This window comes from Globicephala melas, chromosome 10 (genome assembly GCF_963455315.2).
Source record: "Globicephala melas chromosome 10, mGloMel1.2, whole genome shotgun sequence".
NCBI classification, from domain to species: Eukaryota; Metazoa; Chordata; class Mammalia; order Artiodactyla; family Delphinidae; genus Globicephala; species Globicephala melas.
Window position 1 is genome coordinate 92,255,562 of NC_083323.1, and position 144,179 is coordinate 92,399,740.

The following is a 144,179-nucleotide window of genomic DNA, read 5'->3' on the forward strand; positions in this document are numbered from 1 at the left end:
CCCTTACTAGGTCCTTCTAGCCTCATGCTTGGACACCTGCATCAGCGTCCCGAACAGCTGCTCTTTTCAAAGCCACTTTTCACATTGCCAGGCAAATCATTCGTAAACATCATGCCCCTGCAAAAGCTTTGGTGTCTCTTAATCGCACAGAGGGTGATATGTAAACTCAGCAGGACAGCTTTCATTCCTTCATGATCTGCTCTTAATCTTTCTCCCCAGCTTTATTTCTCTTCTGTTGTCTAGTTTTTATCTGCTCCAGCCACTCCGTTTCATTCATTTTCCTGATACACACTTTTCTTTCCCTGCCGCTGTACTTTTATGTCATTCTCCACCCTTCCTCCCTGACAATGTCTTTTCTCATCTTCCATAATCTTCTTAACCAATCCCACTCATCCTTCCAACACAAATTTAAGTCCTATGCCTTCTGAGAAGCCTTCCCAGCCTACCTTCTTTGAACTCCTAAAGCTTTTACTGTCTGTAGCATTTCCTGGGTAATTAATCACACATTGCCTTCTGATATCTCCTGTGTGGCTGTTGTGTTAAGCTGCTACTTATCTCTCATAACGTTATTTAACTTTCCGCTAATTTATGTCTTGTCTCTACAAGTAGACCACAAACTTGCCAAGGGCAGAAACCTTGTCTTATGACTCTTTGTATCCCCCACAGCATTCAGTCCAGTATCTTACACACAGTAGGCGCTCAATAAATACGTTGATTTATTCTCCCCTATCCTGCAAAATCCAGTTAAATACCACCTCATGCATAAGCCCTTCTCTTAAGACTTCAGCACACACTTGTTTTCCTCCCACCAGATTTCATTGTACTTACTGTCTGTCCTGCTTAACGTATGCCTTAGGAAGGAGAATCCCGTTTACATCATCCTGTGTATAAAATGTGTTTGTCTTACTAGATAATCTGTTTCTTGAGAACAGGGTCATTCTCTTAGTACTCTCATATTCTTCTCAGAGGTAGGCACTGGATAAGTTCTCAATGAATATTTATCCATTGATCTAAAATAGTTTCCAATGAGGTATAATCTAATAAGATAGACATTAGAAAAGATACCCCGATAAGGCTTGAATGGCATATGAAGGTAAGTCTTATCACAGCTTGATGTAACTTAGTTTGTAAGGAGGAACTTACAATGCTACATACACACATATACAATAGGACATATAGTTTCAGGGTCTGGGTGAAGATATACCGAGTCACTTGCCTGGGATATACTTGGCAAGTTAGAAACAGAATCAAACATAAACAACCATAGCGCATGTGGGCTTGAACCTGGCTCGTACCCACTGGTAGTTGCTCCTTTAGATGGCATGTGTTCAAAAAATGGCTTTGGTGGCTAATGTGAAGTAAGGCCTAATCCTCAAATTCTTTGCATTTTATTTGGTAATAGATTTATTCACTGACGTGTCCATTACAGATCCTTCATTAGCACTGTTGTACGAAGGTGACCAAAGTAGATTGAACCCCGGCCCTACAGGAGGAGAAGGACTTAACAAATAACCACAAACAATCAGTAACAAATATTATGAAGAAAAATTACTGAAACTTATTTGATGTGGGTAGTTGGGGGTGGATTCTCGAGAAAGCACATTTAAGCCAAGGCTTGAAGGATGAAAGTGAGGCAGTCAAAGGAAAAGCTAGGCAAATAGCATTCCAGAAAACTGCATGTGCAAAGGCCCTGAGGTTGATTTAGAGAACTGAAGGAAGAGTAGTATGGCTGAAGCATAGTGAGTTAAGCTACTTTTATAAGGAACATACATTTAACACATGAAAAACATCACATTCTTTAATTCTTGCTGAGGGACAGACTCCAAGCCTTCCCTAGCTACACTCTAGGGGCAGTGACCCCAAGGGTAGAGCTCTGTAGATTGTGATTGATAACGATGGCCATGGAGGCAGAGGAAAGGCTTTGAACTGTGTGATAGAGACCTGGGTTAACTTCCTATTTCTACCCTAGATAGCGTGCAATGTTGGACAATTCATTCCACCATTGTCTGAAATAAGTGACTGATTGATTCATTCAATTCAACAGTTATATACAAAGCTCTTACTATGTGCCAGGATATATTCTAGATATAGAATATAAAGAGGGGATACTTATAAATGAGTACATTATACATAATATGCATATGGTACATATGTATTGAATATATAATACAGGGGATATATGTTAAGAAACAAAAAGGACGAAATCCCTGACCTCCTGGAGCTTACATTCTAGTGGGAGCAGGCAAACTACAAACTATATACCTTTCTCTCTCTCTCTCTCACACACACACACATGCACACACTTGCACACATGCACACACACACAATGTTAGAAGTCAATAAAGCAGGGAGGTGGTTGGTGGCACTGAGGTATAGTAGGGAAAGCCTCAAGGAGAAGATGACATTTGAGCAAAGACTTGAAAGAGGTGAGCGTGTGGGCCAAGTGGCTATCTGGGGGAAGAGCGTTCCAGCAGAGGGGAGAGCAGCAAAGGCCCGAGGCAGCCGTGTGCTGCTGTGTTCTAGAAGCAGCAAGGAGCCTGGTGTGGCTGAAGCCAAGTGAGGAAGAGGATGATAAGATCAATCATGATGGATCATGAAAGTACCTTCTCCTACAAAATGTAGTGGTTCCACGCTAATCTGCATGGGACAGATGCACAGATGAATGATTGAAATTGACACGTTGGCAAAATGCATGACAATGTTGGAGTCATCGTCTCCCTTAATTCCAGGGAACAAGTGTCGAACCAGGAGTGGGTGGTAAAAGACAAATAAAATGTGATGAAGAGACATGAGACATAGGCCATCAGCAGTGGGAGGCTCTAGAGGGAAAATATGGGGCTGATGGTGAGGGATTGTGGTGGAAAGCGACGGGCGGGGGGCAGGGAGAGTGAGGTCAAGATATACAAATGGCAGAGGAAATGTATTCCTCCCAGGAGAGACCATAATCAAGCCACAGTGAACTGTAGCTCCTTCAACGGAAGATAATTGACCTCAGCCAGTGTAGCTTCAAAGAAGTAAGTTTAGAGACTTTATGGATATTCTTTAAAATGAAACAGAAATAAAGGGAAGCAAAGGAATTCCCAGCAAAAGGAATTCAAAACAAGGTTTTGATTGTCTTTGACTTAAATAATGAGGACAGCAGAAGTGGTCCTCCAGGAGAGAGAGTTCAGAGGATCTGGGAAATGATAACTCTGGTAGATCAGAAAAAGTGTATTTCCAGGGACAGCAAATTTAGTAATACAAACCAATTATTATTATAGTTTTTTAAAAATTTTAAAGCTGAATTCCCTAAAATTGAGCCTGAAGGCTGGGCAGTGAGAATATTGAATCCGAAACTGGAGACTGGATGCGTTTTTGTGTGCTCCTGTCCTTGGGCTTCTGCTGGACAGGGCTTATGAATCGTTTGAGGAGCAAATAGCTTACCTGAGGGAGTAGCATCTGCAGCTCCTGGCGGATACATTTTTTCCCCTATATTGCTTACACAGAGATGTAAGAAATTATTGGAACCAGTAAGAACAGGCTGCATCTATAACAGTGTATCTTAACTTTTTTTTCTGGACTCTTTTTCAGATCTCTTTGGGGATCTGAAGAAACAAAAGACCGTCCTCATAAAACGGCACAGAGGCACATACATGGACGGTTTGTGCATAAGTTGTCAGTGAGTGGGAGTGGAGGAGTGGGATGCAGAGCACAGAACCCCTGAGACCTCCTAGGCAGGGGTCCTCAGAGTGCGGTCCCAGGACCACCTGCACTACAGAGACCTGGGATGCTAATTAAAAATGCAGGCAGGCTCTCTGCCCCGCCTCCAGACGTACTAAGAAGAATCTGTAAGTGTTAGATTCCAGCGTCTGTATTGTACCCACTTTCCAGGTGACTCTTAGGCACACCATAACTTGAGAACCTTGCCCTAGCGTGCCTGTGAACCCCAGGTTTAAAACTCCTGCTTTAGAACCACCTAAGCATCCTTGTTTAAAATGCAGACTTATGCTCAGAAACTGTGGTGGAGAAGGGCTAGGATGGGATGCAGGAATCTGCATCTTAATCACCCTCGTGTCTGGGGTGTAGACACCTCGGCACCACACTTTGAGCGATGGCCTGAAAGAACAGTGCTGGAGAGTTTTCCACCTAGATTTGGTGTCCCCCGTGTTCCTGGTGCTGGAGCTGAGTTGCATACCCAGACTTCCTCTATTATAGTGTGCAAATTGGTGCAACTACTTTGGAGGAAAATGTGGTGATACCTAGTAGCTGAAGATGTACCTAGCCTATGACCCAGCAACTCACCAAGAAACGTATCTCTTCCACATCTCATTCTCTGATAGCCAAACCCAGCTGAGAGTGGTAACAACTCATAAAACATTAAAATTTTGTCTTGCCAGGGAACATAATTTCAAATATATTGATATTCATCCTGGTCCTCTTATATCTCACCTCCTGGCAGGGACCATTTGTTAGGTTCTCATTCTACCCCCACCGCACTTGAAGTCATCTGAGGCTGCAGGCTATGGCTTCTCTAGATTTGTATGGGCATCTCTGGTCCAACTCTTAAAACATGATCAGTGCCCAATGGTTATGATTTAATCTTCAGACTCACTGAGCATGGGCACCCCACCCCATAGCATTGGTGTCCTTCTGAAGAGTCCCCTTATATAAAGTTCTGCACCTGGATATGTCTGGGAAGCAGGACTTGGTGATCAAGGTCTTGCCTAGAGTAGAAGATATGCTCCCCTTTCCAACCCCACCCTGGCAACAGTTCAGTCTCTGTAATACAGAAGGGGGCAGTCCAAGATGATTTCCTTTTCTCAAGAGGCGGAAGTTGATAGAAGTAAAGAGAGATGAATGCTACCACCCTCAACAATCATTAGAGCCAAATAAATGGTCTGGCAGGTTTCTGTGCTCCCAACTGAGCAGCTAGAAGGGCTGCAAGAGAGAAGACAGCTTCAGAAAAGCAACTGGTCTCGAGAAAGTTTCCTTGGAAACTTCGTTGAAAATTGGCCTGGATCAGAACCCAGCCTCACTGATTAAACACTGACTGAAAGACCATAGGGTAATGATAAATTGCAAAGGAGCCCATCTGGGGGGAAGCATCTAATTGGTGACACAGGGTTCAGGGTAAGGAACTGTCTTCCTTCACAGCTTTATTAATGATCTGGAAGTGGTTGGAAATGGTATGTTCACGCTTAGCCGGGAGCTGGTACAAGTGAGAGAACAGTAGAATAATGAGACAAACAGACTCAGCGAAGTAAAAATAGCCCCACGGCATTCAGCTGAGAAAACGAAGCTCTGAGACTTTTTTAAAGTGGGGAGATAAAGGAAAGCAAGGAGATTGAAAACACTGGGTATAACAAGCAATGGGTAGAGCAAACCTAGAAACACTCAGGTAGAAGAGGACGTGGGCAGATCTTTGGAGTGTTGGGCAGCCAGAGGTCAGCATTATTTTAGGAACCATGAAGAAGGGTGAGAATAGGCTAACGCCACCCCCTCCCCACATTACACCAATGCTGGCCCTAGTGGTCCCATCCACTCTCGGTGGGAGTCCTGAGTGTCCCCCAGAACAGGAAGTCTGGGCGGATGCTGATACCTCCACGTGACGATAGCTCTGTAGCTGGTGTGTGGGTTCCTGACACTCAAAAGTTAGGGGAAGGGTCCTGGGAGGAAAGGTCTAGAATTAGGAAATCAACATGTGGTTGGTGGTCAAGGAGGGCACTCTGAATGGGGCCAAAATATCTTGGACCTGGTGAGAAAACAGAGCTACATGAGAGCACCCAGGCCTGGATGGAGGAAGTTCCATATCGAAGTGGAACAGTCTTCCACAGAGAAAGCTGAAGGGCACACTGATACCAGAAGAAAAGCACAAGAGGGTTTAACATGAACTTGGGTGGAAATAGTTGGATAAACTCACAAAATCAACTGTAGAATGCTATAGACTAAGAATTTGTGTCCTCCCCAAATTTTCATGTTGAAATCTAGTGTCCACTGTGGTGGTATTAGGAGAGGGCGCCCTTTGGGAGGTGATTAGCACCCTTAAAAAAAGAGACCACAAAGATATTCCTCACCCTTTCTGCTATGTGTGGTTACAGGGAGAAGACAGTCACCCATGAACCAGGAAGGACATGGGTCTTCACCTGACACTGAGCCTACCAACGTCAACCTCCAGAACTGTGAGAAATTAATCTCTGTTTTTTATAAGCCATTCAGTCTGTGGTATTCTGTTAGAGGAGCCCAAGACATAGAATAGCAGACTAAGACATAGAATAAAAGTAGTGATAGATGAGGTATCCAGTAATGCACAGGAGAAACGGTCAGGTCAGTATCCACATAGATTCTCAGGACTTCACATGTCTGTGTTTCAATGCATAGACTCAGGCCAAGAAATACATAGTCTTAAAATTTGTCACAAAGAAATAAATGCTGCATCATAGGAACGATTGAAGCTCAACTGATATGGGGCGGTTGAGTGACAAGAGTACTAGAATAAGAGTGAGAAGAACTGGGTCCTTAAAGCCTATGTCTCTGCCACTAATATAAACGTAGCCATATAAACTTGGACTAGACCCCTGGTTACTCAGAGTAGGCTAACGCCTATAGCAAATCAGCCCCCAGGTTTAATACAATCAAAGTGTATTTCTTGCTCCTATAAGATCCAAAATGGTGTTCCTGACCTAGAGGAACCTCTCATTCAGGAAATGACACCGAGGTCCAGTTCCTTTTATCTTCCGCCTCTGCCATGTTTAGCACACAGCTTTCAAGGCTATGCTGCCCATTTGCCTCAAGCTGGCAGAGAAGGAAAGAGCTTGGAGGATCCTGCATGGGAGGTGATCAAGGGCCAATCCTGGAAGTGGAGCACATGATTCTGCTCAGATTCTATATATTAGAACCTGGTCACGAGGTCACACTTAATTGCAAAACAGTATGAGAAACACAGTCAACTTTTGTGGGCAGGCTGGTGAGGAACCCGTTTCCTGAAGCGCCGACCACTCTCTGCCCCAGCTGTCTTTGGCCAAAGGGTTTCCAGCCCCTGCCCTGGGAAAATCAGAATAAGAACATTCTACTCTCCTTGGAAACACCTTAAGGCCATTAACAAAGAGGAGTGAGTCAGGGAAAACAGGAAGAGATGGATGTGTATTTAGATGGATTCACTATACATAGAACTTGAAAGTGAGGGCAGAAATGCCAAGGGGAGTGTGTTAGGCTGAAGAGTGTGCCCCCCAAATTCATGTCCACCCAAAACCTCAGAATGCAAGCTTATTTAGAAATAGGATCTTTGCAGATGTAATTAGTTCAGATGACGTCATACTGGATTATAACAGGCCCTAATTCGATGACTGGTACCCTTACAAGAGGAGAAAACAGAGACACAAACACACAGGGAGAATATCCTGTGAAAACAGAGGCAGAGTTTGGAGTAACGCGTCTACAAGTCAGGCCATTCTGGCAACCACCAGAAGCTTGGGAGAGGTAAGAAAGGAGTCTCCCCAGAGCCTTCGGAGAGAGCATGCCTCTGTTGACATCTTGATTTTAGATTTCCAGCCTCCGGAAGTGTGAGAAGATACATTTCTATTGTTTCAAACCACCCAATTTGTGGTACTTTGTTATGGTAGCTCTAGGAAGGTAATACAGGGAGTGAGATGGATTCTATCCATCCAAGACAGTGAAGAGCCCTCCAACCTGACATACCAACAGATCACAGGGGAAGATCCCAGCTGGAAAGTTGGGTTTGTGCCTGAGAACACTGCTTGCACAGGAGACAAAAAAAAAAAAACTCACCAGGGATGAGGACAACTCTTATTGTAAGCCACTTCTATTTGAGGCAGAATAGGAGTAATAGTATTTTATTAAGACTTAAATCAGCAAACCAAATCAGAAAGCCACGGTCTGACATGGATTTTTTTAAATTGGGGAATTATTTAAATAAAAAATCTTGAGAGAGATAAAAGTTAAATGATACCCTTTTCGTTAAATAGATATTGGGTTGGCCAAAAAGTTCGTTCGGGGTTTTTCCATAACATCTTACGGAATATTTAATCTTCTTTGCCAAAACAATGCTTATATCAACACTTAGTGGTCCAAGAAAATCCAGGTGTCAGAGAGCAGTCTTTCTGTTGTCTAAGCCCTGGAGCCAGGTTATCAGGTCCCTACTCTGCTCCAGCACAGTGATCAGGGCTAGAGCACAGTGCTTAAAGCCAACAGGTGGGAAATGATAACAATCTTTTCCTACTTCTCACACCCATAAATTAAACCTTTAGCAAAGGTTTGTCTCCCAGCAGTTCACCGGTAAAAACATAAGCTCTATAACACTATATTCAGGAATATAGTGTTTACATATGTATGTAACCTTATATATAGTTACTATCAGGCATTGAAACCTCAGCAGAGATCAGTTCATCAGATCATTTGCCATCTGGAAGCAAGTGGTCAGGGTATGAAATGAGGGGTGGGTGTAGGGATGAGAATAGAGATGGGTGCAGGGGTGAGAGTGGGGCAGGTGGGCAGCTGAAATGGAATCTGTGGTGAGCGGCCCTAAGTGTCTGGATCCCAGTGATCAGGCAGCCGAGGGAGGCAACCAAGGCAGAAGGAGAAGCCAAAGGGAGCGCTGGAGGACGTTCAGGCAAACTGCTGACGTCACAGTTCTATCATCCGGAGCTCGAAAATTTCAGATGCGTGCAATTCGGAGAATCCTGGCCAAGCTCGTTTAGTGCTGTTACTATCTTGTTTGTCTTGCCTCAGTTTACTTACTAAGCTGTTTGTCTCAGAACAACAGGAGAGAGTGGACACTACAAGTTATTTATATAATATGGGTTTTTAACTGCTTTTCCCTGTCTACCTGCAGTCTGTTTTTCTCTCATTTTTGTAAGAAAGAAAGAAAAAAAAAAATCTCTCCAAAGCCCATGTACCTGCCTTCTCCCAGCCCAGAGTCGGGTGGTCTGCCTGACAATGAGCTTGGACTGCCCCGTGGTTGGTATTCTGAACCAGCCTTCAGTTTTTGATCCCCGTTCCAGAGCCCAGCCTGGCTGGGCTCCAACAAGTGATGCTCAGAGATGCAGCTCAACTGTCAGGGTGCAGAGACAGCCGCCCAACACAGACCTTTCACACGAGCGAGAGTTCAGCGTTAGCTCTAGACAGTGTCTCCTCCACGTTCCTGATCGTGAGAATCAACTAGGATATTTATTGATGATACAGATACTGGAGCTCCGCCTCCGATCTGCTAAATTAGAATCTCAAGGCGGCCTAAGAATCTGTATTCTGGTAACCGTCTCAGGGGAGTCTTGTGATCAAGGAAGCCTGAGAACACGTCCATGGGCAGCAGGGAGCCGGGGAGGATTTTAAGCAGCTGTGTGAGGCAATCGGATTTGGGATGGCTAAGCATCAGTCTGGAAGGTTGGGAGGGGGGAGGACTGGAAGGTGATGAGAACACAGGTGGGGAGACCATGTAGGGGGCTGTTTCAATAATGCAGGAGAAAAAGACGAGAGTCTGAAATAAGGCAGAAAAGTAGTGGGAGCTGGAGGGGCATAAAGGCAATAGAATAGAATCGGCATAAAGGCAAACGAGCAGGCAGCTCTCTGAGGTCCACCACTCACACTGAGCTCCCCTCCAGGAAAAGTCTTGATCTACTGGGTTCATTAAAATAATAAAGCAGAAACTAACACACCATTGTAAAGCAATTATACTCCAATGAAGATGTTAAAAAAATAATAAAAGTAAAAATAAGGGCTTCCCTTGTGGCGCAGTGGTTGAGAGTCCACCTGCCGATGCAGGGGACACGGGTTCGTGCCCCGGTCCGGGAAGATCCCACATGCCACGGAGCGGCTGGGCCCGTGAGCCATGGCCGCTGCGCCTGCGCGTCTGGAGCCTGTGCTCCGCAACAGGAGAGGCCACAACAGTGAGAGGCCCGCGTGCTGCAAAAAAAGTAATAATAATAAAAATAAAATAATAATAAAAATAAAATAAATAAAAGAGAAAAAAAAAAAAAGAACTGGTAGGAAGCAAGCGGCCCCATGGTCCTCTGCCAAAGGTCTAAATGTGCTGAAACATGTTCTTGAACCTTCTGACCCACTTCGCATTCTCTCTGATTTCCAGCTGGAATGGTTTTCCTTCCATAATAACCCCTACAAGTTTCTAAACCTCCTGACCGACTGCAGCCTTAAGCCATCCTGCTCTGCCTTCCAGGCTACTGGCTCTGCTCTTCCGTGGGACTCCTGAGTCCTCGGGGCCAGGTCTCTGGGTGGACCAAGCCAAAAAGCTTGAAACAGCTCCTCGGAGCTCCCTGGTGCCCAGGGCTGTGTGGAGGGCGTGTGGGTGCCGTTCTCCACCCACTCCGGCCTCCATCCGGGCGATCATGTCTCCTGCACCCTGGGACATTCTCTCTCCCCGGCTAATGACTTTATCAACTCCTGCACTTTTTTGTTCTTTTTTGCTTCTGTTATTGACTCTGCGACTGAATGTTTTAAATAAATCATCAGAAAATCCTCTGGGAAGTTGTTTTCCTTAAATCCCACATTTGTCGGCCACCCTCTGTGTCATGGCACCTACAGAGCCCCCTACTCTGCTGCAAAGACGGTCCAACCAAGAGAGCTCGGGTGTCCAGTGGGTTTGCTCCATGGGGATCTGCCAGGCGGGGTGACGTCGGCTCGGAACCTGCAACTGCACGAAGGGGAGATGTAAACTCCAAGGGGGCTCTCTGTTCATCACTGGGCTGGTAGGGAGGCTTTTCCGCAGCCTCCTCTGTTATTTGCTTTTCTTGTTTCGGTTGTTTGTTTCCTTGTTTCGGTTCCTTTGCACTTAATCCTGATCTGACAGCTGCGTGCAGGATGATTGGGGCGATGTTTCAATGTTCAGAGAGCATGCGCTTGGGTTGAACTCCCAACGCGCCAGAAAGAACGGGGTAGGGTGGCAGGGGACGGGGGATAACCTGCAGGGAGGTGGGGCAGAGAAGGGCGACTCAGGGGTGGTGAGCTCCCCACTTCCTGCGGCAGATGGGGCCAGGCAGCTGGGTCATTGGTCTTTATGTCAATCTCAATCTCCCAATTTATCCCTCTCCCCTTTCTCCCCAGTAACTATAAGATTGTTTTCTACACCTGTAACTCTATTTCTGTTTTGTAAATAAGTTCATTTGTACCATTTTTTAAATTCCACATATAAGTGATACCATATGATGTTTGTCTTTCTCTGTCTGACCTACTTCACCCAGTATGAGAATCTCTAGGTCCATCCATGTTGCTGCAAATGACATTATTTCATTCTTTTTTATGGCTGAGTAGTATTCCATTATATATATGTACCACATCTTCTTTATCCATTCCTCTGTCAATGGACATTTAGGTGCTTCCATGTCTTGGCTATTGTAAACAGTGCTGCAATGAACACTGGGGCACATGTATCCTTTCAGATTATGGTTTTCTCTGGATATATGCCCAGGAGTGGGGTTGCTGGGTCATACGGTAGCTCTGTTTTTAGTTTTTTGAGAAACCTCCATACTGTTCTCCATAGTGGCTGTATCAATTTACATTCCCACCAACAGTGTAGGAGGGTTCCCTTTTCTCCACACCCTCTCCAGCATTTATTGTTTGTAGACTTTTTGATGATGGCCGCTCTCACCGGCATGAGGTGCTACCTCGTTGTAGTTTTGATTTGCATTTCTCTGATAACTAGTGGTGTTGAGCATATTTTCATGTGATTTTTGCCCCTCTGTGTGTCTTCTTTGGAGAAATGTCTATTTAGAGCTTCCATTTTTTGATTGGGTCTTTTTTTTTTGACATAAAGCTACACGAGCTGTTTGTATATTTTGGAGATTAATCCCTTGTCGGTCGCTTCATTTGCAAATATTTTCTCCCATTCTGTGGGAGTGCTTCCTTTGTATTACTTTCCTCACTCACCTGTTCCTCACATCTTCTCTACCCCAGCACCTCTGCATCTGGGATGATGCCCTAACTGCTTTGTCTACATCTGGATCCCCTTCTCTTGAATCCATCCCCCCCGACACACCTGCCAGATTCATGTTCTTACAAGTCCATCTGTTTCTCTTCCCTAAATAATAACATCTTGCTGTTCAAGGCCATCACTGTCTGGCCCCTCTGACTTCCCAGCCTGGTCCCAGTGAGCTCCTCCTTCATACCAGCCTTCGGCTTCCACTAAACTAACTGCCTGCCTCGATTTTCTTCCAACATGTGCTCATCCCCGCCTCCGAGCAGTCGTAGAAGTGTGCTGGCTGAAAGGACAAGAATCTGGGTTTGCATCCCTACTCGGCCTCTCAACTGTTGGGCTATTTAGCTCTCTAAGCCTCTAAGCTTTGTGCGCCTGTAAGGTGGAACTAAGATTAATCCTTGCACATAATGTTATAAAGATAAATGCTTACCACACTGCTGATCCACAGGAAGGAGTTGGTAAATATTGGTTATTTTTATTATCTCTCTAACTTTTCTTCCTTGAAGGCTGCTTTGCCCCTAAAGACTTTCCTAAAAGTCCAGTGATAACTAACACTTATATGGCCTTTCTCACGTGCCAGGCACTGTTATATGGGCTTTCCAAATATTAACTCATTCATTCTTCATATCAACTCTAATATTATTATTATATCCATTATAATGTGGAGAAATGGGAATTCAGAGATATTAAATACCTTTCCCGAGTTTACCCAACTAAAGTTGACCCTGGACTAGCTCCAGCCTGCAAACCCCAAAGACTCCCTGTCCAGAGCCCCACTGAGCACCTGCTTTGTGCCATCCCCTCTAGGGTTTATGTAAGGCAAGGACCAGGCCCCAACACATTGCCTTTCACCTGGAAGATGCTTGGGAATGAATATGTTTGCTGGGGATGATGGTGTGGCTCCAGGCATCTTTCTCCTCCCCTAATCTAGGCAGGGCCTGGATTAGTTTCCAAACTTTAACAAACACCCACAAATTCAGTGATATAAAACAATACAGATTTGATATCTCACAGTTCTGGAGATCTGGAGTCCAACATAGGTCCCACTGGCTAAAATCAAGGTGTCAGCTGGACTGTGTTCCTTTCTGCAGGCTTCTCGGTGCAGAACCCTTTTCCTTCCCTCACGAGCTTCTAGAGGCCGTCTGTGTTCCTTGGACCGTGGCCCCTTCCTCCATCTTCAAAGCCAGCAAGAGTGGGTAAAGCCCTTCTCACATTATAGCACTTTGGTTTTGTCTTCTGCCCCCCCCCTTCCACTTTTAGGAACCCTTTTTGTTACATTGGGCCACCTGGATAATCCAGGGTCACCTTCCTATTTTAAAGTCAGCTCATGGGTCTTCCCTGGTAGCACAGTGATTAAGACTCTGTGCTCCCAATGCAGGGGACCTGGGTTCGATGCTTGCTCAGGGAACTAGATCCCACATGCATGCCGCAACTAAGAGTTTGCATGCCGCAACTAAGGAGCCTGTAAGCCACAACTAAGGAGCCCACCTGCCGCAACTAAGACTCAGGGCAACCAAATAAATAAATAATTTTTTTTAAATAAAATAAAATAAAGCAGCTCATTAGCAACCTTAATCCACTTGCCCCCTTAATTTCCCTTGACCGTATAACATAGCACATTTACGGTTTCCGAGATTAGGGCACGCACATCTTTGGGGGACCATTTGTCTGCCTCCCACAATCCCATATAGAATTAAAAGTAAAAGCAATACCTAATCATAAAATAAGTATGAAGAAATCTGACCAAATGCTAGTCTTTCTTGTCTACCTTGGTGACCTTGGAGAAAAATGAAATATACTATCTTTTTCTAAAATCACACCCTTAGCTGCCCCGGCTTTGTGGTGCTCTGCGAGTGTGTCTCTTCTGGGTGCTGGACAGTCCAGCTCGGACTGAGGGCTTGGCGAGGGGACAGCTGAAAGAGGCAGATGTGACTGCATCCCATCTGTCCTACTCCCTGGCCCTTGAAGGGAAGAGGGGACGGGATAAGATACGAAAAGTAAAGTGCAGCAGAGCAGACAATGCGATGACCATGCAGACAGGGATGAGTGGATCTAGGTCTGCACAAAGGGCGGTGAGAGGACATAGCACTTCCTTTCCCCCTGCTGCAGCCAAGGTGACAATGGGGCCGAGGCTCATGGGAACCCTTAAAACCAGGAAACAAAGTTCCAACAGGCCAATGGCAGTAGGGAGAGAGAGATTGGTGGGGAAAACACAGAGAGAAGATAAAGCCATGGTCCCATTCACATTAAATGCTTTTCAGTTTTTATTGTAATTAAATGTCTTTTAAATGTTAATGGGATAAATTGAATTTGACTTCCCCATTTTATCCAGATCCTGCAATTATGCTCAAGGCCCACCTTGAAAGGATGCCAGAGGGTGACGGATTAACTCTAAAATAAATCAAATTTCCCTTGCTACAGAGTGAGGGACACACAATAAGCATTGCATCCTGCCTCTGGTGATGGAAGGGTTGCCTCGCCTCTTCCCCTGGCCATCCGGGTGAGGGACAGCCTGGGGAAGAAGCTTGCTAAAGTTGTGTCATAAACCAAACTCCATCAGGGCAATACACCTCAGTTGCCACAGCGCAGTGGGTGAATGGGCCTGGGCACCATTTCTGCCCAGCTTCCTCCTCTTGCCAAGGGTCCCTCCCAGTAAATATCTAGCTAGCGAGCTCTTAGAAATGAGCCGGGAGTGATGCCAGCCAGACTCCCAGCTTGCCAGGATGGGTGGTGCAGGGGGCCAGCCACTTGCTGCCTGTGCTGTCACTGGTGTGGGGCTTTCATGCCCGGCTCTGCTGGCTGGGGATCCTAGGACAGGAGCCAGGGGAGCCTGTGCACGGTCTCCTCCCAGGCCTGAGTCAGCTGCAGAAACTCCACCTGTGCCTGGAAAGACTGACACCAGGACCTGGGCTGGGAGAGAGGCCGAATGGAGCCCTGGATCAGAGAACGTCAGATCATCCGAGTTCATTAGCAGTGGGGGTTCAGGCCAGGCAAATTGCAATGAAGATAGGTTCCTACACTTAAAATCCCCCAATTTACCTCCATCCTCCTGTATTCACACCCTCTCTTTACCCTTTTCCCTTTATTAAAACTTTTCACTTCTCTCTTCCTTTCTCATTTATATACAAGTTATGGATAGAACCTCCAGGGTTGTTTGCATAGAACAGGAATCAAAGCCTCCAGCTATAGGGACAGAATGCTAGTGGGGACATTTCAGGATGGCCAGGAAAGATGCTTCTGACCATTAAGGCCTTTCAGGAGTTTCTGAAGCCAAACTGAATATAGAGTTTCCAACAACAAAAATAGATACATCTAAAAAATGTTCAACTATCGAGGATTGGGTGAATATGGTATTGATAAATTCTTAAAATGGAGTACTTATAGCCATCAAATTGGGAAAGACCATGGAGAGTCATGTAACGTGCAAATGTAATGGGGAGGGGTGTGTGGGGAGGGTGTAGGCTGTGGTTATTAAGGGAGCATGAGAAATCCCTGCGGTGATGGTATAGCTCACCATCCCATTATGGTGGTAGATACACAACTTATACGTGGGATCAAATTGTGGAGAACTAAATACACATGCCAAAGTGAGTAAAAGTAAAATGAGGAAGATCTGAGCAAAATCTGTGGATTTCACCAACTTCAATATTCTGGTTGCAATATTGTACTATAGTTTTGCAAGACGTTAACCATTGGGGAAAACTGGGTAAAGGACATAGGGGGTCTCTCCGTATTATTTCATAAAACTGCATTCACATCTGTGATTATCTCAGCCAAAATTTCACTTAAAAAAAGATTGGGATCCACAGGGCATGATTTAAATATCAATATATGGACATTGTTTCATCCATTTCAGGAAAGAATTGGATAAACTCACCCAGGGTGAGGTCAAAATATATGATTGAATGTAATACATTTTAGGAGAAAGTTCACACATGTATTTTTACAGGCAATTAGACTCCCATTTCCTTAAAGCTGACAGAATGAGTTTCTTTAGAGCAAGGCCTGTAATAAGATGAGTGGGACAATTAATTTCTGCCTCTTTCAGCTCACCTTAGTCCCATGCCTGTTTTGAAATTTTGCCTTTTAGTGAACTAAGGGTGAAGAGGCTGCTGCAGGAAGTGGGCAACCCACAGCCTCCCGCTCTGCAGGACATGCAGGCTGTGCTATGGCTTTCCCCTCTGGGCTGATGGAGGAAAGAGACAAGAACAGGGCTGAGTGTATGCAAAGCAGCTCAGCATCTCATAGGTGCTCCTGGTATAAGTAAGTGTAAGAATAAGAATGGGCATGGCCTTCTAAACACTGCTGAAACGCTCCTGTTGCTACCATTTGCAGTATTTTTCTTAAATATTTATTAAGTGCCTACTGTGTGCAAGGGTATCTCTTTAGGTACCGTGAAGACTACCCTGAACAATTCTCTTCTCTTATGGGGCTTAACTGTCCTCATTTTGAGACTGTGTGATTCAATTTTAAAAGTCCCCAGACAAAGCGACTTCTGGGCTGCACAAAGGCTACCACTTCGGGCAAGAGTTTAATCTCTGCGTTGTTATCTCGTTTTGTCCAATCTGACAGGTTTTGATGTGCGGACAATCCCCCGGATGGCAAAGCATTAGCAGATGGAGGGGATGGGAGGAAGCAGGAAGAGCTTCCCTCCCAGTTGGAGTGATTGACTTACATTAACCACATATGGCTACCGGGCGGTAGTCACTGCAGGTGGGAGTCTGGAGCCCTGGCAGCAGGCAGTGTGGTATGAGCCCTTCCTATTTTCCATGGGATTCGGTTTTCTCATACGTAGGCTGGGCACAGGGCTGCACACCATCTGAGGCTGTTGTGACAGCTGTGGGGTTCTGTTTTGTTTTGTTTTGCTTTTTTAGTGAAGAATAGTTGATTTACAATGTTGTGTTAGTTTCAGGTGTATACGGTTTCAGGTGTATAGCAAAGTTATTCAGTTACTTATACATGTGCATATATATATACATATATATATACTTTTTCAGATTCTTTTCCATTATAGGTTACTACAAGCTATTAAATATAACTTGTAATATAGTAGGTCCTTGTTGTTTATCTATTTTATATACAGTAGTGTGTATCTGTTAATCCCCAACTCCTAATTTATCCCTGTCCCACCCCATAGGCTTTTAATTTTTTTTAATTTAATTTTTATTTTATAATAGAGTATAGTTGATTTACAATGTTGTGTTAGTTGCAGGTGTACAGCAAAGTGATTCAGTTACACATAGACATATATCCATTTTTTTCCAGATTCTCTTCCCATATAGGTTATTACAGTCTGACATTTTCCCCAAGCACCTCTTTCTAGGGCCTCAGTAGAACAAGAGGCTCAATTAACACTTGCAGATTTTAGTTTAATTCCATAAATATTCAAGGATCCCAAGGTCATGTGCTGAGCTCTTGGGGTAGAGGGTGGGTATTTCTGACGGCTAAAACATTTCTCTTTGGGTTTGAAAGAATTAGACTGTGAACAACTAACAATCCCACATAGAATAATAAAATGCACATCAATACAGATCCATGAAAGGAACTGGAAGAAACATCGTCAGTATTCTAATCCATTGGTCAAGCACACACTGTAGTAATGGTAGCATACTGAATGTCTTTGATGCGCTAGACACGTGTGCTCGACCCGAGGCTTCCAGAAATAAATACTGAAGCTGATGTCCCTAATGATCTCAAAGTCCAGTAGGGGAGACAAATAAATAATTATAATTGTAGTGTGATTAGGTGCTAGGAGAAAACTATGTACAGGGCTCCCGGGAAAGAAGGGGTGAATTAGGAAGAATTCTTACATGAGACTTAATAGACAGGTACAAGTTTCCCACGTGATCCAGTGGGGGAAGGCCCTCCAGGTAGACACATCTGCATGTGCAAAGTAAGATGATGACCCCAACATTTTGGTACTTTAGGGAAAGGCAGGCAGTGCGCTGTGGCTCCAGCTAGATTTGAAAACCAGAGAATGAGGGAATATGAGGGTGAGATGTAAGGATCCAAGATCATGGAGGTCCTATAATGCTCTGCTGAAGAATCATGCTTTCTCCTGTAAGCTATAAGGATCCCGGAAGGATTTTGAGAAGTGGCAATCAAATTGGCTTTTTAGGAAGAGAATGATTTGGACATAGGTGAGGAGATGAACTGGAGATGGAGAGACCAATTTCCCTATGTGACCATTTCCATGGTGATGATGAGGGCTTGAACTAAAGTAGTAGGAGAAGGAAAGGAAGAGGAGTCCAGAGAGATATTAACAAGTTGGCATTCCAAGGACTCGGTGACTCTTAGGATGGATGTGGATGATGGGAAACTTAGGAATGATTTTGACTGAAGGCATTAAGGAAGACCACGGATGAGATGGCAAGACTTACGGAGGAAACAGCTGTGGGAGGCAAAGAAGCATATGCATTTTCAGGAAGCTGTAAAGGTCTGGGAGAGAGGCATGCAGGCCTGTGGGTGGGACGCTCTTCTGTCTCCGATGCACTGGCTGCCCCGGGACCTGTAGCCACATAGAGCAGGCCCCATAAGAGCCTATCCTGGGCACAGCCACACCATGGGCACATGCCTCTCCTCCCTGCCTCCATCACATTTTCTAAAGACTCTCATGAGAGCCCACTGTTGGCAGAGCCGCGTCCAGAAGTCAAACTTGATAATTGATGCTGTAGTCCTCTGGATTCCCTCATCAGCAGCCGCTAATGGCTGGTGTGCTGACGATTCAGTTAAGGCTCTAATAGACCCGCTTGTCAACTGCATCCCTTCAAAGGGAAGAGCAGAGCTGGGAGAGATGACTGAAGCCAGCGGTGAAGGTCCCCAACAGCACCAGAGCCCGCCCCTCCCCACTGTCCTGGACTGGGGTGCGCGGGTCTAGATGATGCTCTCCAGAAGCCCAGCCTGGTGGAAGGACATTGGATTGCAAAGGGAAAGACGTGGGCCTAGGACAGCTTCCAGCCAGGAGTCTGGAGACTTTGTTGCAATAAGAGGGTCCTTATTGGGAGAAGTCCTTGCCCTCTTCCAAGACAATAACTATGAATTGTCTTTATTCCACTGCACCCACAGCCCTAACTCAAGGGCATATTCAGAGAACCTGGACAGGATGCACAAAGGATGCTATTGCAGCACCTCCTCCAGCATCTGCCCTTGGGTCCTGGTCCATTTCCATCTCTCTGCCACTTTTTTCCTCCCAAGACCTTTGTTTTCGGAGATTTGAAACTTGCAGAGTCATTTGGTGGAGGTGATGGTGTTGCCAACCCTAGGACCTGACACAATCTAAAAGGCCCAGAGGAAGGCTTTGCGTGGGGCCTGTGCCTGTGGTTTATGGGACCAGCTCTAAAAAGATCTGACTTTTTAGAGCCAAATTCCTCCCCAGCAGAACTTGGATATCCCTGGTAGCATGTGTCTCTAATGGGAGGGAGACTCATGTGTATTTTCCAGTGGTGATTGGAAGAGAAGTAGTCTCAAATCTTCTTCTTTTTTTAAAAAAAATATTTATTTATTTATCTATTTATTTATTTGGTTGCGTCGGGTCTTAGTTGTGGCAGGCCAGCTCCTTAGTTGTGGCTCACCAGCTTCTTAGTTGTGGCACGTGGGCTCCTTAGTTGTGGCAGGCAGGCTCCTTTTTTTTAGTTGCATCTCACGGGCTCCTTAGTTGTGGCACGTGAACTCCTTAGTTGTGGCATGCCAACTCTTTGTGGCGGCATGCAGGATCTATTTCCCTGACCAGGGATCGAACCCGGGCCCCCTGCACTGGGAGTGAAGAGTCTTAACCACTGCGCCACCAGGGAAGTCCCTCGAAGCTTCTTAACCAGCCCTTTATTTAGTTGGTCAGTGGAAATGCAAGCAGGTGAAATTTTCTCTGGGTCAGCATCAGAATTGGGTCAGCATCAGACTTCAATATCATCACCTCTGATGGCTCTATTCTTCCCTTCATTTCCTCTATCCTTTATTCTTTTAATCCTCACTTCTGAAAAAATAAAGAACACAAATGTAGATGTTCCTTAAAGCATGAACTATCCTATCTCATACCCACCAGGCTTTTCAGTTCCTGCACCCATCCCTCCCCTGCCGCCCCTGACACAAGCCTTGGAGCCTCCGGTATCACACCCAGACCTTGGTCTAGTCCTCCAAAGTCATGTTGCAAACCCATTGCCACAGAAAAACTAGAAACCCAGGAGCTTAAGCATACCACCTCCTGCCCTTGGCATCTTCTTTTCCAGCCCCGCCTGTCTTTCTCACCTCAGTTTTCTTCTGCAACTGACAGCAGATACTTTCTCTGGAATGCTCTGTCAGAATCGGCCAGCATGGGACCTCCCTGGTGGTCCAGTGGGTAAGACTCCACGCTCCCAATGCAGGGGGACCGGGTTTGATCCCTGGTCAGGGAACTAGATCCCACATGCATGCCACAACTAGGAAGTCCGCTTACCACAACTAAAGGATCAGGCATGCCGCAACGAAGATCCAGCACGTGGCAGCTAAGACCTGGAGCAGCCTAAATTAATAAATAAATTAAAAAAAAAAAAGAATCGGCCAGCATGATACTTGGAATATGCAATTTCCCATGCTTCTTGGGCTTGGATAAGGCGACCAGCAATCCTACCTGCTAGACTAGAGGGCAGGAAACAAACTGAAGACACTATGCAAGGCTTTTCATAGAGATCCCCTAGAGGCCAGAGCAAAGAACTGGCAAAGAAAACAGCTGACCCTAGTATTGACCTAGAGCAGCAGAAACAACATTGAACTAGGAGCTCTGGCTAGTCCTACAAACTTTGGTTAAATCCTGTCTCCCCTCTGGAATAATCTATAAAGGGAGGAGATCGTGGTGCGCATCATTCTATGACAAGCACCAGAGGAAGGGAGGCCCTATCCCCTTCTGATGTTTCCAAGATCCCAGGCTTGCCACCCGCCTTCCTGCATGTAGCCAGAAATACAGGTGCTGAGCTCACCCTGTCAGAGCTGCCCATGCTGGGAACACACTCTGCAGATCTTACTACCTGCCCTGGCCCTACAGACCATGTTAAAGAAAAACCAACATAACTAGGCTGTTTTCTCTCCCCAGGAGAGGAAAGAGAATTTGGCAAAAGGTTGTTAGGAGGTCACAGAGGTAAATCGTGTTACAGGTGAGGCCCCGAAGGAAGGTAATGTGAGCTACAGAGTTAGCATGGGAAGCAGATTTCTAAGATGGCCCATGACCTTCACCCCTTGGTGTCACTCCCGAGATGATGCTACTGTGCACGTCAAAAGGGATTAGCGGATGTACTTAAGGCTACTCATCAGGTGACTCTGAGACAGGAAGGTTATCCAAATGGACGGAACTTAATCACATGAGCAGTTTAAAGCAGAAAGCTTCCTCTGGCTGGTGGCAGAAGGGGAAGTGAGAGAGAAGTGACATGTAAGAGGGATTTGATGTGAGGGAGGTTCTTTGTTGCTAAGACGGAGGGAGCCACAGGGAATGACCTGAAGAGAGTGGCCTCCAGAAGCTGAGAGTGACCAACGGCCAACAGCCAGCAGGAGGACAGAGACTTCAGTCGTGCAACCACAAGGAACTGAATTCCAGCAACAACATAAATGAGCTTCAAAGTGGATAATTCCGCAAAGCCTCCAGACAACAGTCCAACCCAGACAACACCTTGACTTCAGCCTTGTGAGCAGAGAACTCAGCTGCGCTTACATGGCCTGTAGAGCACTGAGATAATAAATGGGTACTGTTTAAGCCATGGAGTTAGTGGTAATTTGTGACACAGGAACAAAACTAATACAATACTTAACTCTGACTCTCTGCCATTCTGTCCTTACTGAATAAAGAGGCTGGGCATCTTGGATCGGGGTCAAGGGCTGATATCTCAAAAGAAGAAGCCCACCCAGTGCAATGGAAAGATTTCTAAATATGAACATGAGGAGCCTGGGTTTCTGTCCCTGCCCCGCCATTTACCATCTGTGTTACCCTGATGAAGACACGTAGTACTCCGCTGTTTCCTTACCTGTGAAATGAAGGGCTGGACCCAATCAGTGGTTCTCTGACCTGCTTTGAGGAAGCCTCCAGGGGCTATGTGGGTAAGAGGTGAGCAGACCCCCGCTTCAAAGATACAAGCTCCGCTTTGACCTGTTCCACTCACAGGGCTTCCGAATGACATTTCACGAGAAGGGTTTCTGTTGCCAAAATGAAATTTGAAAACCACTGAGCTTGGTGATTATCGAGGCCCCTTCCAGTTCTCACATTCTTCCAACATGAAGTTCAGGGGGACAGCAGCTGGAGCTGCAGGAAGAGTGGTGTGAATGTGGGCTTGAGTTAGTGGACGTCCCAACTGAATCAGACACCAAACCATCTGCTCCTCCCTCCTTTTCTCTGGAGGCCTGAACTTTGAGGAGTTACAGGTTTAAACCAGACAGACTCCAGTCCAAATCATGATTCCACCTTCAAATCAAATCCACATGACTTTGGGTAAATAAACAAATCCCTTAAATTCTCAGAGTTGCAAATTCTTAACCTATAAAACAGTGACATCACCTACTTTCCACAGTTGTTGTATATATTAAGTAGTGCAATGGGCTGAATGTTTGTGTCCCTCAACACTCATAGGTTGAAAGCCTAACCCCCCAGGTGATGGAATTAGGAGGTGGGGCCTTTGGGAGGTGCTTATGTCGTAAGGGCAGAATCCTCATGAATGGCATTAGTGTTCTTATAAAAGAGACCCCACAGAGCTCCCTAGCCCTTTCTGCTATATGAGGACACAGTGAAAAGATAACAGTCTAAGAACCAGACGGTGAATCTGCTGTCACCTTGACCATGGATTTCCCAGTCCCTAGAACTGTAAGAAATTTCTGTTATAAGCTACCCAGTCTATAGTATTTTGTTATAGCAGGCTAAATGGACTAGGACAGTGTGGTCTAAATTGCTACAATGGATGAACCCCAAAATGCAATGGCCCAAGGATAATAGAAGTTTTTTCCTTTTCATGTTAGTAGCCTAGAGCGGGCAGTTGGGGAGCACTGTGCTCCAAGCATTCTTTTGAGGGGTCCAGGCAGAGGGTGGCTCTATCACCTTCAACTCATGGCTCCAATGGCTACTGGGGGATTGCCGTCCCAGCGATCAAGGAGGGTGGTGGTAGGCATGAGCTCATGAACAAGGTCTATGGCCAGGTCTGAAAGGAGCTCACATCACTTCCATTCACAGTCTATAGATGAGAGCTTTGTCATATGGCCACACCTGGTTCCAGAAGGAGCTCACATCACTTCCATTCACAGTCTATAGATGAGAGCTTTGTCATATGGCCACACCTGGTTCCAGAAGGAGCTCACATCACTTCCATTCACAGTCTATAGATGAGAGCTTTGTCATATGGCCACACCTGGTTCCAGAAGGAGCTCACATCACTTCCATTCACAGTCTACAGATGAGAGCTTTGTCATATGGCCACACCTGGTTCCAGAAGGAGCCAGAAATTAGTCCTTGGCTGAATAATGACCTCTCAGCTAAAATTCTATCACCCTGGGTTTGCTCAGAAATCAGTGGTAGTTTCCATCATATTATACACAGAAAAGTGCTTAATACCTAGGAGGCTGGCGCTCAACATCTCCTAATAAGCCCAGCTTTTTTAATTAAGCGGGTTTCTATGTGGGGATGTGGAGGTGACCAGCATTATTCCATATCCTTATTTCAGAATTCTTCAAAGGGAACCCTCCTATGCTGTTGGTGGGAATGTATAGTTTCCATTATAGGAAACAGTATGGAGGTTCCTTAAAAAACTGAAAATAGAGCTACCATATGATCCAGAAATCCCACTCCTGGACATATACCCAAAAAAGATGAAAACTCTAATGCAAAAAGATACATGCACCCCAGTGTTCATTGCAGCACTATTTACAGTAGCTAAAACATGGAAGCAACCTACAAGTCCATTGACAGAGGAATGGATAAAGAAGATGTGGTACATATATATACAGTGGAATATTACATAGCCATTAAAAAGATGAAATAATGACATTTGCAGCAACATGGATGGACCTAGAGATTATCATATTAAGTGAAGTAAGTCAGACAAAGACAAATATCATATGATATCACTTATATGTGGAATCTAAGATATGATACAAATGAACTTAGTTACAAAACAGAAACAGACTCACAGACATAGAAAACATGGTTACCAAAGAGGAGGGGGAGGGTGAAGGGATAAATTAGGACTATGGGATTAACAGATACACACTACTATGCATAAAATAAATAAGCAACAAGGAGTTACTGTATAGCACAGGGAACTCTATTCAATATTTTATAATAACTGATAACGGAAAAGAACCTGAAAAGAAAATACTGAATCATTTTGCTGAAACTAACACAATATTGTAAATCAACTCTACTTCAATTAGCAAACTAAAAAGATTTTTTAAATAAAGGAGAAAAAAAGAATTTTTCAAAGCTGCTTTCAATCTGCTTTCCCTAGGTGGCTCTCTTTGGCTGCCCCCCTCCCTCCTAGACTGGATACATTCATCCGCGGAAGCCCTTCTAAGGCCTCAATCTCCCCCAGGTCGCAGACTGTTGCCCTCATTGGCCTACCTGGAATCTGGTCATTTGTCAGGCCTGCTCTTCATCACCAAAGGACTTCAGCAGGAGTGTGCCAAGCAGGCTGTCAGCCACAGGCAAGGTTTCTGAAAAAGATGTGCAGCATCAGAAAATGCAGGTCCCTTGAACAACTCTGTTAATATTTGGCAATTAGTTCCCTTTCTCCTTATCGCGCTACTGGGTATTAGAATACAAGAGCAGGGACGAGAGCAATGCAAATTAAAATGATGTTCTCCTCATAAACTACACGGCCATGGGAGGGCAGGCCCTATTACCTATAAGCTTGGGATTTCTGGAGGCCTCGCTTTCATTGGACCAGAGTCACCTTAGGGATAGTTGAAGGAAATTTTCTGGGATTTTTTTTTTTCCTTTGTATCAAGCAACTACTGATAAGGTACATTTAAGTTAACATTCTTTGAATCCCAAGCCCCGAAAACAGCTGCTAAGAGCTGAGCTCCACAACTCTGGCTTCAGATTTCACTCCCACAAACATGGAGCTCTGGTTGCGCCCAGTTCGGGGTGACAAAGGGCTGTCCGTTTCCTCAGCAGGGCAATTTAGGTTTAGAACTGGGTGTGAGAACACGTCACTGTGTCCGCACTCAGGCCACCAGATGAACAGCCATCCGTGGCCCCAGTCTCCCCCTACCCTCCTATCAGGAAACTTGCTGTCAGGAAAGACGTATATACTTTAAAGAGTCAACGACTGGTTAGACCTATATGATCGCTCTCAAGGTTCCTGATATTTTAGCAAATGATCTTGGAGAGGAAGGGACGAGCAAGCAATGGCAAAATTTTAGGCACTGATGCGGCATTTGGGGAAGGACATGGTCTTCGTTTCTCCCAACACACACAACCCCCCTAAATCACACGGGTGAGGCAATGACCTGCTTCACCTCATCACAGGACCAGGTCCACGGGGTGGAAGAGACAGGGTGGAACAACCCGTCTTACTACAGGATCATCTTACTACAGGAGGGTGGCGTTGAGGGAACTAAGTGACAAAAACAAAGAAACCAGTGAAAACACACAGCGGGGAGTGGAAGGGCGAAGTTTGAAAGAGCTCTCTGCTCCTACTGGGAGGAGAGTGGAAAACCACCCAACTCATTGCCATCCGCCCCTTTGTTTTCCAGATGCAGAAACTGAGATGTTAAAACCCCCCAGTGGTGGCTCAGGCAGTCCGAAGGAAAACGAGGTCAGAACCCGCGCCCTTCCCCTGGGCTCTTACTCTCATCTGAGAGGAGCCACCGCCAAACGTCTGAGTTCCACTGACCTTTGTAGCAACTGAAGTAAGAAAACAATGTGAAAAACCATCGCCTTGTTGGTGCCATTTCCATACGGATTGTCCGTATCTCTCCGCACAATCAAAGGGCAGCATTTTCTCCAGGCCTTCACCTCTTGCCTGATGCAAACAAAATGCGCCGGTATCACCCTTTTCTCCTTTTTCCTCTAGTAGTTTGATGTTCCCTTGGATGCTCGTGCCACGTCCAGGCCTCAGGAAAGTACAACCTCCTGCTCATTTGCAGCAATAGAGCTGGGCATCAGGAACCATCCGCCGGGACAGTCTGTGTGCTCTTAGTCAGACACGTTCTGCTTGACTCTGCCAGCTCCTCTCAAGACCCACCAAGACCAGAAGGAAGAATTGCTGGGAGGGGACAGGGCTGGGGACCGCAGAGAAGGGTGCAAATGAGGAAGGGGGTGGGCAGAAACTAAAGGGAAATGTCAGTGCCAGCAGGTGCCCTGTGACCGGTGTTAGTTACATGGCTCACGTTGCAGCTCTGTCATTTATGTAGATCAAAAAGGATTCCCAGGGCTTCCCTGGTGGCGCAGTGGTTGAGAGTCCGCCTGCCGATGCAGGCGACGCGGGTTCGTGCCCCGGTCCGGGAAGATCCCACATGCCGCGGAGCGGCTGGGCCTGTGAGCCATGGCCGCTGAGCCTGCGCGTCCGGAGCCTGTGCTCCGCAACGGGAGAGGCCACAATAGTGAGAGACCAGCGTACCGCAAAAAAAAAAAAAAAAAAAAGGATTCCCAAAGAGCTTCTCCATAATTTAGCATTAGCCAGCTTTAAAACACAAACTTTCTCTACCTTTTCTCCATCGAGATTTCCTTCTCCCAGCGGGAAATTTGAGGGAGGATTCTCATCCCTATCCTGTAGCCGCAGAGCTCTGCCGGGAAGGGCGGGTGGCTGCCAAAGTCCTCAATGGCACCGTCCACCTCCTGCACCCTGGCACCCTGCTTATGCAAATACTGCACTCACACGGCCTATCCATTCTGACTGCTCCAAGGTGATGACAAATTAGGGGGCGTGCGAACTCCTCTGGCTCACTTACAATCTGCGTAGACACCGAAGGCTGCCAGCCTTAAGGGAGTGGGAGGCAAGGCTGAAAGGTTCCCACTTTGGGCCATCACATTGGATGACACTGGGTATCACAACCTCCGCTCTATGAATGTCCTAAGAGCTTTGGAAAGGCAACAGCCCCGGACCTGGCCGCACTTTTCTTTGCAGCAGTGGGGATGCTGGGACGAGAGGAGAGAGGGTTTTAAAAAGGATAACTGTTAAAGTTGGGCGATGGGTATGTGGGTTCATCATTCTCTCTACTTTTGTATATGTATTTGAAAATTCCCATATTAAAAAGTTTAAAAAAAAGAAAAAGCCATGGTTGGTGTGGATAGGGAGGGTGGGAGGGAGACGCAAGAGGGAGGAGATATGGGGATATGTGTATATGTATAGCTGATTCACTTTGTTATACAGCAGAAACTAACACACCATTATAAAGCAATTGTATTCCAATAAAGATGTTAAAAATAAATAAATTTTTAAAAAGCCATGGACGGCCCATCAGAAGTGCAGTTGGATGCCGAGAGGTGACGAACGCTGATAGTCGTGCCCAATTTGCTTTCTTGCTGAGGAAGGCAATTTAAGCCCAAAGAACAAATAGATACACAGGAGAGTCCTTAAAGTTCTCACTGTAATTACGGAGCCTTGGGAGATGAGGAACTGGAAATTAGATGTGGGCTTAAACACTGACCATTTTCCCTAAAGGATAATTGTTTTAGTTTGTTTCCAACCCCCTTAGAATAAGGAAACAAAAGTCATATTCATACAGTACCCGAAACTCAGAGAATGAGTATATTTTGACTTAATATAGACTCAAAATAAGAGAAAATCTTCTAAGGGTCATCAAACCTAGCCAGAAAAATAACTTTATTTCTGCTCTTAAACACCAACTTTTAAAATAAGATAAATTGATTGGCCAATGATAATAATTAGACTCTGACCTGACCTTAAGAAGAAAGAAATCTTAGAAAGAAAATAGTCCTCCATTCTGACAAGAACCTCTGCTCTGTTTGGTGGGGGGGGGGGGAGGACAGAGGGGAAGAAGGCAGGGGGAGTGGAGACCCCCTAAGATTGCCACCCACCTGCCAGGGACTTAGGATGCCGGGAAATACAGCTCTGTTTTATTGCTGCTTTGAGGCTCAAATCACTTCTGATCTTCTTTCCCCTACAAAATAAAAAATGGGGACTACATCCTCCTTAGATCACCTGAAGTGTAAATACGATCTCATCCTGGAACCAGAGGCAGGAGATGAGGAGTGAAGTGGGTGATTATTTCTCTTTCTTTCTCCGTTTTCCAACACCCAAGTCATTAGGCTGCTTTTCCTATTTTGCTCTAGAGTTTAAAACATGCAATGCAATTGAAACATTGGTGGGCTAGGGAGGATTTAGGTAAACTGGTCCTTAATAGCTCAGGCTAATCCTGAAGCCACTTGTAACAACATGAACACACACATTAACTTCTCCCTCCCCTCCTGCCGAGGGACTTGGGGAGCTCCTAGGGCCACCCAGTGAGGGTGGCAGGGAGGAGTGGACGATAAGTTTCAGGTCTTGGGTCAGGGTCTCTGAAGACAATTCTATAGGCATGAAAAATTTGTAAATTCTTAAAATTACAATTTAATTAATTAATTTACAATTTAATTTTTAAAATTACATTCGTTAAACATCTGCATAATCCAGAACCATAACTTGGGTCTAGAAGAAATGAAGCTTTTGCTCCAGATTTAAATATGGTTTAGTTTCAGTTGCAGGTTTCTGTTCAACACCAAGATTCTTGAGGACCTTCGCGGTGGTTCCAACGTCAAGGACATACACCATCCTCCTCCTGCTTCTTTTTCTCTACTGTGCCCTGCCTTAGAATGCACTGTCCTGCAGAATTCACTCTCAGGTCTGGCTTCTGGGACAATAAACCTACTTTCTGAGAGAGCACGGATATCATCAAAGCATGAACTGTACTCAAGTTTCCAATTACAGAGTAGGCACTCTGTCCAGCATGAGATGAGTCCTTGGTTCCCTCGCTCTAGAGCCCTCTTCCAGCTTCTAGACCCATCTACTCAAAATCCAGCTTTGCACTTTTCTGTTTAGTAAGATACCTTTATTCTTTCCTCTCTCAATGACTGCCTCATAGTCTGTGTGACCTAAGCCCCAAGCTTGGGATCTGGAGTCCTGAGTTTTACTCTCAGCTCTCCCACGAATGCACCATGACCTTGAAAAAGTCACATGACCTCGAACAAGTCACATGACCTCTCTGGGAATGAGTTTTCTCACCTGTAAAATAAAGAAGCTGAGCTATCCTACCAGTAAAGCCTTCCCAGCTTTCATTTTGTTAGAAAATCAGTTGCTTCCTCCTCTGGGCTCCCACAGCATGTTGTTCATCCTCTGTAGACCTTTTATTAGAGTTTATCTCTTTACAAACTATTTCCCCACTGAACTATGCGCCTCTCAAGAAGAAAGGCTGTATCATAGTTATCTTTGTTTCCTCTGTTCCTGGGGAGGAGGGGGGAAAGGGGATGGAGTAGTACCAGCATTTGTTGAGCTCTTAGTTGTGGCATTTGGGATCTAGTTCCCTGACCAGGGATCGAACCTGGGCCCCCTGCATTGGGAGCACTGAGTCTCAACCACTGGACCACCAGGCAAGTCCCTGTTGAGCTTTTATTAAAGGGAACACTATGTGACACATCATACATAAAGTATTTCTTTTAAAACTCACAATATAAACATTGTAATCCCAAACCTGCCGATGAAGCAACCCAGAGGTTAATTTACCCAGGTCACAGAGCTGGACCAAAAATGAAATCCAGGTTTCCCTTTTTTGTCTACTCTCCCAGGACTTAGCACGGAGCAGTAGGGCTCTGCTAAGACTCTCCCAATATCTAGAAGATGCTCAGTAAATACTTATTAAGTGGATGCTAAGTAAATTATTTTGTATGGCTTTTGGTCAGGCTGGGATGTTCTTTGATTCTTTACCGTCACTGAGGAGGGAGGAGACAGAGTTGAAGTGTGGGATAGGAGAGGAGAGCACAGGGTGAAATTTTATTACAAGGACGTAAGGATTCTTTAATTAAGAAGGGGGGCAGGGCAGAGCTCTTACTGGGTATGAAGAAATAATGATGAAATATTCTCAAGGTAACTCAAGGTCTGGGTACTTCACCCTGAAGAATAAGCCAAAGCCCTAATTTGCATCATCACTCAACCTACAAATTCAGAGAGAACATGATTGTTTATACAGCCCTGAAAGGTCACATTACTCTTTCTTGCTCTGGTGCCCCTCCCAATTACATACAGGCGAGCAGACAGAGAAATCTATATCAAAGCCTCAAAGTATAAGGGACTTCCAGCTCCAGAAGCCTGCCCGGTGCTTGCCCCGAGACCACGGCAAACACTGTGGGCTCCCATCATGTTGCCCCAAAGGCAGAGATATTGGAATTGAAATGGATTACTGTCTTCAGGGCACTCCAGACTAGTACCATCACCTCAGAAAGGCTCTTTGGTTCTAGTTAATTTATTTTAAGCACAAATAAATTCTAGGAGCCAGCTGAGTTAATGTTTGCCTCCAGGGGGAAAGGAAAAAGAAAAGAGATCAGCTGTTATTAAGGGCACCTTAGGATGGTGCCTGGGGCTCTTAACCCATTCAGGATACACATCAATCTCTCACAGGGGCATCTGATACTGTTTTAGCAAGGAGGCTGCAAAGCAGTGAGGAAAAGGAGGTTCACTTCTGTCTAGTGGCGAGTTAATGCCTGTCTGCAGGCAAAGTACCAAGCAAATAGCACATTGCATTTAGTTCTTTTTAAATAGAGTACTGCTTTAATAGCTGGTTGGGGGACAGGGCTGTTTGATATCCATTTATGAAACAAACAGCAGGTCCTAACGTTACAGAGGTGGTCTGTGCTATAAGGGGTCCTGTAAATCTAAATGCCATCCAGTGGCCCTAAATTTGTTTTTTTCTGCTCAACCATGTAGTGGATTTTGTGCAACCATTCACTCAACAAACGCTTACTGAGCACCTGCCATGAGAGGTAGAACATCCAAGTCGTTAAGAACGTGGATTCTGGACCCATACTGCCTGGGTCTGAATCTGGGCTTAGCGACTTGTTCAATCTGTGACTCTGGGCAAACTGCTTATATGCCCTGTGCCTCGGTTACTTTATCTGTAAAGTGGGGATAATAATAGTACCAATTTTGGAGGGTTGCTGTGAGGATATATTAGCTAATGTATAAAGCACTTGGAGCACCTCTATGACGTGGTGAGTGCTGTGTAAGTGTTGGTTATTATTGCATGCCAAGTGCAGTAGTCAAACCTATTGAAGCGAACGGGACTCTATGGTCCTCGCCCCCCCACACACATGTGCAAACGCAGAAACAAAGGAAAACTGTCCAACAAGACTAAATAATAATAGTTTAGTCATTAAGCGTACTCAAGGACTTTCAGTTCCTTCTCAAGGACTATAGATAATGTTCTGAGCCATATCCTGGGAGCTGTCTTGTCGATACTGAAACCCTCACCAGGTGGAAGAAGTTAACTACATGATGACCAGACTGTAGCCATGACATAAGCTGCCACAACTCCGAGAATTTGCCTCAAAGAAATGGAAACAAACCAATCCTGGAACTGAAGACTAACTGTACCTGAAATAATCAAGAGGGTGCTGGGCAGACCACCGATGACCAATTTCAAGATGACTGTTTCTGCACGTAGCCCCCTCCCTCCGTCTAACAAAAGATCTTGCCCACTGGTTGTCAGTGGTAGGAAGCTGGCCTTTGAACAGGAGTCCGCCCTACCTCCCACTGCCCCCGGCTAGTTGCTGGCATCCAAAATAAAGCAAACTTTCCTTTCCACCAAACTTGCCTCTTCATTGGCTTTCGAGCAGCGAGCAGCCGGACTCCCACTTTTGGTTAGACTATCACCCAGGCTATTAAGACCCATCGGATGAAGACACCTTTCTTGTACGGGTGGAAAGGACAAGGGACGCCTACATCAGCGATTTAGGGAAACTCTACAGGTTAAGACAGTATTTTTCCAAAAGTTTTGTACATGTGTCCAAGTTGGTAAATCAGAAGGTTGTGTGCAGTATAGGGAATTTTTTCTTAAAATTTTAATATATGTGTAAAATCATATATATGTGATGATATGATAAATATGTCACACATTAAATTTTTTAATGGATATTACTATTTAATAAATTTAGTTTTAAAAAATTAAGTTGATTTAAATAGAGAACTTCTAGTTTTTCATAGGATAATGGCAGCTGTTTTAAATTTCTCACATACCCCCCCCCAAAAAAAAACAAATGGATGACGAGAGGAACAAATATAGTCAAACCTCTGGCCCTAGTGCATCACTAGGAGACAGAGTAGAGTTCACTTTCCCTCCCACCTAAGAATCACCACCACCACCTCTGACACTGAGCATGGGGAGGTGACTTGCTTCAGCCAGTCACATGTTGGGGACATGATGCAGGCAGAAACCCGATATGTGCTTGGGTGGTTGGGTCTGGTCTCTTGCCATGAAAAGTATATGCCTTATTTAGCAGCTGGTCCAAAAAGGTTGAGGGACACTTGACGATGTGGATGCAACCTGCAGGTTATAACCAAACCCAGCCTAACCCAGAGTATATCAGCTGAGTCCCAGTTAACATGCAAAAACAAGTGAAAGTGAATATTTATTTATTTATTTATTTAAAAATTTAATTTTATTTATTTTTTTATACAACAGGTTCTTATTAGTCATCAATTTTATACACATCAGTGTATACATGTCAATCCCAAACGCCCAATTCATCACACCACCACCCCCAAACCCCTACCGCTTTCCCCCTTAGGTGTCCATAAGTTTGTTCTCTACATCTGTGTCTCAATTTCTGCCCTGCAAACCGATTCATCTGTACCATTTTTCTGGTTCCACATATATGTGTTAATATACGATATTTGTTTTTCTCTTTCTGACTTATTTCACTCTGTATGACAGTCTCTAGATCCATCCACGTCTCAACAAATGACCCAATTTCGTTCCTTTTTATGGCTGAGTAATATTCCACTGTATATATGTACCACATCTTCTTTATCTATTCGTCTGTTGATGGACATTTAGGCTGTTTCCTGACCTGGCTATTGTAAATAGTGCTGCAGTGAACATTGGGGTGCATGTGTCTTTTTGAATTATGGTTTTCTCTGGGTATATGCCCAGTAGTGGGATTGCTGGATCATATGGTAATTCTATTTTTAGTTTTTTAAGGAACCTCCATAATGTTCTTTATAGTGGCTGTATCAATTTACAATTCCAACCAACAGTGCAAGAGGGTTCCCTTTTCTCAACACCCTCTCCAGAATTTATTGTTTGTAGATTTTCTGATGATGCCCATTCTAACTGGTGTGAGGTGATACCTCATTGTAGTTTTGATTTGCATTTCTCTAATAATCAGTGATGTTGAGCAGCTTTTCATGTGCTTCTTGGCCATCTGTAGGTCTTCTTTGGAGAAATGTCTATTTAGGTCTTCTGCCCATTTTTGGATTGGGTTGTTTGTTTTTTTAATATTGAGCTGCATGAGCCATTTATATATTTTGGATATTAATCCTTTGTCTGTTGATTCATTTGCAAATATTTTCTCCCATTCTGAGGGTTGTCTTTTCGTCTTGTTTATGGTTTCCTTTGCTGTGCAAAAGCTTTAAAGTTTCATTAGGTCCCATTTGTTTATTTTTGGTTTTATTTCCATTACTCTAGGAGGTGGATCAAAAAGATCTTGCTGTGATTTACATCAAAGAGTGTTCTTCCTATGTTTTCCTCTAAGAGTTTTATAGTGTTTGGTCTTACATTTAGGTCTCTAACCCATTCTGAGTTTATTTTGTGTATGGTGTTAGGGAGTGTGCTAATTCATTCTTTTACCTGTAGCTGTCCAGTTTTCCCAGCACCACTTATTGAAGAGACTATCTTATTTCCATTGTATATCCTTGGCTCCTTTGTCATAGATTAGTTGACCAAAGGTGCGTGGGTTTATCTCTGGGCTTTCTATCTTGTTCCATTGATCTGTATTTCTGTTTTTGTGCCAGAACCATATTGTCTTGATTACAGTAGCTTTTTTTTTTTTTTTTTTTTTTTTTTGCGGTACGTGGGCCTCTCACTGCTGCGGCCTCTCCCATTGTGGAGCACAGGCTCTGGACGCGCAGGCTCAGTGGTCATGGCTCACGGGCCCAGCCACTCCGTGGCATGTGGGATCCTCCTGGACTGGGGCACGAACCTGTGTCTCCTGCACCGGCAGGCAGACTCTCAACCACTGTGCCACCGGGGAAGCCCTTGATTACTCTAGCTTTGTAGTATAGTCTGAAGTCAGGGAGTCTGATTCCTCCAGCTCCGTTTTTTTCCCTCAAGACTTCTTTGGCTATTCAGGGTCTTTTGTGTCTCCATACAAATTTTAACATTTTTTGTTCTCATTCTGTAAAAAATGCCATTGGTAATTTGATAGGGATTGCATTGAATCTGTAGATTGCTTTGGGTAGTACAGTCATTTTCACAATATTGATTCTTCCAATCCAAGAACGTGGTCTATCTCTCCATCTGTTGGTATCATCTCTAATTTCTTTCATCAGTGACTTATAGTTTTCTGCATACAGGTCTTTTGTCTCCTTAGGTAGGTTTATTCCTAGGTATTTTATTCTTTTTGTTGCAATGGTAAATGGGAGTGCTTCCTTAATTTCTCTTTCAGATTTTTCATCATTAGTGTATAGGAATACAAGAGATTTCTGTGCATTAATTGTGTATCCTGCAACTTTACCAAATTCATTGATTAGCTCGAGTAGTTTTCTGGTGGCATCTTTAGGATTCTCTATGTATAGTATCATGTCATCTGCAAACAGTGACAGTTTTACTTCTTCTTTTCCAATTTGTATTCTTTTTGTTTCTTTTTCTTCTCTGATTGCCGTGGCTAGGACTTCCAAAACTATTTTGAATAATAGTGGTGAGAGTGGACATCCTTGTCTTGTTCCTGATCTTAGAGGAAATGCTTTCAGTTTTTCACCATTGAGAACGATGTTTTCTGTGGGTTTGGCACATATGACCATTATTATGTGGAGGTAGGTCCCTCTATGCCCGCTTTCTGGAGAGTTTTTATCATAAATGGGTGTTGAATTTTGTCAAAAGCTTTTTCTGCATCTACTGAGATGATCATATGGTTTTTATTCTTCAATTTGTTAATATGGTGTATCACATTGATTGATTTGCATATATTGAAGAATCCTTGCATCCCTGGGATAACTCCCACTTGATCATGGTGTATGATCCTTTTAATGTGTTGTTGGATTCTGTTTGCTAGTATTTTGTTGAGGATTTTTGCATTTATATTCATCAGTGATATTGGTCTGTAATTTTCTTTTTTTGTAGTATCTTTGTCTGGTTTTGGTATCAGGGTGATGGTGGCCTCATAGAATGTGTTTGGGAGTGTTCCTTCCTCTGCAATTTTTTGGAGGCGTTTGAGAAGGATGGGTGTTAGCTCTTCTCTAAATGTTTGATAGAATTCACCTGTGAAGCCATCTGGTCCTGGAATTTTGTTTGTTGGAAGATTTTAAATCACAGTTTCAATTTCATTACTTGTGATTGGTCTGTTCATATTTTCTATTTCTTCCTGGTTTGGTCTTGGAAGATTACACCTTTGTAAGAATTGGTCCATTTCTTCCAGGTTGTCCATTTTATTGGCATAGTGTTGCTTGTAGTAGTCTCTTAGGGAATACTGTTTTATACTCCTGAGTTTAAGGGTTATTTGTTTGGCAGCAATAGTTGACAGACATAGAAATTAGTACCAAACAGTACAGTACTGGCACAAAAACAGAAATATAGATCAATGGAACGGGATAGAAAGCCCAGAAATAAACTCACGCACCTATGGTCAATTAATCAATGACAAAGGAGGCAAGACTATACAATGGAGAAAAGACAGTCTCTTCAATAAATGGTGCTGGGAAAACTAGACAGCTACATGTAAAAAAATGAAACTAGAACGTTCTTTAACACCATACACAAAAATAAACTCAAAATGGATTAAAGACCTAAATGTAAGATTGGATACTATAAAAATCTTAGAGGAAGACATAGGCAGAGCACTGTTTGACATAAATTACAGCAATACCTTTTTCGACCCATCTCCCAGAGTAATAGAAAGAAAAACAAAAATAAACAAATGGGACCTAATTAAACTCAAAAGCTTTTCCACAGCAAAGGAAACCACAGACAAAAGGAAAAGACAACCCACAGAATGGGAGAAAGTATTTGCAAACTATGCGACCAACAAAGGATTAGTCTCTAAAATTTACAAACAGTACATGTAGCTCAATATCCAAAAAACAAACAACCCAATCAAAACATGGGCAGAGACCTAAATAGACATTTTTCTAAAGAAGACATACAGATGGCCAAGAGGCACATGAAAAGATGCTCAACATCACTAATTATTAGAAAAATGCAAGTAAAAACTACAATGAGATATCACCTCACACCAGTCAGAATGGCCACCATCAAAAAATCTACAAACAGTAAATGCTGCAGAGGGTGTGGAGACAAGGGAACCCTCTTACACTGTTGGTGGGAATGTAAATGGATACAGCCACTATGGAGAACAGTATGGAGGTTCCTTAAAAAACTAAAAATAGAACTACCATATGACCCAGCAATTCCACTCCTGGGCATATATCTGGAGAAAAACATGGTTAGAAAGGATACATGCACCCCAATGTTCACTGCAGCACTGTTTACAATAGAGAAGACATGGAAGCAACCTAAATGTCCATCAACAGATGAATGGATAAAGAAGATGTGGTATATATATACATATACACAATGGAATATTACTCAGCCATAAAAACAATGAAATACTGCCATTTGCAGCAACATACATGGACCTAGAGATGATCATACTAAGTGAAGTAAGTCAGACAGAGATAAATATCCTATGATATCACTCACATGCAGAGTCTAATTTTTAAAAATAAAGATTTTTTTAATTTTTCAAAGTTTTTATATTGGAATATAGTTGCTTTACAATGTTGTGTTAGTTTCTGCTGTACAACAAGTGAATCAGCTGTATGTATACTTATATCCCAGCAGGATTTCAGAATTTCTATGGAGCCCTCTTGGACCTCCCTTCCACACCCCCATCCCACCCCTCTAGGTCATCACAGAGCACCAAGCTGAGCTCCCCATGCTGTACAGCAGGTTCCCACTAGCCATCTATTTTTACACATGCTAGTGTATATATGTCAATCCTAATCTCCCAGTTCGTCCCACCCTCCCTTTCCCCCACCCCTGTGTCCACATGTCCGTTCTCTATGTCTGCATCTCTATTCCTCCCTGCAAATAGGTTCATCTGTAACATTTTTCTAGATTCCACATATATGTGTTAATATACGATACAAACGAACTTATTTATGAAACCGAAACAGACTCACAAAATGTACTTCGAGAACTTATGGTTACAGGGAGGGGGGGAAGGGGGGGAAGGGACAGATTGGGAGTTTGGGATTGACATGTACACACTGCTAGTTTTAAAATAGATAACCAATAAGGACCTACTGTAAATATATATATATATATATATATGTATATACATTTATATATATTTTTTTAAAAAGAAATTAGTACCAGACGTGAGATGCTGCTGAAACATCTGGTATTCATTTTGGGACTAGGAAGTAGGCGATGAAATGATGAAAAATAATGTCTATGTTGTGCAGTGGCAAATTATTTGGTAAATATTACCTGCAGTATCTTAGAAGGCGGAAAATGTACCTAATAAATATTTAGTGTCCAATGAAGTTTTGAGGTAGAACATTCAAAGTGTGAGCTGGTTGCAACTAGTTGCATTTGATATACATGAAGTGATTAGATCAGAAAAATACCATCCAGTTTGCAAGCAATATTTAGAAGAAAATTACAGGGTTGTAAAATAAAAGTGCTTATTACTAAATCAAATTGTTACCATTATGACACAGCCTCAGAGAAAATGCCAAATCCAGGTTCTTCCAGTCACACATGACCTCAGAATAAGCATCAGATCAAGGGTGTGGCTATAAGACGTGCTTATATCCCTGAAGAGATGAAGGTAAAGTCTATTAGATCCTTTTGACTAAACTAAAGGGCAAGTAGAAAGCTGGAGAGCATGACCCCATGGAAGAGTGGAGTGTCCGAATTTGTTGCAATTTAAGTCTAGAAAGAGAAAGGCATGTATCAAAAAATACGTGTGTGTGTGTGTGTGTGTGTGTGTGTGTGTGTGTGTGTGGTTTTTGGCATTTGTGTTGATAGGAATCAAATGATAAAACAAGAAAGAACTCCCAAAAGGTAGAGCCAAGAATAGCGAGGAACAAGGGACTTAGGACTGTTCCTACGGGGGATCGCCAGGACCTAATGGAGGAAAATTGCTACTCCCAGTATAGAAGAACCTGACAACACTTTCCCAGCAGGATTTCAGAATTTCTGTGGATCAGTGACTATGTGCTATATGATTGCTATTCTTTCCCTTTTAAAGTTAGAAAGTTTAGAGTGCAGTTAATTGATGAGGGTGCAGTTTACCTGCTTCCGGTCCACAATTGTATACTCTCTATACATGGAGTGGTGGTAGATAACAATTTGTCTTCTTAGTTCACAAATCTCTGGATCAAGAGAAGAAGCCAAATACAGATTTGGTGTAGATTATGAGATCCTGGACTTCAAGCCATATGCCATGATTTGATAAGAATTCGGGGGCTCTTGGGATGGGAGTGAGTTTATTTTGAATATGGGAGGGACATAGATATCTATTTATGAACAAGAGGGAAGCCTACAGTACATAAGATTATTGTTTGGAAAATATTCACTTCCTGTCTCTTCCAACTTCCACAGAGAAAACAAATTTTTCTGCCCCATTGATTTTGGGTTCATTCATATGCCTTTCTTTGGTCAATGGGATGTGTTGTAAGCAGAGATTTGAAATGTGTTCTCATAGAGGGGCTTGGTTTCTTGCACTCCTGTCTTTTGTCCTGAAATAACATGTCTTCCAGGGCCACTAGGAGAATGAAAGGCACATTCAATAGATGTGGACCCAACCCACAGTTTGTAATTAAGACCAGTCAAGCTCAGTCTAGATCAGCCAAATTCCAGCAAACCCAAAGATGATTAAGCAAGAAATAAATGCTTGTTGTTACAGGCTACATAGGTGATTTCTTACATGATAATAGCTTACTGATACCAAAAGAAAGCTACAAGCTTCATTTTACAAGTAAGTGGGAAAATAAACATCTAAACCAGAAGAACCACACCTGTAGCTCATGCTAGAGCAGAGATTCCAGGGACGACTGTGAAGAAAAGGAGAGTGCAATGTCCTAGAGATGGCAGAAGAAATATAAATATACCTTCAGCAAGTGACAATTTCATCCTGAGCTGAGAAATACTGAGAAAATGTCTGGGTTAGTAAATAAGACTACTGGTAACTGGGAATTGAAAATAAAGGGGTTGAAAGGGTACTGTTTCAAAGCTGGCAGTATTGGAAAGGCACAGCTTCTGGGAGAGAAGACAAGTTGAAAAGGAACTTCTCTGTACCAGGTGTCAGTTTACTGTCTCCCTGTTCCAAACCCACCCTTCCTTGACTTACTTTGTGATAATGAAGCTAGACCCTGTAAACATGTCTAGGACATGTTTGCAAAGGACAAACACGTCCTTTGCCAGCTGACACAATGTGAAGCTTTATCAACAGGAGATGCTGGAGTAACACCAAGGTGATAGCCACATGAAGAGGCGCTTCTTCCAGAGTCTAGTCTACCATTCTGTATTCAGCATTGCAGCCTAGTGGCCATAATGGACCCATTCTAGCTGTGCCCTCAGGCCACTCTCTCCCTATCTGGTAAACACTTCTGACCCACTCTAGTGGGCTACTTCCTTGGCGCCTCCAAGTACATCTTCAAGCCATCCTCTCCCCACTTAGCAGCTGGTTCTTGTTGGTTCCAGTGACCCACTTCCACAGCAGCTGCAGCTACACCCTTAGGCAACTGCATTGCCACTGAATCCATGCCTTCCAGCAAGTCTTGTCTTTACAGGCAGGCTGTACATTCCTCTTTAAATAAGTCTGAATCTCATGCTTAAGGGATAGAAGGATGTTCTTCTAAATCCTTAGTTGCATTATTTCTATTTTTCCTCAGCCTAAAAGCAGTAGCTGATTTCTTTAACTTGTTCCTTCTGGAATCCTGAGAGTCCTCTTTTATCCCTTAGTAGTCAACTACCTACTACTAGATAACAATTCTTTATATTAAGTTTTCATTTTCCAATTACTGGTGTATTTTTATCTTCTGACAGGACCCTGACTGATCTAGTGTCCCTTGGAGTGGCCTAGTGGTGAAGGGAAAGTAGGAAGCGAGCAGTTGAAATAAGAGTTCTGCAGAAATCATAGAAGACTCCATCAGAAAATCAAGAGCCTCCCTCTCCCCAAATAGACACCAGTTTTTAAAGAAAGTGTCCTTCATTGTATAAAAGAAAAGTGAGGAGACTTCGCAAGTCAACCAACTCCTCTCACTTCTCCATATAAACCTGCTATTGCTGGAGTAGAAAAATTACAAGACATTTTAAAATAAATGGAAAATATCAGGAAACATCATGCGAAGCTGTTACAAAAAGAAAATAGAAATTGAGAATCAAAACTTCTCAAATGATAAAGAAAATTCTCCCCCAAATCAACCATGAAGCAGAGGAAAACTGTAACACAGTGCCTCAACGTGAATTAAATATCATTTAAATAGCATTTGTAGAAGAAAGACCTCTTTCAACCAGAAATTCAAAAACTCATTACAGACTTAGGAAAAACAAAGACATAAAATGAGAGTTGGCTGAACTTGAACTCAATGAAAAAAATTGAAGAAAAAGACAAATTCTTCTCAGAAATGAAGACTAAATTTTTATGAGCTCAGGTGAAAATAGAGCTGATTGAAAGTATATTAAGTGAAATTGAGAAGAGAAATGAAAACAGCTGAGAGAAGGATAAGAAAATAAAGAAGTAGATGAAATAATTCCATAGAGGAAAAGCAAGCAGAACAAAATAAAAATGTCTAAACTATAATGCAAGAAAACTTTCAAAAAATAAAAAAAAAACTGAATCTACATATTGAAAAAGTCCATAGTATACGTCAAAACACTGGAACCCAAATAATTAACACTAGGACATAGCATAGTAAAATTATTAAGACGCTGAAGTTAATTAAAACTTTTTTTTCTGGGACTCCCGACATAAAGACTAAATCATTTACAATTCATGGGTACCAATTTAGCCTCCACCTTCTCAAAAAAATACACAAAGCAACTCAATAATGAAGCAACATTGCCAATAACTCAAGAAACATAAAACATAAAACATTTTTACATGTAGATTTCACCTCAATACACCCATTTTCTTTTTTTAATGGAACTAAAAAAATGTTAGCAGAAGATTCTGGGGAAATCAGAAGACAGCAACCGCATAGTTTTTCTGTTTTTTTTTTTTTTTTTTTTTTTTTTAGTCTCCCTGAATCCTCACACTAAAACAAAGAACACAACTAGAGAGCAAAACCAAAAGTTCACAGGCAACATGAGGAGAATGTCAAAATAGCTAACAAGTATTGATTGGAAAGCTTGGCAGACCAATTTGACAAAAGAAGCTGAGACAGAGTTATTTTTCCCTCTCAGTTGTGGCTGAGTACAAGTGAACTGCAGTAAGGTTTGAAGACAATGGAGAAGTCTAGCATCTATAAACTCTCAAAATTGACCAGTTAAGGACCCCTTCCAAGAGAAAGACTCAGACTGAGGAGAAACCGTTGGGATGAGATTACAATTGAGCAGGATAAGGAAAATAGAGATGAAGAAAAAATGTAGAATAAATTGGGGAAGAGTAGCACAGCCAGCAGACTTCAGAAAGCCAAGTGCTATTTTTTCAGTAGGACACAAAACCACAGAAGAGAGAGCTCTTTGAAGTTAGAAAGTCTATTTTGACCTGAACACAGCTTTTTTCTAAAATTTCAGGGAAACATTTCATATAAATAAAAGCATGCAAAAAGTATTGAGGTCAAATCCCACACAAAATAACCATAAGAAAAAAATAAGAATAAAGAGCAGAATAATAAGCCTTCCAGGAAAGAAAAATGCCCACAAAGAGATCAAAACTGTAACCTTCTGTTTCAAAACTAACTGAAAGACATTTAAAAGTGATAAGAGAGGTGAATGAATAACATAAATCAGAACTACAAAAATCTCAGAAATGAGGTAACAGAACTCAGGAAATAAAAACAAAAGAACAATTCAACTCAGAAGTGAGAACTAAACAAAAAAGAACACATGGGGGAATAAGTACAATAGACAGCTCCTTAAGAGGAATTAGAGGTGAAAACAAGGAAGTTTTTAAATCAAATAGGAAGAAAGAAAGAAAAAATGAGATGAAGAGAAAAACATTAAAGATAGGCAAAGAAAATCTAGTATACAGTTAATAGAAATCCCTGAAGAAGGAAATCAAAGCAAAAGAACATCATAAATTATATATATATATATATATATATATATATATAAAATCCAAGGAAATTTTCTTGTAATGAAAAAAATACTGAAAAAGCACAACACATATCCGAGCATATCAACTCAGAATGACCATGAGCAAGACAGATTTGTATAATTAACTGACTTTTAAAAAGAAAGAAAATGAGCAATAACTAGATGAAAAGAGCAGGTGACTTATAAAGGAAAGAAAATTAGATCATTATCACATGTCTGCCAGCAATGCTTTATGTCAGACAAAGAACCCAAGTCACTTAAACTGAGTGAATACCAAGTTAACCTCCAACTTCTCAAACAATATACAAGTGACATAAGAATGATGCAATCTTTTCAATAAATTCAAGAAACTTAAAACTGGTGAATTTTACTGCATGTAAATTATACCTCAGTAAATCGATTTTTTTTAAAAACACGAACTCAAAAAAAAAAAATGATAGTAGAAGACAATGGAGAAACATTGGTAATATAATCAAGGAAAGAAAGAATGACCTAAGGATTTTATATCAAGCAAAACTAACCTTCAAGGATGAAGAACACAGACTGTTAATAACATACAAGAACCCAGAGAATACTGTTCTCGTGAGCATTTCTTGAGAAATCTAGTAGAGAACACGCTTCAGACAACTAAAATGACTACGGCACCTTTTACACAAGCTTTAAGGATATAATTACTCGAACAGCTATGACTGAGGGCTGAGAAAGAAAAAGTATAGTATGAAATGGTTGTAACTCCGACAATGAAGATATAGTAGAACTATAAAAAATGGGGGAGGGCTTCCCTGGTGGTGCCGTGGTTGAGAGTCCGCCTGCCAAAGCAGGGGACACGGGTTCGTGCCCCGGTCAGGGAGGATCCCACATGCCGCGGAGTGGCTGGGCCCGTGAGCCATGGCCTCTGAGCCTGCGCGTCTGGAGCCTGTGCTCCGCAACGGGAGAGGCCACAACACTGAGAGGCCCACGTACCGCAAAAAGACAAAAAAAAAAAAAAAAAATGGGGGAGGAAAATGGGCAGTGTATATATATAATTTTAACATCATTTAGTAGTCATTCTGATGGTGGTAGTATTATTATTATAGGATGAACTTCCTCCCAATTAATAGACCAGATGTCAAGACTGATGATGCCACAAATGGACCAAAAGGGTATGAAAATGTTTTACTCACATGATAAGACTTTCTAGGGATGACAGGGTGGACTCCCAGTAGGTCCAAAATGTCTTCAGAGAATAAGGAGGGGCGATATTGTGGTCGGAGATGAGGGTGGGATGAGGGTTCCCATGCATAGCCTGGGCCTTGTATGTTGTGAACTTTCCAACAACACCAAGAGAGGGAATATGTGAGCTTTGTTATGGGCTTACCCAGACATAAGGCTCGAGGGAAAGAAGGAAAAGTGAAGCTTGAAAGCTGTCAGCACTCAAACGTCCAAAGTGGAGTTCGAGACTCATTACGCTGAGATTGCTGTGTGTGTGATGTGAGACGAAGAAAACAAGTAATATGGGACACTTTAATTCTAATATTCCCTGTGTCCTTAGGAAACAGAATTCTCAGTGTGGAAGCAACAAGATAAAAATATATATAATATACAAATGAGATAAAAGAAATGTAATCTAGAAATCTAAAAATGTAATCTAGAAAAAGTTAAGCAAATATTCTACAGTGCTGGATGTGAACTTGAAGTAGCAGTATGACTTCATATGATATTTCATACTGATACATATTTATAAATACACAGCAGTATTTTATTTATTTATTTATGTCCTAGCTCTGTCCTTGGAAAATATGTAGAAACTATGACCAATCCTGTAGCAATAAGCCTCCCTAGGACCCAGATTTTGCTCTCAAAATAAGATTCTTCACTAAGAGATACAGAGCTTCTTGGAGAAATGGCAGATTCCAGGGCTGAGGCATGAAATATTGGAATATTTTTTGAGATAGCAAGAAAGCTATCAAACAGTACTAGGGTCATCACAAAAGAACTCAGGAGCTAAACTGAATAGGCTCCAGAAGGCCAAAGATAGGACATTTTGAGCTTCATTAAGTACAATAATTAGAATTGATTTAAACGCTTCAAATATCTACGAGTTTATAATAATAGGAAGAAGAAACTAATTGGTCACTTTCAGAGATTGAAATAATAGAATTAGAATATCATCACTTTGTATCCCCTAATGAATTAATGGAGCTGAGCTTTGAAGTTGACAGGTATCATGTGCCTCCCAGTGAAAGAGCACATCACCACCACCTATATTTTTGCCAAATGGATTGAGCCTGAGTTTATCCAAGCCTCTGAATCCACCTGCAAATTTACAGAAAACCTGGAGGAAAAAGGAATATTTTGGACCGCATCATGAGTATGCAATCAGCAAAATCCAGACTGAATAAGACTACCGGGCAAACAGCCCAGATCTATGACAATAAATGCTCAGTAAAATAAAAGAATCGTAGGAGAACCTATAGATTAAAGAATGCATTAGGGCTTCCCTGGTGGCGCAGTGGTTGAGAGTCCGCCTGCCGATGCAGGGCATACGGGTTCGTGCCCCAGTCCGGGAAGATCCCACATGCCACGGAGAGGCTGGGCCCGTGAGCCATGGCCGCTGAGCCTGCGCGTCCGGAGCCTGTGCTCCGCAACGGGAGAGGACACAACGGTGAGAGGCCCGCGTACCGCAAAAAAAAAAAAAAAAAAAAAAAGAATGCATTAAAGGCATATCATGTTTCTAGAAAGAGCACGACTAAACTACTATGCCCAGGGATACAAACTGGGATGATAAAACTATAAGGAAACACCCAAAAAGTCAAGATAGTGGTTACTTGTGGGAGAAGGGAAGGGAGTTCTGGCTGAGACACGGCACATGAAGGAGGTTCTGAGGCGGGTAGCAAAGTTCTATTTCTTGATGATTACAAAGATGTTTGCCTTAATTAATTAATATATATGTTTGTGTGGTTTTCTATATCTGTTTCTCAACTATGAAATGTTTTTTTTAAGTTAGGGAGGGGAAATTGAGTTAAACAAATATTTAATAAATAATCATTTAGGCGGTAGGTGGATTTGGAAAAAGTCAGGAGAGTACCTAGCTGCCTAAGGTTCAAAAAACACTAAAATAGTGTTTAAGAGTTCAAGTTCTGGACAGCCACAAATGGGGGTTGAAATTCCTATTCTGTTAAGTATTGGCTGTGTGACCTCTAGGTTTCAATGTCCTCACCTACAGAATCAATACAATAATTATAACTACCTAATAGGATAGTTGTAAGGTATAAATGAGATAATACATATAAAGCACTCAGCAAAGTGCATGCCACATAGTAATCACTCAATAAATGATATTTGTTGTTATTGTGGTGGTTGTTTGGAGGAATGATAGAAGCGTTTATCTAAGTATAATTTCCATGGACCACTGGGGACTTCTGTGAGATCTCTTTTGAGATCCATTGCAGCTGAGAAGTTCTTTTTCTTCTCTGCTCCAATTATAGTCCTGAGAAAATTCTAACTTAATTTCTTTAAACAATAAACGCTTTGGGATACAAAGGAAAATGGAAAGTGTTCTAGATTTCCAAATTATATTAAACCAATATAACTTGCTGCCCAGCTGCCACAGGGACCAGCATGGCAGTAACCGCTAGATTGACGGGGCCCAGAGAATTTGTGGGAACTCATTTAGCCTGTGGCTAGTGTGCCTACCATCTCCCCAGGTGTCAGGAGACAATAGTTATGCTAATGCTCCCAAGTTGGGTCAATATTTGGAGATGTGACCTCCAAAGCAATTACCCTTCTCAGCCTACTTTCCACGGATACCTTTGTCAGTCTTATTACATATATACGTAAAGTGCATCTGTATTCAGCCGCTGACTGCTCCAGTGAATGCTGGTTTCCAACTGACCTGTTCTGCATCATTGCCTGTTACCCAATTCTAGCAGCAGGTAGGGAGATGCCCTCTGGGATAGACTGCTTGCAATTAGTTTTAGTCCACTTTGGCCTAAGGTACATGTTGAATAGGGGGTGGAAATGTCCAACTTCACAAGCATCTCCCCTCTCCATACCCCACCATTGGGGGCATACATTCTAGTCCCATTTCCCCTAGCTGATTTTCACAGCCAACTCAGCTCATCTCTGTTCTTATTTCACACATCTTACTTGCCTGTTAAATTTTGCACAGTGCTTTCCCTCTTGTCATTTCAATCATATCAGGCAAGGGTTATTAACCTTTTTATTTTTTACAAGGAATCCGATCTCCTGGTGATTAATGCCTGCCCGCCGTTCCGCACGGCAGAGCTGGGGTAGGAGCAGACCTCTCTCCGTTACACGTTTCACGCCTATGATTTCCTTACACTATGTCCTGCAGACACTGCATTCTCTTATGGGTGAACTTAAGGTATTTTATTTATGTATTTACCTATTTATGAATGTATTTATTTACCTGTTTGTTGGTTGGTTTATTTTACATATATTTTTTATATGACTATCTGATAGACAGAGAATGAATATGGAATTAAACACGACAATCTAAAAATAATTACTAGACATTTTCAATAAGTAATGAAACCAGATTTTTAAGAAAGCATCATCATAAAAACGGCAGATTCACTTCTAAAGCTCTATCAGAATGCTTTTTCATCTTTTCTTGGGACAGCTTTTATTCCATTTTTCAATCCAATTATAATGACTTTTTAAAATAATTTGAACATTCAGAAAACTATGAAAGCTAACGAACACCTGTGTACTCAATACCCAAATGTTGTCCATCTTTGCTTCAGATTTTTCTTTTCTTGAAATGAAGTATTTCAGAGAAAAGGTTGAAGTTTCCTATGTTCTCTTTTTCCAGTCTCATTCCTCTCCCACCCGCAACAAACCAGTATCCTGAAGGTAGTGTGTAACTTTCCCATTCATGTTTTAAAATATTTACTGTGTATGCATTTATCTATAATTGACATTCAGTTAAATATATAATTTTTACACACATGGTATCATCAACCTGTATATATCAACATACCACTTGATTTTTCCACTCAACATGATGTTTTTGAGATCTGTACTAGGCGAGATTATTCCTTTGCATTTTTGTGTCTACTAATATGTTTGAACTGATTTCTATCTTATTTTGTATCTTTTGTTTTCCATACTTTTTTGCTTACTGTCCCTCTTTTCCTGCCTTATGTTAAGTTAATCAAGTTGTCTTAGTCTTGCTTTTCCTCATTTACTGGTTTGGAACCTGTAGAGTATGTTTCTATTTTTTTTTCATTGTTATTCCCAAATTTTCAACAAACACACAATTTACATTTTAAATAAAGTATAAAATTATTATTTCTATCTTCCTCTTTAACAAAATAAAGACTTTATCATGCTTTAACCAACTACTTAAAACCACCTCCCCCTGCTAGAATTTATTTCCACCTTTTTTATACATTACCAATGTTTTGTCAATAATCCATAGTTGAGTACATTAATATATTTTACTGGTTTGGAGGCTCATGTTGTTTCTTGATTTCTTCTAACTCAGGGTTTCTCAGCAGTGGCACTGTTCACATTCTGAATGGATTAATTCTTTCCTGTGGCATGGTGTCCTATGCACTGCGGTATGTTCACTGGTATCCCTGGCCTCTACCCACTAGAAACGAGGAGCATCTCCCAAGTCATGACGATCAAAAAATGTCTCCAGAGATTGCCGAACGTCCCTTGAGAAGCAAAATTTCCACAGTTAAGAACCACTGTTCTAGCTGAGGTGTGCCTTTTGTAGTAGTTCTGCTAGCAAGGCTTAGGGGATGGAGTGGAGGGGAAAGGAGGGGAGCAGAAATTCAGTTGACCATTATTTTGCCCTTGCATTACATTTTTTAATTAATTAATTAATTTATTTATTGAAGGATGGTTGACTTACAATATTATGTTAGTTTCAGATTTACAACATAGTAGTTTGATATTTTTATAGATTATACTCCATACAAAGTTATTATAAAATATTAACTATGTTTCCTGTATTGTACATTACATCCTTGTAACTTTCTTATTTTATACCTCTTAATCCCCTTCACTTATTTTGCTCCTCCTCACCTTACACTACATTTCTTTTAAATTTTTAATTTATCTATGGCATGAGGGATCTTCCCTCACCAGGGATCAAACCCATGCCCCCTGCAGTGGAAGCACGGAGTCTTAACCACTGGACCACTAGGGAAGTCCCCCTTTTTAAAAATTTTTTTATTTATTTATGGCATGCAGAATCTTAGATCTCCAACCAGAGATTGAACCCAATTACATTTTTAAACCTAGATTATTTCTAACCCATCTGAACCCTTACTTTCCCTCTATACTTGGAAGATACTGCTTCACTGACTTTTCTATTGCTGTTAATGAGTGGCCTACTGATGGTATAAGAGAAATTCCTTTTTCTAAAATGGTCTGGGTTTTTTCCCTCTCTGGTAGATCTAAAAAAATTCCCTTATACTTTATATTCTTCAATTTCACCACAATGTGTCTAGGTGTTGTAGACTTATTTTTAGCCCATTATGGGCACTTTCAGTCTGAAGATGCATGTTTTCTTCAATTCTGGAAAATTTTTAGATATTATCTTTTTAAGTACGGGTGCTCTCTTATTTCCTCGTCTGGAATTCCTGGGACAAGTGCTGTTATCCACATCTCTTAACTGCCCTTCCGTACTTTTATCTGCTCTATTCTAGGAGCCTTCTCGCTAATGCCTTCCAATTCACTACGTCTCCCTTTGTGTCCAGTGTGAAATTCATCTTGGCTGTTGAGATTTTTTTCATTTCAATGATCATTTTTTACTTTCACGTTTTCCAGTGGTTTCATTTTTATAAAATTCTCTTCTTGCTTTATTTCTTACTCTAGTGTGTCATAATTTATTTGGGGGATGGGGAGCGATTCTTCCTTCCTTTATCTCTGTGAAGATTCTGAATATCTTAAAGTCCACCAGCCTTAGATTGCTGTATTATTTTAGATTGCTCTATTATTCTCAGTTCATTGAGATGAATTCATGTCCCAAATGATTGGCTTTGCTTTCTTCTTAGCATTACTTTCCCTTCATGTTTTGGGAATTTTAGTTTGTGATCTTATTTTAAAAGTTTATTCATTCTCTGTCTGTCTCTCTCTGCCGCTCTGTCTCTTTGACTCTCTGTCTCTCTGTCTCTCTCTTTTTTTTTTTAACATCTTTATTGGAGTATAATTGCTTTACAATGTTGGGTTTGTTTCTGCTGTATAACGAAGTGAATCAGCTATACATATACATATATCCCCGTATCTCCTCCCTCTTGAGTCTCCCTCCCACCCTCCCTATCCCACCCCTCTAGGTGGTCACAAAACACTGAGCTGATCTCCCTGTGCTATGCGGCTGCTTCCCACTAGCTGTCTATTTTACATTTGGTAGTGTATATATGTCCATGCCACTCTCTCACTTCATCCCAGCTTACCCTTCCCTCACCCCGTGTCCTCAAGTCCATTCTCTACATCTGCGTCTTTATTCCTGTCCTGCACCTAGGTTCTTCATAACCACTTTTTTCTTTTTAGATTCCATATATATGTGTTAGCATACAGTATTTGTTTTTCTCTTTCTGACTTACTTCACTCTGTAGGACAGACTCTAGGTCCATCCACCTCACTACAAATAACTCAATTTTGTTTCTTTTTCTGGCTGAGTAATAGTCCCACTGTATATATGTGCCACATCTTCCTTATGTCCCTCTGTCTCTTTATCTCTCTCTGTCTGTCTGTCTCTCTCGCTTTCCGTCTCTCCTCTCTCCTCTCTCCCTATCCCTCCATCCTTCCTGGTCTAGCAGCTTTGCAGTTGCTTCCATGTAGCATCCCAGGGCCCCCAGAATGGAACCAGAACTCATATTGCCCGTCCTGGACAGAGATTTTCTTGGCCATGGCTCTAGGTGGACGTCTGGGTCTGCTTCCTCCCACCCTCACTGAAGCAGAGCCCCAGGAAACAGATGCAGTTCTGTTAGCCGCTTTTTGTGGGTGGCAGCCCCACCACCACAGAGACTGATCGTCGCCCGGAGCGAGGCCTTTTTGTCTAGGTCGCTCTGCAAGAGCTGAACCACCTGGTTTTCTCTGCCTGTCTCTGGACCTAGAGCCCAGAAGGCTCCCAGTCTCAGCCCAATTTGCACTTTGTATTCATTTTATTTGTGCTGCACAGAGATATTTATCTGGTGTTTGAACACAGCTTTGTCTTTGAAATTTTCCCTTTTTAAAATTTTCTACATGTAGAAGTCATTGAAAGACTTCAAAGACTGACCTTTCAATGACATCTTGACCGGAAATTTCTTAAACCCCTTTACAGCCTAAATCTACTTATCAATTTCATCTTGGGTCTCATCACCCAGAATGAAATATAACGAGGCTTTCCTCACAGCTTAAACCTTCCTGTGTATTTCTCTCTGGACACCCTCAGCTCCTTCCACTCCTCTGGATTCTGTGGGCCAGTGGAATAGCTCACCTTCCCCCTTGTCAGTTCCAGACCACTGGGCTCTCTTCGCTTCTCAATGGTTCTTCCCATGAAATAATTCATTCCACTTGTCAAATCATTGCTCCTTTCTACATTCTGGATTCCTTTCCTCCCTCTTCGCCTATCCCGATTCCTGTACCATCCTCAAAATTTGTTTTCTTTGTTAGTGTATTTTCATTGGTTTAATAGTTAATTAATTTTAAAAACACTGAGATTCGGCTATGTTCTAGGTTTACATTAGGCTCTCAGATGAGAAAATATATCCATGATTCAGATGCCAATGATACTCTGAAGAAGCTTATAGCCTAAAATAGTACATAATGCGTATACAGAAATAATTATAATGCACTCTGGGAATGCAGAGAAGGGGGAAGGTTCATGGAAGAGGCATCATATGAACAGGATCTTAAAGGATGGGAACCATCTGGACATGAGAAAAAGGAAAAAGAATCCAGGTAAAGAAAAGAATTGCCAGTGTTAACAGTTATCCTTCCTAACTCCAGTTCCCAGTCCTTAGGTGTAGGAACCATAGATTTTATTTTTGTATCCCTCACAATGCTTTACATGGTCCCTATAAAAAGGAGCTCACAGGGCTTCCCTGGTGGCGCAGTGGTTGAGAGTCCGCCTGCCGATGCAGGGGACACGGGTTCGTGCCCCGGTCTGGGAAGATCCCACATGCCACGGAGCGGCTGGGCCCGTGAGCCATGGCCGCTGAGCCTGCGTGTCCAGAGCCTGTGCTCCGCAACGGGAGAGGCCACAGCAGTGAGAGACCCGCGTACCGCAAAAAAAAAAAAAAAAAAAAAAAAAAAAAGGAGCTCAATAGACACTGAATGAATACGGTTATTAAATATGTGTGGCATGTTTTCCCACAGCTTGATCTCTGACTTCTGGCTCAAGAAATGAGTTATGCATTTATTAATTCATTCTAGCAACATTTATCAGTGCTTAATATATGTTAGCCGCATGAAAGGTAATGAGGTAGAAATGAGCAAATCAGGCATTCCCAGCAAATATCTCGGTCCCTGGGAGGGCCTCTGGCCCCAAGGCTGGAAGTATGCTGGGAGTTCAGCATTCAGGGCCTTTCGTGTGGAGCAAATAAGGGCTTCAATCCAGCGATTGCACGTCTCTGAGTTCACAGCCCTCCCAGCCCTGGTACTTCCCACAGACAAGGAAGAGTCTTTGTTACATTTGAGGGACTTTCCAGCGAGAAAGCAGCCTAGGGGCACATCTGCCCCCGGGCCATCTCCCAGTCAGCTTTACCCAGGGAAATGATGGGGTGAACAAGCCCAGGATGACAGCCTGAAGGGCAGCCCTGGAGGCAGGGGCTTTGTCCCCAAACCACACAGCCACCTGTTCTTCTCAGGACACTCTCCGCCCTCTTGTGTTTGAACCTTTGTTCTCAGAGGGCACCTTGCTCCCAGGCAGCTGATACAATCAGGAAGCCAAGACAGTTATTCAGTTACAAAGACTGTAAGTGTGCCTGTGTGTGCGCGCGCGCGCGCGTGTGTGTGTGTGTGTGTGTGTTGTTTCTCTAGTCTAACACCTAAAAAATATATGTGCCATCTATAAACATGCTTCCCCCAATTTTTTACCTAAACCTACCTTCTGTTAAAATAAAATAAAAAGACCAGGTTTGAAAGTACTCCAAGTAGAGAAAAGCAGTTCAGCAATGTAAGCAAAATAATCTAGTTTATTTCATGAACATAAGTGAAACTTAACTTAGGTTATTTCTTGTAAATGCCTCTGATAATCATAAATAAAACTTAAGTTATCTTCTTTAAATGATATAAGATAATCACTTTTAACCAATCCCCCACTGTCTGGAAACCCCCATTGTAATAATCAATCATTATAAAGGTTAAACAACTTTTTCCTTTTTCCTTTATAACCAAATATTTTCCTTTATAATCAAATATTCATATCAAGTAAAGCTCTGTGAATTTTCTTTGACACTACAGAGACTCACAAGTTCTTAGCTTGGAAGAATTCTTTATCCATTGACTGCACCATACGTTAATTCTGAACACCCCCCTACCAAAAATAAGATTGCATTAGACCTTCTGCTCAACCTACCACAATCACAAAAAGCAGTCCTAAGGTCGAGAATGGTGAATATTTCTGAACAGGGATATGAAGGCACAACTGGGAACTGGACAACATAGGTTTGAATTCTGACTGTGCAACTTTTAGCAATGTATGTGGATGTGTACTTAGAAGAGGTGCATGCGAACTTACAACCTCTGGACTTGTTTTTGCATCTGCAAAATGGGAACAACAATGCCACAAAACTAACGGGGTTGTTGTGATGGTTAAACACATGCCTGGCAAATAACTGGTGACAATTTTATTTTTATTATCGTAATTACGACGACTTTCCAGCAGTCGGCTCCGTGGCTGCCGGAGCTGTTTGTTCCTCCCACGCTCCATCTGCTTCCTCCGGGATCTGGGAAGGGGAGTCCACCCGCCCAGAGACAGGGCACAAATCCAGCACAAAACCTGGGCTGTGGAATCGGTCTCCCCAGGCCACATACCTTCCCTGCTACTGCGCGGTTTTGATCAGCAGGATGTGATTTATATCCAAGCTGCTGTGAATGTGAAAACCCTCAGTTTTCACATTCTTGAAAAGCTGGCCGTAGGTCTACAAACTAATGATGCCTCTGTGCCTCGTCCAGAAGCATACAGTCCCCACTTCCTAGACGACTGGAAAGTATTTGGAGTCACCATGGAACCCACTCCAACCCGACTCTACTGGGGTAGAACGTGCTCATCAGGCAGTGGGAGGGGGACCAGGGTGGGACCAGTTGTTTCTTGTATCCAATCCCTTGCTGGCCAGAGCTTGTCACAGACGGGGTGCACCTTCTGTCTGCCGCAGCCTGGACACCGTGTTCTCCACGAACCCGACATTAATTCACCGCAGACCCTGAAAACGAGCGCTCATTCCTTGTTCTCCCCATCTTTCCTCCTCCACCCCCAACTCCTTCCTCTCCACCTCAGGCATCTTCACAGCCTGCCTGATTAGAGTCAAGAAAACCCACAAAACTGGCCTTGTGAACATCTGGAAAGCATCTGTCTGCCATTGTGTAATGGACTGCAGGTGGTGCTGGAGAAAGAGAGTTAATAATACTAATGAATAAGCCTAATTGATTATTAATCACTACTAGCCTGGCAATAATACCACCCTGGCATTCTGCCAATCCCTGTGACTTAGTTGCAGGGAATCCTTACTTTGCTGGGCATCAGGAAATGCAGAATGGATCAGAATGTCTGAACTAGAAAACTGCAGGGAACTCTAGATACTAATAGTAATAAATGTGAATAATATAAGTATTTAAAATGTGTACACCGATACCATCCCCAAGGATCTCCAAGCACCAGAGCAGACTGAACTTTACTATGAATTTCTCTACCACCTCTTAACTTCACAGTAATCATCCCTTGCTCCTGGGGTGGGGGGAGTGAGAAGTTGGGTGACAGTCTAGGAGGGGTTGTTTAGACCTAAAACAAACCCAAGTGATTCTTCCTTCTTGTTTTCCCATAAAAGTAGAAATTCAGAAAATAATTTTAAAAGATAAGATTCAGACTAAGAAGTACATGCTATGTGTTTGGGGGTGACGGGCTGCTTTGGTAGTGTTTTGAGGGAGGAAAGTGGTGTCACATCATATATTCTTTTCATAAACATTTTTTGAAGACCTATCATAGTCTAGGCACTGTGCTGGGTGCTGGGTATAGGCATATTTTGTTCCTCAGAAAGCTCAGAGTCTAGTAGCGGGAGACAGATGTGTGTAAAAACCTTCTGCCTCCTGCAATATGACTATTAGATACCCTGGAAGGATCCTTCTGCTACCAAGCTACTAGAGCCTGGGTATAACACACCTTGTAATTCAGTGCTGTACTCAAAAGGAATCTCCAAGAATTATTCACACAAATCCTCCCCTCTGCCCCCAAAGTGTGAGCTGAATGGGTTGCTGGAGGTGGAGAGCTATAAGACGGGGGAGAAGATGGAGTTGCCCCAACAGCAAATTCTACTAGCAATGCTCTCAGGAGATCAGCACTGGGCCAGCAGCAAAATGGGGAAATTAAACCTGAGACACTTGCAGGTCCTTGAAGGGTCGGTCACCGGTCAGGATAAGACACTACCTCTCAGCAGAAGTAGATACAGACCCTGTCTGGAAGGGAAATATCCCTGATTTAGACTTTCAGGATTCTCACAGATTAAGAGAGCAAGCAAAAATGAGCTCACAATCAAAACCCACCATGACTGAGGATCAGGGTCCCATAAAGTAAGGGCCAGGCATATGGCTTTGCCATCAGCTCTGAGGGCTGGCGCTGTCAGCAGAAGGACAGCAACCACAGGAGTCCTCCAGGCTCCTGACATCCCAAAGAGAGGTGTGCTTGGGTCAGGGCAAAGCTGGACTCACTGTGGGCGAGACAGGCTGGGACCCGGGACCTGGGACCCCTGGTTGCAGTGCCTGCACCTGGACAAACATCTCCTCGAGCAACAGAATACAAAGAAACTATAAGGGACTAAACATCACTGCGTGCATGCGCAGCTGGGGCAAATTATGGACGACGAGATGCAAAAAGGCCAAAAATACCAACTGCTACTTCTGAAGAGCTAGGAACAAAAGCAAGGTGTCGGGAGCAAAAGCAGGGTACTGCGTGCACCCCCTGCACTCAACACCACAAAGGGGTGGGCAAAACACCTAAGCCACTCCTCCAGCCCGACCCCTGGACACACCCCTACCCTCACCCTATATAAAGAACTAGCTCAGCCCCCCCGTCAGGGAGCGAGCAAGGGAAAATGTTACTTGTTCTCACTCCCCACTGCTGCAGCAGGGGCCCCAGTAAAGCCCTGCCTGAATTTCTTGTCTGGCGTGTGATCAGTTTCTCAATTTCTGTTTATTAAGGAGGCCAAGAACACTGGTCAGTAACATGGGGTCCGTGGAACTTTAGTTACACAGCAGATTATACACACCTAAAGACAGAATTAGTCAACTGTAAATTAGAGTTAACAAAAAAATCCATGAAACCCCATGGCCGGATGAGGACATGGAAACTATGAGATATTAAGCAATGTGGGAGAGAGAAGAGAACATTTAATAGATGTTTAATCAGAGTGAAAGAAAGGCAATATTTGAGGAGATAATGCCCAAGGATTTTCCAGAACTGAAGAAAGACCTAAATCTATGGATTCATGAAGTCCAATGTGCCCTAAACAGGATAAATAAAATGAATACACATCCTCTGTAAATCATAATGAAACTACAGAACACCAAAGGCAAAGAAAAAGATGTTAGATATTATAGAAGTTTCCAGAATAGAGAATCCTTGTTATCGTTTCTTTTGGACCCTAGGTGTAAAGTCATTACCTGTTAGTATTATTGTACTTGCAAGGCCCCCCAGTTATGAATTGATCCATTTATTTGTTTATTTGTCCTCTATATTATCTCCAAACATTCCCATTCTCCTCCCTGCCTCATAGACAACCATTTTTAAGCATATCATTTTTCCTTGTGTGTGCTCCTGCAACACATATGTTGTTACTTTTTGTGCGTGTTTGTTTTTTTTTTTAATTTGAGTATAACTGTTTTACAATGTTGTGTTAGTTTCTGCTGCACAGTGAAGTGAATCAGCTATATGTATACATATATCCCCTCCCTCTTGGACCTCCCTCCCCACCCCATCCCACCCATCTAGATCATCACAAAGCCCTGAGCTGAGCCCCCTGTGCTATACAGCAGGTTCCCACTAGCTATCTATTTTACACATGGTAGTGTATTTAATTCAAATAAATGGTACTGAATCGCAGATCGCAATCTATTTCTAATTTTTTTTACTAAGCACTATGTTCCTAAGATCCATCTGTATTATATGGCAGTGTTTATCAAAGTGTGGGTTATGACCCGTTAGTGAGTCATGGAACCAATTCAGTGGGACTGAACAGCATCTTTTAAACGAAGCAGAAAGACTAGAAAATAACAGAATTTGTTACATGTAGTAAAGGTAGATATATTATTTCCTAATACCGTTGTTTCACTTTTGTGTATACGATACATATATATACGGCCCCACATATATATGTGTTATGTTTATGTATAGGTATGTATGTTCTGAGTTGTGATATCAGATATGTTTCTTAGAGGGGCACAAGCAAAGAAGTTTAAAGCTGCTACCTATAAGATGTAGTAGAGGCACAAGGGAGAAAATTGCCAATTTTACCTGGGTGGTAGTTTGGGCGAATACTGCCTGGGGGTCTACACATTATAGTGGGGGTGAAATTTGTGTTGACGGTTCAAAGATAGGTAAGACTTTTTTAGACCGAAGACAGGAAGAGTATAACAAGTTTTCATGACCATGAAAATGGACATGAAGCCATGAAAACGGGATTTGTAAAAAAAATCAACATTAGGTTACTGAGAATTGATGCAGCACAGAGTGTTCAGGGGAGGGCGTAGCTGGAGATAAAAGTTTGGCAGGAGCCCTGTTGTGAAGGCTGCATAGACCCTCCTGATAAGTTGGGACTTTATCCCATGAGCAGAGCACAGGCACTGAAAGGTTTAAGACAGGGGTGTGGTATGATTCATTTTATGAATTGGAGAGACAATTCTGGAAGCATCCTGGGGAAATGTGAGCGAGTAGATGTTAGTGCCATTCACCCGATCTGAAAGAAGGGAGAGATAGTTTGGAGGAAGACGAGGATGAGTTATTCAGAGGTTAGTTTAAGTTTCCACTATGTGATAGATTGTATCACCAACCAAATTATTTGCTGGCCGTCACCCAGGATACCCATCAGGTTTGGTCATGCGACTGTTTTGGCTAATGCGGTGAGAGTGAATATGACAGAAGCCTCAAGAGCCGGCTTGAGTGTCCCCATGATCTCTTCTTCCCTCTGCCATGAGATTTGTCGTGTTCCAGCCAGAGGCTGCTCTGTTGACCTGGGCCCTAGAGTGGAGATAGGCAGCAGAGTGTGGTCAGGTGTGGTGGACGAGTGGAATGAGTGAGAAAGAAACCTTTGCTGTTGTCGACCATTGAGGGGTGGGGGATGTTTGTTACCGCAGCAATGAGCAGAATCCAGCTCACCCTGACTATCCAAGCTGCCTGTGTAATCACGTGAGGTTTAGCTACAGGCCATGTTTTAAAGGACTAGCCATCTTGTCTAGCCTTTTTTGGAAGCTTCTGGAGTCACTATTTATTAGTCTATGTCTTGAGAAAGTCATGAGCCTGCCTAAGAGGACCAAGCTATAAAATCGTATCCTCCTCTCATGTCTCCGTAGCATGGTGACATTGGTCAAAGGGGGCCCCGTAGAAAAGTACAGTGTCAAGGTAGTGATGTGCAAGGTTAATTTTTAATCAATTGTGGGGGACAGAGCTCAGTTAAGAGAATCGACAAATGTGGATTTCATCTCCGTATATGGATGTTGCAAAAGAAGTGGGGTTATTGACCCATGAATAGGGAGAGGAAACAAATGAGAGGGTTCGAGGCAGGTCTGAAGTGGAGGAGGGAGGTCAGGTAGCCCTGATGACTGCAGAGAAAGCTGTAAGGATGCAGACAGGGAGGCGCAGACAGGCGCTGCTTCAGTGTGTCTCAGGGGCCAGGGGTGCCGATTTGGGTGACTCCACGTGGCTGTGTACTGTACACATGTGTACCTGTGAGTTTCCCCGCCTAGGGTGACACATGCATCTCTGTGCGCATCATGTTTGCCCTCTTCAAGCCTTTTGGAGAAACAGATATTAATGAGATTCTGTTACATGACAGTGACCTTGGTTGTGAGTATACTGTCGTGTGTGATTATGAGGAATATCCAGTGTTTATGGAATAGGTGAGGAAAGAGCCCAGGAGATACCTCTCTTTTTCCCAGAAAGGCTGATGGTTTGCTCTGTCTGGAGAAGAGTGAGAAATCTGCCAGACGGTGAATGTCCTGAGGGAAGGACAATCATGAAGGAATGGGATCCAAGAGAAGGGGAAATAAGGAGAACCAAGTGAAGAGTCCTTAGAGTTCTACTGGGGAGGATGGAAGAGGATTTGGAGGAAAAGAGAATTTCAGATGAATCAAAAACAAACATAATTTCTCCATATACTCATGTAGTCAGGGGCATAACATTCTGCTTCTCTTATCCATTCATTCATTCACAGGCATCATGGAGGGTCACGTGTGTGTCACACATGTGCTAAGCACCAGGGACATGAAGATAAAGAAAACCCCATTCCTGACCCTAAAAGGCTCACTATCTATTGTGCATTCTAAACGTATTGTGTGTCTCCTTCACTAGAATATTAGCTCCTGAAAGGCTAGGACTGTGTGTTTTTCAATGTCTAGCACATTGTAGGTGCTCAACAAATATTAAGTGAATGAATAAATGAAGGAATGAACCCAATGCGGGACATTGATAAGCAATGGCCCTTCGGTACGATAAGAGCTCTGGTGGCATAAGGTGTTGTGGGAGCCTAGCAAAGGAGGTTCTTAGCCAAGCTCCAACAGATGGACATCAAGGGAGACTTGAAGAATGAGTAGTACTTTCCAGACCACAGCAGAGCACAAGGAGTCACGTACACAGCTTGAAAGATGCAAAGCAGCTTGATCTGTCTGGGGAGCAGCAAGGACCCCATATGTCTGGGGTGGGGTTCACGTGGGGTTTTCCTAACAACGAGAAATTAGGATTTTACCCTGTGGGCAGTAGAAGACCAGTAAATGCCTTTTTTTTTTTTTTTTTTTTCATGAAAGGTATGTATTGGGAGATGCTTTAGTACTTCCAGGGGATATATATCTTTTTTTCATAGTTAAGCCCATTTCCTCTTGCACAGACCTCCACAGATTTATTGCAGAGATCAGCTAATCAGTATCTTCCTCCCTAGCTCTCTGTACTTGAGCACCATCGTCATTATTGGACTGGTTATTTTTCTGACTCTGTTAGCCCTCATTACTTTGGCTCTTTTTAAAAATGACAGCAACAGCCTAACAAACGCCTTCCATGTTTGCCCCTTTATTTGCTTATGCTGTTCTTGTATTTCCTTTTTAAAATGTGATGAATGAAACTGCCTCTCAAAGTTCTGATTGTAAAGCATAGGCTGGCCCTTTTTGGCATATTCCTTTTGATACTTCTCAATACCCTGTTATTTCTTTTAAATTTTTTTATTGAAATATAATTGATCTACAACATTACATTAGTGTCAGAGGCACAAGACAATGATTCAATATTGGTGTATAGTAAATGCCTATATATTGTGTATATTAAATGTTTTTGAAAAGAAGAACATGATTAGATTTTCACTTTTTAGAGAAAGCACTCTAGTAGCAGCGAGAACAATGGGTTTCAGAGGGAAAATACTGGAACGGAGAAACCAGCGGGTGGCTATTTCGGGCAGTGTTATTGGAGATGACCAGAGGGACAGGCGTAGAAGGGAGACTGGCCAGCACTTTTATGACGGACTAGCGCTCAGGAAGACCACTGGCTCCATGAGGGCAGAGGTCATGTCCATCTCGGTTACGTGCAACAGCAGGGGCTCGCACGTGGTGGGTAATAATCAGTTTCATATGTATAGGGAGACTGACGTATGATTCAGATGGGGGAGGGACATAGAAAGAGGACTTTATTTTCTACTTCTAAGCCTCTATTCCTGATGGTGGAGGTGGGGGGAGAAGGTGGGGAAATTTTAATTTACCAGTTGATGGGAATTCAGCATCCTCTGGTTTGAAAGTCTCTTTCAGGGTGAACTTAATCCCTGTAGAGTAAAGAGCATCCGGTAGTCAGTAGTTCCTTGCCCTTGCCCTTCTCCTTCCCTTTACCCAAGGGGGATTCTCAGGCTCCAAGTTGTGCCAGTGGGCAGGGGAGAGAACACATCCCGCCTGTACGCTGCTGCCTGTCTCTTGCTGGATGCGTTGCTGGAATCCACAGCGATGTACTCAGTGTCCTTTCTCTTAGCCCTGTGGAAGCCTCTGTAGTCCCTTTGCTGACTGGTCATCTTCATTGGTTCCTGTTGAACATGCAGACCCTCTGAGACCCACCTATGTCACCTGCTTGGACGGCACTTAAGAGCCTCTTTACCCTCTGCCGCTGTTACACCCTATTACCGCTTGAGCTGTGCTCCTCTGGTCCGGAAGGCATCTCAACCCACCTGTCTCACATTTCGTTCCCTTTTAACTCACCTCTTAATCTAGAAAACCATCTGGAGAAATGAATCTTAACCTGCCTGGACTATCTTTTAACTGGGAATCCTGGGATGTGTAAGCTTTGACCTGTAGGAACATATCTCTGGTAGACTTTCATGTTCTTCTTGTCAGATGGATGGAGAAGTACTTCTGAGTTCCCAGCTCCTCTGAGATCTACTTGACCTACATAAATGTGCAACCGTCCCAGTGAAGGGCCACCAACTTAGAGTCATGGTCCCACTTGACTTAAGTGTTTGAAAAATGCTCCGGTCCCCTGTATGACACTAGATGGTTTTCTTCACTTTATGTTCTAGAGCATGGACCAGCAACCAAGCCTGCAGGCAAAATCCAGCCCAAGGCCAGTTTATATATGGTCCTTGAGCTAAGAATGGTTTTTATAGTTTTAATGAGAGGAAGGAGGAGTGCAGAGACCACATGTGGCCAGCAAAGCCTCAAACAGTTACCATGTGGACCTTTTCAGAAAATGTAAAGAAGAAACTCTTGTATCAAGTTCATAAGATAGCTTGGGATGAGAATCTATTATCTGCAAAAGGGCTCATTCAAAGCAGGTCATTCAAACCAGATTGCCCTTCCCCAGAAGAAACTAAAACTCCCATTATTTTCTAGGACTCGGATGGCTTACAAAGTTAGGGAGCTATTCTTGCTTCTGTAGTGTCAGGTAGGATTTTGTAGGTGACCTCTTAGTCACAAGCTGCTACTTTCCAGTGATCCAAGGTCAAATTCACGTCTGCACCCCCTGAGCGTCAGGCATAAGGAAAGGCAACCAATCAGAAGTCTGCCAGGGAGCCCAGCCAAATCTGTTGAAGAAGGAGTAGGGGTACGCCCTGGGGAGATGTACCCCCAGCCTCTGGTTGCAGAAATTTCCAGCATCCTTATCTCTGTGCACCACCTTGACCCTCTTACCGCTCAAATAATTCCAGCACACTCAGCACACATTCCATGATGGGCCAGCCCCTGAGAGGGGCACAGCAGGCCTGTGTGCAACATAGAAGCTAAGCAGATGAGGAAGGCGGGGGACACACACCCACCAGGGAGTGATGTGTGTCCTGGCGACAAAGGATAACCATAAACTGTCCCACGCTTCGGGCACTGGGCCGGCTTCAATGTCCTCTCACGGCAGAGGCCTGCATTATGTGTCCTGGATATACCAACACCCACTCCCAAGGGAAGGCATTCCGTCTTGGCTTCTGTGCCGGCCCCCGGGTTCACACTCTGCACAGGGCACTGGGCTGAGGCTGTTCTTTCCTCCAGGCCTTCTGTCAGTCTCCTTGAGGATACACCCAGGGCCATGCACTAATCTTTTTGTCTAAGGCAGACCAATAAAGATCGAGATCACTGCCAGGGCTTCAACATCGTGGACCACGAAGGGCAATGATAAATGGGGGGTCTATCAGATTCTGGCCTGTTTTTTACCCATCCTAGTCTGTTGACTTCTGTGGCTGCTATAAACACGGTCTAGCAGTCATCCAGTGATTTAGCTGTCCTTTGAAAGCAGCTTTTGTGGCCTTTACTTGGCCCAGAAACTTGGCATTGGCATTGCTACTTCGGAAACAGAACATCTGTTCTGGGAGCCTTTCTAAGGGTTTCTTCTCAAATAGAGCCAGGGCTCCAGTCTCAGCATCTGTAACCCCTGCGTTCATCAATGTTGGAGGAAGATAACCCGGGTCCCTCACTGCCCTCCCGGGGCCGGGCTTTGATCACCAGTTCTCATATTTGGAAGTTGCTTGCCCACCTTCCCCTACCATCTCCCTAAGACTTTCACACAAGGGACTGCACTGGCTGTAATTTCCAAGAGTCACCAGTGAGGCTTGAAATGCAGTTTCCTGAGTTTGCTCATCTGGGCAGAGCTGAACGGGCCTCCAGGGTACCTTTCTACCCATGTTAGAAGAGCGCATATAGCAATGGAACTCAGTTCCTGAAGCTTAATTTAGAAATATGAAAGATGATGGAGACTTTTCTGGTCAGCAGTGAGGAGTATTCTTTAAGGAGTCTTCATCTAGTTACTTGTTAATTCAGTCAACAGGTATCTATTGAGAGTTTGTTTCATGCTGGGCCTTGTGCTAGGCTTTTTTTTTTTTTTTTTGCGGTATGCGGTCCTCTCACTGCTGTGGCCTCTCCCGTTGCGGAGCACAGGCTCCGGACGCGCAGGCTCAGCGGCCATGGCTCACGGGCCCAGCCACTCCGCGGCATGTGGGATCTTCCCGGACCGGGGCACGAACCCGTGTCCCCTGCATCGGCAGGCGGACTCTCAACCACTGCGCCACCAGGGAAGCCCCGCACATTTTTTGAGGTCTGGACCAAACTATACATGTGGAGTGTGTTGGGAGCCTCTGGAGTTTGCCCAGATGACATCCCCTGTAACAGCTATGGGTCACAAAGGATTTATTCTCCTTTGTGCTGACCACTTGTTCATTTTAATTGTTTCTTTAATAAATATTTTCCCTTAAATGGTTTTGTTCTTTTTTTCCTGAAGCTCCTATATCCTGATTATATCATTTTCTGCTCTTTTCTTTCCTATTCTGCATCTCTTGCCTTCTTGTTCTATTTCCTGGAGATGTTCTCAATCTTATCTTCCAACTCTTCCAAGTTTTTAATTTCTGCTGTCATTTTTAATTTCCAAGAGCTTTTTTATTTGTTTTCTGTATTGTTTTCTACAATATTGTATCCTTGGTCTGTAGATATATTATCCTCGCATGTCTCTGAGAATAGCAATTTTTTTCTTTTTCATTTTCTTTTTTTAAATTTTTAAAATTTAGTTGATTTACAATGTTGTGTTAGTCTCTGCTGTACAGCAAAGTGAATCAGTTATATGTATACATATATCCACTCTTTTTTAGATTCTTTGCCCATATAGGCCATTACAGAGTATTGAGTAGAGTTCCCTGCGCTATACATTAGGTTCTTATTAGTTATCTAGTTTATATATAGTAGTGTATATATGTCAATCCCCGTCTGCCAATTTATCCCTCTCCCACCCCTTTCCCCCCTAGTAACCATAAGTTTTTTATCTACATCTGTGACTCTATTTCTGTTTCGTAAATAAGTTCACTTGTACCACTTTTTTTTAGATTCCACATGTAAGCAATATCATATGATATTTGTCTTTCTCTGTCTGACTTACAATTTTTTTAATTTAAGTATAGTTGATGTATAATATTATATAAATTATAGGTGGACAATACAGTGATTCCCAATTTTTAAAGTTTATACTCCATTTATAGTTATTAGAAAATGTTTGCTATATTCCCCATGTTGTACAATATATCTTTGTAGCTTATTTCATACCTGATAGTTTGTACCTCTTAATCTCCTACCCCTGTAGTCTCTCCTCCCTTCCCTCTTCTCACTGGTAACCACTAGTTTGTTCTTTCTATCTGTGAGTCTGCTTTTTTTTTTTTTTTGTCTGCTTCTTTTCTGTTCACTAGTTTGTTGTATTTTTTAGATTTCACATATAAGTGATATTATACAGTATATGTCTTTCTCTGTCTGACTTATTTCACTTAGGGTAATACCCTCCAAGCCCATGCATGTTGCTATAAATAGCAATATTTCATTCTTTTTTATGGCTGAGTCATAGAGAATAGCAAATATGTTAAGTGTTCCTGTGCCTGTGTAATCTCTGTCTCCTCCAAGTTGTTTCAATTTTCTCTGTGTATTTGTTCCTATCTATTGCTTTCATGTTTCAGACTTCCCTCTGACATGCATGGTCATCTTGGTGATCTGTTTATACGTGCAAGTGTTGGTTGAAAATGCCGACTGACGGTTCTGAACTAGTGAGTAGGTTTACTGTGGAGAGAGTTCGCTTGTCTGATGCTCCCTCCCACGGATACTTTCACTATAATACTTCCATTCTCAATCGTACTTACTATCGTCTCACTTTAGTGACTTTTTACCTTCTCTCACCTCTACCAGTGTCGGGAAGAGGCAGCAGCCCAGCCACACTGCATGGGAGGAAGGATTTGGGCCTATAACTGCTTCCTTCTTAAACAAACTTTCAACCAACCTCCCTGGTATCAGTCCCATCTTCATACTCGCTTCCATAGTGACACAAATTCTGGAGTTCTTCCACGTAACTTCAATTACTTTTCAGTTTTTTCCATTCATTTCCCACACATTCTCAGGATTGCTAAGTCGGTTATCGCTTATCCACCTGGTTCCCAGCCTCCAAAATTTAATTGTCATTTTGTCCTCTCCTATTCTTTGTCTTCATGAATAAAGACTGTTTTTTAAATTTCTTTTTCTATCATTTTAGTGGGGTTTTGTGGGGAAGTGAAAATAAATATATGTGGCCAACTTGTTGCTTTTACCTGGAAGCTGATCTGTAACAATTAGTGAAATTGTTCTGAAGACTTGGTATAAAAGGTATGCAGCTCCAGGAGGAAATTCTCTAAATGCTACGCGTCAAGGCCACTATCTAGAAATAGCTAGCCGAATTCAATCCTACAGGAATGTCCAAACTTCTTCCTAACTTGCAATCCTGGCCCCTAGCTGCCCTTCAACCTACAGAGAGAAGATTTCCCCTTCTTAATCCAAAGCCCTCCTCTTTCCAGTCCCCCAGGATAACCAATGGTAGGAACACTTATTATCTTCAGGGAAAAACCCCCACCCTTATCTGTGGGGTATAATCCGGCCTTGTGATCAAAGCAATCGTGATACTCTGTGTACATCTCCCCAGAGGTCAGCTGTCCAACCTTGTGTGACACCATATGGAGGACCCCACGTCTCCAGTACAAGTAATACTAGGTCAAGCTCATCCCAGAACCCATTCACAGTCTTTTCCTGCATGAGTGAAGAGAAACTCAAACCAACATCCCTCATAGGATTAACAGGACCTTATCAGCCAATAGTTGTAGATCTCCCGCCAAACTACAGCAATTTTCATGAATAGACCAATCTAAGTTCATATTAAAAAATAATCTCATCACTTACAAGGCTATTGTAGTCATCCAGGTGAGAGATGCTGATGGCCTAGGCCACCATGGAGGCCACAAGGATGGTGAGAAGTAAACAGATGCTGGAGAGATCTTAGAGTAAGAGTCAACAGGACTTGGCAAGAAAGGTGAGGAGGTACAAACGACTAGGTATAAAATGAATAAGTGGGACTGTCCTGGCAGTCCAGTAGTGAAGACTTCGCCTTCCAATGCAGGGGTGCGGGTTCAATCCCTGGTTGGGGAGCTAAGATCCCATATGTCTCGAGGCCAAAAAATCAAAACATAAAACAGAAGCAATATGGTAACAAATTCAACAAAGACTCTAAAAATAAATAAATAAATAAGTGACAAGGATGTAACGTACAATCCAGAGAATATAGCTAATATTTTATAACAACTTTATATGGCGTATAATCTATATAATTCACTATTAAAATCACTCTGCTGTACACCTGAAACTAATATAATATTGTAAGTCAACTCTATTTCAATAAAAAAAGAATAGTCAAAAAAAATCTCAATCTCATAAAGGCATATCTGCTAATGGCGTGCACTTTACATTACTAAATAAATGATTTAGTATCTCAGTCTGCACCTGGATTCAGGTTCATCATGAGTTTACACTTTTCTATGACAATAGGTAGATATTGCACATCACATAGTCTATCAGGACCCCAGTTTAAGGACGGCGCTGCTGATAGAGCTTGTCTCCTATGCATGTGTGAATACGCCCAACCAGAGCAGGGTGCTGCCACGTTTCCCATTTGGATGAAATGTGAAATTGATGACCCCTTTCTGATCCTCTACGTGGTATAAAGTCACACTTTTTTGAATGGTGCTAATCAGAGCCTAAGCTACTACTCAATAGTTCTGTTCTCTTGAATTTCAATAGTTCTTTATACAGAGGTGTTATATCAGGTTAAACCACGTAAAACTGCTGACATTCGATTTTTTTTTTGACCTACAAAAATAGCAGTTTTATTTGATTCCACATACTAGTGAGAAAGGCACTTGTAGTTGAGAGGCTTGGTTTTGAGTCCTGGCTCTCCTGCTCAGTAACTGCGAAGCTTTAGAAAGTCACTGAATGTCTCTCTGAGCTCAGGTTTTCAAATGGAGCAAGCTATGTCTGCCGCCCGGCATTATGGTGGAGATTAAATGATGGCTGGAAACTGACACACTCGATACATGGCCACTGAGTTAATGGTAAAAACACTTGCTCATTTGTGACTTCATCTGATCTTCACAGGAATCCTATGAAGTAGATACAGAAAACACAGTCTATTATTGAATTTCAGAGAAGAAACTGATACCCATAAACTCTAAATGGTTTACACAGGATTATCCAATTTGTAGGTAGCAGAGCTGGAACTGACACTTCGATATCTTTGTTTCTTGGTCATGTAAGTACATATAACTCACGTGCTGTGCTTCTTTCTGGTCGGCAGAACATTGCAAAAAACAAAACAAAACAAACAAACACACAAAAAACCCTGCAGGAGTTAACTAAACTCCAAGAAACTTAATGTAATGAAAGAGCACCAAAACGAAACATTCTTGAATCTTTCTTTTGATGAAGCAAGGACTTACCATGCACCTAGTTAATGTTATACTTACATTTTTATCCATTTAATCTCTACAGTCATCCTTGGAGGGGGGGTGATAAGTCTTCATTTTCCAAATAAGAAAGCGAGGGCTCAGAGCAATTTTGATAAATCGCTCACACATCTTGACCCATTCTTACGTATTCTCATGATAATCATTTTAAGAATCAATTTCCACTGCATGGACAATGGACCAGAATTTCCTGTTCACTAATCAGATGGGAACCTAAAAGCTTGACTTGGAATGGGTGTGGTCCCTGATGGCCATGTGGATATGATTTAATAGACAGGAATTCAGAAGATCTGGGTTCTCTTGGTTCTGACTCTGTGACCTTGGGCCAGTTACTTAACTACTCTGAACTTGTTTCTCTCTGTGTGAAACACAGAGTTGTCTTCTTCTACCTTTAACATTATCGAGTCTATAATTTAGACAGTTCCATTACACAAAGAACTGCACTTAGCTGTCCACCTGGAAGTTACTCTAGGATGGGCTTGGGCTGCTCTAAGAGGGCATGTGAACCTGGCTCCCACTGCTGCCAGCTGTTACGAGGACAATACAGCCAGCTGTGGGAAGATCCGCAGTTAAGCATCGGTGTCAAAGACCAAGACAGGGAGCTCTTGGAGAGGATTTTAGTGGACTCTGGGTTCCCATAACCTCGAGGAGAAATCAGATAAAAGTCTAGGAAAGAGAATCCCTAGTAGATGTCCTGATCAGCGTAATGCTCCAGGGAGGGTCCATTTCCAAACAACTATTTGCCCGTGTGTTGAGAAAATTATTCTGCCTGGATAATCGCCTCCGATGATCACTGCCACGTTTCCTGCCACCAGCCTTCAGTGAGCAATGTCCGCCAACCCTCGAGACAGGAGACCTCTCAGTGGGTTTCACTAGAGTGAGAGGGCACATCAATGTAGCTGGGGCTGGAATAGCAAATTCCCCTGGCATCTCACTTCTTTGCTGGATGCTGGGACCCTGCAGCTGTTTTCTGGAGAGAAAGCTGCAAAATGCTCCCGGTAGCTCCATATTGGCGATCCATCTTGCTTTGTCCCTTCAACCTCTTCAGATTTCAAAGGTGCTGATTCTTAGCCTGGACTGGTCTTCTATTTTTTCCTGATATCTACGTTAGCTTATTTGGCAGCCGACACACTGCTACCCTGACCGTATCCTACCATGAGCTCCTACATCCCCTTTTCTTTCTTCCTCAGATCACTTGACCTGAGCCTGCTCCCAGCGTGGCCTGGCATCACGGACACTGCCCTCTCACCCACGCTTGGTCACTGGCCTCTTTCCTATTTTTATCCGGATATGCACGGCTCTGCACGAACTCCTGTCGGCCCGCAGGCATGGTATCAGGGGCAGTGACTGTGCCAGCCTTGAAACAAATGCCATGTCCTGCAGCCCTTGGGGCAGGAAACCACAGTGAATTTTCAATCCGAGTTGTGGTTCTGGTGATGAAGAAGGAAGCTGTCTACCTCCTGCCTAGTGCCTGGTCCTGTCCCTTGGGATGGCTACATCTCCTGAAGTCCTTTTTCTCAGAGAGTGGGGATGCTGGTAGTATTAACACTGAGGTTCTGATCACACTCTGACATGACTAATTAGATTCTCTCAGACAAAATCACTCCACATCTAGATGGATTTAATTTTCTCCTAATTCCCTGAACCCTTTACCGTGTTTTATGTGAAGTCAATGAACGCTTGCATTTTTCCTTTAGGTTCTGTCAGTCCCCTGGTTGCTAAACGTACTCACCCTCAGTTTTGTTCAGAAATCCAAACCAGAAAATTCAAATACCCAGACTTATTTGCAGCCTCTCTAATGATGGCTGACATTAATCGTAATAAATCACAAGCACTGTGATATCCTGAAGTATTCTATGAATCATCTAAGAAAGAGAAAACCACCTTCTGACCCATCCTAGTGATGAAATTACGGTTCTGTTGGTTCATTTATTTAATGAACACCTACTGTGTGCAAGACATGTGGTGGCACCTAGGGGACTGACAGAGATGTATCTGTCACAAATTATACATTCAGGAAAACTGTGACTGATTGGTAAGATAAAGTAGTTGTAAATGATAATGGCTTAAAGGGGAAAGTCATTTCCCAAAAGAGGCAGAGATGAATATGAGATTTCATGGGCAGAACACCTGAAAAGACATTTCTCCGAAGAAGACATACAAATGGCCTATAGACACACGATAGATGCTCAATAGCACTAATTATCAGAGAAAAGCAAATCAAAATTACCATGAGGTATCATCTCATACCAGTCAGAATGGCCATTATCAAAAAAATCTATAAACAACAAAAGCTGGAGAGGGTGTAGAGAAAAGAGAACCCTCCTACACTGCTGGTGGGAATGTAAATTGGTGCAGCCACTAGGGAGAACAGTATGGAGGTTCCTTAAAAAACTAAAATTAGAACTACCATATGATCCAGCAATCCCACTTCTGGCTATACATCCAGAGGAAACTCTAATTTGAAAAGATGCATGCACCCCAATATTCATAGTAGCACTATTTACAATTGCCAAGACATGGAAGCAACCTCAATGTCCATCAACAGATGAGTAGATAAAGATGTGGTACATATACAGAATGGAATATTACTCGGTCACAAAAAAAGAATGAAATACTGCCATTTGCAGCAACATAGATGGACCTAGAGATTAACATACTAAGTGAAGTAAGTCAGACAAAGAGACAAATATAAGACATCCCTTATATGTGAAATCTAAAATATGACAAAAATGAACTTATTTACAAAACAGAAACAGACTCACAGACCTAGAAAACAACCTTATGGTTACCAAAGGGGTAGGGGGATAAATTAGGAATTTGGAATTAGCAGATACACACTACTATATATAAAATAGATAAACAACAAGGTCCTACTGTATAGCATAGGGAACTATATTCAATATCTTGTGATAACTTATAATGAAAAAGAATATGAAAAAAGAATATATATATATATATATACACAACTGAATCACTTTGCTATACACCAGAAATTAACACAACATTGGAAATCAACTATATTTCAATAATTTTTTTAAAAGAAAATGTTACAGAGAATTAAAAAGAAAGAATATGAGATTTCAGAAGGAGAAGATATTAGTAAAACCAGGAGGTGGGGGGAGGGAGAGTTTGAGGAAGACTTTCCAAAGAGGAGGGAACTGACCCGCGTCTTCAAGAATAGGTAGGATTTGAACATGCAGAAACAACCTTCTGTGGAGGGAACACCAAGCATGGAGAAAGGTCAGGGTGTTTATGAAGAGTGTGAGATGCACAGAGAGTACAGAAATTGGGGTAAAAATAGGATACACTGGAAGCGATCATGAAAAACTTTGAATGGAAGTTTCATCCCATGGGTTACGGGAGGTTATTGGAGGGTTTTTTCCTTTGGCCGCGAAGCTTGTGGGATCTTAGTTCCCCGACTAGGGATTGAACCCATGCCCCCTGCAGGACAAGTACAGGGTCTTAACCACTGGACCACCAGGGAAGTTCAGTTACTGAACGTTTTGAGCTGGGGAGAAATGAGTTGGTCTTCAAGAAGATTAACCTAAAGAGAGAGTAGAACAAACAGAAAGGTTACAAAGGTAAAGCCATCATTCAGAGAAGATGAATTTTCATTCTCTGATAATTGGATTATGTGTCAATACCCAGTTAATCAGAATATTGGAAATTGAAACCACTCTCCCCAGCTACTCTGGAGAAAGGGAAATACTGTAATTGGTGAAGCGTGGGGTGGTGAAAGGTCACACGTCCTGAAATATGACATCCTTTAAGTTAGTGTGAGGCACGATTCTCAGTATCACAATGAATTAAGCTTCGAGTTATGAAAACCTTCACCTTTCACATTCTGATTCACTTTAAACAATTATCTGGTCACCGGCTTTGAAAAGATGACATTTCATTAAGCAGGAGAGACTTAAAATGTTAAGTAAGGTAGATGAACTCGGGAAAGAGCCTTATGACAATTATAATTCAGAGCCGTGTTTAGCTATTGTCGCTGTCATCAGGACTGGCATCCCACACAGCATGGAGAGATGAGGAATCTAGCTGCAACCATCACCAGTTTAACTCTTGGGTTTCTCTCTCTGGCTCCTGTGCTGAAACGGCTTGAAGAATGGGCGTATTTTTAATCAATGTCATCTATGACTGAATAAAGATGTCATGCCAAAGCTGTTATTGTTATTTAAAATAGTTTAGCACTTTATATTTATTACATATTTTTAAAATTTTTTATTGAAATATAATTGACTTACAATGTCGTGTTCATTTCAAGTGTACAGCAAAGTGATTCTGTTATATACATATATACACATATAAATGTATATATATATAACTTTTTAATGATATATATATTCTTTTTCAGATTCTTTTCCATTATAGGTTTTTACAAGATCTTGAGTGTAGCTGCCTGTGCTATACAGTAGGTACTTGTTGTTTATCTATTTTATATATAATAGCGTGTTTATGTTCATCCCAACCTCCTAATTTATCCCTCCCCCTCTCCTTTCCCCTCTGGTAACCATAAGTTTGTTTTCTATGTCTGTGAGTCTCTTTCTATTCTGTAAATAAATTCATTTGTTTTTTTTTTTCTTTTAGATTCCACACATAAGCGATATCACGCGCTATTTGTCTCTGGCTTTCTTCACTTAGTGTGAAAATCTCTAGGTCTATATATTATATTTTGATTAGCATTTTTGATCTTTTTTTTCTTTTTTCTCTTCTGTTTTTTGGCATTCCACATCCCATTCCTCTTCTGTTCAGCAAGCTGCCGTCTGTGCCAGAACAATTTTCAAGATTAGGCCCCGAGGTGTCAATTCCCACCTTCTCCTTGATTCCCCAACTAACTAGTTAATCTCCTGCTCTCTCATTATTTCTCCTTTAATGATGATAGGTAGGAATATTCTCCAGAGACGATCCTACCAACTGCTTTTTTCATCTGCGAACGATTCTAAGTTCCGGGAAACAGTCCAGCTGGAGCATCGTGACTGATGGCCTCACCAACCAGTGTAATTGCAAAGTACTTTGAGGGTCTCAAAACAGTTATCCTTCTCTCCTTCCAGCTGATTAAAGCGCAGTTGTTTTCCACTTTATACAGCCCTCTAGCACCTGCCCACTCTAGAAGATTCCTTCTCCTTCACTACCGCCCAGAAGAACAAACACCTTCCTACCTCTGTGTTAACCCCAGGAGGTTTCCCCTCCCACTCACTCCTCTACCTTCCAAACTTCAGGATGCCCAATTTCTAGCCAAATATTGACTCACAACAATTGAAAAAAAACGTACAAATTAATCTCTGTGCTAAGTTGGCATCACCGTGACTGCATCAGAACAAGTAGCCAAAGGAGGAATGAACATTCAAGCAGTGCACACAGAGGACCTGGTATGTGCGAGCCCCCATCCCCAGTGGATTAAGACAGTGCTCCCCCTTCCTCCCCCGACCCCATTCTTACCTCCAACCCATGTAAGATCTCAGCGCGTTAGTCCCTGCAGCTGCAAACCAGACTGACCTAGTCTTTGGATCGCTCTGATTTCTCTGCAGTCAAAGAAACATGGCCTGAGTCTGATTACCTCACACTGATAAAAATAGCTAATTCAGCTTAGTGCTGCAGACCAAAAAAAAAAAGTCACATTTCCATTCAATGCACTTTTGGGTGACATGTGGCCCCCTTCTTTGATTCTTATTCTCCCATGGCTCTTTGCTCCTGTGGGAGCATTTCCTTCTATTTTTCCTTTGTGCTCTGTTTCTGTTGTGCCCACCCCCCTTCTTTAGTTTATCTTTTTTCTCTTGGCTTCTTTGTCTTTTTCTCCTTCCCCACTCAGATAAAAACTAAACTGCCGCTTCAAGCCACTGACTGAAGCTGGGGAGAAGCCTTGTGGGATCAGCCGTCCCATCAAAGATCAGACCTTCCTCCCCCATGACTCCACACCCTCTCTGGGGCTCCCATGGACCTGCGCTCTGCAGATTTCCATGCTCACAGCTGGCTTCTTCACTGAACCAATTTCTTCAGGTAGCACCAGGGAAATAAAACCTACAGTGAAAACGATAGTATCGGTTTTCCATTTTTCTTTACTGGCAATAAAACTGCAGAACTTCTCACAGAAAGAGCCCTCGTATGCTCGAACCACAAACAACGTTGGAGAAGGGAAAGCCACACAAGCCCTCCCTCTGATAACATAAGCCACCGGCCAATTCAAACCTGAGCTCATTTGAGATACTCCTCAGCTCAGAATCATTTGTATCAAGTGAGATGGAGGCAGCAGGGGAAAATAAAAATCTGCTGAAAGTGATCTGCGACCACCGAAACTGATCTCTACACTGAGAAATTCTGAAGTAGTAGGAGTGGAAGTGCTTAAATCTTTTTGGAAGAATGTATTAAGATGATGAATCGATGGGCTTCCCTGGTGGCGCAGTGGTTAAGAATCTGCCTGCCAATGCAGGGGACACGGGTTCGAGCCCTGGTCTGGGAAGATCCCACGTGCCGCGGAGCAGCTAAGCCCGTGCACCGCAACTACTGAGCCTGCGCTCTAGAGCCCGCGAGCCACAACTACCGAAGCCCATGCGCCTAGAGTCTGTGCTCCACAACAAGAGAAGCCACCGCACCGCACCGAAGAGAAGCCCCTGCTGGCAGCAACTAGAGAAAGCCCGCGCACAGCAACAAAGAACCAAAACAGCCAAAAATTAATTAATTAATTTTTTTAAAAGATGGTGAATCGGTACAGAACTTAAGTGAAATTGACATGGGGAGATGGAAAAGGGATGTTTTAAAATCAGCTCACACCACTAAGCTGTTATGTGACCTGGATAGTGTCACTTAACCTCGCCGGACCTCATTTCCACTGTTTATACAATGAAGAAGAAAATGTTGAGACTGGTTATTTCTAACAACTTTTCTAGCTCTAAAATGCCATCATTCTAATCAAGACTAGAAGACTGTGGCTGACAGTAAAGCGATTTAGAGACTCTTTCCCTGTAACCACTGGAGTTGTGGTGGGTAATAACCACGGTGAAACCTCAGCAATCATCTTGCTCCTTCTCAGAATTCTCTGGCTTCTCGATGATTCTAGGAGGTGACGTGTTGATCCCGGACCTCCCCTTTCCTACCTGTGCATCCAACCAAGCCACTGAGGAAAGGGCTAGCTAGACAACTGTAGGAATCAAAGAGAACAGGCAGGGTAATGTGGATTGATGGTCCCAGCTGGGACTCCCGGAAGCTCTCTCTGGTCTGGGCTTGGTGGGCCTGCTGGAAGAAAGAAAAACAAAGAACGTAAAACCCGATAGGCCTCAGGACAAAAGAATATGGCTTCAGGAACCAAAGGAAAGTTGGAAGCAACCTTCCCCACTTAAAGGGAACACTTTCTAAGAGAGCAGAGTCTGTGCTGGTCATTTGCCTGTTTGCTCTCGGATTCATCCCCTGACTTTGTCCAGCAAAATCTATTTCCTAGGCTCCCTTGCCAATAGTCTTCTCACTAGGTTCAGCTCACAGAAGGGACTAGCAGGGAGAGGAGAGGGGGGAGGAAGAAGACAGAATTTCTCTAATTCCCATCAGTGAGCTGAGGCTGCTCTGTGATCCAAGACAGACCATCAGGTCCGTCTCTTGGGCGCTGATAATACCTCCTGCTCTCTTGTTTCCTCCCACCCGAGGGCTGGCGGCCCGCTGTGAATGTTGCTGAGTTCTGGGTTGTCTCTCTATCCCCAGGTTCACTTTTCAGCTCCTCCAGTGCCTTTGAGATGCGCTCCCCATATTATAACTCTTCTGAGGGACCCCCTGGCCTGGGTTTTCTTTTCCTGACCACACGTTGGCTGATAGAGATGCACGATTCTGACCCTGTGTTGACACTGACGTGCCATCCGTATGCAGGAATACTTTGGGTACAACTCTCATAGTTTCTGGTACGGTTCCCGGGGACATCATCTCAAAAAGCCCTCCCCCTCCTTGGTCAGGGCAGGATGGTCTGCTCTGTGGCTCAGTGGTGATGAAGTGACACTGACAGTGACAAGTACAGGTGGGCCAAAGTCGGTGCCAAGCCCACATGAGAAATTGCACTGACAGCTGTTACAAGAAAACTTTAATGTCTTCCTTTGACTGCCTGTCACCTGGACAAATCTACCCAGAAAAGGAGAGGGACTTGAGAGGTTCTGACGGTCCAGAGGCAAGTACTAAAATTATTCCCACAACCCTTAACTGTTCTTATTCACAGTGCTGTTTTCTAGGAGAGAAAAATGTAAACAATAAGTTGAAAAGCATTTCAAGCTTTTCTATCATTTGATGCTCACATACATTTCGAATGGAGATTTCGATTTTCTGAAAAACTACAAGCTAATAAGTAACATAGATTAAACCCAAATTCAAATTTTCTGACCCAAATTTCCATGCCTTATGAGAAGCACATGACAAGTGGCAGTGAGGGATCCTGATAGGTTGCCAAGAGCATAGACAGAGAAGGTGGGGAGGCTGGAGACAAAGTTCAACCTACATCTAGGTTTATAGAAATATCTGCCGTACTGAATGTGTACTTAGATAGTTACATCTCTGTCTAGATTGTGAGCTAGAGATCAGGGACCAATTCTAACTCCAGTGTCTATCAGAGCTTAAGGTCTAGTAAGTGCCCAATAAACATTTGTTGGCTGCACAGGTGAATGAGGGCAGAATAAGCCACTGACTAGGCCGAAACAAATATTAATGGAATTGGAAATCAGGATTTGATGATAGAGTCAATCCAATAAGTGGGTCATGTAGAACTAAGTGGCTTCTTAGGTCTTAAAATGTAGCAAGTGTCTTAAGATCTCACCTTCTATCTCCTCATAGGACTGGAATTCAACCAGAAGAGATCTAGTCCTTTGGTCCTTGAGAGTCTCTATGACAAAGCAAGTATCTCTGAGACTGGGAATAGTGATGAGCTTGAACGAAAGAGAAAAAGAGAAGAGAGCGGATCACTGAGCAGTCCTGCTTCTGGGTATTTACCCTACAGATATACCTGCACACAAATGAAATGATGTACATAAATGGTGCAACAATATTTTTGATGGCGAACAGTTGGAAACGCCCCAAAGGAGTTGGTTCAATAAACAGCAAGGCTTTCTATGGATTTATTTAAAAAAAGAAGAAGTTCCTTATTTATTGATATAGAATCATCTCTGGGATAGATCGTAAAGAAAAAAAGCAAGATGGAAACCAGACATAATGTAGACTTTTGTGTGAGAAAACGGATGGAATATGAATGTGCATTCTTACCTGTTTTGTTTACATAAAGTAGCCCTGGAAGAATTCACTAGAAACCAATACAAAAGCTTACCTACAGGGAATAGGAGTGGGGGGATGGGCCGAAAGGGATCATGGTAAGAGTAAGACTTTGAAGTGTGTGTCTCATGAAACCTTTTTGGTTTTTGATCACTGGAAAATATTAACTAACCAAAATTTTGAATTTAATTCAAATCATTTCATTTCATTTAGAATAGAGGATCCCAAAAAGGAAACGGGAAGACACCAAGGACAAGCTATAGTACTCTAGGACTTCTCCCTCCCTCGGTCTCCCAGAAATATATGATAACTGCTGAGCCCTCCCCAGGGGTTCCACCCTTGCCCTGCTATAACATTTGCTAAATCTGCCCGATGCTGGAATTACTGTGCCTACCTCAATTATCACTGGGTCTTCCTCAGGCACTGGATTGTCATTCTCTAGAGAGCAGAGTACATGCCTGACTCCCCTTTTTCATTCCTGTTGTTCTAGGCATATAAAAGTACTTTAAAATTAAATAAATCTCTGTTAAATGGCATTGAATTTTTCCTACGGCCAAATCTAATTCTGCCTTCAAAATCCTGAGCATGGGCCAGGGATTTCTCCTTGCTGCTCCTCAAAAAGCATTTTTAGAGTCCATTTAGTGAGGGCACACTTGTTGGTTTCTGAAATGGCTTTCACAGTCCCCAAAAGAGGAAGGGGGCTGTCTTTCTACTCACTGTCAAGTAGTGGTGGTAGGGTAGCTGACTTGGATAAAGGGGCAAGTGAATGGGAGACCCTTGTAAGGCACATGCTTGTCCATGAATCTGGAAGCAGGAAGACTGAATTAGCTGCAAATGGTAGAGAGCCCAAGACTCATAGTCCAAAAAGATGATGTAATTCAGGTTATATCCAGACAGATGTCCTATCTAAAAGGCTCTCCCCAGTGAGTGGATATAGGAAGTCAGGAAGTGTTTCTGTTTATTCATTCACTTATTCATTGACTGTCTACCCCATTCCAGGTAGGATGGAAGGCATTGGAGTTTTAGCATTGGACCCTACAGGACATGCTTGAAGTCAGGCAGGCAGTTGTAGCAATATTACCACCAAGTGATACCTTCATGTTCCCAACCAGTGTCTGAATCTTCAGAAAGCAAAACCCAGCCACCCCCTCTGGGTATGAGCTGGTGGGAGCTAGATGGGGGTCATTGGGGTCCTAGATAGATGATCAGGTATTCAGGCCACAGCTCCAAACAGAAATCCAATCACATGAAGTGATCGCTACAGTCAAAGAAGGCCAAAGAAGGCAAGGACTTGATGGGCATATAGTTGCCCATAGCTCATATCAGACACCGGATCCATGACAGCAAATGCTAGAACACGTCACCTGGTGGCCTGAGGCTGCTGACACCTGGTCAGGATTGGCTCAAGTAATGGACATGGCTAAGCCTCTGTGAGTTGGGATGAGAAAGACAGGGTTGGCGAAGAAAGCCCTAGAGCCTTAATACACAGGTTCTCACCTTATGTACACTCTTGGATGAAGCCCCCCTCCCCTTACACACATCTCCCTCACATTTCATGCTGCCCTTTCATGCCCACCCATTTCCATTAAACACAACTGGTTTTATCCTCATAAATGTAGTGATGGGACAGCGGGGAGAATACAGTACGTAGATTACCCCAGCCTCACAGCTTTGCCAAACACACTTCCGTTCCTTTGATGTTTCCTTTTTAAGCTTACTGATACGTTTTCAAATCTAGAAAACAGGAAGTCTATACTGGGAATCAGATGAAGTGACCTTCATATTTCAACATTCGAAATCTGTATAGCACAGAAGCCTGGAGATAGATTGTGTACTGATGCAGTCACTAGTTAGCCAAGTGACTTGAGGATGTCAATGAACTCTTCCGTATCTGATTTGTCCTGTGTCGAATGGGAGCAGCCATACCTACGTTGATGTGTAAGGAAAAAATACACGATGTGAAAGTTCTCCAGAAAGGAACAAACACTATACAAATATGTGAGATTTTAAAAAAGCATTACAGTTCTAAGTTATATAAAAGTAAGGTTACTTGGAATGAATCCAATCATAACATTCTCATTGTAGGAGAAGGTGGGTGCCTGGAGAGACAGGTTAGAGAATGTTGTTTGGGTGTTTTTAAAAGCTGCCTTGTTCATTATCTGTGACAATAATAGATAGCTTGAGGACTAGAATATCTTCCCGTGTTAAAGATTTTTGTTTTGATACCAGATTCAAGGATAAGAATCAAAAGCAGTCAGTGCACAAGGTTGAAGCAAAGCCTACTGCTTAGCTACTTCCTCGTTAGCTCAACTCTACCACCTTGAAAGTATCTGCAGACTGGAGGGACAGATATATTAGGGGCTCAGAGAATAGCTTCAGAAATAATCAAAACTTCGCATGAAGTATCAGGAAAAATTTAGAGATGCTTTGGCAGGGCCACAGACAGTGTTTTATGAGCAAATAAAAAAAAACAAGAATGTCAAAAATATTGAGGTTGTGTCAAAAAGAGCTCGACCCTGAATAAACGGACACTGTAGAGTGACATCACATAATTCAGGGGCAAGTAACTCTCCTCCGTGGAGAAGTCTGGAATGCAGACTTAGACCTCTTTCATAACTGTTTTTCCTAATTCATTCAGCATTATTTATTGAAAACCTCTAGCCTTCAAGCACCGCTCAAGGTGCTGAAAATTCATCCGTGCACGAGACAAAGTCTCTCCCCTCATGAAGCTTATATTCTTGTAGGAGAGACATAAAGAAACAAGAAATAAATATTTACTATAATGTTATGTAGTTAGAAAACAAACTTATGGTTACCCAAGGGGAAAGGGGGAAGGGATAACTTAAGAGTTTGGGATTAACATTTACACACTACTATATATAAAATAACTAACCAACAAGGACCTACTGCATAGCACAGGGAACTCTACTCAATGTCCTATAATAACCTAGAGTGGAAAAGAATCTAAACAATTTTATATATATATATATATATATATATATATATATATATATATATATACACATATATACATGCATATATATCTGAATCACTTTGCTGTATACCTGAAACTAACACAACATTGTAAATCAACTATATTTCAATAAAAAGTTTTTAAAATGTAGAGTACAGAGAAATGCTATTTTAAAATATAGCAGGGGGAGACGCAAGAGGGAGGAGATATGGGGATATATATATATGTATAGCTGATTCACCTTGTTTTAAAGCAGAAACTAACACACCATTGTAAAGCAATTATACTCCAATAAAGATGTTAAAAACAAAAAATTTTTAATAAAAAATAAAAATAAATAAATAAATAAAAGATAGAAGGGGCTTCCCTGGTGTTGAGAATCTGCCTGCCAATGCCGGGGACATGGGTTCAAGCCCTTGTCCGGGAGGATCCCACATGCCACAGAGTAACTAAGCCCATGCCCCACAACTACTGAGCCTGCACTCTGGAGCCCATGTGCCGCAACTACTGAGCCCGTATGCCTAGAGCCCGTGCTCCGCAACAAAGAGAAGCCACCGCAATGAGAAGGCTGTGCACTCTAAGGAAGAGTAGCCCCCGCTCTCCACAACTAGAGAAAGCCTGCACACAGCAAAGAAGACCCAACAGAGCCAAAAATAAATTAATTGATTAAAAAATGTTTAAAATAAATTTAAAAAATAAAATAAAATACAGCAGAGTACACAGAGTAAGGTACGCTATGTTTGAAAGAGTCGTCAGAGAAAGTCCCTCTGAAAAGGTGATATTTGAAGAAAAGAAGTGATGGAGTGAGCCATGGGAGGGGGTCCTATCTGGCTAATATAAACATTTCATCTCAAAACAAGAGAGAGACCATCAACGCATCACCAAAGATGTTTGACAGTAGACACGCTATTATCTCAGAGAAGGCTGACAATGTCTTTAAAATGTGCTTGCAGACCAGGGTTATAGTCTTGCACCTCTGCCATCACCACGAGAAGAGCCTTCCCTGGGTCCTTGCTGCCCTTTCCACATAGACTCCAGAATGGAATCACAAGGAAGCCACCTGAGTCCTACCTGCCAGAAGAAGGACAGACCAGACCTACAGCTGGAAGCAGAGCCCAAAGCCAAACCCAGCCTGGATTACCTAATCCTCAGCCGACTCACTAGCACGAAAAATAAATGACTGATGTCCCTGGTTGCTACTCAGCACTAACCAACTCTAACAGTGTGAAGATAGCGGCCAGATGGTGATACGTCCCGAGATAAAAACAAAATAAGGAAGCAGGACGGGCAGTATTCAGTGGGGGCATGATTTCTTGAAGATGACCAGAGATGACCTCAGTGAGAAAGTGACCTGGGAGGAAGATCTGAAGGGAATGAAGGAAAAAGCCACTCAGATTTCTGGAGGAAGAGGGGAAAACACAAGAAAAGACCTTGAGGCAAGAGCGTGGGTCACACGATCACAGAGCACGGCAGCCTGAGTGGCTGGAGCAGAGTACGCGAGGGGAGAACACGTGAAGGTGAAGTCAGGGAAGAAAGGGCACAGGTCATGTAGGGCCCTTTAGGTCCCAGGTGTAAAGTTTGAGTAGGGGAATGGCCTAGTCTGACAATTCAAAAAGGAACATTTAACCCCCTCGTGCCATGAAGAGGGTGTAGAGAGATGAGTAGAAGTAGGGGACTAGGTCGGAAGGTTATGTCAATAATCCAAGGGAGAAATCATGGCAGCTTGAATACGGGTGGCAGCAACACAAGTGATCAGACTGTGGATGTGCTTTGACTGTCGAGCTACTGAGACAGCAGCTATAACCAATATGAGAGAAAGATTTCAGGGATGACTCCAAGGTGCTAGAACTCAGCAGCCAGCAGGCTGGAGTTAGCGTTGACTGAGATGGGGGAAGACTGCCAAAAACACAAACATGGGAGAAGGAGCCCGGCATCGTGGGTTGATCGCATTAAATCTGAGTTATCCCTTAGTCATCCAATGGGCGAGTCAGGAAGGCAATGTGACATCTGGAATGAAGATGTTAACTGGAGAGTCATCAGCATACGGATCAAGTTCTTTCTCATGCTGATAAGAACTGAGACAAGGGAGGAGAGACCAAAATGGAAAACTGAAACCTTCAAGAGCTTAATTGCTCGTATTTCTGCAGGTTCTTCTCCAGGCCACGTGACAAATAATTTAAATGGTGCTCAGTTGAGCTCTCTTTCCCTGGCTTTGCCCTGGTCTGGGCTTGCCTTCCTCTCTGCTATACTTTGATGAGTTGCCCCCTGATCAGTTATGGCAAAGTCCAAACTCAGAGGAGTTTATGAGACATGCACGATTCGGACTTCCAACATCTTATTAATTAGGGCTGATACACTGGGAGCTTGGTATTATATTGAGAGGAAGGAAAACACTGCTCGGCTATGTTTGGGGCTAGGGAGAGGGAGAGAGCGTCTCTGTCTCTGTAGACCTCCCTAAACAGGTGCTGCCTCCTTAGTGTGTAGGTGTGGCATGCCCTGGCTTTATCTGTTCACAGCCTATAATGGATTACAGGACAAGAATCAAAGCAACATTGCCCCGTTTCAAAAAGCAATACTCCTGTGCTGAGCCGAGACACCAAGCTTAGAGGAGAAATCCATAGAAAAAATATAAGTGACCAACCTATGGCATCAAACGATAACTGCAAAATAAACACCCACAAAGGTTGTAAAATCACTACAAATACAATTGTTCAATACCTCAAAGCAAGCTTTAAAATTTGATTCCACTTTGCTGCCGTTATCACCAACCTATAGCCAAGGAACGTCAGCCTCATACACTTGAAGATGTTTTATTTAGTTTTAAAACTTTGTGACCTAGTAAACAAACAAGGGCTACTGGGAACAGAAACTGAAATTTATACGATCAAAAGTGGGCTACAAACTTGGGCTTAGAAGTAGCCAATGGACATAAACTCAACTAAGGGAATACAAGCCACTGAGGAGATTAACTTGAAAGAGAAAGGTCACGTTGAAGAGTCATGGGAGAAAGATGCTCAAGCCAGATGTGGAATCACAGTTGACAGTCCTCTTCACAACCTCTGATACTGCCATAAACCACATAGTGTGCCCGTTTCCCTTCCGCTTTGGGACAGCTAGAGACAGTCTCAGAGTTTCATGGCTTTGCTCACACCTTGTGACGTTTCACTAACCCCTAAATTACGACAGCATCCTTAAAGGCCTAGGCAAATCAGTGACTTAGCCTTTCTGGTACACATGGGAGTAAAAATCTGCACTACCCCCAAAAGATATATTGTAATTGGGCTGCAGGATTACAGGTGTGGTGTGCACTGGCCCCAGTGCAGGATGCCCAGTTAGGGAACATGTCAGCTGGGTTTCCTTTGGGCCTTTGTCTCTACAAAATTAAACCCAAGTAAAAGAGATTCAAAAAGGCAACCAAGCAAGTCCAAGACTTTTGCTCTCTGGAGCATCTTCTAAGGATTATTTCCGTCACTTCCCTGGCCAACAGAGAAAGAGAACTATGGGATGGGAAAGGCAAATAAACTGACTGTTGAGATGGTTCTTAAAGGATGAAAAGAATTTTGAGAGGAAGAGAGGGCAGAACATAAGCCAGCTAGTGAAAAAACAGAAACACAGAAATCAGTTCAATAAAGAAGGAAAGCTTTTTCTGACAAAATTATTCAGTGGTGAAAAAGGCTTCCTTGAAAAGCAGAGAGCAAAACTACTGAGGATGTATTTAGTCCTTTCTTTCTTGTTTTTAGACAAAAATTTATTCGGTAAACTCTAACATGTACCAGACACTGTGCTTTGATCTATATTATGCTGTGTCTGCATGGCTCTTGCCCTGCCATCCCGCCCTGGACATATGAACCACTTGAATTTCTATTCATTCTTCTTGCCCTGCTCTGAACACATATATTAAACATGTCTATCAGAGGGGGAAAGGGAGGGAGGTAGGCAGGAATCAATTATAGATGAGATTTCTGCACTGGTAAGATGATTGGACTAGTTGAAATATCATTAATTTAAATCACATCCACCAAAACACATTCCAAAATATGGAATCTACTGTTAAAAAAAAACCCTAAAACAGTAATTTTCAAAACTTGAATAAATGAAGGTAGAAGACTTCTTTACCATTCCACATACTTTGGTTAGAGTTCAACTTCTGTCTGCCCAAACAGCAGGAAGGAGTGTTGGATGTTGGACCACACTTGAAAATAAGTGGAGCAAGATTTTGTTTTTTCAATCGGTTTATCAGAATGCCACCAAGTACGGCCCGCCCCACTTCTCACCCCTCCCCAGGAAACCAGTTAAGCTTTACCGTACCTGTTTTCCTCTTCGAACTATGACCCAAGTCTCTCTGGGCAGAAAGGGCCTCCGTCACAGCTATGCTCCTTCCACCTCCTCCCCAAGTGATGGAGAATGAACCCCAGTGAGCTCAGTAATCCACGGCATCACACCGCATAAGCATTAGAATGAGCCCTCAGAGCCTTCTGTTCCGAGGTCCACATTCCGAGAGCATGGGACTGAGACCGAGAGGGGGGCATCTTCTCTCGTGCTACGGCAATGCCCCCTTTCCACACTCGGGCAAAGATAAACGGGCCACTTACCGTCCGCTTACCCACTGTTCTCACCTGTCTCGATTCCCTCTTGGGATTTTCCCCTCCCCACAGGCGCCTCTATACGTGCCACCAAGAACTGTCAGCTGCAGAACTGACTGTTGTAAGTAGAGTGACGGGGTGGATGTTGGAGGGAGGGTACCATGGTGACCCCACCACCATTAGCAGCGCTGGCAAATAGGAGAATGGGAAGAGCCCTGGGTAACTGGCCAGAACTGCTACGTATCCAGCAAGCAGCGAGAAGGATAAGCGAGATGACTATCCCTCTGGCGTATCCTTTCATATCCTATCTCTAGGGAATCCCCTGCCTCAAGCTGAAAGCGTCTCCTCCCAGCCCAGCACAGAACACACCTGCCTAAACGAAGCCATTCCTGGGCTCTTTCAATTCACCCTCAGCAATCATCTTTATTTGAAAGCATCTCTGGTTTCTAACCTGGTTATTAGCCATCACTGCTGAGAGCAGGCTGGTTGCTAAATGAGTTGGTACTCAAGGTTCCTGTACTCCTCATGTTTCTTTTCCTGTCACAGAGGACTCATAAAAGTGACTGCATGCAGTGACAAACAAGGCACTTGTGAATCTGAGACCGCAGATCCATACCTTGCTGATTCTCCAAGGCTGGGTGAGCGTGGGAGTGGGCGTGAAGATGATTTTCTGTACAATTAGTATAGGAAACATCATGAACAACCTCCATCATTAGGCAACTTTTTTTCTGCCTTTTTAGAGTCAGACAATGTTCTCAAAACCAGAATATCTCAGAGCACACTGTTTTGCATAATCTTCTTATTGTAGATGGGAGGAAATTTGTCTCGATGATAGATCTTTTCAGAGATTTTGACCACTCAGGTTTTTAAAGTTCCAATGGCAAATCCCCACACCCATCTTAGACATGACTGATCTGGGACACAGAATAGAAGAATCCCAGGTTCTTTTTTGGGTGCTACCCACCATAAAGGGTGAAGAAGGAGTACACACCCCATACAAAATAAGCTGTCCCAAGCCAGATCTTATGGAAGTGGGGCATAGAAGGGACTTCGTCTCCTCTCCTAGGAAAGCAGCAGCGTTGCACACTTTTTTTTGGTTACAAAAGTGGTGTCCACTCTCTGTGATCTTCCCAAAGACAAGGTCAGATGAACTCATTCTCCCACTCAAAAATTCAGTGGTTCAACCCTACATCCCAATTAACTTCCAAACTCCTTAGTCCTTGCAATCTAACCTTACTTACTTTCCCATCCCACTTCCTAGCCCTTGTTTACAAAATGAACCAAGCAAACGGAACTATTCTTACTGTTCTTCACCTATTAAGTCCCACACTCTCCCACCTTTAGGCTTTGTTCAAGCTGTCTCTAATGTTCTTCCTCACCTCCTGGCCCGTCTCTGAAGGTCCATATCCCATTGTCCTTCAAAGCTTCAAAGATAGCAAGAGACAGAAATTGACCCAAAAGGAACTGATTGGAAAGATTGAAGGATATCTCATGAAAACCAAAAGAACCAAGTACAACTAGATCTTACGAGGGACTGGAATAAGACACAGGAAAGCCATAGGGAGCAATGGTTCATTTTTCTCTCTCTGCCCCTCACGCCCACCGCAGTTTTTCCTTCCTCACTAGTCAAATATGCTCTATCTCTACTTTCTCCCGTGAGTCTGCTCTGCTGCTTTCAGACTCCTCTTTTTCTACCTTTCCATATATATTGACCAAACATGGTCACCTAAGGCTTTTCCATGATTCTCAACTCCGAGCTCACCAGCCAGCTAACCAGCATCCTGCAGTGTATACCAGTTCCCAATGGATGCAGAAGGAGGTGTCATTGGGTCAACTTTCCACTGGACTGACCATCAGCTGTTCAACTTCATCTGCCCAGCCACGGCCAAGGAGGTGAGGAACGTCAAATATAACTTCACTGAGCTTCTGTATAGGTATACCTGTGTTGCTGAGAGGGGGACAGTCCCACTGCAGCAGGGCATGCCCTAGGAAGACCCCCTACAGGTTACCTACATGAAAAACCCAGCCCAAACTCTAGCTCCTTCTCAAAGCTTTCTCTGATTCCACCATCTAGACCTCTCTTACCTTTGAGTATCTGTACCACTTGTAGGTGACAGTTTGATGTCCTTTCTCCTGAGCAGCCTTCCCCTCCACCGTTTCTTCTTCTAACAGATCCCTCCTTCACCCCCAGTCTCAGAAGCAGACATTGACCCAGGCTAAGCCAAGTATAGTAACTCACCCACCTTGCCTTGATATTAGTGCCCAGAAATAGGCTGGTGAAAGTGACAGCCCCCTAAGATACGGGATAGTGTGAGCTGGTGAAGGACGGTGTGGCTGTGTAAGCCACCTCCTTGCAGGCTTAGATACTAGAGTGTCCCCACTACTTCTGGTAGGCTCTCATAAGATACTGTAAGAAAGGGACACTGCAAGATTGGTGCAAGCTGATCTGGGTGGAAGAGAAAAGGAGTAGAAAATGAAATGCGGGTGGAGCTTAAGGCAGAATCCTAAAAATGGATTCCATATCTGTGCTTTCCAAAAGTTGTCCTTACTTCTGTCCTTTTGAAGCTTAATCTATGATCTCACAATCCCAGTGAATCTCTTTTTGCTTAGGGTGGCCATAATTTGCTTCTAGCCGATGAGAAGTGGCATGCACAGTCCTTTTCCCAAACCTTTGCTATGATGCCAATTACTTCTTCCATTGCATTGTTCTTATTTGTCTACACGTCTTCTTTCTGCTATGAGTCTATGAGATTCCTAAAGACAGGGCTTTCTGAATGCCTCCTAAGTCCCTACCATGGAGCAAAATAAGTTTTTATAGTATGTTCATTAAATGAATGAATGGGCAAGTGAATGATTTGAAAATGTCCATTGTCTTATTCCCATGACTAGAAGCCTCATGAATTGGGGGAATGACTGTGAATGAAAGGAAGTGATTTCTGCCTAAATCAGTGTTTTAGAGGATGATGGTACTGTCTTCCATCTGGTACCTGAGTTCTCTTGGCCTGTTTTCTCCTACAAGTCTGTGCCCAGTCAGGATGCAGGGATAAAGACAGATGTGGCGTATTTGACATGCTCCTGGAGAAAGAAATGAGGGCTGACCCTTTACTACACGGAATAAAGAGCCTTCCTATTTCTCTTAGGCATGAGCCTTGCTTCTTGAGAATCCTAGCCCGTTGCATGCTGAGTACATGGGTTTGGTTTCAGTATGGTTCAGGAAAAGTCTAAAACATAACCAATTCCTGTCCAAACACCACAACTACAGAAGGACCTATGCTTGTGTCCATTTGCATCTGTAAAATTCCAAGGTCCCAGGAAAAGTGCACGGGGAATTCAGAATAGAACCAGGGTAGGAGTCCTAAAAATCTTGTCTAACTCAGCTTCCCGCCGACATCTGTCCCTCTTACTAAGTGTGTTCAAAATCCCATGGAAGGATTCAAATTGTCCTTGGTTGAGAAACTGCCCTCTCCAGGCCCCAGGAGGGGCTGCAGAACCCCCACATCCAAACTCATCTGTCAGCCTCCCTCATCACCCCCAGAGCCCAGGCTGGCAGGGCCGGGCCACAAATTTTAAAAGGAGCTTCCCTCCACCCTTCCCCCGGTTCAGGCCCTTGCCCTCGGCTTGCTCTAAAACAAGTGCTAAGGCCATCTTCGGGGCACCAGTGGCGCCAGCCCCTGGGTTCCACTCAATCCCTCCCTCCCCAGACGGCAGCAGGCCTTTACCTTTCCTGTACGCTTGGCATCGAACAAAGCTGTCTCCCTTGGGACCATTCAGCTGTGACATTTTCCCAGTGTGTCTCCTCCTTGTCAACATGTCACAGGGCAGGCAGCCTTTCAGAGAGAGAGAAAGACGCCAGAGCACACAGGCATGAGCGCGCACGTAAAGAAGAGAGGGGAGGAGAGAAAGACCCCAGGGAGAGAGCAGCCCAAACGGGGACGTGCCCTAAGTAGCAGCAGCTCAGCAGCGCCCATCCTGTTCGGTGAGAAGCTGGGGAGAGAGCGTGGAGCCTCCGTGCAGACTTCCCAGAAGCCCTGGACGGGACCCATCTTGGCGGGGCTGAAACGCAGCCGCTCTTGGGACAAAGCCTCCACTGGCCTTAAGGCTGCCTCCCAAAGATGCTGCTTCCTGCCCTCCGCTTTCACGCCCCCCGTGCCCCTGCCTTGCCTGGCCTGGTTGGAGCCCGCAGGGCACAAAGGGTCTCGGCTGTGCTGACACACTGAACTTGGATTTCCATGGAACGCTGTGCTTCTCTGCCTTTGCCAAGCTGTTCTCTTTGCCCTGAAGGCACCCTTGCCCTTCCTCGAGCTAACGGCCAGCAAGCTTCACCCCTTGTAGGGCTATCTCAATTTGCTCCCCATCCGATACTCACAGACACGGTCAGACGCACCGCTGCGGCTCGCCCAGGCCTCCTTTGGCCAACGTCACACTGCCTTGCATTTGTCTTTTGATGTTTCCATGCAGCTAAAAGATCGCGTGGGCTTTAAAGGCCCGGAAAAATGGCTATTTTGTGTCTGTATCCCAGGCACCTGGCACAGCTGCTGTCACACAGAATTTTACAAGAAGGAGAAACGCCACGAAAGGCTCAGGGAAACCCCTTGGCACCAAAAGCTTCTTCTTTCTCTTGCCACTTTAACTTAGCAGAAATCTGTTTCAGTGGCTGTCTGAAAACGCTGCTTCACTCTCCCACTGGAGAACCACTTACCCACCCTGTGTGCCAAGTGGGCTGTCGTTCCCCATGACCTAGCCCTCCTCCCCCACTGCCCTAGGGGTGAGCATGGACCCAGGTTGACCATCTAGAATAGTCCATCTCCTTGACTACAGTTCTAGATCTAGGAGAAGCTTCTGGAAGCAAAGGACAATTCGTCCCATTTGGGCTGGACCCACGTTTTAGAAGGAGGCGGTAAAGACCCTGAGGTTCTATGCTCCTTCTCTGAAGCCCCCCCGCCTACCCAACCTCCCATTCACAAAAACCGCAGCCACCCCCCTGCCCTGCTTACTCTATCCAATGAGAATGGCTTAATGCAATCCCTTTCTGGGCTCCATCTTGGTCTCTGTCTCCGGGGCCCCCTTGAAGCACCTCCCAGCATCTTATTTTAATGGTGTTTGACAGCCAGACTTGGGGCTGCAGCCACAGCTGCAGTATGGGAGTGCAGGGCTTTGGACCATTGGTTCAACCGCTGCAGTCACACCTGCCCAATCTCCATCTGACACCTGTCCATCAGAGGGTCTCAACTACTCTGCCCCCTGCAAGCCTGGCCTTACGTGCGTCACCACCGGCACAGCCACCTCCAGGGATCGCCCTTCCTCTGTACTCTGACCTTGTCTTGGCTCTGTGGCGTTCAGAGTCTTTCCTGCCCCTCTGCAGCAGCCTCCTCACCTGCCTATAACGGCCATTTGCATTCTTTTCCTCCTGATCTTTCTTTGAGCTCTCATCCTTCTCTAAAATTAGGAAAATATTAAGAAACAATTAAAATACTTAAACAATTAGGAAAACAGTAAGAACAAATTAAAATATCACGCCATACTTGTTTACACACCAACACACACACACGCACAGAAGGCGCTAGATAAAGTTCACCTCAGGAAGAGAACTGCCTCTGGTTCGGCAAATAACTTGTTACGCCCACTGAAGTGCAGAAGCTGGGCCCCAAGAACTTGGACTAGCAGGAGATAGTCAATGACTTAGTTAAATTTTTTTGCACAAAAATGTAATGGGATGTAGAGCAGGAGCGGGGGTGGGGCTTGTGTAATGTGGCTGAAGCCTGCCCCTTGCTGAGATGTGGGCCAGTGGGAAATGCCCAAGAAGGTTCAAGAACAGGGTGTCTACTATGTAGTGAAGTTGCTTGTGGTGCTGCCGTGTAAACTCCCTCCACCGCCCTGAGCCCTCATCGGAGTCTGCTATGCACACAGCCGAAGGAGGGGATGGGCTCTCTTGCAGGGGTGAAAGCATCCCACTTAGTGAGGGGTAACTTAGTGAGGAAAGGGCAAGGCATGCACAGGTGGCCCAGATGACACAGAAATGGAATTAAGTCAGCGGAAGCAAGAACTCAGAGCCTGAGGAGACCAGCTGGGAGGGAAGACTGGGAGGGAAGGTGGATCCCTAGTGTCCATGGAATGAGGGTTCCGGCCATTATTATCCACATTTCCAAGGGCCAGAGGACTCCAGCTAGCACCTGGGTTATGGAGGTTTATCAAGCCCACTGCTTATGTGTGTCTGTGTTCAGGTGTGTGCACAAGTCCTCAGAGTGGACAGGGAAAGGGACAGGGTAAGAAGAGCCCTGAGTTAGAAGTCTTAACAGGTGAATCTGAGTCTTGGCTTGGTCACTAATCTAGGATGAACCGATGAGCTAATCTTGCCCTCAGATGCCTTACTGTAAAATACGGCCTGAACTAGATAAACTCGATGATTCCTACCAGCTCCAATGTTTCAGGGGGCTCATTCTTCCTTCCCACCGCGCCCTGACCACTTGGGTTCATCCTCCCTCCATTAGCTGACTTCTGTCTGCATTTTTGCAAAGTTGGGGAGCAATGTCAAGACCTCTCAACGCGGACTCGCAGAAAGACATGCACCCGCCATTCCTCCCTTCACAGAGATGGAAAGGTCCCTCTGCTCCTGGACCAGAGAGCAGCCTGGCTGAGACACAGACCAAGCTTAGAGGTGACGCAGGGGGAAGTCAAGTAACTGCTGACAGTCATCTCCCAGGTTACCAAAAAAACCAGCCCGAGACACAGACCCACGCTTTGAGTTCCCCACCCCATGTCATACCATTAGTTCTCTTCCTTCTCTCATTGAGTATTTGTTCAATAATCGCTGAGACTTAGGAATAAGGAATGAGAGAGATAAAATTTTGAGCGGTAAAAGAATTTAAGATAAAGTCCTTTGCCTCAGAATTTGCAATAGAATTTGAAACTCTCCACCTCCCTATCTCTTCAGTAATATCTTCCTTAGCAACTGATGGGATTTTCCTGGAACGCTATTAATTCAATAAATTCTCATTAAATGCCAACTCTATTCCAGTACCATGCTGGATAGAAGATAAAGCGGTGAACAAAATAAGTTCTTTATGGAATTTACAGGCTACAAAGGGAAGACAGACTTTAAAGTAGTAACCACACCACTTCAGATAATTTGTTACAACGGTGGTGCATTGTTGGACTTCCCTGGCAGTCCAGCAGTTAAGACTTCGTGCTTCCAGTGCAGGGGCCGTGGGTTCGAAACCTGGTCAGGGAACTAAGATCCCACATGATGCTGCAGAGCCAAAAATAAAAATTAAAAGCAAATTAAAAAAAAAAACTGTGGTGCATTGTTATGTATAGTAGGGGGATTGTAATGGTTAATTTTATGTGTCAACTTGACTGTGTTATGGGGTACCCAGACATGTGGTTAAATATTATTTCTGGGTGTGTCTGTGATGATGTTTCTGGATGAGATTAGCATCTGAATATGAGTAATGCAGATTGTTCTCCCTAATGTGGGTGGGTACCATCCAATCCGTTGAGGATTTAAATAGAACAAAAATGCAGAGGAAGGGAGAGTTCTCTCTCTCCTGACTGCTTGAGTTGGGACGTCCATCTCTCCTGCCCTTGAACGAGGACCTACACCATCAGTGCTCTTGGCTCTCAGGCCTTCAGACTCAAACTGGAAGTATACCACCAGCTTCCTGGGTCTCCCGCTCTCAGAGGCCGATGTAGAACTTCTCAGCCTCCATCATCATGTGAGCCAATTCCTTATAATAAATACCTTTATTATAGATTTATTACTTACTTTGTATACAGCTCCTGCTGGTTCTGTTTCTCTGCAGAACACTGACTAATATTATAGCCTAGGGTATCAGGAAAGTCTTCCTTGAATATGTGAATTTAAGCAGAGACCTACAGTGGAATGTGAGCTAGCTAGATGAAGGAGGAGGAAAGGGAAGGGGAAATGATCACAGGAGAGGAATTAATGTGAGCAAAGGTCAAGGCCACTTTGGAGAGCTGGAAGATGACTGGCTTGGCTGGGCTGTCCAGAGCCAGGAAGATATTGATGAGAGAAAACCAGAGAAGTAGGCAGGGACCAGATCTTGCAGGGTACTGTCTTTGTAAAGATTTAGGACTTTAGCCGGAGAACAGTGGGAAGTCATTTAAGATCTCTAACAAGGTTTCAGTGAGTTACAAACATCCACCATGTTTGTTTGTTTCTTTCATCGCAGAATCTAGGCCAGTCTTGGTTTGAAGCAATGCCAGATGTGCTGTCTCCTGAAAAGCTCCCCTGGGCTTCTAGAAGGCATTGTGGACTTCTTCCCCTCACAGTCTATCTTTCCACCACTGAACCCACTTACAGAGTGACAGATTGTGAGTGACAGGAAGAAGAGCTGTGCAGTCCAGCAGAGGGATTTCTCTTGACCTCCCCGACTCCAGTCTGCTGATGGTGGAAAAGTCCAAGACCTCACGTCTCCATTTTTGTACTCCACACCCGAGTCCGCCTCGCATCCCTAAGATGTTGGGGGAATAATTAAGTTAAAGATATGAAGTGTGACGTCCCTGGGTGCTGAGGTTACAGCCGGCGCACGTGTATAGGAGACACTGCCACAGGACAGCACACAGCAGACCACCACGGCAGAGAACAGGAGGAGCTGCCTGCGGGCCAGGGCTGTGTCTGCACCGGTGCAGCCTCAGCCACGCCCACAGAGAGGGTGAGAAAAGTGGCATGGCTTTCTGATAAAATGTGTCTAGTTGAGGTTACAGTCAACAGTCTATTCAGTAAATATCAACTGGATGCTGGGCACAGGAAAATGAGTAAGAGAGGTCACTTCCCAGAGGAGCAGAGTGAATTGGGGTGAGCCATAAAAACCAGGAATCAAAAGAAAACCACTTTTTTAAACAGGAATCAGAATTTCCCTGGAAATGTGAATAGATATAGATATAGATATATAGATATATAGATATATATGGATAAGACCAGAAGAACTGGTTAGTAAAGAAAAAGGAACAGATGTCAGAGAGAAACAGAGATGCCATGAGCAAGAGACACGTGGTCACAGGTAGAGGAGGAAGAGCCTTGTACAACGTGCCTGGATACGTGCAGGGGCAGACTTCAAGTTCATCCCGCTAAACTGGCACATAGAGATGCATCATCATGATATATCTGACATACAGTTGCCATGGACAGATCTTTACAAAAAATCCTTGCTGGTATAAATATAGGCACACACAGACATGCAGACTCTATTTTAAAATCTCCATGAAGTGATGCCTCAGTTTAGAATCTTGATTGCGGTGATGGTATCACAGGTGTATGTACCTGTCCAAACTCATCTGACAGTTTTGGGTTCTAATCCTCATGAAATGCTGATCCGTCCACACCTCACCCATTTTTGTCTTGCAGCAACTCAAATCCAGGCTGGTGGAACACCATGAAGAGGTTCCATTTGCTTACATTATGCCAACGTGTGTTAAATATTTCCCCACTGTGACTTTTCACTTCACCAGCTCTTGCAGCAGACCCTTTCCTGCAGTTAACACAAGGATGAATGCAGAGGTTGGCCCTCTCCAAAGGAACCTAAATTCTAAATTAATGAAGTTTGAATTAATGAGATTTTACAGACATATCACAGGCACTGGGCTCACCTCTGTAAATGGCAATTGGCAATTTAATGAATTGGGGTCAAGGTCTGGCCTATACTTCTCATGTCAAGTGCAATCAGTCATGGGAAGTCGAATCTTCGTTTATCATAGCCTGTGGTGCTTGTAAGTCAGAAGCAGTGTACTTGAGTCTCCCCGGAATGTTTGAAATGCGAAGTCTTACTTTTCGTAGTGGCACCCAGTCTCAGTGATCTCTTCCTGGAATTAAAGTTCCCACCAAAACTTAGGGACTTTCTTGGGCTAGTGAGTAATTATCTTTCACAAGAGAAGACGAACAGCTCTCTGAGAAATAGACGGGCAACTCTTAGTGCCAATTTACGGATATTAGTCCGAAATCAAAGATGAAAGCACAGAAGAAATTCTTCCCAATAAGGAGCCTACCATGTTTAGTGGGGACAGGACTTGACCTATGGTATATCTGAATCTATAAATATGTGCATCTCTAATAAACACGTGTATAACTTAACTGGATATGTTCAGGGGCAGACTTCAAGTTCATCCCGCTAAACCGGGACATACAAACGCATCATCATGATATATTTGACATACATTTGCCATGGGCAGATCTTTACAAAACATCCTTGCTGGCATAAATGTAGACACACACAGACGTACAGATTCTATTTTAAAATCTCCATGAAGTGATGCATCAGTTTAGAACCTTGATTGTGGTGATGGTATCACAGGTGTATGTACATGTCCAAACTCATCAAATATACATTCAATGCATGCAATTTTTACATCAATTTTACTTCAATAAAGTATATGCATACATATATTTATACATGTATACACATATATACATGTAATGTTGAGCAAACAAAAGAAAGTTGCAGAATGTTATGTACAGTGTACAACCATTTATATAAAAATTTTAGGACACGAAAGCCAATTCCATATATTTTTATGACCATGTATATATAGTAAAAGTTTTTTTAAATGTGTGGGATGATAAACACCTAACTCAGGGTGTTGGTTACTTCTAAGAAAAGAAGGAGAGAAATGAGATTGGGGAGGAGTACCCAGTGGATTTTAACTGTATTTATTACATTTTCTTTGAAATAAATTCTCCTGAGATAAAGAAAAAGAGCGTTGGTGCGTCCGAGTATGTATTTCACACACACATGATGAACTGCCCCTAGATATTCTTCAGCAGTTGAGGCATACCTGTCAGAACTGAAACCTTAAAAATCTGTGTGCAGGCAGAAATAGAACACCTGGTATTTACATCTCACCTGGCACTTTTCAAAGCATTTTCATCACCTTAGATATTTTAAAATCATAGGTAGGCAACTTCTAAAGATGTCATTATCCAATTTGACAGATGAAGTACAGAGATATAAAACAGAAGCATGAAGATAAGGAGCTGAGCTTTTCTTGATTCACAGGAGTCTTCTCTTACTTGCCAGTCATCATAACCCTCCTCCTTCCCACACACAGCCTTCAACATCCCTGTGCCTCCAGAGTGGAAAGCCACAGAAAGCAGGCCCGTCTCATGCTGAACTCCAGTAAAAGCATTTCCCCAATCAGTGATTCTAATTCAGGGGGACAAACGCCTGACTGGAAGCCAGAGTTGACTCCTTTCCGATAGAACAGCAAGAACCTTAAAAGTATTTTGAAAGTAAAGTTGTTTCTGAAAGTGCCAGTGTGTGTTGTGAAAGGGATGTTACCAATGGAGATCGAGGTGACCGGGATCTAAGTGGAATGAGTCTGAGAACTTCTTTTCCACATTTGGAAAACCTGCATTTATTGAGTGCCCACTGTGTACCTCACAGCCCTGGGCTACATATCTTAGTGAAGGAGTGTGAGGGAGATATTCAAGTGAAATAAGCACGGGTCTTGCCCTCAGGGGATGTTCACACTAAAGGAAATATGGTCCATAAATCACTGGGGAACAGAAGCGATTGCCAGAAGGAGGCAGTGTGGGTCCTCTGGGCACTGAGCAGGGTGTGGGGCAGGGTCTGCATTGCATGCACAAGAAGAAGGTAAAAGCGTCATGTACCAAGATGTTCATTGCAGCTCTATTCACAACAGCCCGGAGATGGAAACAACCTAAGTGCCCATCATCGGATGAATGGATAAAGAAGATGTGGCACATATACACAATGGAATATTCCTCAGCCATAAAAAGAAACGAAATTGAGCTATTTGTAATGAGGTGGATAGACCTAGAGTCTGTCATACAGAGTGAAGTAAGTCAGGAAGAGAAAGACAAATACCGTATGCTAATACATATATATGGAATTTAAGAAAAAAAATGTCATGAAGAACCTAGGGGTAAGGCAGGAATAAAGACGCAGACCTCCTAGAGAACGGACTTGAGGTTATGGGGAGGGGGAAGGGTGAGCAGTGACGGGGCGAGAGAGAGTCATGGACATATACACACTAACAAACGTAGTAAGATAGATAGCTAGTGGGAAGCAGCCGCATGGCACAGGGATATTGGCTCGGTGCTTTGTGACAGCCTGGAGGGGTGGGATAGGGAGGGTGGGAGGGAGGGAGACGCAAGAGGGAAGAGATATGGGAACATATGTATATGTATAACTGATTCACTTTGTTATAAAGCAGAAACTAACACACCATTGTAAAGCAATTATACCCCAATAAAGATGTTAAAAAAATTAAAAAAAAAAAAAAGACAGGAATAAAGACACAGACCTACTAGAGAATGGACTTGAGGATATGGGGAGGGGGAAGGGTAAGCTGTGACAAAGCGCGAGAGAGGCATGGACATACATACACTACCAAATGTAAAATAGATAGCTAGTGGGAAGCAGCCGCATAGCACAGGGAGATCAGCTCGGTGCTTTGTGACCACCTAGAGGGGTGGGATAGGGAGGGTGGGAGGGAGGGAGACGCAAGAGGGAAGAGATATGGGAACATATGTATATGGATAATTGATTCACTTTGTTATAAAGCAGAAACTAACACACCATTGTAAAGCAATTATCCTCCAATAAAGATGTAAAAAATATTTAAAAATTTAAAAAAATTAAAAAAAATAAAGAAAATATAAAAAGAGGAAAGATCGGCAGAGGAAGGGCCAGGGTGGGACCTCAGAGCTGAGCCAAGAGAGGGAAGGTCCTGGCATTTTCTCAGTCCAATTCACGTTCCTCTGCCAAACAGGTGACAGCTAGAGCTCCTCTATCAACAGAGACCAAAGCCACAGACCTGAGCCCCAACAGGATTGTTCTTTGAAGAGGAACAGTCATATATAAACATTTTATATGTATATATAGAGAGAGATAGATCTATATCATTAACATCCCCATTTTTCAGTACAGGAAAGTAAGCACAGAGTGGTTAAGCCATTAGCCTAATATCACACAGCTGGTGAGTGGTAGTGCTGAGGTTCTGCCTCACTCTGGCTCTGGAGTCTGTCTTCTTCATCACTAGAAGAGCTGCAGAAGACGTACTTGGGAAGCCTGCTCAACCCATGCCCTTTTCTTTGGAATTGCCAACCCACCCAAGCCAATTGGACCTGGAGTGGACAGATCCAGTAATGGACCGGGCTCAGCCAATCAGATTCTCACAGAGGGAGAATGACTTCAGTTCCTGACTTTCCAGGTTCAATCCCAGCGTATCCTGTTCTTGGATATCTATTAGACGGTCTGTGAGATCCTTCAAATAGCCAGCTGCCCTTCTTAGTTGAGTAGTTTCTGTCCCTGTGATCCGATAACGTCTGTTGAACCCACATTCTCACAACCTCCCTGAAGCTGATATTTTCAAGATTGCTGATCATCGCCTCTTAAAAATTCACTCCAGTATGTCTTTTTTTTCCCTTTTTTCTTTTCTTTTTTTTTTTTTTGGCCACTCCACACAGCTTGCGGGATCTTAGTTCCCTGACCGGGGATCGAACCCGGGCTCTTAGCAGTGAAAGCGTGGAGTCCTAACCACTGGACTGCCAGGGAATTCCCCAAAATGGACTCCAGCAGATCTTAAAGGCTCTCACCACAAGAAAAAAAATCATAACTCTGGGTGGTGATGGATGTTAACTAGACTTCTTGTGGCAATATTTTCACAATATATACAAATACCAAGTCATTATGTGGCACGCCTGAAACAAATATAATATGTCAATTACATCTCAATAAAAAAGATCGACTCCAGTGGCCTCTTTGTTCTGTTCTACCTTTGCGGCAATGCACACGGGCACCCTGCCCCACCCTCTCCTGTGCTTCTCTCCTTTGTGCCTATATGTGGTCCATTCACTGCTCCTTCCTAGGCTACCTCTCATCTACGACCTGGATCAGGCACCTCTACCAAGAAAGCTTCCATGATTCCTTAGGGCTGGACATGCCCTCTGTGCTCCCAGGGCCCTTCTGCAATGGTATGGCATTGCACCTCCCATACGAAAGAGATGTGATTAGATATTACACACTCCTGAGCAAAGCTAGCAAGCTACAGAAGAGAGGGGATCGTATGCCCGCTTATATGGAAAATTTTAGATGTGCAGGTAAAAGACGTAAGCAGGTCATGTCACTCACTTGCCTAAATCCTCCAGTGATGTTCCAATCATATACAACAACAAAATGCAGAGGCCAGACCTGGCTTATGAGGCCCTGCAGGACAGAATCCACCCACCTCGTCAACCCCACCTCTCTTTCTGCCTCACTCACTCCTTTTTCATAAAGGCTCTTGGGAAGTTCACTACCTAATTTCACCCACCCCAGTGTCTAAGTTTTGGACTCTTGTAAAACCAAAACATATTCTATTATATTTTTCTCCTAGAACAGCAGGCAGATGGATACGCCCCTTATATCCACTATCGAAATGAACACATGCAAGTGGTTCTTCCCCAAAAGAGGATCTGCTTCCAGGTGATTTGAAACAAAAATTGTCAGCAAATTTTAAATAAGTAAAGGCACCAAAGATATACATGTATGTTACATGTACATACATGTACGTGCATGTATGTGCACGTACATACAGTTACGTGCAGGCATACCTGGTTACAAAAATATTAGCATAGGTTGTTTCTGGGCAATGGAGTGTCAAGGGGTGCTTATTTTCTTATTTATACTTTCTCTACCATTTAAAGATTTTACAGTAAATATTTAGCACTTTAAATACTTAGCACTTTATAATAGAAAAAAAGCGTTTTGATAATAAAGGGAAAACCTGCAAGGAACTGGGAGGTGGGCAGGAGTGTCTGTTCATGGCATTCTAACATCCTTGTGTGCTTGAGTCCCTCTCTTGTTTTATTTATGTACTGATTCCTTTTTATCCCCATTCTGCACTCCTGTTCTCTCCACAGGAAAGCACTCTAATACATTTGGCATATATCTTTATATCTAGATACACACTTATAAAGTACATAGAGCTAGCTTGTGTCAGCACTTTTTTTTTTTTTTCGGTACACGGGCCTCTCACCATTGTGGCCTCTCCCGCTGCGGAGCACAGGCTCGGGACGCGCAGGCTCAGCGGCCATGGCTCACGGGCCCAGCCGCTCCGTGGCATGTGGGATCCTCCCGGACCGGGGCACGAACCCGCGTCCTCTGCATCGGCAGGCGGACTCTCAACCGCTGTGCCACCGGGGAAGCCCCGCACATACTTTTTATTTAAATGTTTTCACATATCTATTTCTCCTAACAGACACTAACTCCTCCCCGCAGGGAATGAGTTTATTTATATTTGTAGTTCTATAGTCAAGTATGGTATTTGGCATGGAGGAACAGCACAATAAATATTTGTAGGGCTGAACTGAAAGTTTACTACACTTTTTTCTTAAAATCTCAGCTTTCCTGAGCTTCAGGAATACGTCCTTCTCCTGGTTTCCCTCCTGCCTCCCGCTCCCTCAAAGGCTCCTCCTTTCTTCCCATCCCTAGTTATAGGCATTACCTAAGTTTCATCCTTGTCTCTCTCCTGGTCTCCCTTCCTCTGACCCACCACGATCAGTCTCATCTATGTCCGTGGCTTTCATTATGGTGTTGGCACAGCTGTCTCCCAAACCTGTATCTCGAGCCTTAACTTCTTAGCCAAGCTGTCGACCTATATATCCTTATCCGACAGCCGGAAGTCCCACAGGCATCTCACACTCAATGTGAAATCGCCACCCTACTCAACACCCCACTCGACCCTCTACTTTCTCCTTTGTCCCTTCATCCAGGGACAGGCATTAGCATTCTCCAGTCCCTCCATCTTTAATGAAATCTCCCCCTTCTACACTCTGTATATGGGATAACTCACCAGAGTCTTTCATTTCTACCTAACAGATAACACGACTCATTCATAACCAGGGGCTTTGCTCGGTGCTAAGAATATAGGGGCGGGTGAGACAGATAAGTTTCCTATTCTTGGGAGGCAGACAGTAGACAAATGAATGAGCATCGTGTTGCAGAGTGTGGCCCATGCTATGAAGGAAGGGAGAAGGTTGATGTGAACGATTGGAGCCATGAGGGCGGTCAGGAAAGGCATCTCTATTGGATGAGAAGGGAACCTCTCATCGAAAGACCCAGGGGAAGAACAAACAATCCAGGTTCAAGAGCCAGCGGATGCCAAGGCTACAGAGAGAGAGGCAGCTTTACATGTCCAAGGACCAGCAACGAGCCCTTTGTGGCAGACTTCATGGAGGAGGGTGTGATTATAACTGGATTAGGGTGAGGGGCAGCCAGAGGGCCAGATTAGGAAGGGCCTTGGAGGCCATTCAAGGCATTTAGATTTTATTCCAAGTGTGATGGGAAATCAAATGGCCACGTTTAAGCAGAGCAGGGATCTGATCTGATTTACGTGTTTCAAAGTTCACTTTCACTGATGGGGATTAGGGGGCAAGAGGTTGGGTAGGGAAGCAAGTTCAAACTTTTGCACCGGACCAGATGAGAGGTAGTGACAGCCTGAACTACAGGACGGCAGTGACCATGGTGAGCAATGGACCAATTTGAGGTCTATGTTGGAGGACTTGCTGATGGATTAGATATGGAGATGGGGGGAAAGGAGGAATCAAGGATGACTCAGGGCTTCTGGTGTAAGCAACTAGGTGGTTGATAATGCCATTTCGTGAGTTGGGGACATAGAAGGAAGAACAGAGCCAGCTGGTAGTTGAGTACAGCAGGGAATAAAGAGTTTGTTTTAGACATGCTAAATTTAAGATGCCTGTGAGACATCCTGGTGGTGATGTCAAGTTGACAGTTGGATATAACAAGCTGGAGCTCCATGGGTAAAGCTCTGGGTTGGAGATCCATTCAGAAGACATCACTGTAGAGACGGTATTTACACCACGGGGGTGCACAGAGGAGGGGAAGAGAACAGACAAGACAGGAAGAGAAGAGAGAGGAAAAGAAAGGAAAGAAAAGGAAAGGGGATGAGTCAGCAATATTCAGCATGAAAAGCAGAGCGCCGTGATACAGAAAAAAATCCAGGAGAGCGTCTCATGAAACTGAGAACATGAGGGAGGAAGGGGTCAAATGCGCCAAATATTACAAAAAGACCAAAATAAAGCCAGGAAACTGCCCATTTGGGTTTAGGATGGTGGAGATTGCAGAGTAATCTCTGGCCAAGCAGCGCTGCAAGCCAGATTGGAGCAAACTGAAGAGCAATTTGTAGGTGAAGAAATGGATGCAATAGTGGAGATGATACTTCGGGGGAAGTTTTACTATCAACAGAAGTAGAGGTAGAGAGGAACGCAGCATCAGTCAAAGCCTTGGTGGGGATGGGGAATAAGAGAGCAAGCTTGTATGTTGGTAGGAATGAATATTAAAGAGGGAGAGACTGATCGTGCAGGAGAAAGGAATCACGAAGAAGAAAAACCCTTTAGAAGAGCAGAGGCGGGGCACTGGCCTTTGATAAGGGGGACCTTTTGCCTCCTAGGAGCAAGGAAGATGGAGACAGTGGTACACACACAGGTACCTGTGCAGACTTGGTGTCTGGGAGAAGTGGGAGTTCTTCTCCAATAGTTTCCATGTTTCAATAAAGAGTGATGGGAGATCACCAGCTATGATGACAGTGGAAGAAGGGAAAGAGATGGGAGGGTGTTAGGAGGACTGAAATGGAAGTCGTCTTGTTCAGGCTTCAGAGGCGATATTAGGCCGCTAACTGATTTGTGATCTTGCCTGGACCACGTGCCTGTTTGGGAGCTGCGGCCAGCAAGGCCGGCGGCACTTAAGATAAAGAAGGGAGAGGATCGTGCAGTTCCATGAGCCTCAGGGACCTGGCCAGTTCCCGGGGATCTAGAAATTCTTATGATTCACGAAATGAGATAAACAGCATCGTTGAAGAAACCCCAAGCTGCGTATTTGCAGGCACACTGATGATACCAGTTTGCGGCCTGGTATTATAAGCGGGACTCCCCTACACTGCAATTTGAAGTCTCACCCGTGGAGTGGACGCACTGCCCGGGACCTTGCCCAGTTGGGACTCCGGATTGCTGTTTTCGGGAATTCCCAGCGCCGTTCGCGTCTGGACGTAGGTGTCGGCCCAGTTTGGTGAGGTACACGCTTTTACTGTTCTCTCCCTTTTCATTTCTATTTCTTTCTTTTTAATGATTTTCTATTAAAGTCAAGTTGAAATTGTCTACTTGCGTGACGAGCGGTGTCTCTTTGTTAATGAATCCTTCGAACCTAAAATGAAAGTAAACCTTTCGGCCAGAGAGAGGGCGGGCGTGTTGAGGAACAATCATGAAGCCCTTCCTCACGGTTGCTCACATTCTCTTTCCGCTCCTAGTGGGGCAGCTCTAGTTCAGGACCTGACTGTCTCCAACTCCTAACAGATCTCCATGATGGCCTCCTAACAGATCTCCCACCCCAGCAACTTCCTAGTCTGCCAGTTCTTTATCTGCCATCTTTTGGAAGGATCCCCCTAAACGACAAGTCTGTTGTGCCATGGGAACCTCTGATGGACTTCACCGTTTAAAGGCAATCCTAGATCCTCACCCGGGCACGCAGAGTTCTCCATCTTCTGGTCCAACCTACGTTCGCATGCTCACGTCCAGTGCATCCCTTCCCCTGTGCCTGTTGCTGAACCGCAGCTGCTGACCCGTTACTCTCCCCAAATGCCATGAAACCTCTCACTTTTAGGTCTCTGTTCAAGCTCTTTTTTTTTTTTTTTTGCGGTATGCGGGCCTCTCACTGTCGTGGCCTCTCCCGTTGCAGAGCACAGGCTCCGGACGCGCAGGCTCAGCGGCCATGACTCACGGGCCCAGCCGCTCCGCGGCATGTGGGATCTTCCCAGACCGGGGCACGAACCCGTGTCCCCTGCATCGGCAGGCGGACTCTCCACCACTGCGCCACCAGGGAAGCCCTGTTCAAGCTCTTTTTTCCCTGCCGGGCATGTCTCACTCCCTCTTGCAGAAGTCCTACCCATCCCTCAAGTTCCAACTCAAATCTCACTCATTTCAGGAAACTTACCAGACCCTTCCATTAAAATAACTTCTCATAGCTCCTTATTCCTTTCAAACTTATTATAAAAGATCAAAGTCCATCTTGTATTGTAAGCATGTCTTCATGCTTGTATATTTTTCTATACTTGTGCTCGCAACTGTCTCTAAGGAAGGAAGAAAGGAACAGAGGGAAGGAGGAGAGCGAGGGGCAGGAGAAATGAGGAAGGAAAAGCAGAGGGGCCTCCTGGGTCTCTGCTGGTTCACCTCACTATCTTGAATCAAGCCGTTCAGCAGTGCTTCCCAGGACTGGCAAAGCCTCACCGAGCCCCCAGATTCTCATCATTGCCGTACCGCCGGCATCCTGGGCTACCATATCCCTTCCCCCTCCCCCTCTTCTCCCTCTCCCCGCTCCTCCCCACGTGCCTCCATTTTAGATGCCCAGTAATTGCATCATATCTTAAGCAGCTCCACCTCTGAAAAGAGCAGTGGGCGGGAATGGAGAGAAATAGGACGGAGAGATGAAAATGTAATGCTGAAAAATTCGTATGCTAAAGGCAGCACGTGCTCTCACCCCGCCCCCCCCCCCCCCCCCCCCGCATCTCATCTGAGAAAATCCTGGCGGAGACCACGCGAGGCTGGGCCAAGTTTGTCTGAGGTGACAGAGCAATCACTGGGGAGCTGTGAGCGTCCACGTGTGCGCAGGAGGAAAGCAGCACTTTGCTTCTGGGGACCGGGGCTGTCGACGGGGGGGAGGGACAGTAAGAGGACCGGGCTGGGAGAGATGCCCTCCCCTCCTATAGCAAGCGCTGCCCCTGTACCACCAGCCCCCCTCCTCCCCTGATGCAGTCAGGCTGGCAGGGCACTGCCCTCTGCAGAGTCACGGGCCCTGTGGTTTCCCACGCCTGCACCCTTCGGGAATCCTGAAAGGCACAGCACGGCCCTGGGCCCGGGCGAGTGGGTGGCCTCACTTCACTTGATGTATCACTGTTTGCTCTGAGCCCGGGGCGGGAGAGTTGACGCGGCCGGGCTCCAGATGCCTGAAAGAAGTCCGTTCTCGTTCCCAGCCCCGGTCTCTCCCTCCGCTCGCAAAGCACTGCAGAGCTGCGGCCTGATGAATGCTGCGCGCTGATATCTACAGGAGATGGGCTTGCAATTCCCGGCAAGCGGTCCCTGAGCCCCTGCAGAGAGGAGGCTCCGGCTGCTCGACCGCGACCCCTGGCGGCTGCTGGAGAAACTCTCCGCAGAACTTCCGAAGCGCACGGGGCCGCTGGACAGGAAGTCAAGGGAGGATTTTAAAAGAAACTGGGGTTAGAAATATGCCCCCCCCCCGCAGATGGTGCAGGGCGGGGGGTGGAGAATGAAAAGAAAGCCAATTTTGCTTAGTTGTAATCTAAACAAGAAGGCAAGGAACAATCTGTTAGGGATGGTGGGGCTGATGAGGGGAATGGGAGGGGGGAAGGTGGAAATGTGAAAATCTGTTTATAGTTGGAACGGAATCTGTTAATATGATGCTTACACAAAATAAGACATATAAGTTTTTCCCTGCTCTGAACTCTGCTTCCTTCATCTTTATTTTAACTAGCAGTGGGCTCTGATCCGATTTTTTCTTTCATACTCCCAAACCAGCTGTATTTTGGAAGAGGCATCTATTCAGGGAAATCAAACATACTTCGGCTTCCTCCAGTGAGCCTGAGTCACAAGAGCCAATATAGGACAGGAGTCAAGAGCCTGGACACTGGACACAGTGTAAAGCCTGAGTGTAAGTCCAACATGGTCACTCACTAGCTGTGTGACCTTGAGCAACTTACTCAACCTCTCTGAACCTCCATTTCCATGTCTAGAAAACAAAATATAAGCCAAATGCTCCTCCAGAACGGTGATGACAAAGAGGCAGTGGTGCCCGAGATGCCCATCCCCTCATCTCTACATTCAGAACAGAGAAGCTGCCCGAGGCTAGTTCAGCATGCCCTTCCCCGGCAGGACCCCTTTAGGGCACGACTGCGATACACTCAGTTCAAGAATAGGCCAAGTGCCTGTGAGTAGCAGGCGGCTGAGTCCTCCATCACTTTCCCTGACCCCTCCCGTTTTTCCCATCAGTTCACACAGCCCTCAAGCCCATGCCTGAACATGCAAGCTGACCAGGCAGCACCCACAAAATGGTAGGTGTGGGTGCAGGTGTGTTTGGTGATCAAGGAGCTTCTCAGCATGGAGCTGAACCCAGCTTGGGGTGGAGCCTGATGCCTTCTGTCGCTTCTAAAGGCTCTGGGTCCATGTCCTTCTCCTTGGTGTTAACGCTGCCAACATTCAATGCTTCGAAATGCAGGGCGCTCTGCTAGGGGCTGGCAGGAAGAAGAGGTTCTGTGGGAGTCCCCTGCCCCTAAGGAGCGTAGTCTAGTTGGAGAGGCGTGACGTCCACACAGGAGAAACTAAACAATAAATAAGGTCTGTACATGGCATGTGATAAGGTGCAAATGAAGACATCACCCAGCACTATAGGAAATCAAGGATGGAAAACTGATTCAGAGCAAATCTGCAGGCTCTTCTGAGCCCCAAGAACCACAGAAAGTGGTCCTGGTGCTTTGATGAAGTGGGCGAGCTCTTCCCTCTAATTCAGGATGCATCCCTAGAAGGGCGTATCACAGGATATGCCGTCCACGGTGGGGAGAAGCATGCACGGAAAATCCAGCCCCTCAAAATCTCCTGAAGATGCTTGACACTTTAGCCCCAGGACCTCGGGGCTTACCTCGGAACGTGAGTCTTCCAAAGACTCCATGGCTGAGAGTGTGCACGTCCCTGCCCGTCTTCTGGAGGACAAAACTGAGTTGCAGCTAAGTTCCTAGGGAGGAACAAGAGGAAAGAAGGTGGGGACCCGGTTATTCATGATTCTTTATCCATGCATTCATCACTTCACTTACATAACCATTGATCTATCCATTTATCCACTCAATCCTCATTCGCTATTATATTAACAACTGTTATATGCCCGGCACTGTGTCCCTAGCTTTGAGTACAAAATAATTACCTATTTCCTCTCCTTCTACCCTAAGCAAGATTCTATGTTACCTTACTCGTTTTCAAGACTCTCTTCTGCACGAAGGTGTGGGGATGGTGGTGTGATGAATTGGGCGATTGGGATTGACATGTATACACTGATGTGTATAAAATTGTTGACTAATAAAAACCTGCTGTATAAAAAAATAAATTTAAATTAAAAAATAAAAAAATAATAATAATAATTTTTTAAAAAAAGAATCTCTTCTGTCCCAACCTATCTCAGGGACCAGATGTACCATGAGTTTCATTTGACTCATTCCACGGCACCAGCAGGACCCTGATAAATGCAGATCCCAGCACTCCGGTCAACAGACTCTCTCATATTGAATCGAATAGTTTAGATTTTACAGATCCACCCAACACTTCGTGAAGGGACAAACAATAGGACTCCATGTACTGGCTTCTTCCGATCAAACACAGCTCTGGCCAGCTCTGGCCTCTCACTAGATATCTGTTGCCTGACATACGAACTGGTTCTAGTTTGCCCCTCACAAGCACACACACCCCTGGGCTGTTCCCCTAGAATCACTGCAGTGGTCTTTTATCCTTGCCTCTGCCTCTTACTCCTATCCCCTACCTTCACGGGTTTGTGACAAGCCGTGCTCTTTAAAATATTTCCCGGAGGATATCTGTGTGTCCTTAGTGGTGGTGGAACGCTGTATAATTATCTCCCAATTCATCAGGCTCCTTAACAGGCAAATGCCTTTTTTTTTTCCCAATAAGTTTTTCTGGCTGAGGCGCCAACAGGCCTCGTTGCTACGGAAACCAGAACGTTTCCTTCTCTATTTTAATGGGATGTTGAAAGCCCTGCATGTCTGTGCATCACACATATGGTGGCTGTTCGCTTTCTCAGCTCTTTTTCCCTTTCCTTCCTCTGCTGACCTGTCCGGCATTTTCCCAACTTCCCATGTTTCAAAACATTTCCTCCTCATCCACAGACCCTGCTCGACCTCTTCCTGCCTTCCTTTCCCTGTGCCTCCCCCTCTCCCTCCCCTTCCATCTGGTGTTCTCAGCTGTTTAGAAAGAAATACCAGTTGGCTTGCATGAAATCTAAGAGAGAGAGAGAGAGAAATAAAGGATAATTGTAGGAACAAAGCTTTGCAAAAACCTTTGACCAGCCAGGTGTTTCCTGCTGGCAGCCTCACTTGGCTGCCTTGGGGGGTGGGGGGGCTTCTTTGGAGGAGAGGGGATGGAGAGCGCAGCTCAGGGCAGGAGTGATGGGAGAAGCATCTCCCAGCAGCACCATCTGCTGCTACTCCTGGGCGCAGACCAGCAGCCTCCACCCAAGTCACTGGGTTTAGTTCAAAGACTGTTGGAGGGGGGGAGTGCCCCGTTGAAATGTATTGTTTGTTCATTTATTCCACAAACATTTCCTGGACACTTGGAATACGCCAGGCGCTATTCTAGGCACAGGGAATACACTGATGGTCCCCGTCCTCAATCGGTAAGACTTGCTCACAGATCGTTGCTAAGACAACATGATGAGTGGTGAGTGGTGATGTCGTGATGAGGGACTTGGGCTCTGTATTCAGACAAGCTTGGTCTGAGCCTCAGGCCACCATTTTCCTAGCTGTACCTTTGGGTAAATAACTAAACCTCTTCCAGGCTCAAGTGTCTCCTCTGTAAACATAGCACCTTAATCAAGTCATTTCCGGTGATGAAATAAATAAAATAGTGAGTCTTGGTGAGCATATTGTCCCTCCCACAGCCAGTACTCGATCAATCTTCATTAGCATGGTTGTCTTTCTTATCATGATCACCGTCGTTGGGGTGGTCAAGGGATCGTGATAACGTGCAAGGCAGCACGGAAGAGGGGTTGGACTGGATATTTTCTAGGTGAGAAAAGTGGGAAGGACATTTCTAGTCAGAGGGACCAGGAGGTCAGAGACAGGTGGCGTAGATGGGAAAGTGCTTCTGTGTCGCCACAGGGTCAGATCTGTGTGTCTGGGGACAGGGACGCAACAGACGTGGCCTGGGCTGTGAGGACAGGATCGATGCCCTGGGGGGACTGACTCTTTCATCAGCCCCCTTAATGGAAGTAAGCAGGAGGTTCTTAGAGCAGCACAAGTAGCTAAACTCTTTCAAGGGTTTGTCCTTGTGTTGCACAAAATGCCAAAATTAAGGGGCTCCCAAGCCTTTCCTTGCTTTACGAGTAAGTCGTTCCAGGTGATCGTGGCCAGCATCATGGGTCAGTGGATCCCTTGCTCCAGCCCATTCCGGGCCACCTGTGCCTGGGCATCAGAACATCAGTGCAGCAGCCCCAGCTATGTGGCCTTGAACTAAGCACTGCTACAATGGGAGGAGTGCATGAGATGACCCTGAAGTCTCTTCTAGCTCTTGATAATGTGATTCCACAAAGAATTTAAAGGAGTGGTAGGTGGCACTGAAGGTGGTGTGGTTCACACGGGGCAAAGATGTTGTGTGTGCAAAGAGTAGTGTGATGGAGACACAGAGCACAGACTTGTGGTTGCCAAGGGGGAGGGGCACGGGGGAGGGATGGAGTGGGAGGTTGAGATTAGCAGACGCAAACTAGTATATATGGAATGGATAGCCAACAAGGTCCTGCTGTAGAGCACAGGGAACTATGTTGAATATCCTAGGATAAACCGTAATGGAAAAGAATATGAAAAAATATGGATAAAGAAATAAAGCAAGTATGATTTTGCAGAAAAAAGAATCGTGATGGTTGGAGAGGCAGCAGAAAGGATGGAGCAGAACACGTGGGGCAGAGGGAACAGGCGTGGTTTGGAGACTGAGCTGGTGCAAGAGAGGAAGGAAGAGAGAGGTCAGGGGTAACCCGGACACTAATTCTGTTGTGCTCGGAGGTCGGCAAAAACAGCAAGTCAAGAGTAAGCCTGGATGCTCTGCATTTGGCCTTATTAAAAAAGACACGGCAGAACTGCAAGATCTGCTTTGGGTCACGTGGTACATCCGCCCTCTGCTCTCCACACTGAGTAAGCATCCTTGAACTTTGCAATATAAAATTATGCCAAATTTTCTTTTACCTTGGGTTTAAAATAAGACGGTAGTATCTGAAAATAAGTGTCAGCCTGGATTTCCAGAATCAAAAGGAGATCAAAGCTGACCAAAGGTAATAAGGCAGGATAGGACACAGGGTCCCATATTCTACCCATCTACAACCTCTCGCCCTTAACAGGGCTCTGTAAGGGTTACAATGAATATTTATATATTTTTTTTTTATTGAAGCACAGTGGGTTTACAAAGTTGTGCTAGTTTCTGGCATACAACAAAGTGATTCAGTTATACATATATATACATTCTTTTTCATATTCTTTCACATCATGGTTTACTACATGATTGAACAGTTCCCTGTGCTATACAGTAGAACCTCGTTGTTTATCCACTTTATATATAGTAGTTTGTATCTGCTGATCCCAAATCCTAATTGATCCCCCTCCCCTTCCGCTTTGGTAACCAAAAATTTGTTTTTTATGTCTGTTAGTCTGTTTCTATTTTGTAAATAAGTTCATGTGTGTCCTATTTTAGATTCCACATATAAGTGATATCAATGGTATTTGTCTTTCTCTTTCTGACTTACTTCACTTAGTATGAGAATCTCTAGGTCCATCCAAGTTGCTGCAAATGCCGTTATTTCTGAATGTTTATATTTTGAGGTGTTCATTTTCTCTTCAGAACTCACAGGGAAGGGAGAATTTTTTCCCCATTGACTAATTTGTGTTCTGCATTCTTTCAAAACCATTACAATGGATTACTTCTGTGATTAGAAAAGAAAAGTATACACGTATTTTTATTTTTTTCTTTTTATTTATTTATTTAGTGGCTGCATTGGGTCTTCGTTGCTTCCTGTGGGCTTTCTGCAGTTGCGACGAGCGGGGGCTACTCTTCGTTGCGGTGCACTGGTTTCTCATTGTTGTTGCTTCTCTTGTTGCGGAGCACAGACTCTCGGGCGCACGGGCTTCAGTAGTTGTGGCTCACGGGCTCTAGAGCGCAGGCTCGGTAGTTGTGGCTCACGGGCTTCGTTGCTCCACGGCATGTGGGATCTTCCGGGACCAGGGATCGAACCCATGTTCCCTGCATTGGCAGTCGGATTCTTAACCACTGCACCACCAGGCAAGTCCCTACACCTATTTTTAAAGGGGTTGGATGAAGCTTCAAAAGATCTATGGTAAAATCGTTCCTAAAGTGAGGAAAGGAGGCCCTACCCTGTGCAGGGCACTCGGTAAAGCTTTCCATTTAAATAATCTCATTTGGGCCTCACAACACCCCTCTGAGATAAACATTCTTATACCCTTTGACACACTAGGAAAATGAAGTTAAGGTCAGTTGAAAAACTTGCCAAAGGTTATCTATCTCATCAGTGAGGGAACCGTGGTCACATCCATGTTTGCCTGACTTCAAAGCCTCCAGCAGATCCACCCTTGATCCTAAAGAAAAGACTGAGAGGACCTGTCTTGATCAATAACAGGGTTGACCCTTGACGCAAATTCACGGATGTTAACACTTTCATCTCCTGGGACCCCTCCCTAGAAACTGGTTGGTCACCAAGTCACTTTACCCTGTCTTCTCATCTTCTAAAATTCCCCAGGCCCCAAAATCATTTTTCCCTCTTTCCCTGCCTCATCTGAACTCCAGTTCTGTCCCTTTTTAGCTCTGAACCCCAGTTGCTAAAAAGTCAGTAAATTGATTTAATTGATACAAGAGTGTGAGAATCTGTTGGCTGTATTTTTACTTTCCTAGTAGCATTTACTTCATAAAATCTGATAGAACCAAATGACTGTCTGATGCAAGAAGTCAAAGACAGTGAAAGAAAACAAAATGATGAATTTCAGGCAGAGGAAAGGGACATATCTGGGGCCCAGTGAGCTTTTTTTAACAACTTAATTGAGATATAATTGACATACAATAACCTGCCTGTATTTAAGGTGTACAATCTGATAGGTTTGGGCATATGTAGACATCCATGAACCATCGCCACACTCAAGATAATACATCTATTTATCATGCCCAAAAGTTTTCTCCTGCAAAGCAAGTGAATTTTTAATTTCCTAAAGTTGGACCAGTTTCTAAGCAAGGTGACTGTGGATAAAAGTGGCTCTGGTGACCATTGCAAAGCTCAGTGACATTTTTGTGAACTAAATGTAGCTTTCCAAACAAGTGATTTTTAAACCTGTTCACAACTCTGGAAATAATTCTGGAACAAAAGAAGAAAGAAAAGGCTGTGGACCTACTTACAAATAAAAATCATACAGGGATGATAAACTCCAGAAAATACATAAGGTGCCTGATAGCATATTCTACACAAGTTCTTGTTAGGAAAATACATTTGTACTTAACACGGGTAAACTATACATTGGAAAATTCCAGCAAACGTTGAGTTCACTGTCCAGGCCCCGTGAACCACCCCAGCAGATGTCACATTAAACTCAAGATTGAGGAAGGACCTATCACTGGACCGCCCGTTCCTCAAGGGCGGTAGGTACGCTCATTTAATTTGGTGTCTCTGATACCTGGATTTCCTAGCACAGGCCCAGAAGTGTTTGTTGGGAAGAAATGCTGAATCGTTCATTGGGATACCTGATCAAAATGCAGTGCTCTCTGGCTTCACCTACAAAAGGGAATTCTCGACGCGGCTACTCGTGGCAATCCTCCTACTCTCGAGGTGAGCTGGAAAGAAGCAGCCTGGGACAGAGACTTTCCCTAGGATCTCAGTGATCTGTGGGTTCCACGCACTGGGCACCTACTTCCATCAGACACTGTGCAATGTTATGCTTTTGTGGGGGAGACCACCAAGCACACAGGCAGGGTGATGGGGGCTACGCAAGGAGAGGAACGCACGACAGCACATAGGTGGAGCATCTAACCCAGCGTGGGGAGTCCAGGAGGACCTCCAGGAGGGTCTGGCCTCCACGTCTCATCCCAGCTTCCTGATGGAATGCTCTGTTCAGCTTGGTTGTTGCAGAGTTTTTAGAACACCACGCTCTACCATTTAGCTTCCTCATCTAGAATAACCGCCCACTCCAAGAATTAACAAACTGATCTTAAGAGAACCAATCTTATTCTGGAGTCATGTAGCACGTTAAATATATGCTGGGTGAATGGGGACATGGGACAGGGGTGTGAGAGCCACCGCAGGGCCCAAAGCTGCGTGGATGGAGAGAGAGTTCCTCAGTAAAATATTTCTGTGTCAAGTTCTTGTTTTTATCGGAGCGTTAACATCTGTCTTAAACTGTGTTCCAAGAAAGCTTTGCGGAGAATAAAAAAGACAACAGAATGATAACAAGGGAGAGAGAATAAAGAATAAACTGGTGGGTAGGAGACAGAGAAGGAAGGAAGCGTGAGGGAGGTGAAAGCAGGTTGGAGGATAAGGGTGGAGAGGAAGAGGCCAGGAAATGCTGAAAATTAGACAATTAAAGAGACAATAAAGGTAAAAGGAAGGGCTTCCCTGGTGACGCAGTGGTTGGGAGTCCGCCTGCCGATGCAGGGGACGCGGGTTCTTGCCCCGGTCCGGGAGGATCCCACATGCCGCGGAGCGGCTGAGCCCGTGAGCCATGGCTGCTGAGCCTGTGCGTCCGGAGCCTGTGCTCCACAACGGGAGAGGTCACAACAGTGAGAGGCCTGCGTACCGCAAAAAAAAAAAAAAAAAAAAAAAGGTAAAAGGAAGAACCTATGTTGATGAGCACATGTTAGGGGAAAAGCAAGACAAAGAACAAAGGAACAGAGGCTGGAGGAAGCAGCATTCAAGCAGCCTGGTCCTCTGCGTTGACGAGGGAGCCATCTACTGCCTGTAAATGAAAGTGTGGAGCTCAGCATGAGGGGTCTCACGGAGATGAGATAACAGTGCAGCCCACAGCCCCCATCGGAATATGCCTCAGGGCAAACTGGAGACAACCACTGTGTCACGAGAGCCTCCTTGAGCCCTGCTCCTAAGGGCATCCGTCCTTCACCAACTCCCAGCACGTGCTCTGGTATTTAAGACCAGATGGCCAAGACCTCTAACCGTCTTCGGGGGCTGGCCTCGGGGGCTGGCCTCTTGACACTGCCGTGAAAATCCGCCTCAGCAGCCTTTGTCCCATACATTCAGGCCAGTCTTTAGAACAAGGGCCTCTTGAAGATTTTTCAAGTGTCCCCAAGATAGGAGGACTGCCTGACACCATCATAAAATATCCTCCAACTAGGCAAATTGTGAAACAGCAAACGTTCCCCTGAAGAATCTGTTTAACTTTTTTTTTTCATTTACTATTTCCTTAGCCTGTTTCCGGTTAGAAGGCACAAAAGGCATTCCCTGAATTATGGTGCCGTTTATCTGAGAATGCTGGTGCTAATGTAGCCATCGTGCTCACCACAGTACAGATAAGAAAATAATAGCAAAAGGTGAACGTATGGCTGTGTTTGAAGAGGAAGTTAATAGGACCACTGCAATTAAACTGAGGACCCTAATAGAATTAACCAAATGTATCAGCTATTAGAGGTCACTGTTGCTCAAATCTAAGAGTCTCATGAGAGAACTCAGGGTCTACAATTCCCCTCACTCCACTGCCAGGGAAGATGGTCAACATCAAAGATAATATGACATGCTAAGCATACATAAAGCTGGTCATTCTATCAGGATATGAATGGTCAGAGCAAAGGTAGCCAGAACGAAGGTGACACCATTTCTCTTATTCACCCCATTTCAGCCATTTGATTCCATCTCTTGCTAAGGGTGGTTAAGATAATGCCCGGGGATGCCCTTTGGAAAGGATTGTCTACCCTTTGAAAAGTCAAATGAAATCCAGGGGACCTCAGAGGAAAGGGGACAACCCCAACAGAAGAAGGATCAGAGTAGCCTAGACAGGCAGAGACAGGACAAGTTAGAGTCAGACTGACTTCCACCATAAGTCCATAACAAGTCACTCTTCTTTCTGGTGCCTCAGTAGTCCCTTGGGAGGTCTTTTCTTCTGGAAGGCTGACGATAACTCCTGGGGTAAGAGTAACTCAATCTCCGCCTGTTGAATTGATCCTGTTTGCTCAGCAAGACTGTGTAAGAGGCCAGGACCTAGCAGGTCAGGATACACAGCTCCAAGGTCCCTTCAACTCTAAGAATCTGTGATTGGGAAGGAGGGACACTGAACCTCTTCCCTGGATCCCAGGGAACCAGTAAGTATCAAGTCAGAGGAGCAAAGAGCATGAACTCAGAAAAAAACAAGACGCAAGTTGAAGCCTTAATGCTATTGTGACTCAACGACAAAAGTTTATTTTTTGATTAATAGTATAAGGAGTGCCTTCTAGATACTTTTAAAAATTGTTTACTGAGTGTCTGCTAAGTACTTTATACATACTGTATCATCTGGTGTTTACTAAAGCTCTCCAAGATAACTATCAATATTACTATACTCAATTGACAGGTGAGGAAACAGAGGCACGGGGAATTTAAACAGCCTGCAAGGTCTTAACAGCTAGTAGGCAGCTGAGCTGGGTGTGGTGTGACTTCACAGCCCATGACCGCCATGCTGTCTCTCTTGGAGAACATCCACAGACCATGACTGAGCCTGTCACTCAGGTCCCAGAGCATCTCCCCCTGCCCCCCAGCCCCCAGCCCTGGACAGCTGCACACACTTCTGACTCTCACTAAGGGAATTTTTCCCAGTCTGGTGCATCCTGGCTGGCCAAATGAGACATGATTGGGGATAATTGTGACATGACATGGTCTGGAATGAAGAGCAGATGGGGCTTGAGTGCACAAAGCCCTTTGGGGTTTGATTTCAAGGGAAGGAGGCCATCTTAAAGACTTCCAGCACGCTTTGGCAGGAGCAGTTAGAAAGGAAGAGTGACAGCCATGGCTGATGTGGTTGGCAACAGCTGATGCTGAAAGCCACTTCCTGCCTACACTTGTAAGTCATCTTTCCCAGCATGACTAGCCTGGGAGCCTGGAACCAAGAAGGGTTATGTAGAAGAGGCAGAAAGACAAGGCTGGGGGCATGGACGGGAGGGCATCTTTTTGGGAAAGTTCTAACCATGACCAAGACAAACCCACGACATGTCAGACCTTGCAGCAGTGGTTGGACTGGAAACAAAGGAGAGGGACAGCAATGTAGTGAAAAGAGCACTGAACTGGGAGGTGTTCAGAAGACCTGACCCCCAGGCCCAGTTCTACCCCTAACTAAGTAAATTTTCCCCTGGAGAAATCACTGATTCTCTCTGAGCCTTGAGCAAGGGGGATAAGTTCCCTTGTAACTCTAAAACATTCCTACCTGAGCCTATTAAATAGTCTGTGTAAAGGTATCCTCTCTGTGGGAATCAAAACAAAGTACCTCTTATAAGAAACAGAGCAGGGCTTCCCTGGTGGCGCAGTGGTTGAGAGTCCGCCTGCCGATGCAGGGGACACGGGTTCGTGCCCCGGTCTGGGAAGATCCCACCTGCCGCGGAGCGGCTGGGCCCGTGAGCCATGGCCGCTGAGCCTGCGCGTCCGGAGCCTGTGCTCCGCAGCCGGAGAGGCCACAACAGTGAGAGGCCCGAGTACCGCAAAAAAAAAAAAAAAGAAACAGAGCAATACAGGGGTTTAGATGGGCATAGATTGGTGTCTCGCTTGCCAGCGGCATAAAGGAATGGATCTCTTCCTTTCTTTCTCCTGCATACATGTCAGGACACCATCGGTTGCAAGTAAGAAAATACCCTGATTTGATTGGCTTAAACAACGTGCAATGTGTTTCATAAGAAGTCCAGAAGTAGGCTAGCTCCAAAGTTGGTCAGTTCATCCTCAAGAACCCAGATTTTTTCCATCTCTCCCCTTTGCCATCTTCCAGGTACAGCTTCGTCCTCAGCAGTAGGTTCCCCAGATCGTTACAAAGATGGCTGCCACATTCCAGATGTCCTTGCCAGACATTATAACATCTAGTAGAAAAGCAGTCTCTTCCCAAACACCAAATTTTTAAGAGCAAAGAAACCTTTTCCAGAAGCCCTTTCATATCTCATTGTCCAGAACTAGCCATATATCTAATTCCCAACAATCGCAGGCAAGAGGAGTGGTTACCACCGTGACTGACTCCACCCATTCAGGATTACCTGAGAGGCTGGGGAAAGGCAGAAACCTGAATGAAATCAGGGCTCCAACAGCAGAAAAAAGCTGGGGGTCACTGTGGAGTTGATAACTATGGCAACAACAGCTATTTGCTTCCCAGTACCCATGTTCCCTTTCTTCCTTAACAACATTAAACCCTAGGGTTTGACTGGGCAGTTAGGCAACCAGAATCAAGATTGCATTGGTTAGCTTTACACTTTCACCCCTATGTGTAGCCCTGTCATTAAAGTGTGGCCAATAAGATGTAAGCAGGAGCGCTGTGTTGACGTTTTGAAGTGTTGCTGAAGTGGAGCTAAGTCAACTTAGAGACCCACCGGCTGAATTCTTTTGCTTTCCTCCTTCTTCCCGCCTGCAACCCAGATGTGATGGTTGGATCTCCATCTGCCGTCTTGCACCATGAGTCAAACTTAAGGATGGAAACAACAGCCTAGGAGACGGTAAAGCAGAAAGACAGAGGCACTGAGGTTTCTGGTGAGTCCAGAGCCAATACACCTGCCCTAGGCAACCCATCTCCTTACTTATGAGAGGGAATAAACTTATGTGTATTTAAGCCATTAGTTGTCTGATCTGTTGCTTACCGCGAGCACAATTCTTAACTGGTACAGTAACCAGCAAGGAATGGTACATCCCATTTACATAGTTACCTATATTAACCCTATGTAAATTATATAGGTTAATTGAGTTTATTCTCTCAGTTTGAGAATGCATGCAAGATAGGATAAGGCAGTGAGAAGTTTTGGAATCAAACTGATCTGAGTGCAAATCCTGGCTTTGTCACTTACAATCCGCGCTGTAAGTGAAGTCCCTCACCAAGCCTCATTCTTTGAGCTTAGTTTCACCATCTGTAAAATGGAGCTGACTATTCCTACTTCAAAGGGTGGTCTCGAGAGTTAAGTAAGAAAACGTTTGCAAACCAACTTTTGTTATAATTGCATATGACAGATGCACAACAAGTGGTCCTAAATGTCTAGAAAACAGTCATAGATTCTTAAGGACCTGGAGATCACATAGCCCAATCCTCTCATTTTTAAAGAAGAAACTGAGCACCACAGACGTGAAGTTAGGTTCCCAAAGGGTCTCTGAGTTCCCCTGTTGGAAGGCACAGCTGTCATGATTAATCACACAAAGGATGCGTTCATCATTCCATGCCCCGTGTAGCATCTACATTGCTGATGGCCCTGGCATTCCAGAACATCTCTTCAGGATACTCTGCCCAGCCTCTGATGATGCTCAGAGGCTCAGCCCTGAACAGCAGCCACCAAGATGGCATTCTTTTCCTGCACTGATATCATCAGTCATGTCACGTGGTACTACTTTAATTGCTGTCCTATTTTTGGAAAAATAGATGGCTAAACATAAGCGATTTTTTTTCCTTAGCATTTTTTGGGGGGGTTACTGAAGCAAAGTACTCAGTAAATAAGGACTGATTTGCATGACATTTTGCATGAATAGCGATGTTGAATGAACAAGGTAACAGACTTTGAACTTTCGTAAGCATTCTATTCAATTAAAAAAAATATTTTTTTTGGTTAATTCCCAGTAGATTTCCACTGACATTAAAATCGACCACAATTTGGGAGGCCTCTGGTGGCTACAAAGGGAAGATACAAAAGCAATTCTAAGCCAGCGTGAGTTTGTTTAGCTAGGTGAGGTGAGCCTTTAGGTATGTGCCTTGGTCTGTAAAGATTTTCCAGCCATGGGGACCCTGGTTATACTCAAAACCCCAGGTACCATCAGAGTTTGGGGCCCTAGCAGGGTCTTGCTGGGAGCCAAAGAGGACTGGTACTGTGCTTCCTCAGGGTCAGAACCAGGCAAAGCAACGGCCACAGAACTTCAAGGGCAAGAAAACAAAGTCTAAATTAACTGCAAAGCTTATATTCTAGGGCTAGGGATGTATTCCATTTGGATACAACATAGATCCCAAGTTCCGCTCTAAAATAACTAAATAAAAGACTTTGGGCGTCTTTTCCACCAGCACAATCAGAATACTCCATCACCCGTAAGCTCGCCCAGTGTGTTTATTCACATAACTCACCCCAGGGCCTTATTGTAGAGAATAGCCATGATGAATAACTAGGAAAGAACAAATCAAATATAATAATAATTCTACTCTGGATTTTATAATGCTTTTCCTCCACAGAGGTCTAAGTGTTTTCACACAGATTAGAAGGTAGAGGTGGGTATTATGATCCCCATTTGTGGATAAAGAAAGAGTCAGAGATGTAAGTTGTTTGTCCAGAGATTTAGAATAAAAGCCTCGTTGACGTGAATAATCGCCTTTGACATTATCTACAGAACCCCCTCATTTCTCAGATAAAGAAACTGAAGTTAGGACGGTGGCGTGACTTCTCCAAGGCTGCGTCATTGGTGGCCAAATGACACACCTAACCCTTTATGGAGCCAAAAACAAAAATCAAGGCTCTTGACAACCTGGTAAATAAGCCATTCCACCTTCAAGTCCAGCTTTTCCAGGAACGTGGCACCGAAACTGAGACTTCCCACCCAGCAGCTCAGAAGCTGAGTCTCCCTGGGGTCACAAGGGTCAGGGTCAGAGTTAACATTCTCTTTCCAGAATCCCAGAGGGGGAAAGGGGTGTTCCTTCCCCACAAGACTAAGCAACATAGCTGAAGAGATCTCAGGGGAGTGAACTTTCCCAAAATTCATATAAGGATCCCCTCTCCGTGTCAAAACAGCATTCAAATTTCCCGCCCAGTTCCACCTTTCCATCACCAACGGAGTCACCCATATCCCATAAGAAGATGGGCTGTTGCCGAGAGTGCGGGACAAGGCTTGCTGGGTGTTTGTCCTCAGGGATTCTCTTCTCCGAGGCTTTGCTCGCTGTGATACGTAGCCCCAGGCACCCAGCCCACAGAAGGCCCCATCAGGATCTGGATTGCCTTGAAGATCGGGCTGTAGGTTTGTGCACAGTGGAACATGAAGCTGCAATGGCCAGGGCATTGCTCATGGGTTCTTGGGCTGCAAGAAACCAGAATGACAGGGGTGAGAAGTCATAGGCCATGGAGGAACGGGCCGCGCACTGCAAGAGGAAAAGAAGCGGTCGCAGCCTCTTCTCCTGTACGGCTCTGTCAGAACAGCACACCAGGGTCTGAGCAGGGGCTGAAGCACGCAGAGCCCAGCCTGCTCTTGCCTCTCCTCCTGCCAGAGGCTGGTCCTCTTTCTCCACATGCCCTGGCTGCAGACGATTCTTCCCGCCCTGGAGCACCTGCCCAGGGCCTGGGGTAAGCTCTGTGTTCCCCCACCATCAAGAAAGGTAAAAAACACTAGACCTCCAGCCCCATCACCCCCACTTACAGCCTCTTTATTTACCCAAAGTTCATTTCCTCTCCCTCTAAAAGAAATAAGGGACGCTCTTGAGCTTACACATCAGGGCCTCTTCTCTCAAATACAAATGTTCTTCCCGAGGCCCTGTATCCTCACATCAGGAACAGACCCTACTTAGCAGAAATGGAGATGCTAAAGAATTTCCATCTAAATCACAAGATGTTCTAAGATGCCCAGGCATGGATGACATCACCACTAATTCAGATATTATATAAATATTTACCACCTGAAGCCACTCTCCAGGGGAGCAGAAGAGGAGAGGGATGACGAGGGTCATGGAGTTGTTTGCTGAGTTCCTTTACCCCACTAGCTGGTCCTCAGTTCAGCTCACCCCAGTTTTGTTCCCATGGTCCCCATGTGAGCCTCCCCGACAAGGTGTTTTGTCAAGCTTCTCAGGACATGTCGACTTTGTGGGGTGCCCTTGAACTCTGAACTTCAATGACGTCTGCAGCTATCATGTCCCAGATTTCTACCTCCCATCCCATCTCCTGGTCTCCACCAAGCCAGCAGCCTTGATGGGACGCACAAGCGCATTCCGGCCACAACAGCATTGGCACAAACGCATCCTAACACTCATTCTGGTTCCTTAGGAGTTTAACGTCTGGGTGGACTGTCCTCCAGACCCCTGTTTTTCCTTTCTCTCCCTCCTGCTGTCCACATTTGGACCATTTCACTGCTTATTAGCACTTCAGGTGGAGGACATGAAGGAGTGGATGCAAAAATCTGATTAGTCAATTGTGTTATTTTCTGGAAGCTGTGATGAAGGATGGTTTGCAAAAGAAGGCAAAGCTATTAGCTACTGAAATCTGTAGATTTCAATTAACCTTATGTCCTCACAGATAATTGCGAACTGACAATAAAGTTATTTTCTCTGCAACATTCTTCAGAAAAAAAAAAATATTTCACTTCTGATGCCGACTTCATGCTGGGTTGAGATACTGACTTCATGCTGGGTTGACAGAGGCCCATAAACGATCCAAGGCCCAAACGAGCCTTCTGGTCGGTACCAAGAACTCAGAGCTTGATGAGAGAGCCCATGTGGAAGACAACCCAAGGTCTCTGGGGTCCTAGGGATGTGAAGCCCACCTCACCCTCCCTTCACTGCGTTCTTTGTGCCCACACATGCCACCATCAATCCTTGTCATTCCAGGCTGCCAGCTCCAGGCCACCCTTTCTGCATGGGCCTCAGGCTACCGACCCCTCCACCCAGTCAGTCAGGCCTCTCACTGCCCCTGATCACACCTTACCTGCACCTGCCTTCACTTTTTTCTTCCTTCCAGGCCCCTGCCTGAAAAGCTCCATTCCTTTCCGAAACCCAAGTCTTCAGAGCCTGGTTCAAGTTCAACAGCACCATGTTGACCTCAAGACAATGCCAGTCAGAACTGCCTTGAGCCCTCCCGTAAAACCTCATTTCTCCTAGGGGCCACATACTGTGGGCAAGTCCTGTTGTTGGAACAGGTTCAAACAGGCACCCAGGACAAGGACAGCTGTCGCCGTGTGCCCTGGGGTCAGGCCCACGTGGTGCAAACCCAGCCTGCAACTCCCTAGCTCTGCCCACGAGTTCAGTCCGCCTCAGTTTCCTCTTCTGTAAAATAAGACCAGAAGTAGAATCTACCTTCTAGATTTATTTTGAAACCTAAATGAGACAAGATTATAAAGCCCTTGGCAAGAGTCAGGCAGAAAATAAGTCCTGGATACGTGGCAATTACAGCCGTTGGTAGCAATGTCCCCATCACCCCAGTGTTAGCTTCTGCCAGGAGAGCCCCAAGGTTGTGTGACGTGTACCTCACTGCCTCCTGGGATTTTAATGAAACATTTCTTCCAGGGGGCATTTACAGATTCCTCTCTCTACGCCCCACAAGATGCAGACTTGGTGTTTTTTTCTTTTGTTTTGTTTCATTAGAAATATTGTTCTTATTAAGTTATGAGCACATTTTAAAATATTTATTTTATTTTATTTTATTTTTGGCTGCATCAGGTCTTAGTTGCTGCAGGATCTTAGTTGTTCCAGGATCTTCCTTGCAGCATGCAGGATCCTTTGCTGCGGCATGCAGCGCACAGGCTTCTCCCCGGTTGTGGTGCCAGAGCTCAGCAGTTGCGGTATGACGGTTCTCTAGTTGTGGCCCTTGTGCTCTGAAGTTGCGGCACACGGGCTTAGTTGCCCTATGGCGTGTGGGGTCTTAGTTCCCCAACCAGGGGTCGAACCCGCATCCCCTGAATTGGAAGGCGGATTCTTAACCACTGGACCACAAGGGAAGTCCCAAAATGCAGACTTGTGTTCATGACTCAGGAGCCACTTCCAGGCCGTTCGTACAGTTAGCATATAGTGATCCAGGACCAAAGTGGTCCTGCTTCTCAAAGCTCCTTCTTCCCTTGGGAAGAGTTTGTCCCAGGAGGAGCCTCAATTCTCATGCACGTAGGCTACTAGGAGACCCTGCCATTGGGTTTCCAGGCATCCCCAGATCTATCTGAATGTCCTTAGATTTTGTTCCCACCTCAAAACAATTAGAATTCAATTACATTGCCTTTGAAATTCACAATTCATACCTCTGGAACCATTAGAACAAGGCCTCGGCCACTGCTCACTCCTCCCCCCTCCCCCTCCCCGCTGCTCTCTCCCAGGGAACCCTCCCTGCCTCCCCAGCCGGACCACCCCTCCCTTCCATGTTCTGAAGGCAGCGCCATCTCCTGGACGCAGACTCAGCTTCACCTTCCCCTTCCGGTAGCACAGGTGGGGTGTCAAGAGCTGGCCTGGGACCAATGGTTCTTCCCCTCCTGCTAGCACTGCAGTAACTGGACAATTCTGCTGCAGTAACTGGACAATTCTGCTGCAGTTTTGCAAGAATTAACATTTTCCATTTAAAAAGCCATAAGAGAGACTTCCCTGGTGGCTCAGTGGTTAAAGAACCCATCTGCCAATGCAGGGGACATGGGTTCAAGCCCCGGTCCGGGAAGATCCCACATGCCACGGAGCAACTAAGCCCGTGCGCCACAACTACTGAGCCTGCGCTCTAGAGCCCGCGAGCCACAACTACTGAGGCCGTGTACCACAACTACGGAAGCCCACGCGCCCTAGAACCCATGCTCCGCAACAAGAGAAGCCACCACAATGAGAAGCCCGCACACCACAACGAAGAGTAGCCCCAGCTCGTCGCAACTAGAGAAAGCCCATGGGCAGCAACAAAGACACAACGCAGCCGAAAAGTATATTAATGAATTAATTAATTTAAAAAAATCCTCTGGGGTTGAGACACATAGTTTAAAAAAAATAAAAAGCAGCAAGAAACACATTGCAAGAGAAGAATGAAAGGCCACGTGTAAACAAGTCCTATAAATCGGGGAAAATAGATTCCATTTTAGACAGTCTTTTACCTTGAAAATGTGAAGTGTTAACAGTGATGACCGCCCATTTACATTTCTTTTTTCATATGTTTTTCTTTTAAGCAATGTCTCATGGGAAAGTATCAGCTTCATAATTTGACACCATGGTATACATTTTGCCTTGGTATAGGTGTAATTACCAGTCTAGAGACCCTTCCTAAGTAAAAGACAAAAGGACATAAACCCTCCTCGTCACGTCTAGAAGTAGGCTTGGGTTCCTCTCCTAACAAGGCCTTGTTAGTGTGGGAAAAACAAGAAAAACAAAAAACCATCTTCTGGACAGTGGCTCCCTCTTCTCACTGGGTCTCAAGAAAAAATCCATGATGGCCTCCTAGCTACCCTGTTAACCTAAAATTTCTATTTAAGAGTAAGACACCCAAGGGGTAGGCAAGTTCTTTTTTTCAAAAGAGGATTTCTAGTTGCAGTTTTCCTCTTAGTATTGTTGAATTTATTATTTGTAGTATGTCATGCTTTGTGAGTAAGTAATTATATTATTGGTGATTTTAAATGATCAAAATTAATGATAGTAGTAGCTGTTACTGAGCACTTGCTAAAGTATTTTATTCTAAAATCCATATATGTCTTAGCTTATTTAATTCTTAACAACAATTCAATATGGTGGTGTTATCACATTAAAAACAGGGAAACTGAGAGACAATTCATTGCCCAAATTCACGCACAGCCAGGATTTGAACCCAGCAGCCTAGCTTCAGAGTTTAACCATTATAACATTCTGCCTTATAACAGATCAGCAAGGTATGTGCAAGGTGACATATTAGTGAGCTTCCCAGGAAAAAAGAAGGAACCATTCTAACGTCATAGTGCTTTCTTGCCCTCTACTTTTCTAATCCATTCACCCATTTATCCATCCGTAATCCTTATCCTAATCTAAATACATTAGTTAAGTACATGAAAATATAGATAGAAGAAGAGAGAGAGAGGGAGAATGCGAGACAAGGGACAGAAGACAGACAGACAGCAGGCGAGGATATTTTGACCCAGCGTTCTTAATCCGGAATATATGAGATTCATGAACTCCCTGAGATAATATGCAAAGTGCAAAATTTACATGCATTTTTCTGGGGAAAGAGTCCTTAGCTTTATGAAGATCCCCAAAAGTGCCTGTGTCCCAGAAAAGATCAGAAATTACCAGTTGCAATGAAAAACAAAATGGTGCACACACAAGCCCTCTTCTCTGTTCTTTCATATGGGACCACCCCCTATACAAGCTACATTCTCCCTTTCAGTCAAAAATTGAAAGAAGACAAAAGGGAAGCCTAGAGCATCAAGAGACATGAAGACTCTCTTAAGAATTCATTAACATGTAAAGAAGATGTAGCACATATATAAAAGAAGATGTGGCACATATATACAATGGAATATTACTCAGCCATAAAAAGAAACGAAATTGAGCTATTTGTAATGAGGTGGATAGACCTAGAGTCTGTCATACAGAGTGAAGTAAGTTAGAAAGAGAAAGACAAATGCCGTATGCTAACACATATATATGGAATTTAAGAAAAAAAAATGTCATGAAGAACCTAGGGGTAAGACAGGAATAAAGACACAGACCTACTAGAGAATGGACTTGAGGATATGGGGAGTGGGAAGGGTAAGCTGTGACAAAGCAAGAGAGAGGCATGGACATATATACACTACCAAACGTAAGGTAGATAGCTAGTGGGAAGCAGCCACATAGCACAGGAAGATCAGCTAGGTGCTTTGTGACCACCTAGAGGGGTTGGATAGGGAGGGTGGGAGGGAGGGAGACGCAAGAGGGAAGAGATATGGGAACATATGTATGTGTATAACTGATTCACTTTGTTATAAAGGAGAAACTAACACACCATTGTAAAGCAATTATACTCCAATAAAGATGTAAAAAAAAAAGAATTCATCAACATGTTCTTAGTTAGTTTCAGTAGTTAATGCACATGTACTAGAAATTAATTCAAACATAAATAAGAGAGAAAGAGGATCAACATTTACTGAGAAACTACTCTATGCTAGGCACTCGATCTTTCTAACACTATGTTGTAGGTATCATTATTGTTGTTCTCATAGGATTAATTTAAGAAGGCTTTGAGAATATACAAATCATGCCCAAGTCCAGGCAATTAGCAAGGCACTGCCATGTGGGTCAAAGGCAAATCTACCCGAAGCTATAAACCCGTTTCTTCCCTCTGCTTCATTCTGCCCTGAGAAGGGCAGGAAGAGCTAATCATTGAATTGCATCTCTAACGACCTCTCCAAATCTTTCCAGGGTTTGAAAAATTGAATATGGGTGTGTGTGCACATGTGTTCCTGGGACAAGGTGACCAAGCTCTGTTGCATCTCTGATGCAACAAATACTCAGAAAAAAAAAAAAAAAAAAGGTCATAATTTGGAGATTTCTAGCTTCTGAGTCCTTCCATTAATTTATCACATTATTCCACAAACTACACTAAGCAACTCCCTGTGCTAGGCACTGGGTAGGGCCCAGCATGTCATCTTGTAGTATCACCTCCAATAGACACCACAGTGCCTGCCCTCAGAAGCCTCAATGTCTAGCAGAGTTCACAGCCATGTGATCAAATCATTTCAATACTGGGGAACACGGATTTGAACATAAGAATATGCTGGGTTCAGTGGTAAAGTAGAGAGGGAGTAAGATGTTTAGGGTAGACCTTAAGGAATTAGGAGAAGAACCCAGGCAAACGATGTGTGATGGTTCCGTGCCAACTTGGCGGGGCCTTGGTGCCCAGATGTGTGGTCAAATGTTATTCTGGATGTTTCCGTGAGGATGTCTTGGATGAGATTAACATTTAAATCAGTGGACTTTGAGTAAACCAGATTGCCCTCCAAAATGTCCGTAGGTCTCATCCAACAAATTGAAGACCTGAAGAGAACAGAAGATTGACCTTCCCCGAACAAGAGGAAATTCCTGCCTTCGAACAGGCAGATGGCCTTCGAACTTGAACTGCAGCATCAGCTCTTCCCCCCTGCAGATTTAGGGCATGCCCATCTCCTTCCATAACGAGAGGAGCCGAGTTCTTAAAATAAATAAATAAACAAACTATTATATATAGGATGGATAAACAACAAGGTCCTACGGTATAGCACAGGCAACTATATTCAATATCCTGTGATAAACCATAATGGAAAAGAATATATATATATATGTATAACTGAGTCACTTTGCTGCACAGCAGTAGTTAACACAACATTGTAAATCAACTATACTTTGATAAAATTTTTTTAAAAAGAAACACTGTTTTAAAAATAAATATATGTGTGTGTGTGTGAGAGAGAGAGAGATGTATATCTTTCAGTGTATACATATATTTTCTTTCTACTGGTCCTGTCTCTCTGGAGAACGCCGATTAGCACACAGTGTGAGCAGGGACATTCTGGCAGAAGGAAAAGCATGTGCAAAGGCACAGACCCAAGAAGCTGCATGGCAGCTCCGGGCACCCACAAGTAATTCAGTCAGTTTATTTAATCCTGTTCTATCTTACTGACTGGCGTGATCACTCTATGCTTTGCTCTCACAAACTAGATTTTAGGAATCTGGTCTTAGTCTGTGTGGCCATCCCAGTGCTTTTGAACGTGCAAACGTTGCTCAGATTTCCCTAAAACAATAAGTCTCAAGGAGCAGCTGGAAGACTGGTCAATTGGAACAAAAGCACAGATGTTATCCGCCCCCTTGGCAGAGTTATGCGCAACTACCACTGCCACGAGTAAGGTGTGCTCCGGGAAACATAGACTTTTTCTGCCACAGTTTTAACATCTGTACCCTTTGGGGGAAATCTGTATCTGTCGAGATGCTCCAGAAAATAGAACCAATAGGATGGTGTGCAGTTCGAGTCCAGAGGCCGTCTGCTGGCAGACTTCCTTCTTGCCCACCGTCAAGCAACTCATGGAGACAGTGAGATGAGTCACGATCACATCTTGTCAACTTCCCTGAGCCAGAGCATCTCTTTATTCTTTTAAAATAAATTTATTTATTTATTTATCTATCTATTTATTTATTTATTTAGGCTGCGTTGGGTCTTTGTTGCTGCGCACGGGCTTTCTCTAGTTGCGGCGAGCAGGGGATACTCTCAGTTGCGGTGCGCGGGCTTCTCATTGCGGTGGCTTCTCTTGTTGTGCAGCACAGGCTCTAGGTGCATGGGCTTCAAGAGTTGTGGCTCGCGGGCTCTAGAGCGCAGGCTCAGTAGTTGCGGAGCACGGGCTCAGTTGCTCTGCGACATGTGGGATCTTGCCGGACCAGGGCTCGAACCCATGTCCCCTGCATGGGCAGGCAGATTCTCAACCACTGCGCCACCAGGGAAATCCCAGAACCTCTCTTTAAAGGTATCTGAATGTGTACTTGTGCCATGAATGAGATTCAAGAAGCTCATGAAACCCTTGAAAATGTTTATAAAATTATGAATGTAGCTACAAATATCTGGGGAAAGGGCCTACAGCTTTCGTCACATCTTCAGAACTCAACCCCATCCAAAGAAAATAAATAAATAAGATTAAGAAGCTTTAACCAGCAAAAGATCATTGGGATATAAAAGGACAGACCAGAACTACAGCTCTATGACCCAGGTAACTTGACATACATGGTTCAATGACTTTCCATAAATTATAACTGTGAAAATTGATTCCTAGATTCCTATAGCTTCATTCTTCTTTGTCAAATTGTGTCTCTTCTCAAATATTTGGCCAAGTGAACACGGTTCTTTTCTCCCTGCCATGGCAACATCAGGATCAAGGACTGAGCGTTAGAAGACTTGGGCTCAACCTGGTCTTGTCTCTGAGATTCACCTGCTCTGTGGTTTTGACAACTCCTTCCGCCGCCCTGAGCTTTGTTATGTTGCAAGTGTTGGGTTGGATGATCTCTCTGAGGTCCCGCCTGGCTCTCATGGTGTTGTCACCAGCGACTCTGAGTTACTGTCGTCTGTTTGTTGCTGACACTGCTTCAGGCTGCTCTTCAATTCTCTGGCCAGGTGACATCTTAGGCCTTCCTTCTACCTGCCCCTCTAATAAAGCTAGACAGCCGCGCAGATTAGCAAAAGCCAAGCAAATTATTTTGACTGGGAGAGAAATGCTACTCTGCAAAAGGAAGAATTTTAACTTCATAACTTCAGAGTTATGAACCACAGAACTTACCCCAGGATTCCTGAGGCTGTAGATACGCACTGCTGTTGAGGAGGCATCAGTGAGTGATGAAGACTGAGACAGACCAGTGCCAATTTTGCTGGTAGTTTGAAAGTGTTCTGATTATTATTTTTATCTCCTATGACTCATTAAGTCTGTTCAAAAGAGTCCTCCACAAGAGGTGAACTGCAATCATTTTTATTAGCTATTCCACATCTCTTACATTAGCTATATTTCACAATCAGGAGATCAGTTGCTACAATGAAAGCGATAGTTTGATACAATGAAAAAATAGTATATTAGGAGTTCTGAGACCTGAATCATGACCCCCAGTTCATCCATTAGATAGCTACATACACAACTCCAGGTATGATTACCAGTGTGAATTCACTATCTCTCTCTCCTACTTAATTGGCAATTCCTCAGGGTCAGAGGCCTTATCTTATCTACACTCATCTCTTTATCCTGGCTTCTAGCGCGATATCTGTTCCGTTGTAGGCATTTAATAAATATGCTGGCTGAATGGACAGAGAGACGGACGGATGAGGGAATAAAGTTATATTCTCTTTAGGACTCAATTTTCTTATCTGTATAATAAGATCTGCCACATAAGGTATTCTGGACAAACCAATGAAATACTATATGTAAAGCTTCCTCCTGCTCTAGTATCAGAAGAGACAAGATAACCTGAGAAAACCAATCCTTGCTAATGGACTCATGGTTGATAAGAAACCACGTGTTGAGGTGTTAATCCTCCCAGAGGATGTTGGAATCTTTGAACTTTGATCCAAAAGAGTCGTGAAGCTTGGATTTTCACACTCTCAGATTGAAGGAGATATCTGGGGACAAATGTCTCCCACCCCACAGATTACTCTGCAGTGCCCACAACCCTCGACCATCTTATTACTTCCGGATCCTGCATTGTACTTTTATTCAAGTTGATTCTGATTAAGATGACCATCAAAGGTAAAAATTAAGTAAAAGGCAGGCAGTGGCATAAGAGGGCGGGTCAGTGTACAAGGGGACTTTTGCTGGCAGAAGGACATCCTGACCAAGCTGACTTGGAGAGAAAAGAAGCTGAGGTTTTCTGTAACGCAGGCTCCCTGGCTGCCTCTCACTGCCCCATCCGGTGTCCGCATCCCCGAGCCCTCCTAGCAGGGCTGGATGAGGTCTCTGCAGAGCCCGGGTTGCTCACAGAGTTTGCCCTTCCCCGGCTGGTCCTGCTAAGGGTTACAGAAGCCACAGAACAGTTCGGATCATTGTGTCAGAATGTGCACTAACGTCATCCCCACTAGAGCTGCCCACTCTTCACTGACTGATGGACTTCTTGTGAGCTTCGAGGGAGCCTGAAACTGGCCACCACAGTTGGCCCCATCTCCCCAAGAGTGGCTCCAGCTGTGAGAAAAGGGATGAGGGCAATGTCCCTCTTTTAAATATGGGAAGACACAGTGGGTACTGAAGGTCTAGCATGTGATGATCTCAGAGGATTTGAATCCACAGTCCCTTCCTGTCTCAGGGGGCTTCTACAGAAAATGATCCTGGCCTGCTGGAGAACACCTATATGTTACAGAAATGACCTCCTCTGGGATAAGTTCTTTGCAACTGCAACCTAAGCAATTCAGCCCTGCTTTAGAAGTCCCTGAATGCCCCTCCCCCTCTCTCCCCAAGGGTGTCTTTGAATATAGATGAAAGTGTTCTATATCATTCTCATTTTTATTGGTGCATAGTTTGTTCACATTTTAAACTATTGATTCATTCTTTCGGCGTTTTCATTCCTTTCAAAGCAACTCTGTGACAGTGCATCATTTTTATGTATTTTGGAGAACGACCAGCGGTATATTTTAGAACAAAGGATTTAGCAGGAAGGAGAAGGGAAGGGAAGGGTGGGGGGGATGCGTCATTTCACTGACTTTGTAGAGTGGCCAGCTTAGCACATGCAAGTGGCAGTGCAAAGTCGATTTTGAAAGAAACTGCTTCTCATAGGTCTCCTCTGAATTCTTGCAGTGGGCGTTTTGGTTGCCTCTCAACAGTATCCATTCCAACCCCTCCTCCCATTCCTGCTGTGAAACACTCAGGGGTTTTGGTTGAATGCACCCAACTCCTGGCTATAAAGGTGGGCCTTGATTGGAGTCATTCGCAGTGAATGACTCAGTGCCGGACAATGAATTCAGGCATTAAGTCAATCAGCACATGTCAATCCCTTGGTCATGTCAATTCCAGCACATATGACCGTGGGCAGAAGATCCAAGGTAGTTTAAAAAATAATAATAATAAAATTAACAAAAAGAACTTGCAGGAGCCTCCTTCTCTCCATCCCTGGAGGAAGCTTTGGTCCCTGTTGCTGCTAGGAGTCATCCTTTCATTCATTCTTCCCTTAGGTCTTGTTTTATTGGTGGTCTGTGTCCCAAGCACAGCTCAGTTCTAAGTGTTGGGGATACCGGATCTTCAACCTCACAATCCAGTGAAAAAGGTGGAAAACAAAGAAACATATAAATACATTGTATATTGTCAAGTGAGAAGGGCTAGGAAGAAAGAAACAAAGCAAGATAAGAAAACAGAAAGTCATGGGGTGTGATACTTAAGTAACTTAAGAGAGATGCAAACAAAGAAACAGAGCTGCTTGGCGTTGGGGGGGTGGGGGGCGGGGATTACCCTGAGTGGAGGAACCCAGGACGGCTGTCCCAGGAGAGGACATTTGGAAAAGTCAGAGAAAATAGGGAAAAGAGACTGAGTATGCAAGACATTTTGAAAATAAATGTTACTTAATGACTGATTAGATTGGGGAGTTTAAAAAGGAAGATCAGGGGGCTTCCCTGGTGGCGCAGTGCTTGAGAGTCCGCCTGCCGATGCAGGGGACACGGGTTCGTGCCCAGGTCCAGGAGGATCCCACATGCCGCGGAGCGGCTGGGCCCGTGAGCCATGGCCGCTGAGCCTGCGCATCCGGAGCCTGTGCTCCGCAATGGGAGAGGCCACAACAGTGAGAGGCCCGCGTACCGCAAAAAAAAAAAAAAAAACCTAAGGTAGAGTGTGACTCCAGCAGGACAGTGCAGGCTGAGGACTAAGAAGAAAAACAACCCGTCAGAGTCTGTGGATCCAGAGAGTGGCTAATGATGAACCTAGAGATTATCATACTAAGTGAAGTAAGCCAGAAAGAGAAAGACAAATACCGTATGACTTCACTTACATGTGGAATCTAAAATATGACACAAATGAACTTATCTATGAAACAGAAGCAGACTCACAGGCATAGAGAACAGACTCGTGGCTGCCAAGGGCTGTGGGGAAGGATGGAGTCAGAGTTTGGGATTAACAGGTGCAAACTATTCTATATAGAATAGATAAACAGCAAGGTCCTACTCTGTAACACAGGGAACTGTATTCAGTATCCTGTAATAAACCATAATGGAAAAGAATATGAAAAAGAATATACATATGTATGACTGAATCACTTTGCTGTACAGCAGAAATTAACACAACATTGTAAGTCAGCTATATTTCAATAAGATTTTTTAAAAGAGAGAGAGAGTGGCCAATGGATTCTAGCAGCGGTGGTATCTCAGACACAGTTTCACACTGTTCTTCCCAAGGCTGTAATTTTCCTATAACCTAAAGTCTTCAGTAAAGTTTCTTCATGGTTACAACCTGTCACTAATAATAACGAACATTTATTGAGGCCTTACAGTGTGTCAGCTGCTCTTCTAAGGGCTCCACAAATTATCAACTCATCCTCAAGGCAACTCTGGAAGGAACTATTATTATCGCCCTCATTTCACAGAGAAAGAAACCGAGGTACAGAAAGGTTATGTCACTAGTTTAAGACCATGCAACCAGCAAGGGTCAGAGCCGGAATTTGAACGCACGAAGTCTGACTGCAGAGCTCATCATCTTAACCATTGTTACTCCCTACATCGTCATTTAGGTTCATGTTAGCCTGGGAAATAAATAAAGGGAGGATCTGCGATGACATTTTGGGGAGGAGCGGACCAGAAATGTTGGCACACCACAGAAAGGTGGAAATGAGCCCAGCGGGAGAAATCTGGGAGAATCCCAAAGCAGAAGCTAGGCAATGACGTCAGGAGGATATAAGCAATTTCCGGGAACCTCAGAAGCCTTCGGGAAGGACCCGGCGTTCCTGCAGTACCGTGGAACAGGGACTCTCCCTGGAGAAATTTGCACATGGAAAGGATGAGCTCCACCCCTGTGAACTGTGATGACACCGGTATCCTGCTTTTCACAAGGATTCCACGCTCAGTAATTGGTTGCTTTGTATTGTTAAGTCTTCCTGCCATTTTCTGATCCTTTTTCTAACATCCCTTGAAGGACAATCCAGCTTTTCACTCAGTTACCACGATTCAGTGCCTATTCATTGTCGATCATTTGCAGGTCAGCAAGATGACTTTGTAATGTATTTATTTATTTATTTGTTTGTTTGTTTATTTATGGCTGCGTTGGGTCTCCTTTGCTGCGTGCTGGCTTTCTCTAGTTGCGGTGAGCAGGGGCTACTCTTCATTGCGGTGCACAGTCTTCTCATTGCAGTGTCTTCTCTTGTTGTGGAGCACGGGCTCTAGGCACACGGGCTTCAGTAGTTGCGGCACGTGGGCTCAGTAGTTGTGGCACATGGGCTTAGTTGCTCCGCGGCATGTGGGATCTTCCTGGACGAGGGCTCGAACCCGTGTCCCCTGCACTGGCAGGAGGATTCTTAACCACTGCGCCACCGGAGAAGTCCCACGATGACTCCTTTTCTATCAGTGTCACTTCTCAGGCATCTTCTCAGCCTCCTAAAATGCTTTACATACTGGAAAAGAGTTCTATTTCTCCACAGATAAATCGACTAGGATAAACCAATTTTTTCCCATTAAGAGAAAAGATTCAAGTGAAATATGATTTTTTTAACTTTTTATTTTCTATTGGAGTATAGCTGACTAACAATATTGTGTTCGTTTCAGGTGTACAGCAAAATGATTCAGTTATACATATATGTGTATCTAAGATTCATGTGAAAATGATTTTTCATCAAGGTAACTGAAGGCAGATAGAGGAATAGGAAGTTTGTAGGAGCAGTGAGTGGTCAGTTCAGCGGAGGTGAAAGTGTAGTAGACCCAAACAAATCTGAGGTGGAACAATATGTGGTCACTTTGTGTCTTTGGAGGAAAAATGCCAAGGAGAAATGTAGGTGTGGAAAGTGAAGATAACTGCCTTCCCCCCCAACCCAAAAGGAAAATAAGCTGCTGATCAGGCAGGGTGAGTCTACGGTGTATGGTCAGCCTTATTAGCGTATCTTAATTGGGAAGTAGACTGTCATCGCAGGACACATTATAAGTTAAAAACTTGGGAGACAGCATAATTCATTTAAATTCCAAATGCACATCTCCTTTCCTACCTATTTGTTGAACTGTTTCCCTCTTGCTTTTCCTTTTTCTTCCCCTGTTATTTGTCTTTCTCCTTCCATCTACAGCTATACTCTCAATGTCCCTGTTCGCTGTCTTAATCCCTTCTTTTCCACAATTGTATTTGTGATATATTTCCGCAATTACGAGAATTCACTGCTTCATTTCTCTCCCTTCTCTGTGTTAGATTGCTTTTCGTTTATCTCTACCTCCCGTTACCCGTCCTCATTCATCTTTCTCATTCTCTTCCCCTCTTTCATCATTCTCTCTCCCTCTTTTCCTCTCTACCTGTCTGTCACTCATTCACACAACCTCAAGCTGACATAGAACTTAACTTATAATTAAAAAAATTCTCCACTGCTGACAAATTCTACTCACGGAGCTTACGCCCGGGGATTGAGGATTGCATAAGACTGGATGCATCCCACAGCCTGTTGCTCTAAGCTTCAAATGCTCTCTTGACCCTCTCCCACTTCACACAACTGGTGGAGTAGCATCATCCGTTATCTCCTTAGAGCAGGGCTGAGAGGAACGGACCACTGAATATATTTGGCCGAGATGGCATCTCTCTAAGGAAGACAGTGTTCGTCCCCAGAACAGAGGACACGGGCTCCAGATTTGCAGCGTCATCTGTAACTGTGTTTGCATTGCTCTGCAGTTGGTTAGCTCATAGCAGCAAGGGCCTGGTGGGCCTCCCTGCCCCCTGAACACGGGGGAGAGTCATGAAAGCTATTGAACATGGCTCATATCCAGCCTAGGAGTGGGTATCACCAGTCACTCCAGGACTCAGTAGTACCGCTGGGTGACGTGTTTGAAAGAGACTTTCAAATAAAGCAGTATAACCACACACCTTGCAACGGGCTGTTTATCTCACAGACCCGATCTGGCTGTGAGAAGAATGTAATGAGACATGAAACGTTTGCCAGGAGACACAGAAATGCCGTTGACGGGGGCTTTGGCTTGGTCCTCGTGGGTGGTGGTCTCAATTCCAGAGCCGTGCTCGGGAGCTTGGGTCTGCAGGGAACATGATCTTAATTGTACACTTGTCTTCTGTGTCGTGGATGGAACTGTTGGAATAACTCTTCTATAAGTTTGCACAAGCATGAAAGATCTGACCCAGGGTGGGTCTCCAGGAGCACTTTCTCCTTGTGGTGGGTCTGAGAATGCCAAGTTCCTGCTAATGCCCTTAAGGAACCTCCGAACCTTGGCCCAAGGATGACTTTCAGGGTCTCCAACAGATCGGTGCTAAATGAAACATTCTGAACAGTCAAGGAGAATCTCCACTTAATTGGCCTTCAAAGTACATAAGATCCAAGATTGGCCTAGGATTATTTAAAAAAAAAAAACAGAAACAGGGAGTGTGGAAACCTGCTCCAAACCCACCACACTCCAATTACTCTAAAAAGTACACTTGAGTATTTAGTTGACATGGTTATAAGTCACATAGCTAACTATTTACAGCATGTCTTGCTTATTAGACCACATGGGGCAAGTCGTGTGTAGTATGGTTGGTCCCTTTTCTCACTGGTAGGACATGCCCATGAGAAAGTGTATTTCTTCACCTAGAAATAGAGACAGAACCCCAAATACTGGCTCAGTGGATCCCAGCAGTCTCTCCAGCTGGTTTGGGTCTCCCATTGAGGTTGTGTTTTGTGGACATGGCCTGATGTCATCTCCGTACAGAAGCTGACAGTGGGTTTTCCACACCTAGCCCCCTGCTACTCCCTTCTGAACAAGAAGGGGATCTTGTGTGTAGAAATTATGTATCTCATCAATCAAAGAATGTAGGAAGGCTGTTCTCTGTCCTCTCCAAGACCCAAGAAAAACAATAGAAGACAATGCACTAGGGGCTTCCCTGGTGGTGCAGTGGTTAAGAGTCCACCTGCCAATGCAGGGGACACGAGTTTGATTCCTGGCCCGGGAAGATCCCACATGCCGTGAAGCAACTAAGCCTGTGCGCCACAACTACTGAGCCTGCACTCTAGAGCCCGCGAGCCACGATTACCGAAGCCCACGCGCCTAGAGCCCGTGTTCTGCAACAAGAGAAGCCATGACAATGAGAAGTCCGTGCACCGCAACGAAGAGTAGCCCCCGCTCGCTACAACTAGAGAAAGCCAGCACACAGCAATGAAGATCCAACACAGCCAAAAATTAAAACTAATAAATTAATTAATTAAAAGAAAAAAAGACAATGCACTATATGATGCTGGTCTCAGGGTGTAGGTATGTGATCTAGAAAAAAAGTTCCAAGTACGTAACTTCACATTTGATTTTTTTCTAAGATAATTGGCATTTTTCTAGAAAATGTTCAGTTTCATTGATGTGACTCAGTTGGTGTTCATTGGATGCCTAATTTGTTAGTAATGTTGGAAATCGTATATTTCCAAATTTCGCATGAGAAAACTAAGACAAAAGACCATTAAGAGACACACAAAGTGACTCAGGGAAAAGATAAACTTATGTATCTGGTTACTGACTCTCCAGGACTGTGTTGTGTTAATTAGATGTTCCTGAGTCCTTTGTCTCAAAATTAGTTGAGAGATTATACCATAACGTCAATCTTGTCCATCTCAACTTCTTGTAATATAAAGCTACCTTGGAATCCAAAGCAAAGAAATGTAAAACTCAATTAAATTTTGGGAAAGATAGAATGTTGCAGGAATACAATTTCCCATACACATGTGATCGATATTCTAATAATATCAACTTTTACATTTGCCTTTTATTTTGGCACATCAGATTCCAGAAGACATCATCCCCAGATCTTCACCTTCATCCTCTCCATAGAGAGAAGGAGATTCAGAAATGATTTTGTGTACCATCCCCCTAAGGAGGGTAGGGCTCACAGGAGCCTAGAGGGGACTGTACTTCCAGTGCTGGGTGACTCTAAATCCCAGACTGCCCAAGGCACTTCCGACTTCAAACATCCTGTCCCAATATCACCATATGTGCCTCTTACTTCTTAGAGCAGCCTGGCTGGGCTCCAGATGACACGGATTCCAATCTGAGTGTTGTTATTCATCTACCCATTCGGCAAGTATGATTGACCTACCACGCACGTGACACTGTGATACGCAAAGCAAACACCATCTCTGCACTAGAGGAACTTAGAAAAGTGGCAAAGACAAGTCTGTAAAAAAATCATACCAATTTTAAGACATAATATAATTGTGGTGGTGGAAATATGAGCAGTGGACTACGGGCACAGTGGATTTCAAGAGAGGGGAGTCAGCTCACGGGCGTCAGCATTTGAGCTGGCTTTGAGGAGTGTGGGATTAACCTGGCAGGTAAACGTGAGGGGAGAGCGTTTCCAACAGCGATAACAGCGTGGAAGTTAATGAAGTAGAAGCATGTTTGGGGGAAAGGTCAAGGTGCCGTACACATAAGCATGTAAAAGGGAGAAAGGGGATGAGTAGAAGAGACCGTCACTGGAAAGGAAGGTTGAACCCAGACCTTGAAGTGTCTGGGAAATCAGGCTAAGGAGATGGGACTCTGTTCTTCATGCATTAGAGAGTCATTGAGTATCTTTTGAGCAGAGTAATGGCGGGTGACAGTCTGAACTTCAAGAAAATAACTGTCTTCTTGAAGGAGGACAATGTGGAAGGGAAATCAATGAGGGTGATTTCTGAAATGGCCACCAGGGGGCACACTTACACTGACAACTTTCCTGGTCCAGAAAAGAAGCAGGCCCAGGAGGGGTGTAAACGCCAAGAACTGGAGCAGAACACAGGTGGGAAGGGGTGAAGGCGAGTAGGGTAATCTGGGTGAAACTCAGAACTAGAGGCATGGAATGCTTATCATTTTAGGAAACTTGAGATGAATTTGTAATATGGGCAAGAGATAATGGAAAATCACATTTACTGAGTTCCTAATACATACCAGGGACTGTTGCTAATGCTTTTCTGCTCTTTCTAATCTATACTTGACTGCTACATGATGACTATGCATAGTCTCATTTTATAGCCAACAAAACCGTCTGAAAATTTCATTCACTGAGATACTAATTGAGCATCTACTCTATGCCAAGCACTCTTCAAAGCACTTGGGATTTACAGAGTGAACAAGACAACCCCTGCTCTCATGAAGCATATGGGACACGACAGGGAGGAGGTGTCAGAAAGCAAGTGAACAAACAAATGAATGAAGAGATTCAGATAGTGAGAAGTGCTATCAAGATCATAGCCTGGTGGGATGATTGAGTATAACAGGAAGGACTTCTGTAAATGGGTTGATAAATGAAAGCCTCTCTGAGCAGTTGAGTTGAAATCTAAATGATGGGAATGAAACATTCAAGTGAAGACCTTCCAGGAAAAGAGGATTTCAGGCAGGGAGAACAGCCAGGGCAAAAGTTCCCATGGAAGGAATAACCTTGACGTTCTCCTGGGGCAGAAGGCCTGAGTAGGCTGGGTGCGATGAAGAAGGGTGGATTGGTAAGAGCTGAGCTGGAGATGTGGGTGGTGGCCCAGTTCCAAAAGGCCCTGTAGCTATTACAAGGAATTTGAATTTTATTTAACCTTATAGGAAGGGTCCAGGCCGATACTTAACATTTGCAGGGCTTGGGACAAGAGTTTAAAGGGAAGCCCCAGGCTTCCCAAATTTCTCTTCCATTCTGCTCCATCCTGCACCACAAGTGCCTTCCCACACGTGTGTGTGGACACCCTACCCCTCACGTGTAAGCTCTGCCCTCCCTCCACCCCCAAACAGCCATCCCGTGCTCACCTCTCAAGCAAGGAGTCCAGGTGTCCACTCTTGGGAAGGTAAACCTGGTGGTGGGGCCCCAGAAGGATGCTGAGGTCTCTTTGGGCAGGAAATCCTAGGTCCCTCATATCCAAAGTGTGGTCTAGGTGGGGCCTGAGCTCTAGGCAAGAATGTCCCCTTGGCCCCTTGGACTCCCCCCAGAACAGAGCCCTCTAGACTTTCAGGACCCAGGACAGGGGCCCTGGTTGTCCAGGTCTAAAGGGATATTACCCAGGTCTGCGTGACTTCAATTACTGGCCTCTTTTCACTAAGCATGTTCGCTATGTTGGTGGGATCTCCTTGGGGACTCAGGTCCAGCAAATCTAACATGTCCAGTTGTCCCATAAGCACAGGCAGTTAAACGGTGGTAAGCTGGACATTCTGGGCCAACACCTAGGTCTTTACTAGCTTCAAACTCCAAGCTGGCAAAAAAAAAAAAAGTCTATGTAGGAACATAGACAGTACTAACCCCAGAATTGTTGGCAGCTTTCAGTTTTATAGGGTTTTCAAACCTCCAGGCAATTCCTTTTTATACCCCACACTATGTACACATAGACATCCTTACTAATTAACAGTATCAGGAACCATCTCCCTAAAAGTGACTTAGTAGGGGTCTTGGTAGGGGTCTCCCTCAAACTATCACTTGCCTCCACCCTGACACAGATACTCACCACACCGTAAAGGCTTTTCCTCATCCGTATCCACTACTAGAGTACTAATACCTGCAAAGAGACACGTGAGAACTCACATCCACTAACGCCTGGTGCGCAGCTGAATGCGAGTGAAGACTGGCTGACCACATGAAGAAGCCAAGACACTTCCGCCTGTCAGGGTGCGTCGCTCTATCACAATGGTCCACAAGAGGCTGGTTCTCAGGGCAAACTTCCTCCACTAAACTTACATCGGGAGTAGAATGTTCTGTGAGAAGTGGGGAGAAGAGTCCCTTTGGACCTACTGGAGAAAGAACAGGTGAGGGAAAGTGTATTCGTTACCTACGGCTGTGTAACAAACTATCCCAAACCTAGTGGCCTAAAACAGCAATAAATACTAATGATTTCATAGCTTCTGAGGGTCAGGAATCTGGAAGTGGCCTGGCTGGGTGGTGCTGGCTCAAGGTCTTTCATGAGGTTGTGATCCAGACCTTAGCCGGGGCTGCTATCAGGTGAGACTGGGGCTGGGAATCCACTTCTAGAACAGCTCACTCACACGGCTGGCAACTTGACCCAGGCTGTTTGTGGGAGGACTCGTCACTCTGTGGAGTCTCCACTGGGCTCTTGGAGGGCCCTCGTGACCTGGCATCTGGTCATTAAACTACATAAAGCTCCATTTCTGAGTGGAAGAGAAAAAGCACAGCTGGTCCAATGGGACCTCAGGTTGAGTAGAAGAAAAGGTAAATGAAAGCCCTCCCTCCCCACCCCACCAGGACCGCAGCCCTGCCTGCCAATACTTGGGCAAGTTACTTAGCCTGTCTGCCTCTGTTTACTTATGTGAAACACGAAACTCATAGCGGTACCTACTTAGTAGGGTTGTTTTAAGGTTGAAATGGATTGACATTGATGCCTGGTGTATAGTATGTGCTATAGGAGTGTCTGTTATAAATAAATCAATAAATCAGTCAACACATCCATCAATAAATCAGTAATACTGACAGCCTTCCATATTTTTAATCCTGTGTGAGTAATCCTCTAATCTGAGTTACACTGCGAAACTGCCCCTATTTTTTGTCCCCATCAATTTTTTATCTGAAAGTTCCAAGTGGATGGGGTTGTTGAGGTTGCTATACAGGAACATACAGCATCCAGCTCACAAATAAATGCAGGATACACCTGCATTTAATAGTGTGATAGTAATAATGCTATTTTTGATGATGATATAATGACTTCCAGAATCACCAAGAGGACTGACTCCTAGAACGTCGTTCTGAAGGCGGGGTTGCTACACCACATCTGGGTGGACCCTCCTCCAGCTGTGGGAGTGCTATTTTTAACCTTGGGCGGGTAGATGACTAGTTATTTCCAAATGGTGGTTGAGAACACGGTGGCCGTGACCCTTTGGAATTGGGAGGGGGGAGGGGAAACGTACATAGTGAGGAAAACCGTGTCCCCTTTTCTGGCTTTGTCCTTTATCACTGTCCTGCTTGACTCCAGTTTGCTCACGTTGCCTTCTTTCAGGTCAAAAAACACGGAAGAAAAAAAGAAAACAATTTTTTGAATGTGGCATCCATAGTAATGAAAAAGCACATTTTTTTTTTTTTTTTACATCAGGACACCTTGCTAAGGGGCTGAGGGCCTTGGGAATCTTGCAATATAACTAGAGCAGGCCAAGATTTAGTTATTCTGCAGTAAAACCACATTTTTACTTAACGTCATTTAAAACCAAATGCCAGTTTTACAAAATGAAAGGAACTACCACAGAGTATTGGAATGTTCTTATGAGACTTTCATGTAATTTTTAATTGGTTTGACTGTTTCCTAACTCACGAATAAAAAGGATTATAGGAACATGACCATGTTATATCTACTGCCTTTTTTTCCTAAGTAAAATTGAATATCTTTTATAATAAAGTTGAAAGATTAAATTGATGATTCTCTTCCCCCCCCAAAAAAAATCTATTTCTCTGAAATGACCTTGCTCTAACCCTTTCTATAAACTAGATTCAGCTGTATCTAGAGTATGTCTAATAGAGCATTAGCAGGGTAGTGATGTTTTGACATAAGAACCCTGGTGTCCTCAGCGGCTCACAGTTGGAAGTTTGCCAGTTTTCAACACCTGGTTTCTCTCTGCAGGCAGCCTTCCCTTCACTGAAGCCGTACGAGACCTGCAAATTACAATGTTAAGTCTTTCCCTGACATCTAGTGTCAAAGTGTGAAATAACAGACAGGGAACCAGCCACTCATTAGGATAAGGATATTCTCGTCATGCAGCATTCCTTAAGGGTTGACTCTTGGTCCCAGGGTCCATCAGGAAGCAGCTAGCAACTTCATACCTCACAGGTAGCCCCAAGACGGAAGAAGCGAAGAAGGACCAAGAAAATGGAAATGCATTCTTTTCCTTACTGTAAAATGTTCCTGATTGACCCAAGACTGATACAGCATCCTTTGGGCTTATTTATCTTCTGGCCGAAAAATAAAATCAGAAATCATGGCTTCTATCTTTACAAACTGTCTTCTTATTCCAGGTCCTTTTATTCCATGTCTTCTCCAACTCATTCTCTGCCTTCACATGACCTTTTTACTCTTGATTTTTCTGCTATATGGAATTTTTACAGAATGCACAATATAGGTCAACAGATGTTAATGCAAAACAAGATGGGTGGGAGTAGCTTCTGACTTCTGTTTCTTAACACTTGCTAGCTAGCACCAGTAATGATGCACTATATTTTTTAGCAGAGAGATCATTGGCCCCTTATGTTTTACTCCTTCAGCCGTCTTGGCCCATGACACCTCTGATGTAATTGAGAAGGTATCATCTTTGCTCTGAAAAAGACTGCCAAGACCATATTGTCAAAAATGCTGCAGGACCCGTGGCTCCTGTACTGCGGTGATTATAAGGAAATTCGAATCATCTGGGAAATAGACACAGGGGAGCAGAGAAGAGGGAAAGCTTCCTGAGAATCAGAACCATCAACAGCAAGAGAAGGATGAGAGGCTCTGAGTAGCTACTCTGTGCCCTCCTCCAGGCAGTCCACTGAAATCATTCCAGTACTGTTGACGTGTGATCATGCATCCCCTTAGATTACGTGAAACTTAATAACCCATGACATACTTCAACAATATTCCTTGCCAAGAAATTCCCTGCAAGTATATCCTACATCCCTGATGCTTCAATGAAAATCTATTCCTCCTCCATTTTAAGTTAAAATTCTTTCATTCCTCCCCTTATTTAATCTGTTCGATAAATGTTTATTCAGCGTCTACTACACGAGCCAGGCAGTGTGGTGGGCTCCAGGCAAACAATGGAAGAAAAGTTATAGAACATACGCTCCACGTACGTACAGTCAAGGGAGGGATACTTGATGTTAATTAGATCATGTATCAGTTTTTATGATCTGGCCCTGAGTCAGAGCCCCTCAAAACATCATTTCTCTGCCTCACAGCCCTGAGGTCTGTCAGTTCCTCCTGGTTGCTTTTTAAAATCCTTTTCTCTCTTTCTCTTTCTAAATAATCATTATCAAGTGGCAGGAGGCTACCCACCCTTCTGGGCTCTGTCTTTAGATCAGTCAGGTGATCCTGCAGTTCCTAGGCAGACAGGATAGGGGAGGCAAGAGGAACCAACACCCCCTCTGTAGTTGCAGTGTCCCTGCATGACAGGAACACAGGGCTGGGTATATTCTCTCCGCAGTCTTGACTCTGACCGTTCTAGGAGGTACGTGGTGGCTACTTCAGGTAAGCAGCAATGAAAGCATCACCATACACCTGTGTGACAGGCGGCGAGAAGTCTCCTCCAATGACGTCTCGTACATTTCTCCTGGTGACTGGCCTGATCAGGATCTATAAATCAGCAAATTTCCTAATAGCTGCCTTGTTGGCTCAAATTTCAAGAAGCTACTCCATTCTTTAAAAGGGGGGTGGGCGGTGCAAGGAATATAAATTAGGAAAATCAATAAACACTAAAGGACAACAACTGCCCAGAAAACAGCAAAAATATCTTTGAAGAATTTTTTTCTTTATTATTTTTCAGAGGTGAAACTTCAAGTTAGTATATGTATGTATCTGACTCAGACGAACATGGAGAATTTGTCTAAAATATGGTGAAAGTTGTGCTGACCTCACTGGAAGAAATGGCTTTTTAAAAAATCCCTCTTATTTTTGTATTTCAAATTTAGTGACTGCAGAATGTATGGTTCTGAGCCAAATGGCACTAAGGAAGACGCCCTTGAAACGCAGCATAGGAAATTCTTAAGGTTTTGTTTTTTTTAAAAGCACAATTAGTTCTTTTTATTTTAGTTTAATCCATTTTGTGATCCAAAGGCTTTCCTTCAACAAAATAAATGATGCTAGTCACCATTAGAAGAGCTAGAGAAAGTAGATGATAGAGAAGAAAATTCAGATATTAACAAGTTGAATTACCTGCCACTTTTTTAATTGTCCTGATGTATAGCCCCATATGTTTAGGGTATATATGGCCAAGATAGAAACTCGGACCCGCAGGGAGAGAGGAAATGTATAAACAACTAAAGTTCAAACAGTGTGATTTGAAAAACAACATCTGTCCCAATCATCCAAAGCTTCTCATAATTTACTACAGAGTAACAGCAAGTATTGATTTCTGCCCTTCAGCTTCCTGATCTGCCATTTATCACTGTTTACCTCCCAGAGACTCTATGTCAGAAAACCACTGTTCATCAGGGTTTTTTCATAACAACACATAAAGAGCTACAGAAAAAGCAGAGATTTCAATTAGCTTTATTAGCGCATCATGATGCCTTCCCCAGCCAATCAGCATTCAGGGTCAACCTAGAGCCAGTTTTCTTCTCCTGGACATTTTTTTTTTTTTTTTTTTTTTTTTTTTTTGCGGTACGCGGGCCTCTCACTGCTGTGGGCTCTCCCGTTGCGGAGCACAGGCTCCGGACACGCAGGCTCAGCGGCCATGGCTCACGGGCCCAGCCGCTCCACGGCATGTGGGATCTTCCCGGACCGGGGCACGAACACGCGTCCCCTGCATCGGCAGGCGGACTCTCAACCACTGCGCCACCAGGGAAGCCCTCCTGGACCATTTTTAAAGAGAAGGTCCTAGAGACGCTCTTCCCTTGTAACTGGCTCCATCTGTATATTTCTTTTTGCTCGAGCTTGTCAGCATTATGAGACTTTCTAGGCTGACTCTGAAGAGCTTTTTTGAGAGGACAACTAAACTCTATATGCTAAAATAGTAGCAAACCCCACAA

At 44.1% G+C, this 144,179-nt stretch overlaps 2 long non-coding RNA genes across 3 annotated transcripts; one reads left to right on the forward strand and one right to left on the reverse strand.

Annotated features, from left to right (window-relative positions):
* The first annotated feature begins 3,576 nt into the window (after positions 1-3,576).
* On the forward strand, positions 3,577-16,617 carry LOC132597909 (uncharacterized). The gene is made up of 3 exons (XR_009565395.1): positions 3,577-3,639; positions 6,078-6,158; positions 16,493-16,617. It is a non-coding gene; the product is annotated as an uncharacterized lncRNA (long non-coding RNA).
* A 504-nt stretch (positions 16,618-17,121) lies between these two features.
* Positions 17,122-73,176, reverse strand: LOC132597917 (uncharacterized). Of its 2 annotated transcripts, none has more exons than XR_009565424.2 (7): positions 72,949-73,176; positions 65,885-67,137; positions 25,756-26,143; positions 24,480-24,571; positions 21,904-22,072; positions 20,349-20,414; positions 17,122-19,889 (listed from the first exon to the last, which is right to left on the reverse strand). It is a non-coding gene; the product is annotated as an uncharacterized lncRNA (long non-coding RNA). The 2 variants fall into 2 exon arrangements; XR_009565423.2 differs by having other exon boundaries at positions 21,904-22,178.
* Between the last annotated feature and the right edge of the window lie 71,003 nt (positions 73,177-144,179).